Source organism: Populus alba, chromosome 19 (assembly GCF_005239225.2).
Source record: "Populus alba chromosome 19, ASM523922v2, whole genome shotgun sequence".
NCBI classification, from domain to species: domain Eukaryota; kingdom Viridiplantae; phylum Streptophyta; class Magnoliopsida; order Malpighiales; family Salicaceae; genus Populus; species Populus alba.
The window spans coordinates 2,342,512-2,486,690 of NC_133302.1; the positions used below are offsets into that span (position 1 = coordinate 2,342,512).

General features: G+C 31.5%; 10 protein-coding genes, 1 long non-coding RNA gene, 1 other non-coding gene and 1 pseudogene across 44 annotated transcripts; 9 read left to right on the forward strand and 4 right to left on the reverse strand.

Moving 5' to 3' along the window:
* Window positions 1-3,906: 3,906 nt before the first annotated feature.
* LOC118051956 (uncharacterized) lies at window positions 3,907-9,688 on the reverse strand. Its single transcript, XM_035062752.2, has 11 exons — window positions 9,514-9,688; window positions 8,608-8,788; window positions 8,009-8,181; window positions 6,632-7,053; window positions 6,486-6,555; window positions 5,874-6,220; window positions 5,252-5,700; window positions 4,972-5,137; window positions 4,697-4,858; window positions 4,530-4,618; window positions 3,907-4,426 (listed from the first exon to the last, which is right to left on the reverse strand). The coding sequence occupies exons 2-11, from the start codon at window positions 8,718-8,720 to the stop codon at window positions 4,276-4,278; spliced, it is 2,142 nt and encodes a 713-aa protein (XP_034918643.1). The 5' UTR covers window positions 8,721-8,788; window positions 9,514-9,688; the 3' UTR covers window positions 3,907-4,275.
* A 6,277-nt stretch (window positions 9,689-15,965) lies between these two features.
* On the forward strand, window positions 15,966-17,988 carry LOC118051958 (uncharacterized). Its single transcript, XR_004688118.1, has 3 exons — window positions 15,966-16,182; window positions 16,318-16,505; window positions 17,607-17,988. It is a non-coding gene; the product is annotated as an uncharacterized lncRNA (long non-coding RNA).
* A 1,674-nt stretch (window positions 17,989-19,662) lies between these two features.
* Window positions 19,663-54,962, forward strand: LOC118051957 (probable disease resistance protein At4g27220). Of its 23 annotated transcripts, none has more exons than XM_073406497.1 (7): window positions 19,663-19,953; window positions 20,065-20,145; window positions 21,286-21,559; window positions 25,136-29,333; window positions 29,967-30,332; window positions 54,455-54,580; window positions 54,816-54,962. In XM_073406497.1, exon 4 carries the CDS (start codon window positions 25,150-25,152, stop codon window positions 29,317-29,319), a length of 4,170 nt encoding a protein of 1,389 aa, XP_073262598.1. In that variant the 5' UTR covers window positions 19,663-19,953; window positions 20,065-20,145; window positions 21,286-21,559; window positions 25,136-25,149; the 3' UTR covers window positions 29,320-29,333; window positions 29,967-30,332; window positions 54,455-54,580; window positions 54,816-54,962. The 23 variants fall into 23 exon arrangements, with proteins under 23 accessions (XP_073262598.1, XP_073262596.1, XP_073262597.1 ...); XM_073406495.1 differs by lacking the exon at window positions 19,663-19,953 and adding an exon at window positions 23,475-23,537 and having other exon boundaries at window positions 19,960-20,145; XM_073406496.1 differs by lacking the exon at window positions 19,663-19,953 and having other exon boundaries at window positions 19,960-20,145; window positions 29,967-30,163; window positions 30,268-30,332.
* Window positions 34,349-50,286, forward strand: LOC140955018 (uncharacterized). Its single transcript, XM_073406518.1, has 2 exons — window positions 34,349-34,353; window positions 49,416-50,286. Exon 2 carries the CDS (start codon window positions 49,430-49,432, stop codon window positions 50,153-50,155), a length of 726 nt encoding a protein of 241 aa, XP_073262619.1. The 5' UTR covers window positions 34,349-34,353; window positions 49,416-49,429; the 3' UTR covers window positions 50,156-50,286.
* Window positions 50,414-54,349, forward strand: LOC140955017 (probable disease resistance protein At4g27220). The gene is made up of 3 exons (XM_073406517.1): window positions 50,414-53,357; window positions 53,981-54,177; window positions 54,282-54,349. The coding sequence occupies exon 1, from the start codon at window positions 50,978-50,980 to the stop codon at window positions 53,345-53,347; it is 2,370 nt and encodes a 789-aa protein (XP_073262618.1). The 5' UTR covers window positions 50,414-50,977; the 3' UTR covers window positions 53,348-53,357; window positions 53,981-54,177; window positions 54,282-54,349.
* A 15,927-nt stretch (window positions 54,963-70,889) lies between the features above and the next one.
* Window positions 70,890-75,959, forward strand: LOC118051959 (disease resistance protein At4g27190-like). 8 transcript variants are annotated; one of them, XM_035062761.2, is made up of 5 exons: window positions 70,890-71,027; window positions 71,236-74,456; window positions 74,899-75,028; window positions 75,181-75,226; window positions 75,347-75,959. In XM_035062761.2, exon 2 carries the CDS (start codon window positions 71,242-71,244, stop codon window positions 73,432-73,434), a length of 2,193 nt encoding a protein of 730 aa, XP_034918652.1. In that variant the 5' UTR covers window positions 70,890-71,027; window positions 71,236-71,241; the 3' UTR covers window positions 73,435-74,456; window positions 74,899-75,028; window positions 75,181-75,226; window positions 75,347-75,959. The 8 variants fall into 8 exon arrangements, with proteins under 8 accessions (XP_034918652.1, XP_034918653.1, XP_073263122.1 ...); XM_035062762.2 differs by having other exon boundaries at window positions 74,899-75,007; XM_073407021.1 differs by having other exon boundaries at window positions 71,236-73,913; window positions 74,039-74,456; window positions 75,181-75,959.
* Window positions 75,960-78,993: 3,034 nt separating this feature from the next.
* LOC118051938 (G-type lectin S-receptor-like serine/threonine-protein kinase At5g35370) lies at window positions 78,994-81,871 on the forward strand. Its single transcript, XM_035062731.2, has one exon. The coding sequence runs from the start codon at window positions 79,170-79,172 to the stop codon at window positions 81,762-81,764; it is 2,595 nt and encodes an 864-aa protein (XP_034918622.1). The 5' UTR covers window positions 78,994-79,169; the 3' UTR covers window positions 81,765-81,871.
* A 2,658-nt stretch (window positions 81,872-84,529) lies between these two features.
* On the forward strand, window positions 84,530-85,012 carry LOC118051939 (flavonol synthase/flavanone 3-hydroxylase). Its single transcript, XM_035062732.2, has one exon. The coding sequence runs from the start codon at window positions 84,530-84,532 to the stop codon at window positions 85,010-85,012; it is 483 nt and encodes a 160-aa protein (XP_034918623.2).
* Window positions 85,013-93,070: 8,058 nt separating this feature from the next.
* TRNAG-UCC (transfer RNA glycine (anticodon UCC)) lies at window positions 93,071-93,142 on the reverse strand. Its single transcript has one exon. It is a non-coding gene; the product is annotated as a tRNA-Gly (tRNA).
* Window positions 93,143-94,483: 1,341 nt separating this feature from the next.
* Window positions 94,484-100,178, forward strand: LOC118051965 (oxysterol-binding protein-related protein 1B). 2 transcript variants are annotated; one of them, XM_035062769.2, is made up of 10 exons: window positions 94,486-95,157; window positions 95,270-95,629; window positions 95,720-95,810; window positions 96,777-97,228; window positions 97,739-97,894; window positions 98,100-98,267; window positions 98,340-98,480; window positions 99,119-99,337; window positions 99,460-99,573; window positions 99,715-100,178. In XM_035062769.2, the coding sequence occupies exons 1-10, from the start codon at window positions 94,708-94,710 to the stop codon at window positions 99,880-99,882; spliced, it is 2,319 nt and encodes a 772-aa protein (XP_034918660.1). In that variant the 5' UTR covers window positions 94,486-94,707; the 3' UTR covers window positions 99,883-100,178. The 2 variants fall into 2 exon arrangements, with proteins under 2 accessions (XP_034918661.1, XP_034918660.1); XM_035062770.2 differs by lacking the exon at window positions 97,739-97,894 and having other exon boundaries at window positions 94,484-95,157.
* Window positions 100,179-104,722: 4,544 nt separating this feature from the next.
* Window positions 104,723-108,843, forward strand: LOC118051966 (phosphatidylinositol 4-phosphate 5-kinase 1-like; annotated as a pseudogene).
* Window positions 108,844-109,362: 519 nt separating this feature from the next.
* Window positions 109,363-116,201, reverse strand: LOC118051962 (disease resistance protein RUN1). 3 transcript variants are annotated; one of them, XR_012168721.1, is made up of 8 exons: window positions 115,959-116,201; window positions 115,175-115,670; window positions 113,968-115,063; window positions 113,608-113,883; window positions 112,604-113,500; window positions 111,720-112,305; window positions 110,911-110,983; window positions 109,363-109,631 (listed from the first exon to the last, which is right to left on the reverse strand). XR_012168721.1 is itself a non-coding variant. In XM_073406454.1 (8 exons), exons 1-7 carry the CDS (start codon window positions 116,062-116,064, stop codon window positions 110,961-110,963), a joined length of 3,480 nt encoding a protein of 1,159 aa, XP_073262555.1. In that variant the 5' UTR covers window positions 116,065-116,201; the 3' UTR covers window positions 109,364-109,631; window positions 110,916-110,960. The 3 variants fall into 3 exon arrangements, 2 of the variants coding, with proteins under 2 accessions (XP_073262555.1, XP_034918654.1); XM_073406454.1 differs by having other exon boundaries at window positions 109,364-109,631; window positions 110,916-110,983; XM_035062763.2 differs by lacking the exon at window positions 109,363-109,631 and having other exon boundaries at window positions 110,672-110,983.
* Window positions 116,202-126,687: 10,486 nt separating this feature from the next.
* LOC118051968 (TMV resistance protein N-like) lies at window positions 126,688-131,765 on the reverse strand. The gene is made up of 7 exons (XM_035062773.2): window positions 131,486-131,765; window positions 130,873-131,368; window positions 129,603-130,728; window positions 129,228-129,503; window positions 128,225-129,121; window positions 127,338-127,932; window positions 126,688-126,898 (listed from the first exon to the last, which is right to left on the reverse strand). The coding sequence occupies exons 1-7, from the start codon at window positions 131,562-131,564 to the stop codon at window positions 126,825-126,827; spliced, it is 3,543 nt and encodes a 1,180-aa protein (XP_034918664.2). The 5' UTR covers window positions 131,565-131,765; the 3' UTR covers window positions 126,688-126,824.
* Window positions 131,766-144,179: the final 12,414 nt, after the last annotated feature.

Below are 144,179 nucleotides of genomic sequence, written 5' to 3' on the forward strand. Positions count from 1 at the left end.
AACGTGGGTATTCGGGTCAGTTTGCACGCACCTCGACTGATCGCACGGATCCTGAAGTTAATGACCATATAACGCAATGTAATTATGAATTCATGATATTTTTTAGTTTGGTCCTGCAATTTGATAAAATTACAATTTGACCCCTACAAATCTAATAAAATTCCATATTAGTCCTGATATGTGATTTTAGTTTTTCATATTGGTTTGATGAATAATTGAGGGTTATTTGATGAACTATTATCAAGTTTTATAATTTATTTATTTATAAAATTAAATTTCAGGAAAACCATTTAATTTTTAGGTTTTTGATAAAAATAAATAGTTTGGTTCATAAATATATAGGGTTATAAGTTAAATCCTTGATTTCTTTTTTAAAAGGCTATATGTTTGCATTGCAAATATATATCAGGTCGTCTATAACTCAGAAAGACATCATATGTCCATGCACAGCTAGAAGAAGATGAATGAGACTCTAAAGGCATGGAAGCCATAGAAAGATACAGAGATCAGCAATCTATGCTTCAAGTTGGAAAGGGTAAACATACTTTCAACTTTTTTATTTTTCTCTTGGAAAAGGGATCTGCTTTCTCATTTAAGAGTCAGTCAATGCAATGCATGAAGCAATAGTTACAATTACTATGCATGTATCTTTCATAGTGGTTTTCAGTCAATTAAGGGCTAAAATAATGAAATTACATTTTTTTTTTCCCTTTATGTAGAGGAAAGAACATGGAAATTGCTGTTGTGATGATATTCATTTAACGAAATTGTTCACTAATTTAATTAAATTAGCAGCTCCAGTCTGTTTCAACTCGAGAGGTAAGACTTGGAATGTTAGTATTCTGAGTTAATTTCAACTCCTGTTCGGATCATTATCACTCGCTTCATTTGGGGCTTGGTTCGGAACTATTATATTATAAAAAGAATTATTAATTATTTTTATAAATATTATAACAAACTAGGGAAGGTGACAGGTAAATAAGGAATCAAATTTAGCAGTAGTGGAGGTTTCTACTGGTAATACTATAAAGTTAGAAAAATACAAAGACGCAGTAAAGTAAGACTAATTAAGTCAGTCATCCATGGAAGTGGCATAAAGCTTGAGAGGTGATTTCCAGGAAGCAATGATAATTGAAATCGCTACCCTGTTCTACTAGGCGTTTTTGGTGTAGGTGAGAGTGTATAAAAAAGAGGTACAATAATTAATTAGTTGCTTAATTAATTGCACAAAGTAAACATTTTTTTTATGCTACTGCGGGGATTTTATGGAATATTTAAGGCATCGTTTGTCACCGTTGTTCAACTGCTTTTTTTTAAAAAAATATATATATATATTAAAAAAATTAATTTTAAAAAAATTAAAACTTCAATAATAAAATAATTCGATGCAGTACTCCGAATTTGTCACCCACGCCACTCAAGGACATGCAGTGGGGACGTACGTAAGGCAACTGGGGTTGGTGCAGTCTGCCATGGATGCACTCATAGGCAGAGGCATGGCAAAGACTGGATGGGTTTTAACTCGGTTCAAGATTTTATTAATATTTTTTAATTAGTTTTATGTAAAATAAATTTATAATTTATAATTAAGTTATTAAAAAATTCTAAAAATTGATGTGGAGTTTTCTAATATAATGTTTTAACTTGAGTTAAAATTTCATAATTTTTGAAGAAATTTTAAAATTTGATGAAAAAATAACAATTTGACTAATTTTATGTTATTGGACGTAATTTTCAATCCGATCATCATATTGAGCTGAAATTTTACGAGAGATCTTAAAATATATTGAATAAAATTTGGTTAAAATTTTAGGATGAACAGAGCTTGGTAGTGCTAACAAAAAAAAAAACCGTCAAATAAAAGCAAAATGACTCATTAAGAGTAAAATGATTATTTGCCATTAAAAAATAAAACAAACCGGCTCCTCCTTCCTTCTATATGTTACCGACTGAGCAGAAGCAGAATATGAAAAGAAAGAAAAGAAAAGACGAGAGAGAAATAGAAAAAAAATAAGGGAAAAACATAAAAATAATCCAAAGAAAAAATAAAAAAAGTGAGAGAATAACCTTGTAAACTTACAAAGTCCAACTTATAAAACACTAATCTATAGAAGAATCAAGTGAAGAAATGAGGAATTGAAAGAGGAAAAAATTTAATTACTTTGTTTTCTAGTTGACATGGGATTATTATTTTCTCTCAGTTAAGGAGTTGTTACAATATCGATTCGAATTTGATTATAGATAAGTTATATTCCACAAAATATTAAAGGATATAACTTCAATAGTTAGTTTATTTTTATTTTTGTTTTAATTTTATGTACTTTCAAATTGTTTTTTTAATAAGGAACTCTTTCCTAACTTAATTAGGAATCTTTCTTCTTCTTCTTCTTCTGCCTTGATAAATATAGGGAAGGTGACACGAAAATAAGGTATCAAATTTAGCGGCAGTGGAGGTTTCCACTGGTAATACTATAAAGTTAGAAAAATACAAAGACGCAGTAAAGTAAGACTAAGTCATCCATGGAAGTGATGGCATAAAGCTTGAGAGGTGATTTCCAGGAAGCGATGATAATTGAAATTGCTTCCCATTTCTTCTGCGAGTGCAAAAAGGGTTTCAATAATTAATTTGTTGCAATAGTTCTTTCCAGAAGCTTCGTGGAAAATTAATTTTACTAATTAAGTACACTTTTTTTTTTCTTTTATGTTATTAATTGGGGAATTTTATGGAACATTTGGTATGCAAAAGTTAAAAAGGCAGGTTAATTACACTTTGTAGTCTGATTAATTAATTGAATCCCCCTACTATTAATTTAATTAACTAACAAAATCAATTATTTTATTTTTCATTTACAATTAATACCTTTCTATATATCCATGAGAACATTCTCCTGCGTGAACATGACTTCTTATCCCCCCCCCCCTCAAATTACCCAGTTAATTCAAATTTTAATTCAAAATTTATAGAATATTACAAAATTTTAATTCAAATTTTATTTATTCATTAGCGTAACAGTTATGAATATTATATTTTTTGGATTACGTAATATTTAAAAATGTTATAATTAAAAATATTCATAAACAAATATTCACTGACATCAGAATAATTTAAAATCATAAAAATAGAATAAAAATAAATTTTTAGTAATTTAAAGCAAAACAGTAATATAATCTATTTTAAATAGAATATTTATAAGATAATAATATATATTTTTTTACATAATTAATTTTATATCATAGAATTTATATTACCTAATTAGAATATTAATGAGAACTCCGAAAACTACACCTTTTTCGTCTAAGAACTAGAGGCTAGAAATCTCCTGCTAAACATTTATTTTCTTTCACAATTTGAAAACAAACCAAAATTTAGTCAACGTCAACTCGTATCACGAATGGAGGGTCATGATTGGAAGCATAATGCGTAGTAAAATTGATTTCTTAATAAACAAAGACAAAGAAGATCAAGAAACAGGATCATGTACGGAAGAAATAGACAAAGAAAAATACCAAATCATATCTTAAAAGAAGTGGTTCGTCTTTTGAGACTGTGATCGTAATTAATTTTAAAGTATATTTTATATTTGAATATATTAAAATAATATTTTTTTTTAACTTTTTAAAATAAATTTTAATATCAGCTTATTATATGAAAGTAATAAAAAGATATTAATTTAAAATTAAAAAATTTAATTTTTTAAAAAAATATTTTTAAATATAAAAACAAACAGGAAGCCAAGAGGTGATAATTGATATCGTTGCCTATTTTCTCCTGCGCTTTCGGTGCAGGTACAATAATTAACTAAACATGACTTCTGTCCATATTGACTAAACATGACTTATTATCCTTCAATTTGTAAGAGAAAAGGTGCTTAGGAAATAAATTTTAATTTTTTTAGTTAACAGTAATTCAGAAAGAGTGGTATTGATAAAATCAAAATAAATACCTAATGGTCTCACATGGCAACCATGCCATTTACAAAAATTGAGGCAAGTGCTAACACAAGATTGTCAAATGTTCGAGGGAATGGGCAAAGAAAAAACTCTTCCATCCCTGTTATCTTGAAGAACACTGCCCCTGTCCCAGTCGTAACTCCTACCTCGCTCATCACCCCCGGATTCCACAGCTTCCGACCAACAAAATAATGAATTGGCAATAACGTTGTAAAAATCTCCTAACTCTCACATATCCCAACATTCGAGCCTTAAAAAATCGGTATAGGTCCTCAGCTAAACTCGACCAGAGACTGAGACTTCAAATATAACTGTAAAACCAAGTTAGTCTTCTTTCCACTTGTTAACATAATTGAGGAAAACATTGGCAGGATTCTCTCTCGGTAGAGCCCGAACACGAGTAGATCTCCTCTGCACAGCCTCCTCCAATGCAATTCTGTTAGCCAAATCCTTTGATCTCTTCTGGAGTTCCATGCTGGTAAAAGGATTTGTACAAGATATGTTAAAAAGAAGTTGCATGGCTGTCTTGATTGCAAGGAAACGGAAATAATTTCATATACATACGAACAATCACTCACCATATTCTGCTGTAGAATTTCTCCACCTGTTTTCGAAGAGCCTTCTCTCTCTCACCCTTGGGGTTCAATGAGCCCATCAATAAATCAATCTGTTCAACAGAGCTATGAGTGATTGGAGAAAGGAAATAAAATAAGTGGATAGATAACAATTATTCAGTGCCCGCTACCTCTTCCTTGCAACAATAATAGCCCCATAGCTTGGAATCAGAACTCTCAACGAACATCCTCCCATCACGCTTGAACCACCAATACCTGTTATAATCTCGGTCTTTACCCAGAGGGTTGGTGTGCAGGATCCGTTTCTCTATCTCACGTTCAAAATATTCTCTCTACATCAAAAAAAAAAAAAAAAAAATGAAAAATGAGTAAAGCAACAAGAGCAAGCATATAAACACATGTAGGTGCGCTATTGGGAGAGCAAGATCAGTAGAAGGTAAATAACCCTTTGCTCTTTGCTGCTCCGTTTTGCTGCAGTATTTTTTTCATCCCTCAAAAGTATCAATGCTTCCCTTTTGGTTAAATCTATCACATTCTCTGCATGGCCTTCCACATTCATATTCTTCTTCTTGCCTGTTTTCTTTGATTCAATGTCTGAACGGCTACTCTCACTGTCCAAATTGCAATGAGCTTCAAATCAGGCAAGTTTACTATTATTCTCTAGTCCATATTCCTCTGTAAGTGTGTGTGAACTTGTGCACTGACATACAATAAAAAAATGAAACCTTCTTTTTGATGGATTGTTTGGTCTGGCTGAGAAGATCTCTCCCTTCTTTTTTGCGATCTGCCCATTCTGGCCGATGTGATTCCCATTTGCCAACACAGGTTGATTTTTTCCTATGATATCAGCACCATGCCCATTCATTACTCCATTAGCAACAGATTTGGCCTTCAACTGTTCCTTTTCTCTTTTTTTCCTGCCCTCCTCCAGTGCTTCCCCCCTCTTCGTTGCTAAGAGTACCTGCCGCTCTTCAACATATTCAGCCAACTTCTCCCTCGCAATATCTGTTTCAAGGACTTCATTGACCAATTCTCTTAAGATTCCTAATTTGACTTGAGCATCTAAAAGGCCATAGTGCCCCCGCTTAATTGTTGTTATGTGAGTGGAAAAATCACCAACATTGATGATCTCTACAAAATCACACAGATATTCTGTCCAATTAGTTAATGTTATCTGTCAAAAAAGAAAACAAAAATCAGAAGTCATCAACAGTTACCACCATGAAGGAGTGATAAAGAGAAGCTCTGAATGAAGAGCAGCGAGAAACCTAACTTTGTATAAAATGTGAGAATCCACTTTTAACCATACTTAATTTCCATAATAGCAAGGGAAATTCAGCACTATACCTTCAATGATCGGATTCTTTTCTGAACAGCTGAAAAATATTCATCTTTGTCATGTTTTAATAACCGAAGTAGAGAAGAATGTGTTTCCACAATTAGATTCACATTACTGCCCTTATGGCAAATGGCATTTTCAAAATCTTCAAGAGAGAACGGCGACAGATGTAACAGCTTACAAAAGGAGGAGCAAAAATCCCAAGCCATTAGAAGATCCCCAACACAATCCATTGGAACTTTAAAGTCTCTTGAAGGCAAAGGGCGGGCTGTAAAAACTGGATCATCTATTCCGGGCTGCACCAAAAGATCATCGATTGGATACTTGATAGGCTCTTCCTTTTGTTGATTATCTTCTGCAAGTTTAAATACAGAAATAAAAGAAAACATCAAATGATGATTAATTAGATATGCATGACCTCAAGGGCCTTTTAATATCACGAACTCTGCTCAAGTTCCCAAACCCCAATAAAAGAGAAAGAAGTAAAATATGAACAATGCTTATAAAATCTCAGATTTATACAAAGAACTGACAAAGCATACTGTGAATATATAAAAGGCAGGCTAAATTTTAAAAAGAAAAAAAAAAAGAAATAGGTAGCTTCTATATTTCTAACCTACCTTTCCCGGTTGCCACAGCTTCCTCACCTTCCACTTTCTTCTTTTTAAGTTTTCCAGATTCTTCTACATCCTGGACATGATGCATACAAACCAACATGATATGCGATGAACTCTAAAGACCAAGAAAATTTTAACAGTATATTTACCGTGGCATCTTTCTTTCTTTTATTATAGACTATTCCATCTTGGATGAAAACTTTGCCCTTTAAATCCTGTGGTGGATCCCTTGAGATTCGATATTTTTCTGCCAGTTTGTCATGAAGCACCCAAGGAAAACTTCGGTATGTAGATTTCCGAATAAAAGGCTTCAAACTGTTCCTACTGAAAGGAGATTTCTTCCATATCAGATCATTTCGGTTCACTATTGCAGTTTCTGTTACTTTCTTATTCCTATCAAGCCATGCTACCTCATATTTAGTTTTAGCAGTACCCTCCCCCAGAACCTTTAATATCTTGCAAGGGCAGAGATCACTTTTCTCTCTCTTTCCATGTAATTCAGCTCCTATAAACAAAGTTTCCTGCAACTTTGCTGCTACCTTGTCTGCAAGATCTTTCAATGAAAGCATACCTGAAATACCAATGGGCTGTAAATACAAAAACATAGAATCTGTGGATAAAAGGAGTAAAAGCCAAACAGGCATTTCAAGACATACAAAGCCAATGTTTGGGTTTACAACAAAAAAGAAGCACACATGCCACTTTTTGATTTTCTCTTACAGGCAATTCAGATCTTATCCAAAAAAAAATTATGTTTCAAATTTATTTTATAGCATCAGTGCATTGGAAAGTCTCAACCAGCTTCTAATTGAAAGTAACAATAACCAGGATAGTTATAACTGAACTTTTAGAGAGAAGCACAGTTTATGCATTGAACCTTAAATAATAGTACATGAAATGTTGGCATTGTGGAAAATTGATTCACATAAGAAAAAATTATAGATCATGTTACTGATATGTCATCCAATTTGGTCCACATTCTTTTGGAAAGGTTTTCAAGTTTGAACCAAGCAAACTAACAGACTAGAGCTTTGATTATTATGGATTATGGTACACCAAATGCAATTTTCAGATTTTCCCAAGGGTGTAACACTAGCCTCTGCAGGACTAGACCATATGAAAGTGATGTGGCAGCTACACAATAAGCACATGAAAACTGCAAATATGATTCTAAACATTGTTGAACAAAAAATTGTACAAATGCAAATCATCGTTCTGTTTTTTTTCCTTCTTTTTTTTTTGTAAATGAATATCAGCTGATGTATATCAAAATAAACCCATGTCTCCTTATGTCAAACCTTTATAACCATTTCCACACAGAAATCAAGAAGCATAACTGACCAAGGTATCATGTGCCAAATATTTGATATAAGGCATTGAAGGGCGCAAAAGAAATCCACATTGTAAAAGCATCAGCAAAGTGATCAATAACCATACAGCAGAGATGAAGGACGAGGAGGGAAAAGAACAGATCAATAAATAAAATAATAGTATTCATATTAATACAGCAGAGAGTTAGTTCTTACTAAATTGAATGGTGTGAAGTGCCATGGCCATGAGCTCTTCGGGTATCTCTGGAACCTTCTTAGTTGCATGTTTTTCAGACACCAATGCCTCTTCATAAGTCAAGTTACCTTTCCCGCTAACTTTACATGTCCAAATTCTCTGGCGATACAAGTTTATCCGGTTCAAATATATTCTAATTCAAACTAAGGAAAAAAACAACTCACAATCCATCTTAATTAATCATCCATCATGCAAGAAGCCAATACCTAGAATCCCAACAAAGTTTTGCCTGCTTCAGTTAGAATGAATACAAAATGTGTAAAACGATTTAGCATGTCCAAATATAATTCATATTTCATACAGCCTTAAGAATTCAAACTAGGAAAACCCGTAACCTAGGAATATCTCTTTTGACCTTTTATCCAGTTCATCTACACCCTAATCCAAACCAAGGAAAACCTAGTAATACCCCATGTGGCAGCAGAAAGAAAAGGGGACCTCCACCAAACAGAGTTTTCTAGGGTCTATTAGAAACTATACGGATTAAAAACTAACTCATCATGCAAATCCAATAAAACATTCTATACAATTACTTTCAATAATTTTTAAAGAAGGATACTGATAATCTCGGAATATCTCTTTTGTGAATCGAACTTGGTATACAAGCTCATTAGGATCCAAGTCCTTAGGCGGTTCCAACAAGGGAAACGCCTTCTTCTTTAATAATGGCATTGTTGGAACCCACCCAGATCAGAAACCACAAAATCTCGCAAATGTCCCCAAAGTCAAAAATTTTGTAACTGCACAAAAATACACCATGAGCAAACACCTAAGCAATAACACAAAATAATTTCAAATTACGGCACCACTCAAAGATTATCAACTAAAATTCATTCTTTAGATCACATTTTTATTTCCTTCATTCCAACTTACAAACAAATGAAAAGCCAGATCAAATAACATCAAAATATAACAAAAGTTCACATCTTTTTCACACATTCCCCCAAAGAAACCTCCTTTCATGTCCAAGTTCAACAAAATTATCCTAAACAATCTGTTTTTTTTTCCCATGGAAACCCTAGAAACAAAAGGGCACAACAAGTCACTCAATTCAAAAAATTTATGCATAACAAAAAAATGAAAAAGTGTCACATTGATCCAAATCATTACAGTCAAGCTTGTTTTACAATAAATAGAAACAACCCACTAACCTGAAAAAAAAAAAAAAAAAAAAACCCTAGAATTTAAGCACCTTCACTTTGACTACTCAAAAACCTTTTTTTAGAGAACCCATTTGCCAATATTCATCATAAAAACAATGAAAATATATTTTTTTTTTGTTTTCTTCACTGCCCCACAACAAAACAAGAAAACCCCATTTTCCATAACTAAAAAAATTGTGAAAAAAAAAACATTAAGACTAAACCAAAATCAGGTTCCCGCCATAACCGAAATTTTGAGCAAAATAAGTCAAGAACTAGAACAAAAGGAGAAAAAAGCAGAGTAAAACAGAGAAATAGCTTACAGAGAGGCCTAGATTTGAGGAATGTAAATCGAGAAAGAGAGGGAGAGGTGGTGGTGGTGGTTCTTGACTACGTTTCTTGGGTATTTATTGTTTCTTCGAAGGGACCGAAAGAGAGAAGAAACTTGGCACGTTTTTGTGTTTTCCGAATGTTGCAAACGTTGTCTCTACTCTCTAATCCCAGCTTGATGGGAACCCAAGACTGTAATTTAAAAGATATTATTTATTTATGAAAAATTAGTTTAATCACCTATAGCTGGGTTTGTCGGAACCCAAAATAATTAGGTATAAATTTTTTATTATTCAGATTAAATGTCTCATCAACTTTTAAGTATTCATTAAATATTTAAATATAGATATTCATTAAGAATATAGAATTTAAACCTGAATCAAATGTACAAACACTAAAATTTATTATTTAGTATATAAATAGTTTAATATATATGTAATTTTTAATTTTTTTAATTATTTATTTATTTAAGATCTAGTCCAATATTTATGATTATCTCATAATCAATTTTTACTTTTAAATTTTATTCTAACCCGATCGGGCCAAAACTTTTCCTACTCATTTTAGCTATTTAGAATGATAACTATCAAAGCTAAGTTGAAACTGCCTTCCTTAATTTTAATATTTTTTTTTTTATTTTTAATATTATCCTGAAGCTTATTAGAATTTTCATTACATTAAAAGTGAAAAGATAACATTGTTATCAAATAAAAACTCATGTATAATGGGCTATGTCAAAAGTCAACAGACATTTCGTAGTTCAGCTTAGACCCAATTTAGGTTAGGCCTACTCTCAAAGATCTCGGGCTTTGAATATATCATAATGGATATTGACAGCCCAGAAATTATGGTAAAATAAATATTAAAGATTTTATTTTCACCTATTTTAAATATTTATATAAATTGATGAATTGGTATACGCTCTTATTTTTCTTCTCCAAATCAGGATTTTTTTTCTTTCTAAATGAATGTTCATTTTAACACCTAACAAGTGAATGGATAGGGAACGATTTGTTCAAAACCAAAAACTCAGGCTACAATAAAGAATATATTCTAATTGATAAAATTAATTTAATATTAGTACCATTTTTAAATAGTTGACCCTTCTAAAAAAAAATTGTCGCAACCCACTAGTTATTTCTTCGCATGAATGGTTTGCTTTCTTGCATGCAAAGTCATAATTTATCCACGGAAATAAGAGTAAGTATATGTCTTGATATTGTGATATTTTATAGTTATGGTTTTAAAAATATATATATTTTTAGTTGTGATTTCAAGAAGTAGATTTTAAAAAAAATTTAATTAAAATTGTTGCGAAATATATTTTTACATCCAAATAAATAAAAAGTACATCTTCATAAATGAAAAACAAGTTATTTTAACTCTTCTAAAACCAAGATTTGAAATCAAAATATGTATAAATCACAATATAAAAAAAGCTGAAATTATTTAATAAATTTTTTTATTTTTTAATGATTGGATGAAAAATAGAAACTAACCCAACACCAAACAGTGTCTAAGTAACATCACTCATGACAAATCCAAACTTCATTTATGCATGGTTGTTGCATTACAATTCAGTTTGCAAGCATTCTACAATGGAGGAGTCCATTGTGAGTTCTGCTGGACATGGCTTTGGAGTCCATTAGAGCGTGTTTGGTAGTGTGGTAGCGGTTATTTTTCAAATAATTTTTTGTGCTGAAATGCATGCCAATGATGTTTTTTTATTTTTTAAAAATTATTTTTAACATTAGCACATCAAAACAATTCAGAAAGTATAAACTGCATTTAATTTTAATAAAAAAAAAAACTTTCAAATTTTTTAAAAACACAGGTTGAACTGCATTCCCAAACATTGTCTAAGTTATGATGACTAAGAATACTTTAATCTGTGTAATGTTATAGACATTCTTGCTCACATGAGACAACCATGCATGATATTTTCACTAACATAGCCATCAAACAGTTCGTTTCTAAGATAAATAAATAAATGCCTAATACAGAGCTAAAATAGCAGTCATTTGGAAGAAGTTAGCTCCTTTTCCTCTGTTTAGCAGACCTTTCAAAAAGTTACGGGAGGACCAAAGAACATGAAAGTTACCAAGAGAAAGTAGCAAATGGTTTCTAAATTAAGATTAGCCTTGGAAATGTCCGATGATTTTGCATTGCTGAGAGTCTGTTTGTTTTGGAGAGTTTTTAAGGTAATTATTTTTATTTGTGGTTTGAAAAAAATAAATTTTAAAAAAATATAATATTAAAATATGTGTTTGGTAAAAATTATTATTAAAATTTATGTAAAAAAAAACATATATAATTATGTTTAAAAATATGGTTGCGATTGCTTTTCAGAATGTTTTTTATTTGAAAATACATTAAAATAATATTTTTTTATTTTTTAAAAATTATTTTTGATATCAGCACATCAAAATAATTTGAAAACACCAAAAAATATTAATTTTAAAAAAAAAAAATTGTAGTTGCACAAAAATAAATAAGAAGAAATTCAATTAAAAATATATGTAAAAACTATTTTACAAAAAATTATGTTTCAAACTTAGTTTTTTAGTAAATCTTATAATATAAAACATAATTTAATTTATTACTAAATGCTTATTATATTTGTTTCATTACAAACATAAAAACCAGTAGAAAACAAACGCAGTCTGAATTGGCTCCTTTTAATACTTGTAGATGAAATCGCCCTTATCTTTTGGCACCTGTGATTGCTAATAGGGAGGAGGGCTGGGAATAATGGTCCCAGTAAAAAGCTATAGATGCGAGTTGCAGAGACTATTTGCTACGCGGTTTAATTATGTTTTAAAAAAAATATATAATTTTTAAATTAATATTTTAGTCTTTTTAAATTATTTTGATATATTAATGTTTAAAATAATTTTTTTTTTAAATATTATTTTGATATATTTTCAAATAAAAAACATTTTAAAAAGTAATTATTATTACAATATTAAACACTATGAGAGTGTAATAGAGGTTGTTTTTTAAAGTATTTTTTGTTTAAAAATATATTAAAATTATTTTAAAAAATTATTATAATATTAGCACATCAAAATAATACAAAAATATTAAAATAAAATATTAATTTGAAGCTAAAAAATATTTTAAAAATTTTAAAAACATAAATGGATAAAAATGTTAAATGGAGTCGGAGTCCTTAGCTCAACTACAAAAACTACTAAGCAGGCATCCTGGGCTTTGCTGAGGCTTAAATAACAAGCAAACAATTGCATTAAAAATATCAACAATGTTATTTTTTATTGTATACAATGAAATATTTGAAATGATAATTTAAAACTAGATTGGTATATTAAAATAAATTAATTGACAACTATAATTGTTAATAAATTAAAAAACAATAAATTGATGTCACTTGTTTGACCAAGTGGGCACACTAAAAAGTCTGTCTCACTCAAATAATAATCTGGGTTTTTTTTAAAAAAAACACCTTTATCATTATAATCTTATCTAGCCATAGTTTAAATATGAAAACAAAAAACTATCACAGAACTAAAAAGAATTGAGGGAGTAAAATGAAAAGAAAATGATAAACTATATCACCCTAAGTTAATATACAAAATATACAAAATATACAAAACATGTAATGGATACAACCATAATAAGTTATTCCAACTAATGATTTGTCCTCCTTTTATTCTCTTCCCGGTTGGACTTTTATTGGATCTTAATTGACCAGAAACCAAATTAATTCTAGATGCAAATAAAAGAGTTATAAAATAATTTAAACAAAAACTTTGAAAATAATTTAGAAAAAAATAAGGGACCGAAAAAGTCTAAATTTATAAACTAGAGCATTAAAGTATATTTTTTATGTCAATTTTAAAAACACAATCCATTTTCAGTGTCTTTTTTAAGTTACTCCTGTCTTTTAATTTTGTTCCTAGCCAATAAATTTAAAACAATTAGGAGTTAATTTTGCAATCAAATGATTCAATTGAAAAAAAAAAAAAGTTAAGAAAACAAAGTGAAAAATATAAAAAGGCGCCGCTCCAGTCTTGAAACCCGGCCCCGTGGGTCGACTCGGTGGCTGGACCGATCCGGGTTTATTAAAAAACCAGCCAGTACAATAACCCGGTAAAAACCGGTCAACCCGGACGGCCCAGGCGAACCCGGACAAGACACACACACCACACAACATGGCATTTATCACCCGCCGAAATCTCTTATTTTCCACCTCTTCCTCCATACAATGGAACACAAGCATCCACAGACTTCACTAAGCAGTTTCGGAGTCCAGTAAAAAAGTTGACACTCGTTTGTTCTTTACCATATCTATCAACCTCCTTAACTGCAGTAGTACTGATAAATCTTGCGCGGGTCTCTTTGGTAAGAGGTTTGCAGCTAGAATGAATAACATTAGCTTTGTAACTCCTCCATCTTTGGATATCCTTCAAGCTTACTATTATGGGGTTGCTGGAGGAATTTTCCTCGTAAGCCTCCTAATGAGTTCAATTACACTGCTGAGAATCTTCCACCCAACCTTTTGACACCAAGTTTTGGTACTGAGGTGAGGGTTTTGGAGTACAATGCAAGTGTTGAGATCATTCTTTAAGGGACAAATGTATTAGCTGCTGATAAACATCCCATCCATTTACATGGCTATAGCTTTTACGTGGTTGGATGGGGATCTGGGAATTTTGACCTAAGGATCCTTCAAGATATATAATCTTGTTGATCCACCTGAGAAGACTACAGTTGGAGTTCGAGTTCCTCGTAACGATCAGATTCAGAGCAGTTAATTTTCAGCGAATAATAAATAATTATTGTTTATTTTTAAAATTGACCCGAGTTAACTCATAAAATTTAAATCACCGGGTCAATCCCAGGTAGGTCTAATAACTATGCAATTGGTGTTGACCATAATACTTTCACTTTCTTCGCGTCGCGTTGCCCGAGAAAAAATACTCAAGAATTCATCCATGTGTAACTTTTGTTTTTTTATACTTTTCAAAAATACATTTATTTTATTTCTTAATACTTTTTATTATTTTAATATATTAATATCAAAAATAAAAAAATTATTCGAATTTATTTTTAAATAAAAAAATATTTTTTAAATATCAAACTGATATTTTCCTTCTCCAGATTTTGTGCAAAGTTTCCACAACAACTGGGTCCACGCGTTAACATAGGTCGAACAGGTACAGATCCCAAAGTCTTCCAAAGCTATTGTTGACCAATGTATTGAAAACACAAAAATAAAAAGATCAAACAGAGATTTTGCTTCAACTGCTCAATTTTGGAAACCATTCTTTGCAAAGACACAGTCAAGCATATTTGGGATTAATTATAGATTATATTTGAAAAAGAAATATCAAGTTACAATAAGGGCTAAGAGGCAGCAGTTTCAAACACTTCGTTCAGAGTTTGAAATGCTTAGAATGAAATCAGGAGAATTAATTATAGATTATTTTTCAAGAACGATGAAAATAGTTAATAAAATGTGAATCCAGGAAGATAAGACAGAGGACGTTCTCATTGTTGAGAAGATTTTCAATAACGATGGCAATCGTTAATTTTGTTGCGTGTGCTATAGAAAAAGCTAATGATGGATGAATCAGAGGTGAGAAAATCACTATACACCCAGTAGAGCATACAGAGATCGAGGTAGTCAATACTATTGATGCTGTTAAAAAAACAACAACCATAATTAGAGGCGAAAAAAACTTGAAAACTAATTAAACTGAAAAAATTGTAAAATAGATAATTGAAAAAATCAAACTATAAAAAAACTGATTAAATCAATTAAAATTTTAAAAAAATTAATTAGTTCGGTTTCGATTTTATAAACCTGAAACCATAAAAATGAATCGAACCGAACCCAAACTGAAAAAACCGAGCCAGATTGAAAAAAACCAAGTCAAACTGGAAAAAATTAAGTCAAACTAGAAAAAAAGCCAGCCAAACCGGAACCAATCGATTTGAAATGGTTTTATTCTAAAATAACCAAATCAAAACTAGTCAGTTTGAACTGGTTTCAGTTCAATTTTTTTTTAAGTTCAGTTTAATTTTTTTTTTAATAAAAATAAAACGAAAAATAATGACTCCTAAATAATCAGTCCTAACCCTAATACTTTAACTTCCATACGTCACTTCAATTCTTTTTTCAAAATATTAAAACCACGTCCGGAAAAAAATATTTTTGTTTTTATATATTTTTTAAAAATATATTTATTTTATTTCTTAATACTTTCTATTATTTTACTATATTAACAAAAAAACTAAAACATGTTGCGAAAATACTGTTCATTCAGACTCATGTAACTGTGGATTCAAGCAGTGTTTCTCACGATAGTTAAGTCGTGTTTTCAATTTCAATTTCTCTTCTTTTCTAACTTTTCGCTGGTTGTAGCGTGAACTTACAAGCAGAGTTTTTCTTTCTTCTTTTCAAGTCTAGAAACACGTATGGATAAACACCACAATTTTTCACCTTTTTTCCTTTCCCTCAAGGCAGAACAATTTTTGCATTTCTTTCTTCTCTTTTCTTATTATTATAAGTTGTTTTTTTTTCCATGGATCTACTTCTTTTGTTTGCGGTTCGCAAAGTTTTTAAGAGATGAGTTTTGATTTTTGTCTGCTTTTTTTATTTTCATTTGTTCATGTTGATGGGTTTTTCGATTCTCTGTGTAGGTTTTTTGCATCTACACACTCTTTCATGTTTTATCTTTCCATACTTTTCTTTTCTTTTTTGTTTGGTTTTGGTTGTTTATTTGTTTCTTACTTGGAGATACTGATTTGTTTCCCTTTTTACTTTGTTACAGGTTGCTTTGACCTTCGAAGCCATTGATTCACCTAGCCTTGAGTGGGGATCCAGGTTACGAAACCAAGGTGGTTGTGAGAATATGCCTTGCTGATGGTTTTGACATGTTCCTAACATTGTTGGTGATGGATGGTTCTTGCATGATAGATTAATTGTATGGGAATTCATTGGAACCCTTGTGATGTTCAGGTAATCAATTTTTAAGTGGTTTTCAAAACTTTTGGAAGAGGTTTTTATTTCAAAATGTCCCCCCTTGCTATAGACAAATGATTTTGAGGCTAATTATTATTGGATTTTTAATTTATTAAGAGGCTGGTTTCTAGAAGTGTTTTTTAATTTCTGGCTTTGGGAAAGTCAGTGATTAGGTGGGTAATTGGACGAGTCCGCGAGTTTAGGTTAGTTAGTTTGAATTGTTATGAGTTGTTTACGAAAGTTAATGCTAATTTAAAATATAGAACTTTGGAAGAAATTCTGAGCTTTTTATTGGGACTTGATATGTTAGAAATGCTTAGAAATTGGATAAATCACTAGCTGTTGTTTATGAAATTTTCTGGTGCTCTATGTAAAAAAAAAAAAAAGCCAGATTTGTCTCCATTCCATAATAGTGTTCAATGTGTTTGCTTTGTCTATCTTCATGCCAGATTTTAATGTTTAATTCAAAAATCATATGAAGTTGGTCATGGTCATATTCACTGTATATAGAACAATTTCTGATTTGATTGTGATGATTGGAGATGTTCCAGCGTATATCTTTAGGAAATAGTTTGAGAACTTATAAAATTAGATTGGGTTCAAAGTTGTTATAACATAGACAACATTTTAAGTTACAGTTGGTGGGGAAAGGAGATTGATTATGATCTGTATTGCACCTAAGAAAATGTCAGGAACTGTTGTTCCTACAATGAATAACAGAAACTGCAATGTTCTGGGCTAGCAGATTTCTTTCTTGTTACATTTTGCCCTCAGTGCTTCACTCTATTGGATCAGTTGGTCACCTTTAATAACTTACTGCATTGGGATACCAAACTTGCTGAAATGACATAAACCATGCTTTCAAACTCTGCTTTGATTTTTTCCAGTGGAGATGATTGCAAACAAAATCTGTGATTCATAGTGCACAAGGTTATCCAATCCTTTTTTTTTCTTTCTAAGAGTCATATTAAGAAAATGTGCAATTAAATGCACAATGCTTTATGCAGCATTTCACAACTAAGATTTGATGCTTCTATATATGCAATCCATTATATTTAAAACATGTTCATCCTATTTTTTTATTTTTGCAATGTATAGGTGTTGAAACCTGGCTGGAATCATTATCACCACTACATCAACAAGTTTGTCCTTTCCTCGCACCGTCTTTCTTTCTCTTCTTCTTCTTCTTGGCATAGGATTCGGTTCTTATAGATAAAGAGCATACATGAAACATGCCTTTCTTTCTCTTCTTCTTCTTCTTGGCATAGGATTCGGTTCTTATAGATAAAGAGCATACATGAAACATGCCTTCGGTATAAATACTAACAGATATGTATAAAGTCATGTTAGTCTCATGATGATGACAGACTTGGCTTGCGCAAAATTAACCACATGTTTTGAACTAAATTTTCATTTTGTTAGTTTTAAATGAGTACTTTAATTGTTTGCTACTTTGAATAGTCAGAATATTTTTTTTTTTCCTTGCTTGGTTAATAGCTATCAATGCATTCATAAAGCTAATTATCATGCTTTTTTTTTTTTCAATTCCATTTATTCTATACATCTATTTCCGAGATGTTTGTGTTAGCAGCTTCATCTACAAATATAAATTATGATCATCAACAAAGTTATTAGCTCATTCGAACCCAGCACCCCCAATATTTTACCACTAGAAATTATTGTTATTATTCATTTTTTCAACAGATTTTCCCGTGACTCATCCGATCAATTAAAAACATCTCCTTTACGTTCACATCACATCTATACATCATGATATATTTCTCATATTCTATTGGTTAAAGCTACCCATATATTAGAGGACCTTCTGACTTCTGACATAATTTCTCTATAGGAGGGCTGGCTATTACTCATAGAACTTCAAAATAAAAAATTTCCATTGTTATTAAGTTTTTTTACCTTTCATCGGTACACAACAATTGTTAAAAAAAAAAAAAAAACAATGAAAAAAAACAGTTTAATTATTCTTATCGATACAAATCAATGACCCATGTTATTCACGCATGTCCTTCTGTCATTGCATTTTATGCAAATATTATTTTATTTGTGGAAAATAAATATTCTTGGATACCCGCAGCAGAGCGCGGGTATGATGACTAGTTAATATATAAAAAAAATCATTCTAATATATTTCTTTCTCATATCCTTTGCACAGTTTCCACGAGAACTGGGTCCACACGTTAACAAACAATTGGGTCCGCGCGTTCACATCAACAGGTTACTGCTACCAAAGTCTTCCAAGTCAAGGGATATCAGCTGCTCTTCTTAAAAAATTAGGTAGAAACTAATTAATTAGTTGTTCAACCTTCGTTTTGCTGCCAGCGACTCAAAGAAAAGTTAATGTATATATAGATGTCAGGTCTCGCCCGGGTTTGACCGGGTTGCTCGGGTCACAGGTTGACCTACCGGATCGACTAGATTTGACCGGTTTTTTGTGTAAACCGGTTTTTAGCCTTACCCAAACTGGTCTAGCCATTGGGTTGACTGGTTCCCGGGTCGATCCGTCGGGCCGGTCCGGGTTTAATAATTGTGGTCAATACTATTGGTGCTTATAAAAAAAAAGACAACCATAATTAAATAATTAAAAAAGATTGATTAAATTAATTAAAATTTTTCAAAAATCAACTAGTTCGGTTTTGATTTTATAAGCCTGAAACCGAAAAAACGAACCGAACTGCACCCAAACTGAAAAAATCGAGCCAAATCGAAAAAAATCAAGCCAAACTGGAAAAAATCGAGTCAAACCGGAAAAAAAAAGCCAGCCAAACTAGAACTAGTCAGTTTAAACCGTTTTTTATTCTAAAATAACTGAACTAAACTGATCAGTTTGAACTGATTTTAATTCGATTATATTTTTTAAAAAAATTTAAGTTCGATTTTTTTTTTTAATAAAAATCAAACCCAACCTAAAATAATCATCCTAACCCTAATACTTTAACTTCCATACGTCATTTCAATTCTTTTTTCAAAATATTAAAACCACGTCCGGAAAAAAAATACTCTCTGTGTAACTTTTGTTTTTATTTACTTTTTAAAAATATATTTATTTTATTTCTTAATACTTTTTATTATTTTAATATATTAATATATATAAAAAATCATTCTAATATATTTCTTTCTCCAGATCCTTTGCACAGTTTCCACGAGAACTGCGTCCACACGTTAACAAACAATTGGGTCCACTCGTTCACATTATTGAGGTCGAACAGGTTACTGCTACCAAAGTCTTCCAAGTCAAGGGATATCCATTATTGCATTTGCTCGAACCGTTCTTCTCTCTGTGCTATTACTGTAACAATCTCTTCCACATTATACCATTCTCTGTTCCCAGTAAATTATTTCTTAAGACCATATACTCTTCTCTTGCCTGTGCTTTCTGCTCTTTTTTTCTGATTACTGCTCAGGGCAAGGCAGATCTTGAATCCAGGTTGGTGTTCCTGTTTTTCTCCTGCAACTATTGCTTGAATCTTTTTTAAGTAAGGGACAGGTTGTAGGATAACAATAACAAGGTGAATAATAATAGTTTTTTTTCTCTCAGATCCCTGTTCTTTGCTGGTTGCTTAAGCGAACCGGTAACCAGATACTTGAAGAACCTCATTTTTCTGCCAGAAACATTCAGGTAAACTATTTATCTTTTTGTTGCTTGATTCATTCAAGTAAAACAGGTTATTAAATTAGGATCGTAATTTTTGCATATTATTTAATTAAGTATTTTGATCTAGGAAGTCATGATCCACCAAAATTTATTGCCTACTAATTAGTAAAATTAATTAAAATTGCTATTAATTGTGACTAAATGATCTCGATAAAATAGTGAAGGAAAGAGCCTAATTAAAATAAGTATTTCATCATCTGTGGGAAAAAAATAAACGTAACCTTTTTTTTTTTTTTCTCCTCCTATAAACGCCAAGGACTTTGTATTTCAAGCTTTTCTTTTAAGGAAAACTATGTCATGATCCACCAAGTTTTTTTTTTTTCTTTCTGTCGTCTGTCTGTCTGTCTGTCTGTCTTAGTGGCAAGTTTTTCTTCTTTTATATATATATTGGAATAATTTTGAGAGCTTAAAATTTATATGAAGCCCAAAGGCGCTTCATCTTAATTATATTTCCATTACACTTATTAATAAATCATTTTCTTGTATTTATTCCTAACAATATTATAAAGATTATGAGGTATAAATATATAGAGAGAGAGACTCACGTAGTGACATGTAGACATAGATGAGGAGTTTATTCCTAACAATATAAAGATTATGCGTGCTTACAATTTTTAAGAAGCTTAAAATATGAAAAATACTTTTTTAAAACTGTATTTTTATCAATCATTATATTCTCCTTTAAATAAAGAAGCTTGAAATATGAAATATATTAGAATCTTAATCTCCTTTATTAATTATATTCTATACTTTAATTTCTAAAATGTATTTATAATAAAATTATATTTTATTAATCATTATATTTTAATTTTGTACAAATAATTCTTAATATATGAGATTCATTAAGTTTTTAATATGTTTGCTTACATATAAATTATAATTCTAATTCTAATTAAAATAAAATAAAAATAAATTGAATAAAATTATTTAATTTATTATCAATTTAATAAATAAATTAATTTATATTTAAATAGTAAACACGCAATTCAATATGTCATGACTATAATGGAAAATTGATAAACATTGACGGGTCCAAGCTTTAACATTTTTTTATTTTAATATATTAATATAAAAAAAATCATTCTTATATATTTCTTTCTGCAGATCCTTTGCAAAGTTTCCACAACAACTCTTCCAGACTATTGTTGACCATTGTACTGAAAACACAAAAAAGAAAAAATCAAACAGAGATTTTGCTTCCCCTTCATTATTGTTTTCTCCTGAACCGCTCTTCTCTCTGTGCTATTACTGTAACAATCTCTGTTCCCAGTAAATTATTTCTTAAAACCATATACTCTTCTCTTGCCCGTGCTTTCTGCTCTTTTTTTTCCGAATACTGCTCAGGCAAGGTAGCTCTTGGAGGACATCTTGAATCCAGGTAAAGTATTTTTACTTCATCTTCTTCCTCTTGTTGGTGCTCCTGTTTTTCACCTGCAACTATTGCTTGAATCTTTTAAAGTAAATGACAAGTTGTAGGATAACAATAACGAGGTGAATATTTGAATTTTTTACTCATAAGAAAATTTTTAATGTAAGATATTTAGATACACAAAGGCTTGCAATATGGGAAAAGATGGCGAATGAAGTCTAAGTCCTTTACATTAATTTCAAGATTTTATTAAAATAATATAAAAACACCCAAGGAGATCATGTGTGTGTATTTGGATAGATATTAAAATAAAATAGTTTAGATATTAAATAAATTACTAGAATTCATTGTTGATTTTTCCATAAAAATTTACGGATTGTATTTTAATTATATATATATATATTATTGATTATATTTATTAAAAATTATATTATGAATCACATAGAAAACGTAATTGAAACCCTTTTAATAAATCAAGTTTTAGAAATAGGAATGTTAAATTAGACTATGTATTGTGTACGAATATTGAGTTTTGAATATAAATAGGACTTTCTTAACATATATTTAATGAATGTCATTTTAGTATTTGAAACTTAAAAATAATTTTAGTATATTTTGAGATGAATTGTTGCTTTAAAGTTTTATGTACTAATTTTAACTTTAAGAATCCCAAATAATGTTTGCAAGCCATAGGTTTTTATGGTGAAAATTAAGATTATTTTTGTACAAAAAACTTAATGTTAAAGAGATAATTATGATGCTTTTATGTGTTCTTACGAGATTATAGGAAACATATATATATTTATATATAAAATATAGTGGAAACAATGTGGTAAAATGTTTATATAAATATTTTAAAAATTATTATAGGAAACATATATATTAAATATAAGTCAAGTTGTCATGCACATAACATAACTAATTATTGATTATCTAATAAACTAAAATTGTTCAGTGTTTTATTATGCACTGTATAGTACAGTCCACAATGAAATGCCGAGCTGTTTTATTTTTATTTTTATTTTTATTTTTTCTATTTTTATTTTTTTTAAGCCGTGCTGTCTTTTTTTTTTTGTTTTTTGAATGTCTTTTTTTTTTTTGTTTTCTATGCCTTTCATGGTTTTTTTTTTTTGCTTCTTTCTTTGTTTTTTTTTCTTTTAATAAATTTTTTTATTTAATTTAGTTTGTTAATGTTAATTTTTTTTTATTTAGTTATCAGAATTTCAGGACATTGATTCCTAGTTTAACATGTTAACTTGGTTTCACGAGTTAACTCGGATTTTTTTTGTTTTCTTTTTAATTAAATTTTTTCGTTTACTTTAGTTTGTTAATGTTAAATTTCTTTCTATTTAGTTATCAGACTTTCATGACACATATATCAGGTTTCATAGATTAACCTGGTTTCACGGTTAACCCATCCATTTTTTTTTTCTTTTAATAAAATTTTTTTTATTTAATTTAATTTGTTAATGTTAAATTTTTTTATTTAGTTATCAGACTTTCATGACATGGATCTCGAGTTTAACGGGTTAACCTGGTTTGACGAGTTAACCCAAGTTTTTTTTTTTCCTTTTTTTTCTTTTTAATTAATTTTTTTTTGTTTAGTTTAGTCTGTTAATGTTAAATTTCTTTCTATTTAGTTATCAGACTTTCAAAACACATATTCCAGGTTAAACTGGTTTCACAGGTTAACCCAGGTAATTCTGGGTTAACTCGTCAATATTTTTTCCTATTTAGTCATCAAACGTTCATGACGTGAATCCCAAGTTTGACGGGTTAACCTGGTTTGAAAGGTTAATCCAGTTACTCATATTTTTTTTCTTTTTCTTCATTACTCTTTTTCTTCGTGTTGGTTTTTTCTCTTTGTTTTTTTCTTTTTAATTAATCTATTTAATTATGACACTTTTATGACATGACCTTGCAGCCAGACCCACATCCAAGGCTCTTGAGTTTGGTATTGTAGCCAGACCACTTAAACTTGAGTCATGTAAGTTTAATATTATTGTTGATATTATAAATATTACTCTTAGGTTAAGCATTGTAGTTAGACCAAAGGCTTTTGGGTATATCTTTGTAGAAAGACCTAACACTCTTAGATCTTAGTTTTTTTTATATTTTTTATGCAAGAAAAAAATTTAACCTGTGGCGTATGTCTTTGTTTCTTTTTCTTTTTTCTTTTTAAGCATTTTATCGTGGATTGCACAGTGTAGTCCACAATGAAAAAGTTGATGCCTTTAGTTTTTTTTTTTGGCTTTTTTCTTTGTTTTTTAATGAATTTTTTTTTAATTTACTTTCTTAATATTAATTTTTTTCTATTTAATTATCAGATTTTTATGATACAGATTCTAGATTTCATAGGTTAACCTAGTTTGACGGGTTAACCCAATTAATTCAGATATAATGAATGTCAATTTAGCATTTGAAAGTTAAAAACAATTTTAGTATATTTTGAGATGAACTGTTGCTTTAAATCTTTATGTACTAATTTTAACTTTAAGAATAAAAAAAATGTTTGCAAGCCATAGGTTTTTATGGTGAAAATTAAGATTATTTCTGTACAAAAAAACTTAATGTTAAAGAGATAAATATGATGATTTTATGTGCTCTTACGAAATTATATGAAGCATATATATTAGATAACTAATCACCGATAATTTCAACAACGTGGGAAACATTATGCAAGTCCACAGTGTTTTTCCATTTTTTTTCTTGATATAACTATATAATAGTATATATAATAATTTATTACTAAATACACTAAAATATGTTTATTGAAAATTATACAGTTGTACTGTTTATCCCTTTATATTTTACTATAGATAATATTATTTATTTTCTTTAAGGTCTGTTATAAATTTAATAAAAAATAAATATTGAATCCAGTTGAGTTCATGTTTTACGTTATGGGTTTTTATTGTTATGGTTGAATATAAATTTATGGAAAAAAATATTAAACCTAGTTAAATTAATGGAATGGATTCACCTCACATGTTTTACTGTGAGTAGCACTGTATGGATTCAATATTAAACCTAGTTGAGTAGCACTGTTCACTTTGTTTTTTTTTATTTTTATGTAAAGTTTGATATAAATTTAAGGTGAAAAAAATATTTAACTTGGTTGAACTTGTTTTTTTTTTATTTTTATGTAAAGTTTGATATAAATTTAAGGTGAAAAAAATATTTAACTTGGTTGAGTTTATGATCTAGTTACAATTTTTTTTTAAGGTTTAATATAAATTTAAGGAAAAACAATATTGAATCGGTTAATATTTTTAATTTAATGTGCTAATTTTATATATAAAAAAAATCTAAAACTTTTGTTAGGGAAAACAGAGGCTTGGATTCAGTTCAATTCCCATTATGTCCCTCATTAAAACCGTTTTGATTTGTTGTTGAAAAATTAAAATTATTTCTTATTTAAACTTTTGTTTTGATTGGTCCATAAATCATTGGTTTTTTCCTTCTATTAATTGAACATACAACTTTCTGATGTTAACTCCCTCCATTAAGAGTAACTTCCTTTGAATTTCTATTTTTTAATAGGGCATCGTGTTGACATATCTTTTTCTTTTTTCTTTTCTATAGAGCCACTGATCAAAATGAGTCGACCAAATGATCCTTCTTTTTGGGAATATGTTGAAAAGATGGATGGTGGTGACATGACGTGTACGTTTTGTGGGCATTTTTTTTCCCAACGTACTTCCATTACGAGGATCAAATGGCATTTGGCAGGAGAGAAAGGGCGTGGTGTTAAAGCTTGTAAAAATGTTCCACCAGAAGTTCACGATGCAGCTTGTGAAGCAGTTGATAATAGCCCTCCAGAAAAGAAACTTAAAACTGTTGCGGGCTCAAGCAGTAACGAGGCCGCTAATGCAATTTCAGCTTCAACGCAAGAACAGAACAATGAAGGGACGCATGTAGAGATGGCACAACAAGGAGGACCTTATTTCACCGGAGAACTTGCATGGGCAAATGATTTGATTGGAGAGGCTGAACTTGTGCAGCTGGAGAGAGGTAGTTCTCATGAGAGGCCATCAATTAATCAAGCAGATGAGCCTCGAGGAGATTCATCCCGACCAACAGATGCTCAGCTCTGTTCTCCATCAGTAAACGATGATGTCAATATGAACGATGTGCAGAACATGGTTGGAGTCAGGACAGAACCAGTACTGGTTCAAGTGATGGAACGAAGCAATGCAGAACTTGACAGTTTGGCAGGGCATGCTGGGAGGATACAAGTGGGAGTTCATGGCATGGAACTAGGTGCGGAGGAAGAGAGAATTTGTCCGAACTCATCGGAAAATGGCGTGGAAAACACTGGTGATGGATCTAGTCAGCATTCCAGGAGACTCGTAATTGATGCACAAGATAATACAGGGGAAGCAACACGAAGAACAGATCTAGTGCAACAATTAGAAGGGGAAGATTGGGTTAAGATTAATGCAATCACTGCTTCATTAATGGTGGAGGAGGACGTGGAGAACAATCGTGGAAGATTAGTGCAGCCTGGCGCCGGAGCTAGCTCATCTGGAGGGGTTGCATGCAACACAAATGAGATTAAAGGAGATGCACTGCCAACGAGAAAGCTGGTGGGTCAAGCATCCAACGACCAGAAGGAGACTATCCAGTCTTTGTTGGAGCACGATAAAGTTTCAAGCATTGGCATCTATGGGATGGGCGGAGTGGGTAAGACCACATTGGTGACACACATTTATAATCAGCTTCTAGAAAGACCAGAGACTCATGTTTACTGGATTACTGTTTCACAAAATACCAGCATTCATAGATTGCAGACAAGTCTCGCAGGACAAATTGGTTTAGATCTTTCCAAGGTAGATGAGGAGCTGCATAGAGCGGTCGCGTTGAAAAAAGAATTAATGAAGAAACAGAAATGGGTTCTGATTTTAGATGATTTGTGGAAGGCTTTTGACCTACAAAAGCTGGGAGTTCCTGACCAAGTTGGAGGATGCAAGCTGATTCTTACATCTCGATTAGCAAAGGTTTGTCAACAGATGAAAACCCAACACGCCATCAAAGTGCAGCCTATTTCGGAGAGAGAAGCTTGGACTTTGTTTATTGAGAGACTTGGAGATGACATAGCACTTTCCCCAGAAGTTAAACGAATTGCTGTGGAAGTTGTAAGGGAATGTGCTGGTTTGCCATTGGGAATTATTACAATGGCAGGAAGCATGAGGGGAGTGGATGAGCTACATGAGTGGAGGAATACATTGAATAAATTGAAACAATCAAAATGTAGGGAAATGGAAGATGAGGTATTCCGGTTATTGAGGTTTAGTTATGATCAGTTAAATGATTTAGCATTAGAAAAATGTTTCTTGTACTGTGCATTGTATCCTGAAGATCATTGGATTGAAAGGGAGGAGCTGATAGGTTATTTGATAGATGAAGGAATAATTGAAGAAATGAGTAGGCAAGCAGCATTTGACGAGGGCCACACAATGCTTGATAAACTTGAAAAAGTCTCTTTATTGGAAAGATCTTGTTATAGTACAAGTGTCAAGATGCATGACTTGATTAGGGACATGACCCACCAAATACTCCAAACAAACTCTCCGGTCATGGTTGGGGGATATGATGAATTATCAGATGTGGATACGTGGAAAGAGAATCTAGTGAGAGTCTCTCTGAGGGGTTGTTATTTGAAGGAAATTCCTTCTAGTCATTCACCAAGATGTCCCAATCTTTCAACTCTATTGCTGTGTGATAATCATTATTTGCAATTTATTGCAGATTCTTTTTTCACACAATTGCATGGGCTCAAGGTTCTTGATCTGTCTCGTACAAACATCATAGAATTGCCTAGTTCTGTCTCTGAACTGGTGAGTCTCACTGCATTATTGCTTGAAAAATGTACGAATTTAAGGCATGTACCATCATTAGAAAAGCTCACAGCACTGAAGAGGCTAGATCTCTCTAATACTTTGGCACTTGAAAACATACCTGAAGGCATACAATGTCTATCCAACCTGAGGTATCTGAGGATGAATGGATGTGATGAAATAGAGTTTCCTAGTGGGATATTACCAAAACTCTCTCACCTGCAAGTCTTCATATTAGAATATGCTATTGAAGGTTGGTACTCTCCAGTAACAGTTAAAGGAGAGGAAGTAGGATGCTTGAGGGAATTGGAAAATTTGGTATGCCATTTTGAAGGTCAATCTGACTTTGTGGAGTATCTCAATTTTCGGGATAAGACTCAATCACTAAGTACATACAATATTTTCGTAGGACCACTGGATGAATATTTTGATGTAACAGTTGATGATGGCAAAAGTAAAACAGTTTGGTTGGTTAATTTGTGTAACAATGGAGATGGAGATTTTCAAGTCATGTTCCCAAATGACATTCAAGAACTGTGTATTTATAAATGTTCATGTGATGTTTCGTCTCTAATAGAGCATTCAATTAAGCTGGAGGTCATCGACATTAAGGATTGCAATAGCGTGGAGAGCTTGGTTTCATCTTCTTGGTTCTGCCCTTCTCCAACACCATCGCCATCTTATAATCATGTATTTTCTTGTCTTAAAGAGTTCAATTGCTTTAGTTGTAGTAGTATGAAGAAGTTGTTCCCTCTTGTCTTGCTGCCAAACCTCGTAAACCTAGAAAGTATTTTAGTTTTTGGTTGTGAGAAAATGGAGGAGATAATAGGTGGAACAAGATCAGATGAAGAAAGCAGCAGCAGCAGCACCGAATTCAAACTCCCAAAGTTAAGATCTCTGGAATTGGAAGATTTACCAGAACTGAAAAGAATTTGTAATGCAAAATTGATTTGCGATTCTCTCCGTAAAATTGAAGTAAGGAATTGCAACAGCATGGAGATCTTGGTTCCATCTTCTTGGATTTGCCTCGTAAACCTAGAAAGCATTACAGTTGAAGGATGTACAAAAATGGAGGAGATAATAGGTGGAACAAGATCAGATGAAGAAAGCAGCAGCAGCAGCACCGAATTCAAACTCCCAAAGTTAAGATTTCTGGAATTGATAAATTTACCGGAACTGAAAAGAATTTGTAGTGCAAAATTGATTTGCGATTCTCTCCAAGAAATTGAAGTAAGGAATTGCAATAGCATGGAGTTCTTGGTTCCATCTTCTTGGATTTGCCTCGTAAACCTAGAAAGTATTTTAGTTTTTGGTTGTGAGAAAATGGAGGAGATAATAGGTGGAACAAGATCAGATGAAGAAAGCAGCAGCAGCAGCACCGAATTCAAACTCCCAAAGTTAAGATCTCTGGAATTGGAAGATTTACCAGAACTGAAAAGAATTTGTAATGCAAAATTGATTTGCGATTCTCTCCGTAAAATTGAAGTAAGGAATTGCAACAGCATGGAGATCTTGGTTCCATCTTCTTGGATTTGCCTCGTAAACCTAGAAAGCATTACAGTTGAAGGATGTACAAAAATGGAGGAGATAATAGGTGGAACAAGATCAGATGAAGAAAACGGCAGCAACAACACCGAATTCAAACTCCCAAAGTTATGGTATCTGGAATTGAAAGATTTACCAGAACTGAAAAGCATTTGTAGTGCAAAACTGATTTGCGATTCTCTCGAAACTATTTGGATAAGAAAATGTGAGAAGCTGAAGAGGATGCCAATTTGTTTTCCGTTGCTTGAAAATGGCCTGCCATCTCCTCCCCCTTCTCTTAAAGGTATCTATATAGCACCGAGAGAATGGTGGGAGTCTGTAGTGGAGTGGGATCATCCTAACGCCAAGAACATCATTTATCCCTTTGTAAGGTTTTTATGTTGAATAATGAATTACAGGTACGCACTGTTTTTAATTCCTCTCTCTAATCTCTAACTCAGTCTCTGAATCTGCCTTCAATTTAATTACAAGTAATAAGATATTGGGGGATATGATTTAAATTTTTAAGTTGAACCAATTATTTTTTTTCTAATACATGATTTTTTTTACTGAAGCAATTCTTTTATTAATAGAAAGTTTTTTGTAATTAAAACAAACAATTAAAACATTTTTTTAATAAAAATTCAATAATTTTCAAATAAATAGAAAAAAAAAATTATTTCTTCAATCTAAATTATATTGTCTTACAATATAATATAATATTGAATCACAGGTAATTCCTCTCTTTCTCTCCCAATCTTAATTGAATCATTAGCCTCAAACCACATCCACTTATTAATGATTGCTGTGTGTTTATATTAAATTTGATCCACAAGTTTGATTAGCCTAAAACTTCCTTCTTTACCTTTTGAGACACTAATTAAATATTATCTAAAATTTCTTTTATTTTCCAATTAAAAATTTTAATTTGGGGTCAACAATATTTATGTGGGACTGGATAACTCTTGTCTTTTTAAAGACTATATTTTAAATGAGAATTTAATTAGCTATAAAGTTTGCGCCTTTTAATAATTTTATGTTCTTTTTTGTAGATAATTTGACAGCCGGTGAAGGATTACAAGCCGCTTATTTAATAAAGATTTGCAAGAAAGCGTATTGTCTCTTTTGGATTCCGTGCCATCAAATATCGATCGTTGATCAATATCTTGCTGCAAAGAGCTTGTTTGCTTGACATTCTTTCGAGATCGATGGTTATGATGGATTTGGAAGGATTCCTTCTGGCAGACCTGTGAGTAGTTTTGGTATTGTTTTTGTTTCAGCTCAGCTGGTTAATATGGAAGATAGTTCCCTTGACCTGCAGAATGTTTGTTGTTTTGTTTCCTTGACCTGCAGGACCCTTTTATAAATAAACATCATGGAAATAGTAACATAATCTGACCAGCCAACCAGTGTAAAAGGTGAATAATTTCTACCTCTTTACAGTGGAATAATAAAACTTGTTTTTTGACCATGAAAATAGTAACATAAACTCCAAAATGTTTCTTTTATGTTAATTGTGTGATCAGAAGTGCTCCCTCTTGCTTTAGTTTCGTCTTGCTAATTGCCTCTTCAAATGCTATTGACGGTCCAGATGTAAGGGCAGAGTTTGAGAAAGCAGGCATCAACACCCACTTCATTCCCTTTATTAGGAAGCAAGTAATTTTCGACTAATCTTCATTTTGTTGGTGTTTCTGCTTTTCACATGTACCTGTTGTAGAAACTTTGGAGTTCAGGATCCTCAACGGTTTCCAGAAATAAATAAATTGATCTTTCTCAGTTTTTATAATCCATGCCTTATGGAATTCGTACTAGATTGACCCTCAACCTTGAATTCGTTGTTTTTTGTTTTTAAATTTAGCAGACAAGTGCCTAAAGATGTCCAAGATGCAGCCCTTGCAGCAATTGATGGTCCTTCAGAAAAGGAAAAAAAAAAAAAAACGTAAAACTGTAGCAGGCTCAAGCAATGACGAGGTCACGAATGCAATTTCAGCTTCTGCGCAAGAACAGAACAATGAAGATGTTCTTTCCTTTGGAGCGTCTGGACATTGGTTGAGTAGCATCACTGATGAAGAGATTGAACTTCTGATAGGTAGCTTTCATGAGAGGCCATCAATTAATCAAGCTGAGGAACCTCGAGGAGATTCATCCCTGCCAACGGATCCATTGTGTCTTGGCCATGGAAGATATTATGATGAACTATGTATGGCTTTAGCCATTAGTGCTAGAGGTTGGAGAGGAGGATGTTATGTGTGGTCCCGCAGCAAGTGATGATAGACCACCACATTAATTAAAGGAGAGGCAGTTGGCTGCCTCTCTTAATTAAAAATGACGCAGCTGCCACTGTAGACGCAGGAGTGAAAAAAACAGAAGAGAGGAGAAGAAAACCGGGAGAAAGAAAGGAAAAAGAGCCAGCAGAACAGCCCGTGCTCTTCCTTTGATTCCCAGCTCGTTCACCGTTGGATTGGGCTGAAATTTTGACAAACGCTTCTAGACACATTTCTCTTCATTTTGGACGGTTGGATCGAAGAATGGTGTCGGGTAAGCTGGCCGTTTTGACAGAAAACAGGGCTGTCAGTATTGTGAGTTTTTCTCCAATAATTCTCTTGTAATCTTGTTGTAATCCAAGAATAAGTTATTCTTGATGATGTATATGTTGAATTCCTTGGTTGAATCCAAGGAAGAACAGTTGTGAACCTATTATTTGTTAATAGTGGAAGTTTTTAGGTGGACTACGGTCCCGTGGTTTTTCCCGCATCGGGTTTTCCACGTAAAAATCTTGGTGTTGATTGTATGATTATTTGCTTGGTTATTGTTTGATTCTGTTTTTATTGGACAAAGAGGGAAAGAATTGGGACTTGTGAATTGTATTCCGCTAAATTGGTATCCACTTGTTCCTAGTTTTCTCAACAGAGGAGGGAAATGCGTTTTGATGTATGGTTTTTTGTGAAGATGAAGACTACCATAAAACATGAAAACTTGACTGCCTTTTAGCTTCTTTTTTTCTTGTACAAAGTTTCTTGAGCAAACTGGGCATGTACAAATTTATGGTCCTAAATTTATGTTGTGCTCACAAATTTATGGTCATATATGGTCATGATGGCATCGATCAATATCATCTGGTTTCTTTAGTGGCTGTAATTAATGGCTTTGAGCCTATGTACTATGTATAAAATATATAGCTTGGTTATGAAGCTGCTTTCTTATCACCAGAACCCCTAAGATATCCCATATTCTGGGTTCCCATGATGTTTAAGAAATCTTATGTCTTGAGGCTCCCATCTTTTCTTCTCTGTTTTCATGCTTCTTGGCATCTGGGCTTGTTTTAAATGTCAAGGCATTCTTTCTTCTTCTTTTTTCAAAATATTGTGTTAATACATGTATTGTGCATTGTAATTATAAAAATACTATCTAATTATCGAATTATAAATTATTATTATTATTTTATATATTTGCTTAACCAAAACAAGTTCATAAATGTAATTATTCTTATTAAATACAAGTAATGGATCTGTTCATTTTTTAACAATCTAAAATTACATTCGTTCTATACATAATTAATATACTTCATTAATATTAAGTCAAACAAAAAAAATCAATAAAAAAAAATATAATATCATATATTATAAAACTAAATATAATGACTTCTCATCTCGAAGATATAGAAAAATCAACTCCAGAGTTGTCGAGGGATAAGCAAATTATTGAGAATACCGTAAATAACAACCGATGAAAAAATTGAATATGATAAAATTGAATACGATGTTCAAAGATTTACTCAAAACAAATTCTCTTGCAATACAAGAATATTATATCATAGCTTCTTAATATACTAAAAAAAGCTTTAAATAAACTCAGAGAATATTAGGTTTAAGGAAGTGATCTAAGCATGTTCGAAGTGAGGAATGGATTCATGTGTGAGTCTAGACCAAAAGCCTAGTGCTTAACACAGGTGCTTGGACCCAAGGCACCAGGCCACGGGCCTAGTTCCTGTTTTGAGCCCAAGTTGGAGCCCTATGCCTTTTTGTGCCCAGGCTAAGCCTGGACAGGTGATGTTTTGGGCTTGGCATGAATAAATCCTTATCCATCAATAAGGTAATTCCTTGGCCTTCAATATAATATAATAGATATTGAATTAATTACAGGTAATTCCTCTCTTTCTCTCACAATCTTAATTTAATTTAAATGAATTATTAGCCTCAACCACATCCACTTAATGACTGCTGTGTGTTTATATTAAATTTGACCCAATCATTAGTTCGATTAATTAACCTAACTCTTGTTGCATTGAGCTTGATTGCTTGGCTTAACATGGGGAGCAGAAGAGAAGGATAACAGGGGAGGAGGAGAAGAAGGAAACAGAGAGTTGAGAGAAGAAACGATTCTGTTAATTTCTTGCATGCCCTCAACGTAATCCTGCTAGCAACCCCAACATGCATTACACGATTTATTCTTTTGTTAACTAACTCTAACTGACTCTAACAACTTCCTAAAACATGTCCATGCATCTGCCAGCTAATCATTGAACCTCCACTAACCGTAACTATATCAGCTGTAACACTTAAAACACAGATTGATGATTATGAGCAATAATTTTCGACGGTCCAGATGTGATTGAAAGGAAGAAGTTGATTATGTCGTGTATTATTTCCTGAAGATCATGTGATTGAAAGGAAGGAGGGACTAATGCAAGGAATGAGGAGCAGGCAAGCAACAATTGACGATGGCCACATGATGCAAGAGAACTCTCAAGGAAATAATGTACGACATAATCAACCAAGGTGAGAGTTTCTCTAGTATAAAACCAAATTATGGATGTATCATGCAATGTGATTATACAAATACTATGTATTATAAATTATTATTATATTATATATTTATTTAACCAAAACAAGTTCATGAATGTAATTATTCTTATTAAATACAAGTTATGGATCTATTATTTTTTAAAAAAAATTAAAATTACATTTATTCTATATATAATTAATATACTTCATGACTACCAAGGACTGAAATAAAAGCCCTAAAGAGGTCTCTTTAAGGATTGTATTACCATGCCAAGAATGCCGGCTCTGCCTCTCAGCACCATCCGAGTGCTCCATGCCCTGGCCTTAGCCTAGCCAGATCAATTTGCTAAGCTTTTAAATAAAGTTATTGAACTTGGTCTGTCACCACTTGATTCAAAGCTCTGTTACTGAAAACACAAAGAACAAAAAAACAAAAAGATTTTGATTCACCTCCATTATTGTTTTCTCTTGAACCGTTCTTCTCTCTGTGCTATTATTGTAACAATCTCTTCCACATCGCATCTCATTCCACCATTCTCTGTTCCCAGCAAATTATTTCTTAAAACCATATACTATTCTCTTGCCTGTGCTTTCTGCTCTTTTTTTCTGAATACTGCTTAAGCAAAGCAGCTCTTGCAGGAGATCTTGAATCCAGGTAAAGTTATTATACTTCATCTTCTTCGTCTTGTTGGTGTTTCTCTTTTTCACCTGCAACTACTGCTTGAATCTTTTTAAGTAAAGGACAGGTTGTAGAAATTTTATTTAGAAACATTGGAGTTAGGATCATCAGTAGTTTCTATAAATAAATCAATATCTTTCTTACTTCTTATAATCCATACCTTATGGTCAAGGGCGGAGCTGTGCTGAGGGCTAGGGTGGTCTCTAGCCCAGGGTAAAATTTTATCATTATTTTTTTTGACAAGTTTATATAAAAATAAATTTTTTAATTTTTAATTAAGTTATCAAAATTTTTTACAAATTTGCGTAGAGCCTTGTAATATAATACTTTAACTTGGATTAAAATTTCAGAATTTTTAAAGAAATTTAGAAATTTAATGAAAAATCATAATTTGACTAGTTTTACATTATTGAACGTAAATTTTCAATCCGACTATTAAATTGAGCTGAAATTTTACAAGGGATCTTAAAATATATTGAATAAAATCTGGTTAAAATTTTAGAATGAACAGAGCTTGGTAATGCTAACAAAAAAAAAATTGTCAAATAAAAGCAAAACAACTCATTAAGGTAAAATAATTATTTGCCATTAAAAAATAAAACAAATAAGCTCTTCCTTTTTTATATATGTTGCTGACTGAAAAGAAGCAGAATAGAAAAGAAAAGAAAAGAAAAAGGCAAGAGAGAAAGAGAGAGAAGAAAGGGAAAACATAAAAAAAATCCAAGGAAAAAAAATAGAAAAAGTAAGAGAATAACCTTATAAATTTACAAAGTATAACTTATAAAACTCTAATCTAAAGAAGAATCAAGTGAAAAAAGGATGAATTGAGAGAGGGAAAGAAATTAATTATTTTGTTTTTCAGTTAACATGAGATTATTATTTTATCTTGGTTGAGGGGTTATTATAATATCGATTCAGATTTGATTATAAATTAATTATATTTCATAAAACATCGAATGATGTAACTTCAATAGTGAGTTTCTTTTTACTTTAATTTTATGTATTTTTAATTTTTTTTAATATTTTATGTAATGTATTTGAATTAAAACTGTAATGTTAACTTTAAAAATTTATATACATGAATTAATAGTTATTTTTTAAAAAATTATATATTTATTTAATAGCCCAGGACATGAAAAATTCCTGGCTCCGCCCTTGCTTATGGTGTTCATAATAAATTGACAGGCCGTGGTGTTAAGATTTGTAAACATGTTCCAGAAGAAGTTCAAGATGCAGCCCGTGCAGCAATTGATGGCCCTCCAGTAAAAAAACTTAAGACTGTAGCAGGCTCAAGCAATAACGAGGTCGCTAATGCAATTTCAGCTTCTGCGCAAGAACAAAACAATGAAGTGATGGCACAACAAGGAGATGCTCTTTCCCTTGAAGCGCTCGAATATTGGATAGCTAGCTTCACTGTTGAAGAGATTGATCGCAAAAATTATGCTTAGAGATGTTAGACTACATGATACATAGTCTATTTTTGGAAAAGGGATCTTTGACCTGTTGTTGCATGCCGGCTTCTCAGATGGTCCTGTTTTTAAATTTAGCAATTTAGCAATTTAGCTTTTCTTAATTATACAATTTGCTTTTGGTAGTGGGAATGGGAATGGGAGAGTTCGTGGGCGGCTAGGGCCGAATGATCACTGCTGCCTTTTTTGGTGGTGTCCACTACACTGTTTAACGAGGTCACTAATGCAGTTTCAGCTTGAACAAAACATATTCAATTCAAGAAAAATAATAAAATGTGAATCCAGGAAGATAAGACAGAGGACGTTCTCATTGTTGAGAAGATTTTCAATAACGATGGCAATCGTTAATTTTGTTGTGTGCGCTATAGAAAAAGCTAATGATGGATGAATCAGAGGTGAGAAAATCACTATACACCCAGTAGAGCATAAAATACTATTGATGCTGTTAAAATAAACAACAACCATAACTAGAGGTGAAAAAAAACTGAAAACTAACTAAACTGAAAAAATTGTAAAATAGATAATTGAAAAAATCAAACTATAAAAAAAACTGATTAAATTGATTAAAATTTTTAAGAAACCAACTAATTTGGTTTCGATTTTATAAGTTTGAAACCATAAAAATGAATCGAATCGAACCTAAACTGAAAAAACAGAGCCAAATTGAAAAAAACCAAGTCAAACTGGAAAAAAATTGAGTCAAACCAGAAAAAAAAACAGCCAAACCAGAACTAGTCGATTTGAACCGGTTTTTATTCTAAAATAACCGAACCAAAATTGATCAATTTAAATTAATTTTGGTTCGGTTTTATTTTTTTTAATTTTAATTTAATTATTTTTTTTAATAATAATCAAACCAAACCAAAAATAATCATTCCCAACCCTAATACTTTAACTTCCATACGTCATTTCAATTCTTTTTTTCAAAATATTAAAACCACGTCCGGAAAAAAAATACTCTCTGTGTAACTTTTGTTTTATATACTTTTTAAAAATATATTTATTTTATTTCTTAATACTTTCTATTATTTTAATATATTAATATATAAAAAATATCATTCTAATATATTTCTTTCTCCAGATCCTTTGCACAGTTTCCACGAGAACTGCGTCCACACGTTAACAAACAATTGGGTCCACTCGTTCACATTATTGAGGTCGAACAGGTTACTGCTACCAAAGTCTTCCAAGTCAAGGGATATCCATTATTGCATTTGCTCGAACCGTTCTTCTCTCTGTGCTATTACTGTAACAATCTCTTCCACATTATACCATTCTCTGTTCCCAGTAAATTATTTCTTAAGACCATATACTCTTCTCTTGCCTGTGCTTTCTGCTCTTTTTTTTCTGATTACTGCTCAGGGCAAGGCAGATCTTGGATTATGCGTGCTTACAATTTTTAAGTAGCTTAAAATATGAAAAATACTTTTTTAAAACTTAATTTTATTAATCATTATATTCTCCTTTAAATAAATTTTAAAAAAATATAATATTAAAATACATGTTTGGTAAAAATTATTATTAAAATTTATGTAAAAAAACATATATAATTGTGTTTAAAAATATGGTTGCGATTGCTTTTCAAGAATGTTTTTTACTTGGAAATGCATTAAAATAATAATTTTTTTTATTTTTTAAAAATTATTTTTAATATCAGCACATCAAAATAATTTAAAAACACCAAAAAACATTAATTTAAAGTAAAATTTTTTTTTGTAGTTGCCCAAAAATAAATAAGAAGAAATTCAATTAAAAAATATATGTAAAAACTATTTTACAAAAAATTGTGTTTCAAACTTAGTTTTTAGTAAATCTTATAATATAAAACATAATTTAATTTTATTACTAAATGCCTTATTATATTTGTTTCATTACAAACATAAAAACCAGTAGAAAACAAACGCAGTCTGAATTGGCTCCATAATCTCGAGGAGAGGATCCTTTTAATACTTGTAGATGAAATCGCCCTTATCTTTTGGCACCTGTGATTGCTAATAGGGAGGAGGGCTGGAATAAATGGTCCCAGTAAAAAGCTATAGATGCGAGTTGCAGAGACTATTTGCTAGTTTTTTAAAAAAATTAATTTTTTTAAATTAATATTTTAGTATTTTTTAAATTATTTTGATATATTAATGTTTAAAAATAATTTTTTTTAAAAAAAATATTATTTTAATACATTTTCAAATAAAAAACATTTTAAAAAAGTAAACTATTATTACAATATTAAACACTATGAGAGTGTAATAGAGGTTGTTTTTTAAAAAAAAATTTATCTAAAAATATATTAAAATTATTTTAAAAAATCATTATAATATTAGCACATCAAAACAATATAAAAAATATATTATTAATTTGAAGCTAAAAAATTTTAAAAACATAAATGGATAAAAATGTTAAATGGAGTCGGAGTCCTTAGCTCAACTACAAAAAACTACTAAGCACTGATATATATACAAACACTACTAAGAACCGATAAAAAACATTTTTGGTTTAAATACTTCAACTTAAAAGGATAAACATAGTATCTTTTTAATGTGGGATTTAAAAGCCCTTTCATATATATACTCTATATTTTTATCCCACATTGAAAAAACATAACTTTTTTCATGGGAACATAGAGTATATATACCAATGGGTTTCAAAATCCACATTGAAAAAACATGATTTTTTCATGTAAACATAGAGTATATATATGAAAGGGCTTTAAACCCCACTTTGAAAAGATACTATGTTATCCCTTTAAGTTGAAGAATTTAAACCAAAAAGGTTTTTTATCCCACATTGAAAAACCATGATTTTTTCCTTGGGAACATAGAGTATATATACTAATGGGTTTCAAATCTCACATTGAAAAAACATAACTTTTTTCATGGGAACATAGAGTATATATATGAAAGGGCTTCAAATCCCACATTGAAAAGATACTATGTTATCCCTTTAAGTTGAAGTATTTAAACCAAAAGGTTTTTTATCCCATATTGAAAAAACATGATTTTTTCCTTGGGAACATAGAGTATATATACTAATGGGTTTCAAATCCCACATTGAAAAAAACATGATTTTTTCATGTAAACATAGAGTATATATATATGAAAGGGCTTTAAACCCCACTTTGAAAAGATACTATTGTTATCATTTTAAGTTGAAATATTTAAACCAATTTTTTTTATCTCATATTTAAAAAAAAAAAAAAAAACCCGGTCTCGTCCGGGTTTGCCCGGGTCGACCCACCGGGTCGCCCGGGTTTGGCCGGGCTGTTGCCACAGCCGGTCTTTTATTAAACCCGAACCGGTCCAGTCACCGGGTCGACCGGGTCCCGGGTTGACCCGCCGGGCCGGGCCGGGTTTAATAACTATGCTAAGCAGGCATCCTGGGCTTTGCTGAGGGTTAAATAACAAGCAAACAATTGCATTAAAAATATCAACTATGTTATTTTTTACTGTATACGATGAAATATTTGAAATGATAATTAAAAACTAGATTGGTATATTAAAATAAATTAATTGACAACTATAATAGTTAATAAATTAAAAAACAATAAATTGACGTCACTTGTTTGACTAAGTGGGCACACTAAAAAATCTGTCTCACTCAAATAGTAATCTGGGTTTTTTTAAAAAAACACCTTCATCATTATAGATTTATCTAACCATAGTTTAAATATGAAAACAAATACTGTCAAAGAACTAAAAAGAATTGAGGGAGTAAAATAAAAAATAAAAACAATAAATTATATCAACCTAAATTAACATGTAAAATATACTATACATGTAATGGATACAACCATAATAAGTTAACCCAATTAATGATTTGTCCTCCTTTTATTCTCTTCCCAGTTGGACTTTTATTGGATCTTAATTGATCAAAAATCAAATTAATTCTAGATGCAAATAAAAGAGTTATAAAATAATTTAAACAAAAACTTTAAAAATAAAAGTAGAGGGTTAAAGTATATTTTTGACATCAACTTTAAAAACATAATCCATTTTCAATGTTTTTAAAAACACTTTCATGACCCGGTGACTGGATCGATCCTGGTTTATTAAAAAACCAGCCAGTACAATAACCCGGTAAAAACCGGTCGACCTGGGCGGCCTAGTCGAACCCGGACAAGACACACACACCATGGCAGTTATCACCCGCCGAAATCTCTTATTTTCCACCTCTTGCTCCATACAATGGAACACAAGCATCCACAGACTTCACTAAGCAGTTTCGGAGTCCAGTAAAAAAGTTGACACTCGTTTGTTCTTTACCATATCTGTCAACCTCCTTAAGAGTTCGTTAGCTTTTACGTGGTTGGATGGGAATTTTGACCTAAGGATCCTTCAAGATATAATCTTGTTGATCCATCTGAGAAGACTACAGTTGGAGTTCCTCGCAACGATCAGATTCAGAGCAGATATTATTGTTTATTTTTAAAATTAACCGGAATTAACTCATAAAATTTAAATCACCGGGTCAATCCTAGGCAGGTCTAATAACTATGCAATTGGTGCTGACCATAATACTTTCACTTTCTTCGCGTCGCGTCGCCCGGGAAAAAATACTCAAGAATTCATCCATGTGTAACTTTTGTTTTTATATACTTTTAAAAAATATATTTATTTTATTTCTTAAAACTTTTTATTATTTTAATATATTAATATCAAAAATAAAAAAATTATTCTAATTTATTTTTAAATAAAAAAACATATTTTTTAAATATCAAACTGTTATTTTCCTTCTCTAGATTCTGTGCAAAGTTTCCACAACAACTGGGTCCACACGTTAACATTATTGAGGTCGAACAGGTACAGATCCCAAAAGTCTTCCAAGCTATTGTTGACCAATGTATTGAAAACACAAAAAAAGAAAAAGATCGAACAGGGATTTTGCTTCAACTGCTCAATTTTGGAAACCATTCTTTGCAAAGACACAGTCAAGCATATTTGGGATTAATTATAGATTATATTTGAAAAAGAAATATCAAGGTACAATAAGGGCTAATGGGCAGCAGTTTCAAAACACTTCGTTCAGAGTTTGAAATGCTTAGAATGAAATCAGGAGAAATTATAGATTATTTTTCAAGAACGATGAAAATAGTTAATAAAATGTGAATCCAGGAAGATAAGACAGAGGACGTTCTCATTTGTTGAGAAGATTTTCAATAACGATGGCAATCGTTAATTTTGTTGCGTGTGCTATAGAAAAAGCTAATGATGGATGAATCAGAGGTGAGAAAATCACTATACACCCAGTAGAGCATACAGAGATCGAGGTAGTCAATACTATTGATGCTGTTAAAAAAAACAACAACCATAATTAGAGGCGAAAAAAACTTGAAAACTAATTAAACTGAAAAAATTGTAAAATAGATAATTGAAAAAAATCAAACTATAAAAAAACTGATTAAATCGATTAAAATTTTTAAAAAATTAATTAGTTCGGTTTCGATTTTATAAACCTGAAACCATAAAAATGAATCGAACCGAACCCAAACTGAAAAAACCGAGCCAGATTGAAAAAAACCAAGTCAAACTGGAAAAAATTAAGTCAAACTAGAAAAAAAGCCAGCCAAACCGGAAACCAATCGATTTTGAAACGGTTTTTATTCTAAAAATAACCAAATCAAAACTAGTCAGTTTGAACTGGTTTCAGTTCAATTTTTTTTTTAAGTTCAGTTTAATTTTTTTTTAATAAAATAAAACGAAAAATAATGACTCCTAAAATAATCAGTCCTAACCCTAATACTTTAACTTCCATTACGTCACTTCAATTCTTTTTTCAAAATATTAAAACCACGTCCGGAAAAAAATATTTTTGTTTTTTATATATATTTTTTAAAAATATATTTATTTATATTTCTTAATACTTTCTATTATTTACTATATTAATATATAAAAAAAATCATTCTAATATATTTCTTTTCTCAGATCCTTTGCACAGTTTCCACGAGAACTGGGTCCACACGTTAACAAATAATTGGCGTTCCGCGCGTTCACATTAACAGGTTACTGCTACCTAAGTCTCCTAGTCAAGGGATATCAGCTGCTCTTTCTTAAAAAATTAGGTAGAAACTAATTAATTAGTTGTTCAACCTTCGTTTTGCTGCCAGCGACTCAAAGAAAAGTTTATGTATATATATAGATGTCAGGTCTCGCCCGGGTTTGACCGGTTTGCTCGGGTCACAGGTTAACCTACCGGATCGACCAGGTTTGACCGGTTTTTTGTGGCAAACCGGTTTTTAGCCTTACCCAAACCGGTCTAGCCATTGGGTTGACTGGTTCCCGGGTCGATCCGTCGGGCCGGTCCGGGTTTAATAATTTGTGGTCAATACTATTTGGTGCTTATAAAAAAATGACAAACCATAATTAAATAATTAAAAAAGATTGATTAAATTAATTAAAAATTTTTCAAAAATCAAACTAGTTTCGATTTCAATTTTATAAAGCCTGAAACCGAAAAAACGAACCGAACTGCACCCAAACTGAAAAAATCGAGCCAAATCGGAAAAAAATCAAGCCGAACTGGAAAAAATCGAGTCAAACCGGAAAAAAAAAAGCCAGCCAAACTAGAAACTAGTCAGTTGAACCGTTTTTTTATTCTAAAATAACTGAACTAAAATCTGATCAGTTTGAACCGATTTTTTTATTTAAACCGATTTTATTAAGTATTTAAACTACTAAACTACATAGTTATTAAACCCGGCCCGGTTTCCCAGCGGGTCAACCCGGGACCCGGTCCGACCCCGGTGGCTGGACCGGTTCGGGTTTAATAAAAGCGGACCGGCTCTGTGGCAACAGCCCGGCCAAACCCGGTGGCGACCCGGTGGGTCGACCCGGGACCCGGGCGACCCGGGCAAACCCGGACGAGACCCCCAGGTTTTTTTTTTTTTTTTTAAATATGAGATAAAAAAAAATTGGTTTAAATATTTTCAACTTAAAATGATACATAGTATCTTTTCAAAGTGGGGGTTTAAAGCCCTTTCAATATATATACTCTATGTTTACATGAAAAAATCATGTTTTTTTCAATGTGGGATTTGAAACCCATTGGTTATATATCTCTATGTTATCCCATGAAAATAAGTTATGTTTTTTTCATGTGGGATAAAAAACTATAGAGTATATATATGAAAGGGCTTAAATCCCACATTGAAAATGATACTATGTATCCTTTTAAGTTGAAGTATTTAAACCAAAAATGTTTTTTATCCCACATTGAAAAAACATGATTTTTTTCATTGGGAACATAGAGTATCATATATACCAATGAGTTTCAAATCCCACATTGAAAAAACATGAATTTTTTTTCATGTAAACATATGAGTATATATATGAAAGGGCTTTAAACCCCACTTTGAAAAGATACTATGTTATCCCTTTAAGTTGAAGTATTTAAACCAATAAAAGGTTTTTTTATCCCACATTGAAAAAACATGATTTTTTCATGTAAACATAGAGTATATATATGAAAGCGGCTTTTTCAAACCCCACACTTTGAAAAGATACTATGTTATCTTTTTTTAAGTGAAATATTTAAATCAATTTTTTTATCCCCATATTTTAACATGAATTTTTTTCATATAATAATAATTATTTTTTTTTAATCAACCCAGGATTAATCCGGGTTGACCCGGGTTTAACCCGCGGTTGACCCATTGAAACCCGAGACCCGGCCCCTTGGCCGGGTCAACCCCCGGGCCGGGTTTAATAACTAATGATTTTAAAATTCGATTATATTTTTAAAAAAAATTTAAGTTCGATTTTTTTTTTAATAAAAAATCAAACGCCTAACCTAAAATAATCATCCTAACTCCTAATACTTTAACTTCCATACGTCATTTCAATTCTTTTTCCAAAATATTAAAACCAACGTCGGAAAAAAAATACTCTCTTGTAACTTTGTTTTTTATTTACTTTTTAAAAATATATTTTATTTTATTTCTTAATACTTTTTATTATTTTAATATATTAATATATATAAAAAATCATTCTAATATATTTCTTTCTCCAGATCCTTGCAACAGTTTCCACGAGAACTGCGTCCACACGTTAACAAAAAACAATTGGGATCCACTCGTTTCACATTATTGAGGTCGAACAGGTTTACTGCTACAAAGTCTTCCAAGTCAAGGGATATCCATTATTGCATTTGCTCGATACCGTTCTTTCTCTCTGTGCTATTACTGTACAATCTCTTCCCACATTATACCATTCTCTGTTCCCAGTAAATTATTTTTCTTAAGACCATATGACTTCTTTCTTGCCTGTGCTTTCTGCTCTTTTTTTCTGATTACTGCTCAGGGCAAGGCAGATCTTGAAATCCAGGTTGGTGTTCCTGTTTTTCTCCTGCAACTATTGCTTTTGAATCTTTTTTTTAAAGTAAGGGACAGGTTTGTAGTATAGATAACAATTGAACAAGGTGAATAATAATAGTTTTTTTTCTCTCAGATCCCTGTTCTTTGCTGGTTGCCCTTAAGCGAACCGGTAACCAGATTACTTGAAGAACCTCATTTTTTTCTGCCAGAAACATTCAGGTAAACTATTTATCTTTTTGTTGCTTTGATTCATTCAAGTAAAGCAGGTTATTAAATTAGGATCGTAATTTTTGCATATTATTTAATTAAGTATTTTGATCTACGGAAGTCATGATCCACCAAAATTTATTGCCTACTAATTAGTAAAAATTAATTAAATTGCTATTAATTGTGACTAAATGATCTCGATAAAATAGTGGAAGGAAAGAGCCTAAATTAAAATATCAGTATTTCATCATCTGTGGAAAAAAATAAACGTAACCTTTTTTTTTTTTTCTCCTTCCTATAAACGCCAAGGACTTTGTATTTCAAGCTTTTCTTTTAAGGAAAACTATTGTCATGATCCACCAAGTTTTTTTTTTTTTCTTTGCTTTGTCGTCTGTCTGTCTGTCTGTCTGTCTTAGTTTGTGGCAAGTTTTTCTTCTTTTGATAATATATATTGGAATAATTTTTGAACGAGCTAAAATTTATATGAAGCCCAAAGGCGCTTCATCTTAATTAATATTTCCTTTCGATTACACTTATTAATAAATCATTTTCTTGTATTTATTCCTAACTGACCCTATATTATAAAAGATTATTGAGGTATAAATATATTAGAGAGAGAGAGACTCACGTAGTGACATGTAGACATAGAATGAGGAGTTTATTCCTAACAATATAAAGATTAAAATGCGTGCTTACAATTTTTAAGAAGCTTTAAAATATGAAAAATACTTTTTAAAACTGTATTTTATCAAATCATTATATTCTCCTTAAATAAAGAAGCTTGAAATATGAAATATATTAGAATCTTAATCTCCTTTATTAATTATATCTAAATACCTTTAATTTCTAAAATGTATTTATAATAAAATTATATTTTATTAATCATTATATTTTAATTTTGTACAAATAATTCTTAATATATGAGATTGCATTAAGTTTTTTAATATGTTTGCTTTACATATAAATTATAATTTCTAATTCTAATTAAAATAAAATAAAATAAATTGAATAAAATTATTTAATATAATATTATCTCATATTTAATAAAAAATTAATTATTTATAATTAAATAGTAAACACGCAATTCAATATGTCTATTCTCTATAATGGAATAATTGAATAATAAACATTGACGTGGCGATCCTAAGCTCTTCTTTTAACATTTTTTTTATTATTCTATATTTAATTATAAAAAAAAATTTATTCTTTATATATTTCTTTCTGGGGCAGGATTCCTTTGGGGCGCAAAGGTTTCACAACACTCTTCCAGGGACTATTGGGGTGACCATTGTACTGGAAAACACAAAAAAGGAAAAAATCAAACAGAGATTTTGCTTCCCCTTCATTATTGTTTCTCCTGAACCGCTCTCTCTCTGTGCTATCTACTGTAACATCTCTGTTTCCCAGTAAATTATTTCTTAAACATATACTCTTCTCTTGCCCGGCTTTCTCTCTTTTTTTTCCGGAATACTGCTCAGGCAAGTGCTCTTGAGGACATCTTGAATCCACCCGGTAAAGTATTTTTACTTCATCTCTTCTCTTGTGGTGCTCCTGTTTTAACCTGCACTATGCTTGAATTCTTAAAGTAAAATGACAGTGTAGGATATACAATAACGGGTGAATATTTGATTTTTTACTCATAAGAAATTTTAATGTAAGAAATATTTTAGATACACAAAGGCTGCATTTATGGGAAAAGAATGGCGAATGAAAGTTAAGTCTTTACATTAATTTCAAGATTTTATTAAAAAATAATATAAAAACACCAAGGAGATCATGTGTGTGTATTTGGATAGATATTAAAATAAAATTAGTTTAGATATTAAATAAATTAACTAGAATTTCATTGTTGATTTTTCCATAAAATTTACGGATTGTATATTTAATTATATATATATATTATATATTGTTTATATTATATTAAAAATTATATTATGAATCACATAGAAAACGGTAATTGAAACCCTTAATTAAATCACAGTTTTAAGAAATAGGAATGTTAAATTAGACTATGTATTGTGTACGAGATATTGAGTTTGAATATATAAAATAGGACTTTTCTTAACATATATTTTAATGAATGTCATTTTAGTATTTGAAACTTAAAAATAATTTTAGTATATTTTGAGATGAATTGTTGCCTTTTAAAGTTTTTATGTACTAATTTTAACTTTAAGATCCCAAATAATGTTTTTGCAAGCCATAGGTTTTTATGGTGAAATTAAGATTATTTTTGTACAAAAAAAACTAATGTTAAGGAGATAATTATGATGCTTTTATGTGTTCTTACGAGATTTATAGGAAAACATATATATATTTGTTTGTTCTCATTCTCTAGCCGGAAATATAAAATATAGTGGAAAACAATGTGGTAAAATGTTTTATATAAATATTTTTAAAATATTATATGTAAGGAAACATATATATTAAATATAAGTCAAGTTGTCATTGCACATAACATAACTAATTATTGATTATCTAATAAACTAAAATTGTTTCAGTGTTTTATTATGCACTGTATTAGTACAGTCCACAATGAAATGCCGAGCGTTTTTATTTTTATTTTTATTTTTCTATTTTTTTTTTTAAGCCGTGCTGTCTTTTTTGTTTTGTTTTTGAATGTTCTTTTTTTTTGTTTCTATGCCTTCATGGTTTTTCTTTTGCTTTTCTTTGTTTTTTTTTCTTTTAATAAATTTTTTTTTTAATTAATAAAAGTTTGTTAATGTTAATTTTTTTTTACTTTAGTTATCAGAATTTCAGGACATTGATTCCTAGTTTAACATGTTAACTTGGTTTCACGAGTTAACCCGGATTTTTTTTTGCTTTTTTTCTTTTTTAATTAAATTTTTTCGTTTACTTTAGTTTGTTAATGTTAAATTTCTTTTCTATTTAGTTATCAGACTTTCATGCACATATAATCAGGTTTCATAGATTACCTGGTTTCACGGGTTAACCCTATCCATTTTTTTTTTTTTTAATAAAATTTTTTTATTTAATTAATTTGTTAAATGTTAAATTTTTTTATTTAGTTATCAGACTTTTCATGACATGGATTCTCGAGTTTAACGGGTTAACCTGGTTTGAACGAGTTAACCCAAGTTTTTTTTTTCCTTTTTTTTCTTTTTAATTAATTTTTTTTTAGTTTAGGTTTAGTCTGTTAATGTTAATTTCTTTCTATTTAGTTATCAGACTTTCAAAACACATTATTCCACAGGTTAAACTGGTTTCACAGGTTAACCCAGTAATTCTGGGTTAACTCGTCAATATTTTTTCCTATTTAGTCATCAAAACGTTTACATGACGTGAATCCCAAGTTTGACGGGTTAACCTGGTTTGAAAGGTTAATCCAGTTATTCATATTTTTTTTCTTTTTCTTCATTACTCTTTTTCTTCGTGTTGTTTTTTCTCTTTGTTTTTTTCTTTTTAATTAATCTATTTAATTATGACACTTTTATGACATGACCTTGCAGCCAGACCCACATCAAGGCTCTTGAGTTTGGTTTAGCCAGACCACTTAAACTTGAGTCATGTAAGTTTAATATTATTATTTGATATTATAAATATTACTCTTAGGTTATTAGCATTGTAGTTAGACCAAAGGCTTTTTGGGTATATCTTTGTAGAAAGACCTAACACTCTTAGATCTTAGTTTTTTTTTATATTTTATGCAAGAAAAAAATTTAACATGTGGCGTATGTCTTTGTTTCTTTTTCTTTTTTCTTTTAAGCATTTTATCGTGGATTGCACAGTGGTAGTCCACAATGAAAAAGTTGATGCCTTTAGTTTTTTTTTTTTTGGCTTTTTTCTTTGTTTTTTAATGAATTTTTTTTAATTTACTTTCTTAATATTAATTTTTTTCTATTTAATTATCAGATTTTTTATGATACAGATTCTAGATTTCATAGGTTAACCTAGTTTGACGGTTAACCCAATTAATTCAGATATAATGAATGTCAATTTAGCATTTGAAAGTAAAAACAATTTTAGTAATTTTTGAGATGAACTGTTGCTTTAAATCTTTATGTACTAATTTTAACTTTAAGAATAAAAAAATGTTTGCAAGCCACCATAGGTTTTTATGGTGAAAATTAAGATTATTCTGTACAAAAAAACTTAATGTTAAAGAGATAAATATGATGATTTTATTGCTCTTACGAAATTATTATGAAGCATATATATTAGATAACTAATCACCGATAATTTCAACAACGTGGGAAAACATTATGCAAGTCCACATGTTTTTTCCATTTTTTTCTTATTATAACTATATTAAGTATTATAATAATTTTATTACTAAAATACACTAAAAATATGTTTATTGAAAATTATACAGTTGTACTGTTTATCCCTTTATATTTTACTATAGATAATATTATTTATTTTCTTTAAGGTCTGCCCTATAAATTTAATAAAAATAAATATTGAATCCAGTTGAGTTCATGTTTTACGTTATGGCGTTTTTATTGTTATGGTTGAATATAAATTTATGGAAAAATAGTTAAACCTAGTTAAATTAATGGAATGGATTCACCTCACATGTTTTACTGTGAGTAGCACTGTTATGGATTCAATATTAAACCTAGTTGAGTAGCACTGTTCACTTTGTTTTTTTTCATTTTTATGTAAAGTTTGATATAAATTTAAGGTTGAAAAAAAATATTTAACTTGGTTGAGTTTATGATCTAGTTACAATTTTTTTAAGGTTTAATATAAATTAAGGAAAACAATATTGAATCGGTTAATATTTTTAATTTAATGTGCTAATTTTATATATAAAAAAAATTCTAAAAATCTTTGTTAGGAAACAGAGGCTTGGATTCAGTTCAATTCCCATTATGTCCCTCATTAAACCGTTTTGATTTGTTGTTGAAAAATTAAAATTATTTCTTATTTTAAACTTTTGTTTTGATTGGTCCATAAATCATTGGTTTTTTCCTTCTATTAATTGAACATACAACTTTCTGATGTTAACTCCCTCCATTAAGAGTAACTTTCCTTTGAATTTCTATTTTTAATAGGGCATCGTGTTGACATATCTTTTTCTTTTTTCTTTTCTATAGAGCCACTGATCAAAATGAGTCGACCAAATGATCCTTCTTTTTGGGAATATGTTGAAAAGATGGATGGTGGTGACATGACGTGTACGTTTTGTGGGCATTTTTTTTCCCAACGTACTTCCATTACGAGGATCAAATGGCATTTGGCAGGAGAGAAAGGGCGTGGTGTTAAAGCTTGTAAAAATGTTCCACCAGAAGTTCACGATGCAGCTTGTGAAGCAGTTGATAATAGCCCTCCAGAAAAGAAACTTAAAACTGTTGCGGGCTCAAGCAGTAACGAGGCCGCTAATGCAATTTCAGCTTCAACGCAAGAACAGAACAATGAAGGGACGCATGTAGAGATGGCACAACAAGGAGGACCTTATTTCACCGGAGAACTTGCATGGGCAAATGATTTGATTGGAGAGGCTGAACTTGTGCAGCTGGAGAGAGGTAGTTCTCATGAGAGGCCATCAATTAATCAAGCAGATGAGCCTCGAGGAGATTCATCCCGACCAACAGATGCTCAGCTCTGTTCTCCATCAGTAAACGATGATGTCAATATGAACGATGTGCAGAACATGGTTGGAGTCAGGACAGAACCAGTACTGGTTCAAGTGATGGAACGAAGCAATGCAGAACTTGACAGTTTGGCAGGGCATGCTGGGAGGATACAAGTGGGAGTTCATGGCATGGAACTAGGTGCGGAGGAAGAGAGAATTTGTCCGAACTTCATCGGAAAATGGCGTGGAAAACACTGGTGATGGATCTAGTCAGCATTCCAGGAGACTCGTAATTGATGCACAAGATAATACAGGGGAAGCAACACGAAGAACAGATCTAGTGCAACAATTAGAAGGGGAAGATTGGGTTAAGATTAATGCAATCCACTGCTTCATTAATGGTGGAGGAGGACGTGGAGAACAATCGTGGAAGATTAGTGCAGCCTGGCGCCGGAGCTAGCTCATCTGGAGGGTTGCATGCAACACAAATGAGATTAAAGGAGATGCACTGCCAACGAGAAAGCTGGTGGGTCAAGCATCCAACGACCAGAAGGAGACTATCCAGTCTTTGTTGGAGCACGATAAAGTTTCAAGCATTGGCATCTATGGGATGGGCGGAGTGGGTAAGACCACATTGGTGACACACATTTATAATCAGCTTCTAGAAAGACCAGAGACTCATGTTTACTGGATTACTGTTTCACAAAATACCAGCATTCATAGATTGCAGACAAGTCTCGCAGGACAAATTGGTTTAGATCTTTCCAAGGTAGATGAGGAGCTGCATAGAGCGGTCGCGTTGAAAAAAGAATTAATGAAGAAACAGAAATGGGTTCTGATTTTAGATGATTTGTGGAAGGCTTTTGACCTACAAAAGCTGGGAGTTCCTGACCAAGTTGGAGGATGCAAGCTGATTCTTACATCTCGATTAGCAAAGGTTTGTCAACAGATGAAAACCCAACACGCCATCAAAGTGCAGCCTATTTCGGAGAGAGAAGCTTGGACTTTGTTTATTGAGAGACTTGGAGATGACATAGCACTTTCCCCAGAAGTTAAACGAATTGCTGTGGAAGTTGTAAGGGAATGTGCTGGTTTGCCATTGGGAATTATTACAATGGCAGGAAGCATGAGGGGAGTGATGAGCTACATGAGTGGAGGAATACATTGAATAAATTGAAACAATCAAAATGTAGGGAAATGGAAGATGAGGTATTCCGGTTATTGAGGTTTAGTTATGATCAGTTAAATGATTTAGCATTAGAAAAATGTTTCTTGTACTGTGCATTGTATCCTGAAGATCATTGGATTGAAAGGGAGGAGCTGATAGGTTATTTGATAGATGAAGGAATAATTGAAGAAATGAGTAGGCAAGCAGCATTTGACGAGGGCCACACAATGCTTGATAAACTTGAAAAAGTCTCTTTATTGGAAAGATCTTGTTATAGTACAAGTGTCAAGATGCATGACTTGATTAGGGACATGGCCCACCAAATACTCCAAACAAACTCTCCGGTCATGGTTGGGGGATATGATGAATTATCAGATGTGGATACGTGGAAAGAGAATCTAGTGAGAGTCTCTCTGAGGGGTTGTTATTTGAAGGAAATTCCTTCTAGTCATTCACCAAGATGTCCCAATCTTTCAACTCTATTGCTGTGTGATAATCATTATTTGCAATTTATTGCAGATTCTTTTTTCACACAATTGCATGGGCTCAAGGTTCTTGATCTGTCTTGTACAGAAATCAAAGAATTGCCTGATTCTGTCTCTGAACTGGTGAGTCTCACTGCATTATTGCTCAAAGAATGCGAAAGTTTAAGGTATGTACCATCATTAGAAAAGCTCACAGCACTGAAGAGGCTAGATCTATCTGGTACTCGGGCACTTATAAAGATGCCTCAAGGCCTGCAATGTCTATCCAACCTGAGGTATCTGAGGATGAATGGATGTGGTGAAAATGAGTTTCCTAGTGGGATATTACTAAAACTCTCTCACCTGCAAGTCTTAATATTAGAGGATGATATTGATGATTTCTACTTTCCAGTAACAGTTAAAGGAGAGGAAGTAGGATGCTTGAGGGAGTTGGAAAATTTGGTATGCCATTTTATAGGTCAATCCGACTTTGTGGAGTATCTCAATTCTCGAGATAAGACTCGATCACTAAGTACATACAGTATTTTCGTAGGAGCACTGGATGACTATTGTGATGAAATAGATGTTTATGGCGGAAGTAAAACAGTTTGGTTGGGTAATTTGTGTAACAATGGAGATGGAGATTTTCAAGTCATGTTCCCAAATGACATTCAAGAACTGTATATTTATAAATGTTCATGTGATGTTTCGTCTCTAATAGAGCATTCAATTAAGCTGGAGGTCATCAACATTAAGGATTGCAATAGCATGGAGAGCTTGGTTTCATCTTCTTGGTTCTGCCCTTCGCCAACACCATCGCCATCTTATAATCATGTATTTTCTTGTCTTAAAGAGTTCAATTGCTTTGGATGTAGTAGTATGAAGAAGTTGTTCCCTCTTGTCTTGCTGCCAAACCTCGTAAACCTAGAAAGTATTTTAGTTTTTGGTTGTGAGAAAATGGAGGAGATAATAGGTGGAACAAGATCAGATGAAGAAAGCAGCAGCAGCAGCACCGAATTAAAACTCCCAAAGTTAAGATTTCTGGAATTGATAAATTTACCGGAACTGAAAAGAATTTGTAGTGCAAAATTGATTTGCGATTCTCTCCAAGAAATTGAAGTAAGGAATTGCAATAGCATGGAGTTCTTGGTTCCATCTTCTTGGATTTGCCTCGTAAACCTAGAAAGTATTTTAGTTTTTGGTTGTGAGAAAATGGAGGAGATAATAGGTGGAACAAGATCAGATGAAGAAAGCAGCAGCAGCAGCACCGAATTAAAACTCCCAAAGTTAAGATTTCTGGAATTGATAAATTTACCGGAACTGAAAAGAATTTGTAATGCAAAATTGATTTGCGATTCTCTCCGTAAAATTGAAGTAAGGAATTGCAACAGCATGGAGATCTTGGTTCCATCTTCTTGGATTTGCCTCGTAAACCTAGAAAGCATTACAGTTGAAGGATGTACAAAAATGGAGGAGATAATAGGTGGAACAAGATCAGATGAAGAAAACGGCAGCAACAACACCGAATTCAAACTCCCAAAGTTATGGTGTCTGGAATTGAAAGATTTACCAGAACTGAAATGCATTTGTAGTGCTAAATTGATTTGCGATTCTCTCGGATATATTTGGATAATAAATTGTGAGAAGCTGAAGAGGATGCCAATTTGTTTTCCGTTGCTTGAAAATGGCCAGCCATCCCCTCCCCCTTCTCTTACATATATCTATATAGAACCGAAAGAATGGTGGGAGTCTGTAGTGGAGTGGGATCATCCTAACGCCAAGAACATCATTTATCCCTTTGTAAAGTTTTTGGTTGAATAATGAATTACAGGTACGCATTGTTTTTTAATTCCTCTCTCTAATCTCTATCTCAGTCTCTGAATCTGCCTTTAATTTAATTACACGCAATAAGATATTGGGGGATTTGATTTAAATTTTTAAGTTGAACCAATTATTTTTTTTCTAATACATGATTTTCTTTTACTGAAACAATTCTTTTATTAATAGAAAGTTTTTTGTTTTTAAAACAAAGGCAATTAAAACATTTTTTTAATAAAAATTTCAATAATTTCAAATAAAAAAAATATATTTCTTCAATCTAAATTATATTGTCTTACAATATAATATAATATTGAATTACAGGTAATTCCTCTCTTTCTCTTCCAATCTTAATTGAATCATTAGCCTCGACCACATCCACTTATTAATGATTGCTGTGTGTTTATATTAAATTTCACCCACAAGTTTGATTAGCCTAAAACTTCCTTCTTTACCTTTTGAGATACTAATTAAATATTATCTAAATTTTTTTTCCAATTAAAATTTTTAATTTGGGGTCAACAATGTTTATGTGGGATTGGATAACTCTTGTCTTTTTAAAGACTATATTTTAAATGAGAATTTAATTAGCTATAAAGTTTGCGCCTTTTAATAATTTTATGTTCTTTTTTGTAGATAGTTTGACAGCCAGTGAAGGATTACAAGCCGCTTATTTAATAAAGATTTGCAAGAAAGCGTATTGTCTCTTTTGGATTCCGTGCCATCAAATATCGATCGTTGATCAATATCTTGCTGCAAAGAGCTTGTTTGCTTGACATTCTTTCGAGATCGATGGTTATGATGGATTTGGAAGGATTCCTTCTGGCAGACCTGTGAGTAGTTTTGGTATTGTTTCTGTTTCAGCTCAGCTGGTTAATATGGAAGATAGTTCCCTTGACCTGCAGAATGTTTGTTGTTTTGTTTCCTTGACCTGCAGGACCCTTTTATAAATAAACATCATGGAAATAGTAACATAATCTGACCAGCCAACCAGTGTAGAAGTTGAAATAATTTCTACCTCTTTACAGTGGAATAATAAAACTTGTTTTTTGACCATGAAATAGTAACATAAACTCCAAAATGTTTCTTTTATGTTAATTGTGTGATCAGAAATGCTCTCTCTGGCTTTAGTTTCGTCTTGCTAATTGCCTCTTCAAATGCTATTGACGGTCCAGATGTAAGGGCAGAGTTTGAGAAAGCAGGCATCAACACCCACTTCATTCCCTTTATTAGGAAGTAAGTAATTTTCGACTAATCTTCATTTTGTTGGTTTTTCTGCTTTTCACATGTACCTGTTGTTTGAATCTCTTAAGTAAAACACAAGCTGTAGAAACTTTGGAGTTCAGGATCATCTACGGTTTCCAGAAATAAATAAATTGATCTTTCTCAGTGTTTATAATCCATGCCTTATGGAATTCGTACTAGATTGACCCTCAACCTTGAATTCGTTGTTTTTTGTTTTTAAATTTAGCAGACAAGTGCCTAAAGATGTCCAAGATGCAGCCCTTGCAGCAATTGATGGTCCTTCAGAAAAGGAAAAAAAAAAAAACGTAAAACTGTAGCAGGCTCAAGCAATGACGAGGTCACGAATGCAATTTTAGCTTCTGCGCAAGAACAGAACAATGAAGATGTCCTTTCCTTTGGAGCGTCTGGACATTGGTTGAGTAGCATCACTGACGAAGAGATTGAACTTCTGATAGGTAGCTTTCATCAGAGGCCATCAATTAATCAAGCTGAGGAACCTCGAGGAGATTCATCCCAGCCAACGGATCCATTGTGTCTTGGCCATGGAAGATATTATGATGAACTATGTATGGCTTTAGCCATTAGTGCTAGAGGTTGGAGAGGAGGATGTTATGTGTGGTGCCGCACCCTGTGATGGGAGACCACCACATTAATTAAAGGAGAGGCAGTTGGCTGCCTCTCTTAATTAAAAATGACGCAGCTGCCACTGTAGACGCAGGAGTGAAAAAAACAGAAGAGAGGAGAAGAAAACCGGGAGAAAGAAAGGAAAAAGAGCCAGCAGAACAGCCCGTGCTCTTCCTTTGATTCCCAGCTCGTTCACCGTTGGATTGGGCTGAAATTTTGACAAAAGCTTCTAGACACATTTCTCTTTATTTTGGACGGTTGGATCGAAGAATGGTGTCGGGTAAGCTGGCTGTTTTGACAGAAAACAGGGCTGTCAGTATTGTGAGTTTTTCTCCAATAATTCTCTTGTAATCTTGTTGTAATCCAAGAATAAGTTATTCTTGATGATGTATATGTTGAATTCCTTGGTTGAATCTAAGGAAGAATAGTTGTGAACCTATTATTTGTTAATAATGGAAGTTTTTAGGTGGACTACGGTCCCGTAGTTTTTCCCGCATCGGGTTTTCCACGTAAAAATCTTGGTGTTGATTGTATGATTATTTGCTTGGTTATTGTTTGATTCTGTTTTTATTGGACAAAGAGGGAAAGAATTGGGACTTGTGAATTGTATTCCGCTAAATTGGTGTCTACTTGTTCCTAGTTTTCTCAACAGAGGAGGGAAATGCGTTTTGATGTATGGTTTTTTGTGAAGATGAAGACTACCATAAAACATGAAAACTTGACTGCCTTTTAGCTTCTTTTTTTCTTGTACAAAGTTTCTTGAGCAAACTGGGCATGTACAAATTTATGGTCCTAAATTTATGTTGTGCTCACAAATTTATGGTCATATATGGTCATGATGGCATCGATCAATATCATCTGGTTTCTTTAGTGGCTGTAATTAATGGCTTTGAGCCTATGTACTATGTATAAAATATATAGCTTGGTTATGAAGCTGCTTTCTTATCACCAGAACCCCTAAGATATCCCATATTCTGGGTTCCCATGATGTTTAAGAAATCTTATGTCTTGAGGCTCCCATCTTTTCTTCTCTGTTTTCATGCTTGTTGGCATCTGGGCTTGGTTTAAATGTCAAGGCATTCTTTCTTCTTCTTTTTCAAAATATTGTGTTAATACATGTATTGTGCATTGTAATTATAAAAATACTATCTAATTATCGAATTATAAATTATTATTATTATTTTATATATTTGCTTAACCAAAACAAGTTCATAAATGTAATTATTCTTATTAAATACATGTTATGGATCTATTCATTTTTTAACAATCTAAAATTACATTTGTTCTATACATAATTAATAAACTTCATTAATATTAAGTCAAACAAAAAAAAATCAATAAAAAAAATATAATATCATATATGATAAAACTAAATATAATGACTTCTCATCTCAAAGATATAGAGAAATCAACTCTAGAGTTGTCGAGGAACAAACAAATTATTGAGAATATCGTAATTAACAACCGACCGACGATAAAATTGAATATGATGTGCAAAGATTTACTCAAAACAACAATAACATTGCGTAATTCTCTTGCAATACAAGAATATTATATCATAGCTTCTTAATATACTAAAAAAAGCTTTAAATAAACTCAGTTTAAGGAAGTGATCTAAGCATGTTAGAAGTGAGGAATGGATTCATGTGTGAGTCTAGACCAAAAGCCTAGATGGGTGAACACAGGTGCTTGGACCCAAGGCATCAGGCCACGGGCCTGTTGCCATTTTGAGCCCAAGTTCGAGCCCGATGCCTTTTTCGGTGCCAGTCTTGTGCGCAGGCTAAGCCTGGACCGGTGATGTTTTGGGCTTGGCATGAATAAATCCTTATCCATCAATAGCGTAGAAACTTTAAAGCATGAATAATAGGTTTGTTCCTGCGACTCGCTAAAGTTGGATAGAGAAATTATATAATGATATTTTAGATAGAAAAGAAAGATAGAATCTATCAAGCTTCCCAATTGAGCTCTGCCCTAGAGCGGGTTCACCTTGCAGAAGAGATTAATACATCACTCAGACAGTCTTTCGAGGGTTTAAAAACAAAAATGGTTATTTTAAAGACCAAGCTAGCGATCTGCCTTGACCTTCAATATAATATAATAGATATTGAATTAATTACAGGTAATTCCTCTCCTTCTCTCACAATCTTAATTTAATTTAAATGAATTATTAGCCTCAACCACATCCACTTAATGACTGCTGTGTGTTATATTAAATTTGACCCAATCATTAGTTCGATTAATTAACCTAACTCTTGTTGCATTGAGCTTGATTGCTTGGCTTAACATGGGGAGCAGAAGAGAAGGATAACAGGGGAGGAGAAGAAGGAAACAGAGAGTTGAGAGAAGAAACGATCCTGTTAATTTCTTGCATGCCCTCAACGTAATCCAGCTAGCAACCCCAACATGCATTACGCGATTTATTCTTTTGTTAACTAACTCTAACTGACTCTAACAACTTCCTAAAACATGTCCATGCATCTGCCAGCTAATCATTGAGCCTGCACTAACCGTAACTATATCAGCTGTAACACTTTAAACACAGATTGATGATTATGAGCAATAATTTTCGACGGTCCAGATGTGATTGAAAGGAAGAAGTTGATTATGTCGTGCATTATTTCCTGAAGATCATGTGATTGAAAGGAAGGAGGGAATAACGGAAGGAATGAGGAGCAAGCAAGCAATAATTGACGATGGCCACATGATGCAAGAGAACTCTCAAGGCACGGTTACATAAATTAAAGAAAAATCTTGTGAGAGTTTCTCTAGTATACAACCAAATTAAAGAAATTCCCTCCAGCCATTCACCCTATTGATTCTTTCTCTGGTTTGGTGAGTCTCACTGCATTGTTGCTCACATGAAGTTTGAACTTGTGCACTTGAAAAGATGCCTCAAGGCATGGAATCTCTATCCAACCTGAGGTTTCTTAGAATGATGAAAAGGAGTTTTGTGGTGCGATATTGGCTCAACTCTCTAGCCTGCAAGTCTTTGTACTAGAGGAGAAGTTCATTGCTGGAAGAGGCTCCGGTACCAGTTAGAGGAGAAGAAAATTTGTGTTCTGTTGCTTGAAAATGGGCAGCCATCTCCTCCTCCTTCTCTTAGAAGAATGAAAATAAAACCAAAATAATGGTGGGAGTCAGTGGTGGAGTGGGAGAATCCTAATGCCAAGGATGTCCCTAATCCCTTCGTCGAGTTGTGGTATTGTATTTCTTTCTCTGAATCTCTCTGTCTGCTTTTAATTTAATTTTAATGAGTTATTAGCCTCAACCATAACCATTTAATGATTAATGTGTGTGTGTAGATTTGACCAACCTGATGATTTTGTTATCATAATACCAACCTTAAGACTTCCTTTCTTATTGATTCCTCTGTTTATCAAATGCTTCTTCTGATAGTCCAAGTGGCTTCAGTAATACAACTGATGAGTCACTAACCTGACAAGGGTATTCTGCAGGTGCGCTTTCCGCTGCTAAGACAACTGATAGAGTCAATATCCTCACCACCAACAACAAAAGAAAATTAAATTGTGGGAAGATGGGCCATTTGAGGCTTTTTCTTAAGCTCTTAAGGCTGTGTTTGATTGCAGGAAAGTGAATTCCTGGAATTCACTTTCCTGCTTTTCCAGTGTTTGGCAACAACAAGAAAAAAAGTCAATGGAAAATGAATTCAGTCAATGGAAAATAAATCAGTGTTGCCAAAGGAAAGTGTTTTCCTTTATTAAACAAAGGAAAACACTTTCCGACAGTGGCCAGTACTGAAAAACAGCCATTTTCTCTTAATTGTTCATGTTAATTGCACTGTTCAATGAATAGTGCAATTAACATGAACAGTGTATTGCGTACACTGTTTGCTGAAAAATAATGAACAGTGCAGTTCTCTTGCACTGTTCACTTGCCTGTAGGATTCTTTTTTTTTTTTTTTTTTTTAAGTGTGCTATTTTTTTTAACATTAAAAATAAATAGTTTAGAGTAAATTTTAAACTTTAATATTTTATCCAATTTTATTACATGCTAAAAATATTATTAAAACTATAGTTTTTGTCGGATATATTTCGTACTTAATGGAATTATAAATAGTTTCATGGAATAGTAAAAAACATTTCACAAGCTTATTTCCCTATAATATGATATGATATATATAATTATATTTTATAAAATAAGCTATGTATGAATATAGAATATAATAAAAAAATTCATCATTATACATTTTAGATTTCATTTTTTTTATTGTAAGTGATTAAATATTTTATATTAGATATTATATATATATATATATATTAGATAAATTTGAAAAAAAAATTAATTCATTAATAAATTATTTTCCAGTTCATTTTCCATAATACAACCAAACACTGGAAAGTGTTTTCCAGTTCATTTTCCATAACACTACCAAACATCGGAAAATACTTTCCCAGAATTCACTTTCCAGGAATTCACTTTCCCCGGAATTCACTTTCCAAAAGGAATTCACTTTCCTGCAAACAAACGGAGCCTAAAGCTTTCTTGGGTTCAATCCAATCACATAAAATTTCCATGCACAGTTAAATCTATGTAAATTAATATATTTTGGGATAATGAAAATTGATTAATTAATCAAGATATTTGATAAGTTAATAATTTATTAATTTATATATTAATTAATAAAAAAAATAATCTATCAAAATATTTTTTGTTTTTAAAAAAATATTGAGGTTAAGGCATGTATCATGCAATGTGATTATACAAATACTATGTATTATAAATTATTATTATATTATATATTTGTTTAACCAAAAAGATTTTGATTCACCTCCATTATTGTTTTCTCTTGAACCGTTCTTCTCTCTGTGCTATTACTGTAACAATCTCTTCCACATCGCATCTCATTACACCATTCTCTGTTCCCAGCAAATTATTTCTTAAAACCATATACTATTCTCGTGCCTGTGCTTTCTGCTCTATTTTTCTGAATACTGCTTAAGCAAAGCAGCTCTTGCAGGACATCTTGAATCCAGGTAAAGTAGTTATACTTCATCTTCTTCGTCTTGTTGGTGTTTCTCTTTTTCACCTGCAACTACTGCTTGAATCTTTTTAAGTAAAGGACAGGTTGTAGAAATTTTATTTAGAAACTTTGGAGTTAGGATCATCAGTAGTTTCTATAAATAAATCAATATCTTTCTTACTTCTTATAATCCATACCTTATAGTGTTCATACTAAAGTGACAGGCCGTGGTGTTAAGATTTGTAAACAAGTTCCAGAAGAAGTTCAAGATGCAGCCCGTGCAGCAATTGATGGCTCTCCAGGAAAAATAACTAAAGACTGTAGCAGGCTCAAGCAATAACGAGGTCACTAATGCAATTTCAGCTTGAACAAAACATATTCAATTCAAGAAAATTAATAACTTACGAAATGAAATGGTTGTACAAACATACCACAAAGTATTAAGTGCGGTTGTCAACGAACTGTTGCATCTCTTTTTGATAGTCTTCACTCCACACATTCGTCTCTACAAACAGCTCCATTGGGTTCGGCTAACGTCCAAGAGACGTAGCCTGTAAGAAAAAAAATTTTAATTAAGTAAAAACCAATTGAAATGATGATATATTTCATTTAAATTAATCTTACTATCTGTTTCGCATGTATAACAAACAGAACAGGGCCCCCGATGTACGTTGTCACCAAACCATGAATTTGCTGGTTCCGGTTGCTAGCACCAAACTGTGAGTGTCGTGTAAACCGCTCAGACGTTACGTGCTCAATATATTGCGGCCATACATCTCCTAGGATGTATAGCGGTTTGAATCCTTCCAAACCGCCACGTCATTCTTGCCTTGGAGACCGTTTTTTCTTGCGTTTTTTTGTTTTCCTTTCTTGTGCTTCATATCAAAAATTATGCAACCTACTTCCATAGTGACAAATTGTTTTTAGTGCCATATCTAGTTGCCGAGTGATTTTCCCACACCCTTTTCACAACATTGTCAAATACTTTGTCCCAGTCGAATTTGTCTTGTGTATAAACAATTTATTTAAAATAAAAATAATAATTTATTAAAAATAAGCTGGAAATTAGAAATTAACATCAACCTCAAATTTGTCAAACAATGCATCGATATAAGGTCCCCATTCAGGATGTCTGGAAACCTGACTCCATTGAAATTATGGAATCTCCATCGACGATTTAAACGCCAATAATATTACTCGGGTGGCCTCAATGTTTATGAACTTGAAAATAAATTAAATTAATGAAATATTGATTAGTTGTTCATAAATAATGTTATAATTAAAAAAAATTAAAACCGAAACAAACTTCCATTGAAAGGTCGTCCTTCCAATGTACCTCGTACTTGCTGGTGAATTGATTTTACTGTGAAGGCACACCGTCTCTGCGCTGTGAAACCGCGCTGGAAGAGGCAGCATCGCAAGTCAGTGCAGGTGCCTCTTCTTGATCGGTACCTAGTAACATGTCATCCTCACTACTAGAAGAACTAGTTGCGACCATATATGAGCGACAAGCTATTAATTTCATTCTATGCATATGCATAATTTTATACAAATAATTACACAAGTTTTGTGGGCATTTATTTGGGAAACGTTCTTCCATTTCGAGGATCAAATTGCATTTATCAGGAGTGACAGGCCGTGGTGTTAAGATTTGTAAACATGTTCCAGAAGAAGTTCAAGATGCAGCCCGTGCAGCAATTGATGGCCCTCCAGAAAAATAAAAAAAAACTAAAAGACTGTAGCAGGCTCAAGCAATAACGAGGTCACTAATGCAATTTCAGCTTCTGCGCAAGAACAGAACAATGAAGTGATGGCACAACAAGGAGATGCTCTTTCCCTTGAAGCGCTCGAATATTGGATAGCTAGCTTCACTGTTGAAGAGATTGATCGCAAAAATTATGCTTAGAGATGTTAAACTACATGATACATAGTCTATTTTTGGAAATTGGATCTTTGACCTGTTGTTGGATGCCGGCTTCTCAGATGGTCCTGTTTTTAAATTTAGCAATTTAGCTTTTCTTAATTATACAATTTACTTTTGGTAGTGGGAATGGGAATGGGAATGGGAGAGTTCGTGGCTAGGGCCGAATGATCACTGCTGCCTTTTTGGGTGGTGTCCACTACACTATATATATATATATATATATATAATCCTTAGGTAATTGATTTGCAGTTTCCAAGTTTGAACGTTACTGAGGTCGCCAGCCTTTCTTAATTATACAATTAACATTCGAACAGGTTACAGCCCTTCTGAATGTCCACTCGTTAACATTCGAACAGGTCACAGCCAATCTAAATCATATAATATCCACAATATTTGGGGGTTTTCGAAGTTTTAACAACGAATGGGTTGCCACGTGATGCGAGGGGGGTAGCAATTGACATGTGAAATATTTAACAGCTTGTTGATTCCTATAAAACTCTTCCAAGCAATTGTTTACATTATTGATTTGTTTTCTTGAATCACTCTTCTCTCTGTGCCTATTATATCCCTTTTCTGTCTGCTTAAGCCAACGAAGCAGATGCAGAACCTCCTCTTCACATTCAATCTCTTCCACACTCTCTCTTCTACCATTCTTTTCTAAGCCATTCTTCTCTTTCATATCCCTGTTTTTTTTCTGATTGCTTAAGCTAACATGTAACTAGACACTTAGAGAACCCTATTTTTGCAGGTAAACTATTTATATTTTGTTTTTTGTTGCTTGATTCTTCCATGTGGGTTGTTTCTTTTCTAAACCATTCTTCTCTCTCAGATTTCTCTTCTTTTCTGATTGCTTAAGCGAACCAGTAACTATACACTTGGAGAAACTATTTTTGCTGGCAGAAAAGTTCAGGTAAACTATAGATCTTTTTTGTTTTTATTGCTTGATTCATCTCAGTAAAACAGCATGCTGGTTATTAAATTACCAAGGCTGGTAATTTTTGCATGTTATTTAATTAATATTTTCCTCCTAGGAAGTCATGATCCACCAAAATTTATTCCCTGCTAATTAGTAAAATTAATTAAAATTGCTATTAATTATGAGTAAAATATCTCGAGAAAATAATGAAGGAAAGTGCCTAATTAAAATAAGTATTTCATCATCTGTAAAAAAAATAAACATAACCTTTTATTTTTTTCTCCTCCTATAAACATAAAGACTTTGTACTTCATGTTCCCTTTTCTTTTAAGGAAAACTATGTATTTCAACTGACCTTTTCATTAAAACTATGTCATCATCCACCAAGGTTTTTTTTTTCTCTGCTCTGTCTTAGCTGCAGGTTTTTCTTCCTTTTATATATGTTGGAATAATTATGAGAGTTAAAATTTTGTATGAAGCCAAAAGGCGCTTCAGTTAATTATATTTCCATTACACTTATTAATAAATCAGTTTGAATATCTAATCCAACATCTAGTAATATATCATGACGATACTATAAAATTGATAAATATCAATGAAATATTTTGTTGGTGTTTAAAAATAATAATTTCTTCTAAATTTTCATTTTAAGAGTAGTTTTGATTTTTGATTTTGTTCAATTTATTTAATATATATATATATATATATATATATATATATATATATATATATCATCATGATAGTTTACATCCTAATAAAATTTAATTTGAGAGCTGGTTCTAAAAATATTTATATTGTTGAGTTGTATAACAAAACATTAGAGTTACCTGTTGACTAAGATTTCTATTAAATCTATGCGAAACTCAAAATTTATAAACTTAAGGGTGTGATGGAAGACTTTTGTTTTTTTTGATGTTTTTTCAAAAATATTTTTTTGTTTGAAAAAAATATTAAAATTAATTTTTTAATATTTTCTGATAGTTTTAATATATTAATATCAAGTATAAAATAAAATCTGAAAAAAATGATTATAATATATTTTTAAGTAAAAAATTATTTAAAAAAACACAATGTGTACCCCAATCTCCCAATCTCAAACCCACACTTATTATATACTATTGAGTACTATAAGCCACAAATAAACTAATGGACTTAAACCCAATATTCAAACAAGGATGACCAATTCTTCACTGCTAAATCGGATAATACAAAATTTAATTTCAAGACTCACTAGATACATACGCACATTTCAAACACAGGACTCGCACTTAAAATAGGTGAAGGTTTTGTACTTCATTTTTCCAGTTTTCAAAATTTATAAAATTGTTCAAATTTTAAAACTTTATTCTACTCATACATAATTCTTAGTAAAAAAGCATACTCAATGGGCTACAGAGCACTGTTTTAAAATTTGATCCAGGTTGACTTGTGATGTGGAATTTAAGCCGACCAGGTTTCAATAAAAGGAAAAAAAAAAGAATTGATTATATATGACTTAGACATAAATATAGGTTGACCTATGACCTGGCCAACCCCAAGAAAAACTTAGTTAAAATCTGTTAATTTTTTTTTAAATAATGTTAATTTTTTTATACAAAAAAAATAAATTGATCAAGTTAACTCAGGTCACCCCTACTTAACTCGCGAGCCAAAACTTGTCTTAAATTGACCCTCAAGTCAAGTTTAAAAAATATATTATAGATATAAATATATACATTTTAAAAGCTTGTAAATTAGAATTTAAATTTCCCTATAAATTTAGGGACTTGAAAAATAAACTAAGTTTCTCTAAAAAAAAAAAAAAAAACATTCCTATCCAAAATTGTTGTTAATGGAATAGGTCTAAAATCTACTTATATTTACTAGACCAGCTTATTAAAAGATATTTTTTTATCACATAATTCACCAACTATTTATTAAAAGATATTTTTTTATCAATAAAAAGTAATTTAATACCAATACTATTTTTTAAATAGTTGACCCCTCTGAATGGTTTGCTTTCTTGCATACAAAACCATTTGTTTCAATAACCAATATGAGGCCTCAAAATATTTCAATTTCCATAATGTTTGCTCATGTGGGGGCAGCCATAATGTTTTCACTAACAACAGCGAGGATTGGCTTAGTCATGTAAGTAGTTTGAGAGTTGATTTGTAGTTTTGTCTAAAATGAAAATCTTTGTGATACAAAAGCCAGTAATTACTGCAATTAAATTATATGAGCTTCGGACTTCGATTTAAAGCTATTTTTTTTCCTACAACAGAGAGAGAAAACAAAGAAAAGATAACCAATCTTCTACCATGTTATATTTTATATGAAAGGCAGTATAATTATTTTATAAATCACAATCCTTATGTCGAGAATTTGAGAAGCTTGTTCTACTCCTTGTAATGGGACAAAAACAATTCTCCTCTAGAACCACCTTGGACATGACAAATCAATTTTTTGTATTGTCCAGAGATACACCAAATAATTTCAAAAAACATTACCCGGTCTAGTCAATACTAGATAGGTGGCTTGTGCTCAATCTATCTACCTATTTTTAAAAAAATATATTCTAAAAAAACAAAAAAAATATAAGATTCTAGTCATTAACTCAAATGAATTTAATAAAATTGGTTAATTTAATAATATGATTAGAAAATAAGATATTGATAACAAATAAAGCAAAAAAAAAAAAAACAACAATTAAATGCAAAAGATGAATGCTTGTTAATATTATGAAAATATATCTTCACAATATTCCTAAAATATCTTAATGATCTTATTAGTTAACAAAGTAAAAAAAATCAAATTAGAATGGGATGATTGCATAGAAAGAAATATGAAAAAAATATGAATCTTAATTCTCAATAAATAAAAAATTATAAAAAGAAAAATAGAAATTGACCCGAGTATGTTTGAGCTATCACATAGGTGAATTCTAAAAATATATCCTCCAAAAGAACCGAACATGATAATCTTTTATCATCTAGCTATAGCAAAAATCAAATTAAATTTATAACCTAGTTACGGGACCGAGATAATTGTATAGAAAGTAAACTGAATAAAATCACAAAGCTCAATTCTTAAACCAACCTAATATTGAAGGAAAAAAATTAAATAAAATAAAATAAATGCCTCAGTCAAACCTGGTGAACCTGTTGAATCCACGATCCAAGATATGATATTGGAATAACTCTACAAAAAGAAAATATAAATAATAATAAATAAAAAAAAAAGAATATCAATTTTTAACAAACTCAATGATAATGGATGAAATTAAAAAAAAAAATGATCGAAGCCAATCTAGTCCAACCTTCAAAACTTGTAACACAGATCATGTGGTCGGATCATGACATAAAAGGCAAACTAAAAAAAAATAAAAAAGTAAAATTCTCAACCAACCAAAAGAATTACGTACATATAAATTTGAAAAAAAAATTAAAAAAATTGACATAAAAAATAATTAGAGGTGAAATTGAAAACAATTTCAATTAAGAAAAGGATAAGAAAAACTAAAAATAACAATAAAAATAATGATGACTAAATTTGATATAAAAATAATGATGACTAAATTTGATATAAAAATAAAATGTCAAGAGATGAAATTGAAAAAAAATTCAATAAAGGATTTAAGACCAAATACATTGCAATTAAAAGAATAAGTACCAAATCTAATATAAAAATCAAATATATAGGGATGAAATTGAAAGAAAAAAAAAACTTAATGAAGGACTCAAGACCAAATACATTATATTAAAAAGAATGAGGACTTAATTTGAATTAACAAACAAATAACTAGACTTCTTTGTTTTCTTGCAATGGACATCATGTTTTTCTAGGAGGGAGAGAGAGGAAAGCGAGAGGGAATAAAAAACATGTTGTCGGAGCTTAGTCGTTGATCATCTAACAGCACACGCCTCATGACAATGACGGGGGTGGGTGAGGCGCATCAAACACCATCTCGAATGGTGATGTTCAGAGTTGTTTTGGTGCCACACACACCAATCAAAAGGCATGAGCAGTGCCCACTTTCTAGTGCGTGCTAGTTATATGCCAACCACTTTTTAATTTAAATATAATTTTATATATATATATATATTAAAAGATTTAATCACCATTAACCCCACATGAAAATAAAAAAAAAATTAACTAAATAACTAGAGGTCATTGCATTCAAAGCTAAGAAATATTATTTTTTTATGGGCATTTAAGTAATTGCACTTGACAAAAAATTTGAAAAACCTAAAAAGTCCCTTGACCTAAGAAAAATGTTTTTTTTTCTTTTAAGGGTGATTAAGTAATTACAATATAGATGAAAGATATAAAAATACCAATTAACTTTTTTTTTTGTTTATTGTAATAACTAATAAATCTCATAAAAATAATTTTCCTACCTCCAAGCCCAAGCTTTCTGAGTATGTCAACTAAGGATAAAATAGTTTAATGTGAGTGTATGAACAGTTAATGTCTGCGCTGTTTTAGAATTTTGTATAATTTATTCATCTTACCAAACACTCCAAAGTATAATAATTACAGGTAAAACAAAACCCCTACATTTGTCTGGTATATTCAAATAAATTTCATAAACTTCTTCTAACCTCAAAATTTGAACCTAGAAAGTTAAGAAATGAAATTCACATCCTTAGAGCTCATAGAAAATTCTAAAGCTAGAATTTCCACAGCAAAATCACAAAAGTGAAAAAAGAAAAATACATTAACATGAGCTTCATTCAGGACTTCAATTTAAGCTCCAATTTGATTTGTTGATCTCCCTCCCATCAAACGACATAGCTGTTAACGTCAAAGGAAGCATCGGCATTTATCTCATGAGCTTGGAGTTTTTGTCTTTGGTGGTGTCCAATACACTATCCTACATATAAATAATACTATGGGTAAAATAAAAAAAGTTTTAATATACAAAAGAAACATCCGCACATTGTTAGAGTAAATAATATTTTTTAAACATGTGGAGTTTGACCCAATATAAGCTAGCCAATTTAATGAGGTTAAAAAAACAACCTGGATACCAGTAAAAACTTAGTTTGATTTATAAAAATTTAAGACAATATCTTTTTTTTAAAAAAATAATATTGAAATGAAAAATTATTAGATTGATACAGGCCAACCTGATTTAGTCTGTCAAATTTACGACCTAGATCATGAGACCATGATAACCTCATATAAAACAAATCAAAACAAATCATTGTCGCACCCGACATCGCAGTGGCCTTATAAAAATTTTAAAACTCTTTGGAAAGAACAGATTTCTGACATCATGTTCTTTAATGTGGATAAGGAGTCGCCACCTAGTATTATGGTCACTAGAAACCCTAACTGGTCAACAGAGATTCTATGGTTCGGGACTGGTTACGTAAAATGGAAGATATTATCATCCCTTTAACGTCCTGCCTGAGGCAAGCTGCATTGTTAGTTTCGTCTTAAATTGCTAAATGTTTATTTTTTTTTTATGTTATGAAAATTCTCTTACAATATTCCTGACTCTGGCGCCAGTGAATATTAACTACGAATATTTCCAACTCTGGCGTTGATAAATATTACGTAGCTAAAAAAATAAATTTAAATCAAATGTTTTTTTTTATTTCTGACTCTGGCGTCAGTGAATAAACAAATAAAAATCAATTTATTTTTTACGCCTACACATTATTTTTATTTTTTAATGTAGCTAAATAAAAACAAAATAAAATAACATAAATTTACATTAGTATTTTTTTTTATTCCTGACTCTGGCGTCAGTGAATATACCAAATAAATTTATTTTATTTTATTTTAAGTTTTTTTTTTTTTTTGCATGCACATTTTTATATAACCAAGTAAAATACAATGAAATAAATTTAAATTGTATGTTTATTCTGACTCTGACGTCAATGAATAAATAAATAAAACAATAAATTTATTTTATATATTTTTTTACCTACACAATTTTTATTATATATTTTTTATATTTTTATATTTTTTATTTTTGGGCTGGGCCCCGCTCAGCCCACATGGGCTGGGCCCAGCCAGCCCGGCTGGGCTGCATCAAAACGCACGCGTGAAGTGAATTCACGCGTGCCTTGAACTGTGCGAAGGTAATTAAATACCTTCGCACAGTTCAATTGCAACTCAATTTGAAGAACAGAAATAAAGGGGAACGGCTTACCTGCTCTGCGAGGCGATGAAGATGATGGTGAAGCTCGGGCTGGCCAACACTACCTTTTCTCCTATGCTCCTTCTTCTGCTTTTCCTTTGCTTCTGTGTTCACCGATTGCTTTCGTGTTCCAGTAGCTTTTGAGATGCTGAAGGAACTAAGAAGATGATGAGACGCTGGCTGATTTCTGTTCTGACTGATTCTGTGCTTTTCTGTGCAAAGACAAATGCAAGGCTATTGAATTGAATAGGCTGCCCAGGCGAAATGGAAGGGATTTTCAAACTTATGTTTGAACTTCACAATTGAGATCTTAATCATTAATTGTACCCTTGGATTAAGTCAATTGAATCCTTGATTTATAGTGCCATTTACACAACAGTCATGGGTTTTTGGACTATTCAATTTGGTCCTTGGACTTTAATTTTCTAGCAATTTTTTCTTGAATCAGCTCCAAACTTTGGTATTTTTTTCAATTACACCCCTGATTCCTTTAATTAATTAAATCAAAATTTAATTAAGTCCTCAAACTCATCACTTCTTCAATTAAACTCTTGATTTCATCAATTAAAATAATCTAAATTTTAATTAAACAAATTCTTCAATTAAGCCTTTGATTTAATTAATTAAACTAGTCAAGAGTTTAATTAAATCTTTAAACTTCAAATCATGTTGCCCTTAACCCAAATTTTAATTCATTGTTCATTTATTTTATTTTTATTTTTTTTTATCATTTTTCAAATAAAAAAAAATAAAAAGGTCAAAAATTGAGTTATGACAATCATAAAGCTCAATTTTTAATTAACTCAATATTGAAGGATTAAGTTGAAAAAAATAAATAAAAAAATAAAAATAACCTGAGTTAATATATCAAAACTCATGACCCAGGTCATGACGAACCAATGATAACAATTCAAAAACGAAATTTTCAATCTAAGGTGACCCCAGTCATAAGACAGAGATAAATCTCATAGAAAGCAAACAAAAATAAATCATGAAGCCTAATTCATAATCAACTCAATTCCAAATGATGAAATTGAAAAATAAATGTTCATTAAAAAAAGATAAGAAAAACTCAAGTCAACTGGGTTAATCTGTTAAACCTATGATCTAAGTCATGAGATCGAGATAACCTTATATATAGAAAGCAAATAAAAATAAATAATGAAGCTTAATTATTAATCAATCCAATGTTGAAAGATGGATTTTTGTTTTTCTTAAAAAAAAAACCATCAATTCAAAAAGAAAAAAAAAACTATAGCCAAATGAGTTAACCCACCAAACAAAAATAAATCATGAAATATAATTCTCAATCAACCCAATATTAAAAGATAAATATTTTTTTAAAAAAAATCAATTATAAAAAAACAAAAAAAATTCAACTCAAACATGTCAAACCCGTGACACGGATTATAAGACCGTTGCTAACCACATATAAAACAAATTATAATAAATTATGAAACTCAATCTCTAGTAAACTAAATATTGGAATTAGAAATTAGAAAAAAAAAATAAAGAAAACAAACACTATTTCATATGATAGTGAATAGTAGAATAACCGCATAAGTAAATTTGAAAGTGTAACATAATTACTTAGCACTCTGCATGTAAAGTTGAAGAATTGATCTGTAATTTCTAAGTTCGAACATTGACAGGTTACAGTCATTCTGAATTATATAAGTTTTCAAAGTTTCCACAACAACTGGGTCCACAAGATGACATTATTGAGGTTGAACAGGTTACAGCTATCAAACTCTTCCAAGCTATTGTTAGCCACATACTCTTCTCCCATCTGTGCTTTCTGCTCTTCTTTTCTGCATACTGCTTAAGCAAATCAGCTCTTGCAGAACATCTTCAATCCAGGTAAAGTACTTAAACTTCATCTTCTTCATTGTGTTGGTGTTTCTGTTTTCATATGAAACTATTGTTTGAGTCTTTTTAAGTAAAGAAACGGTTGTAACTATTATTCTCTGCTGTTTTTGCTTAATTAGTTTAGTTTTACACTTTGTTTTTTCAATTAATTTAACTTCCATTAATTTTTTTTCAATACTTTGACTTTTATTTTCTATAGGAAAAAATGGTTCGATCAAATGATCCATTTTGGAATGATGTTGAAGATATGAATAATGGTGGCATGAAGTGTAAATTTTGTGGGCATTTATTTGCCGAGAATACTTCCATTTCGAGGATCAAATGGCATTTGTCAGGAGTGAAAGGGCGTGGTGTTAAAATATGTGAGAAAGCTCCTGAAGAAGTTCGAAATGCAGTCCGTGCAGCAATGGATGGCCCTCCAGAAAAAAAACTTAAAACCATAGCAGGCTCAAGCAATAACGAGGTCACCAATACAATTTTAGCTTCTGTCCAAGAACAAAACAATGATGAAGTGATGGCACAAGAAGGAGATGCTCTTTTCGTTGGAGAGCGCGAACATTGGCTGAGTAGCTTCACTGATGAAGACATTGAGCTTCTGAGAGGTATCTTTCATGAGAGAACATCAATTAATCAAGCTGACGAGCCTCGAGGAGATTCATCCCAGCCAACAGACCCATTGTGTCTTGACCATGGAAGATATTATGATCGACCCCGTGCTCCATTAGCAAACAATGATGTAATTATGAATATTGTGGAGGACATGGTTAGAGTGAGGACAGAACCAATGGAGGAGGATAAGGATGTGGAGAAGAATAGTGGAAGATTAGTGCAGCCTGGCGCAGCAGCTAGCTCTTCTGGCGGGCTTGCAAGCAACACAAATGAGATTAAAGGAGATGCACTACCGACGAGAAAGCTGGTGGGTCAAGCATTCGAAGACCATAAGAAGATTATCTGGTCTTCGTTGATGCATGATAAAGTTTCAAGAATTGGCATCTATGGGATGGGCGGAGTGGGTAAGACTACATTGGTGACACACATATATAATCAGCTTCTAGAAAGACCAGACACTTTCAATCATGTTTTCTGGATTACTGTTTCACAAGATACCAGCATTAACAGATTGCAGAAAAGTTTCGCAAGATGTATTGGTTTAGATCTTTCTAATGAAGATGAGGAGCTGCACAGAGCGGTCATATTGAGAAAAGAATTAATGAAGAAAAAGAAATGGGTTTTGATTTTAGATGATCTGTGGAAGGCTTTTGACTTACAAAAGCTGGGAATTCCTGACCAAGTTAAGGGATGCAAGCTGATTCTTACCAGTCGATCAGGAAGAATTTGCCAACAGATGAAAACCCAACACACAATCAAAGTGCAGCCTATTTTGAAGGAAGAAGCTTGGATTTTGTTTATTGAGAGGCTTGGAAATGACATAGCACTTTCTCCAGAAATGGAACGAATTGCAGTAGATGTTGTTAGGGAATGTGCCGGTTTGCCTTTAGGAATTATTACAATGGCAGGAAGCATGAGGGGAGTGAATGACCTACATGAGTGGAGAAATACATTGAAGAAATTGAAAGAATCAAAATTTAGAGACATGGAAGATGAGGTATTCCAGTTGTTGAGGTTGAGTTATGATCGGCTAGATAATGATTTAGCACTACAGCAATGTCTCCTGTATTGTACATTATATCCTGAAGATCATAAGATTGAAAGGGAGGAGTTGATATGTTATTTGATTGATGAGGGAATAGTTGAAGGAACGAGGAGCAGACAAGCAGCATTTGACGAGGGCCACACGATGCTTAATAAACTTGAAAATGTTTGTCTACTGGAAAGTTGTTTTGATCGTTATCATCGTAGATGTGTCAAGATGCACGACTTGATTAGGGATATGTCCCTCCAAATACTCCAAATAAACTCTCCAGTTATGGTCAGGGAATATGAGGAAGAAATACCAGATGTGGATATGTGGAAAGAAGATCTACTGAGAGTCTCTTTGAAGGATTGTTATTTCAAGGAAATTCCATCCAGCCATTCACCAAGGTGTCCCAATCTGTCAACTCTATTGTTACGCAATAATGAAGGGTTGGAATTTATTGCAGCTTCTTTTTTTGAGCAATTGCACGAACTCAAGGTTCTTGATCTGTCTCATACAAATATCATAAATTTGCCTGATTCTGTTTCTGAATTGGTGAGTCTTACTGCATTATTGCTTAAAAGGTGTGCGAACTTAAGGCTTGTACCATCATTAAAAAAGCTCAAGGCACTGAAGAGGTTAGACCTCTCTCGTACTGCACTTGAAAAGATGCCTCAAGGCATGGAATGTCTATCCAACCTGAGATATCTTAGGATGAATGGATTTGGGGAAAAGAGTTTTCCTCAATGGGATATTACCTAAACTCTCTCACCTGCAAGTCTTTGTATTAGAGGATGAGTTTCTTACTTGTCCGATAACAGTCAAAGGAAAGGAAGTAGGATGCTTGAGGGAGTTGGAAACTTTGGTATGCCATTTTGAAGGTCAATCTGACTTTGTGGAGTATCTTAATTCTCGAGATAAGACCCGATCACTAAGTACGTACTGTATTTTTGTAGGACTGCTGGATGGAGATGATTATAGTAGAATGATGGATGATTATCACACAAGTAAAACAGTTGCCTTGTGTAATTTGAGTATCAATACGGATGGAGATTTTCAAGTCATGTTCCCAAATGACATTCAAGAACTGGTTATTTATAAATCTTCATGTGATGTTTCCTCTCTAATAAAGTATGCAACTGATCTGGAGGTTATCACGATATGGGATAGCAATAGCATCGAGAGCTTGGTTTCATCTTCTTGGTTCTGCTCTGTTCCCTTACCATTGCCATCTTATAATGGTATATTTTCTGGTCTTAAAGAGTTTAATTGCTATGGATGTAGAAGTATGAAGAAGTTGTTCCCTATTCTCTTGCTACCATATTTCGTAAACTTGAAAGTAATTAGAGTTTTTAATTGTGAGAAGATGGAGGAGATAGTAGGGACAAGATCAGATGAAGAAGCGGTTATGGTTGAAGAAAGCAGCAATAGCAGCACCGAATTCAAACTCTCAAAGTTAAGAAATCTAGAATTGAAAGGATTACCAGAACTGAAAAGTATTTGTAGTACAAAACTGGTTTGTGATTCTCTCCAACATATTTGGATAGCAAATTGTCAGAAGCTGAAGAGGATGCCAATTTGTCTTTCGTTTCTTGAAAATGGTCAGCCATCTGCTCTCCCTTCTCTTCAAAATATCTTTATATATCCAAGAGAATGGTGGGAATCTGTAGTGGAGTGGGATCATCCTAATGCTAAGAACGTCCTTCATCCCTTCGTAAAGTTTTTGTAGGAGGCGAACTCTGCTCTCTGCCTTTAATATAATATAATATAATATTGAATTACAGGTACGCAGTTACGCACCCTTTTTTTAATTCCTCTCTCTCTCTCATTCTCTCAATATGCCTTTAATTTAATTACACGTAATGAGATAGTTTTTAAAATCTTTTACAATTAAAATATATATTTTCTAGAGAAGGATATGATTTAAATTTTTAAGTTAAACGAATTATTTTTTTCTAATACATGAATTTTTTACCGAAACAATTTTTTTTATTAATAGAAAGTTTTTTGTATTAAAAATAAAGGCACTTAAAACATTTTTTAAAATAAAATAAGAGCTTGATTGCTTGACATTCTTCTGAGATCGATGATTATGGTGGATTTGGAATGATTCCTTTTAATTGTTGTGGGATATCTGAGTACATAACCTCTCTCTGTCTCTCTGAATCTTTCTGTCTACTTATAACCAATTCTCTTCCTGATTCAAGCCTTGTTGTCTGCATTAAGTTTGATCCACAAGGAAGCAAAAGAATGGCGTGAGTCAGTAGTGAAGAGGGAGCATCCTGATGCTAAGGATGTCCTTCATGGCCTTGCATGGTTGTGGGACACCATTAAGGTAGATCCCCCTTACGGCTTGGTAAGCATTATATATGTTTTAGTTTTGAATTATTGGCTTTAATTGTGATTGATTTATATGAATATTCCAGATATGCTAGATGGATAGTATTTTTGAGAGTTCGATTGGTTTCAAAGTTTATGGTTTTTAATTACTTGGTGATCTTTTTGTAGGAGGATGGTGAAGGATGACAAGCCTCTTATTTATGAATGAATAAGGGTAGGAAAGAAAGCATACTCTGAATCACTCTTGCGCTGTTTCAGCTATGTCCTCTGTTCTGCTTATGGTGATAGAGAGGCTGCTAAGTTGATAATTAGGACTATCGTTGGTGTTTTTCAGGCTTGTGATTCACTTGGTCTCATGCATAGAGAGGGCAACCATCTCCTCCCCCTTCTCTTAGAAGAACGAAAATAAAACCAAAATAATGGTGGGAGTCAGTGGTGGAGTGCGAGAATCCTAATGCCAAGGATGTCCTTCGTCCCTTTGTCGAGTTTTGGTAGGAGAATATAATAATGGATTGTATTTCTCTTTCTCTGAATCTCTCTGTTTGCCTTTAATTTAATTTTAATGAATTATTAGCCTCAACCATAACCATTTTAATGCTTCCTTTCTTAAGACTTCCTTTCTTATTGATTCCTCTGTTTATCAAATGCTTCTTCTCATAGTCCAAGTGGCTTCCGTAATACCTGCTCAGTAACCTGACAACTGATGAGTTGATTTTTTCAGCTTCATGCTCAGCCGCAACAATGTATCCTGCGCAATATGATTCTGCATTATCCCCTTCATTCCTTCAAATCATTACATTCTGAGAAAAAAAATATCAAATATCTGTTATGTGCCAAGTGACTGGCTCTTTGTTCTGTTGCTGAACATCTGACATGAACACTGACAACTATGCTTTTTTTTATAATCATCGAGAGGATATTGAAAAGGCCATAGCTAAATTGAAATACGTGAACACCGGTAACTATGCTCTTCTTCCAGTTCACTTGCATGATTGTTTCCCTTGGTTCCACTTTAGCCCCGGTCTGTGCATAGTAATGGATGCTTGGTGATTATTGAACTGATAGTGATATGGTTGGCTGGGTTTGGTTCTAAGTACTACTCTAGCTGTCTTCATTTTATTGGCGGCGCTATGATTTTAGCAATTTGTACTTGCGGTGGGGGAGGAGGAGGGAAATGCGTTTTGATGTATGTTTTTTGTCAAGTCAAAGACCACCATAAAACATGGAAACTTGACTGCCTTTTAGCTTGTTTTTCTTGGACACGGTTTCTTATGCACATACAAGGCTGTCTTCCATTTTAGTTGTGCTCACACATTCATGGTCATATATGGTCATGATGGCTTCGATCAATATCATCTCCCAATAAAAACTTGACTTCTAGTTCACATCTTCTGGTTTCTTTAGTTGCTGTAATGGCTTTGAGCCTATGTACAATGGTTATGAAGCTGCATACTTCTCACCAGAACCCCTAAGATATCCCATATTCTGGGTTCCCATGATGTTTAAGAAATCTCGTGTCTTGAGGCTCCCATCTTTTCTTCTCTGTTTTCGTGTTTGCTGGCATCTGGGCATTGTGTTTAAATATCAGGGTGTCCTTTCTTTCTTTTTTTCAAAATATTGTGGTTAAAACATGTATAGTGTATTGTGAATATACAAATACTACCTTATTATCAAATTATAAATTATTATTATTATTATTATTTTATATATTTACTTAACCAAAACAAGTTCATAAATATAATTATTTTTATTAAATACAAGTTATGGATCTATTTATTTTTTAACAGTCTAAACTTACATTCGCTCTATACATAATTAATATACTTCATTAATATTAAATCAAACAAAAAAATCAATAAAAAAATATATAATATCATATATGATAAAACTAAATGCAATGACTTTTCATGAAATCAACTCCAGAGTTATAATTTCATTGTATAGAAAATATATAAAGTCTAAAAAACCCCTTTATGCAAGTTTAGTATTTTGCAATTTTTAAGGGTATTTATATCATTTTATAATATAAAGAAAATGAAATTATAAAAATATCCCTGGATAAAAAGCCTATATTAAAGACAATCAAATTATTAAAAACGATGAGAAGATGAAATTAAAGACAATATACTAAAGTTTGTCCGGTGCAAAGATTTACTCAAAACAACAATCACATTACATAATTCTCTTGCAATACAAGAATATTATACCACAGCTTCTTAATATACTAAAAACAAAAATAGAAATAAAATCCAATAAGACATCAATTTCAAAAAAAAAAAAAACACGAAGTCATATTTTTCTAATCAAGTCTTTGGGCCCATATTGAAGGACAGTTCATAATGGTCATTAAAGAATGCAAGCATAAGAAATCCTCTCATTAATGAGCAAAACAAAAGTCAATGTTATGTTAGCTGTTGAGGCCTTATTGCATCTGTGATCTTCTAGCAGCAGAGTTAATGTGCTCTGCAAGTTGGAGAGGAGGACACAGAAATCTAAAAACTATGTGAACCAAAAACATTAGTCAAACTTTCCTTTTTCGCGTAAAGAATTGTCGGCTCTCAGAACCATCCATGTGCTCCATGCCCTAGCCTTAGCCTAGCCAGATCAATTTGCTAAGCTTTTTGACAAAAAGTTATTGAACTTGGTCTGTCATCACTTGATTCAAAGCCCTGTTCTTAGGTCAAAGATGGTTAATTTGAATTCTTCCTAATTAAATTCAAAAATATAATAAATTAATTTTAATTACATCAATCAAGTTTTGAGTACACTTATTAAATTAACAGGTTTCATTCTATCAATTCTCAACTAATTTAATTTAAAACCCGATAAAATTCAAGTTCTAACTAATTTAAATTAAAATATGGTTACGTAAACTATAGAATATATTAATAATACTATTTTGAAATATAACAACAAGTCTAATGGTTTCTAAATTATTCCTTCATACTTTTGTGGTGCTAAATTCCCGTGTTTGCACTTCATTCTGACTTTTCTTTTCAACAGTGAATGGATCCATGGATGGATACATTTGGGTTTAAATCAAAGCTGATAATTGAGAGCAAGCTAATTTAGCATTTGGGTCATCAATGTTAAATAATTTTTAATATCTTCTATTGCAGTCAAGAAGAAATATAACATTTATCTTAGCAACTATAATCAAGTGTAAGACAAAATTAAGAAGATGGATTAGTGGTTAATTAAGAAGATATGCTATTTTTTTAGTTTAAATCTTATAACTTGTATTTAAAAAATATTTATTAAATTCTTTCTAATATATTAAATAAATTGAAAAATACATCTTTAAAATCATCTAAAAAAGAATTTAAAATTGATGACTCAAAAATAAATCTTTACAATCCTTTAAAAAGAATTTAAAATTTAGTTTAAATCATCTAATAAAAAAAAATATTTTTTTCTAACACTCGAAAAATAATTTATAATGTATAATCAATTGTCAAAAAATGACTTCAAACTTTCTATAAAATCAATCACCTTATTATTGTGATATATATTTTTTTTATTTGACATTAATAGTATTTTAAATCAGATTACATTTTAATTGAGACTAAATTTTATCTTCGAGCAATCTTAAGAATGTACTTATGCTGGAGTGATGCATTCAAATAAATGTAATAAATTTTAATCCTAAAATATGAATTCTAAAAATCAAGAGAGAAAATATATTTTTTAAAACTCTAAAACAATCAATTGAAGCTTAGTGTGATACAACTAATAGTTAATTTCTTAGTTACATTTTCTATTTAGCAAATGAAATGTTTTCCAAAAATAAAAAATAATTTTTAAGCTGACTAACATATAATTTTGGAAATTAATTACCCAACAAACAACTAATTATTGTCAAGTGGAGGCATGAGAATACATCCCCTTTGGTCAACTCAATGACATTCACCTTGTCCTATGCCTCCATGTTTGCTGCCTTTATTTATCATCCGCCGGCCACCCACCATTGACCAGCCAGCCCACCTCCTCCACCGCAACTCTCATGGGGTCAACACACATCTCTCAAACAGTAAACCTTTGTCAAATGTGAACACTGAACTCTCAAAATCTAAATTTTTCCTAACACCTCAAAAAATACAAATGATTATCAAATCTCAAATCCCATACTATAGTCTTCTCTTGGTTTCTCTGTCTTTATGGGCTCCTCCTCCTTGTTCCTCTTCTTTTCTTCCACACTGCTTCCTTATCTCTGCATCTCAGGCCCCATCACTGTTCAAACCATCAAACAACCCTTCACTGCTTCACATTTTCTATTCATTGACCAGTATGGTGTTTTCTTGATCTCTTCTAATGGCAACTTCACAGCCTCCATATCCAATTCCGCAGAGAATTCTCCATATTATTTCTTTATCACTCATGTTAAGTCCAATGCTATCATTTGGATAGCTAACAGGAACCACCCCATTTCAGATTCTGATAAGCTATACTTGACTACAAATGGTCTTGCCATTAATAGTACTGATAATTCTAGTACATCTGTAGTTTGGTCAACGGAAGGATTAAGCCCAAGCTCTCAGGTTTCTGCTATGGAGCTTCGGGATTCAGGAAACCTTGTACTACTTGACAGGAACAATGTTTCTTTGTGGGAGAGTTTTGATCATCCAACTGATACTATTGTCACGGGACAGAGTTTGGCTGTTGGGACATCAGTGGAATGTTATAACGCTGAGAATGACATGTCAGTTGGTGACTACAGGCTTGTAGTGACTGGTGGTGATGCTGTTTTGCAGTGGAATGGAATGAGTTATTGGAAGCTATCAAGGGAGCCAAAAGGTTCACAGGATTCAAAGGTGCCTGTCTCATTTTTGTCCTTGAATGATACAGGTTTGTCTTTGCTTGGAAGTGATAGATCAACTGTTGTGATTAAGCTTACTTTGGGTCCTGCAGATTTTAGAGTTGCCAAGTTAGGGTTTGATGGGAAGTTTAGTGTTAGAAAATTTGTTGATCAAAATTGGGTGCAGGAATTTGTGAGCCCTGCTGATGAATGTCAGATTCCTCTTAGTTGTAACAAAATGGGGTTATGCAGTTCAGGAAGATGCTCTTGTCCACCAAATTTCCATGGTGATCCTTTGTCAAAAAGTGGCTGCACGCCGACAGATGATTCGCTTGCTTTGCCTTCAGGTTGTAGTAATGAAAAAGAATTGAATTCTTCTGTTTTCTATGTCAATTTAGGCTCTGAATTAGATTATTTTGCTAATGGTTTTATGGCTCCTGCTAAACGGGATATCAATTTATTAGCTTGCCAAGATCTATGCACCCGAAATTGTTCTTGTTTAGGCATCTTCTATGGAAATTCCTCAGGTTCTTGTTATCTTCTTGAAAACCCTTTGGGGTCTATCATGGAAGCCTCTAGCTCCAACAGCAAACGGTTGGGCTACGTGAAGACTATAGTTGTATCTTCGCGTGCAAACAAAGTGAATGAATCTGCAAAACTTCCAATTGTAGGTTTGGTTCTATTACCTTCATCTGGAATCCTTTTGATTATCATTGTTGTTTTAGGGTTCATTTGTTGGAGAAGGAATAGATTGTATAGAACTGCTAAGTTGAAATTAGGCCGTGGCGATTCTTCTTCATCTGAGCTTGAGATAATTTCTATCCCGGGTTTGCCAGTAAGGTTTAATTATGAAGAACTTGTGGCTGCAACAGAAAGTTTTAGCACTCAAATTGGTAGTGGAGGCTTTGGAACCGTGTACAAAGGCACTCTGCCTGACAAGTCCGTTGTGGCAGTCAAGAAGATCACCAATGTCGGTGTGCAAGGAAAGAAGGAATTCTGCACCGAAATTGCGATTATAGGAAGCACTCGTCATGTTAATCTTGTTAAATTGAAAGGGTTTTGCGCACAAGGGAGACAGAGGTTTCTGGTATATGAGTACATGAACAGAGGCTCACTGGACAGAACGCTCTTCGGTAATGGACCTGTTTTGGAGTGGCAAGAAAGGTTTGAGATTGCTCTTGGAACCGCAAGGGGACTTGCTTACTTGCATAGTTATTGTGAGAGCAAGATCATCCATTGTGATGTGAAGCCAGAGAACATTCTTTTGCATGACAATTTTCAGGTTAAAATCTCCGATTTCGGGCTTTCGAAGCTGCTAACCCCTGAACAATCCAGTCTCTTCACTACAATGAGAGGGACACGAGGCTACCTTGCACCAGAATGGCTAGCCGGCGTTACGATCTCAGATAAAGCTGATGTTTACAGTTATGGAATGGTATTGCTAGAAATTGTAAGGGGAAGGAAGAACAGTGCAGCACAGCTGCAAAGCCGAAGCATAGAAAACGATAGCAGCGAAGGAAATGCCACGTCTTCATCTTCTTCAGGTTGGGAACCTAGGTCTGCGTATTTCCCCCTACACGCGCTAGAAATGCATGAGAAAAAAAGGTACTCGGAGCTTGCAGACTCCAGGCTAGAAAGACGGGTGGCGAACGAGGAGGTTGAGAAGCTAGTGAAGGTGGCCTTGTGCTGTTTACATGAAGATCCACTGCTGAGACCAACAATGGTTAACGTTGTTAGCATGTTGGAAGGTATAACTCCTTTGGCTGAGCCAAGGCAGGAATCGTTAAATTTCTTGAGATTCTATGGCAGGAGGTTCAGTGAGGCGTCTAGAATTGAAGGTTCTAGTGAGCGAAATGAGTTTGGTTTGTTCCCTCAAGCAAACCTCACCAGTGGCACCAGTAGTTCTCACACCTCAATGTCTTACTTGTCTGCACAACAGCTTTCTGGTCCTAGATAACAGTGAGAGATCCATGCTTTTTAAGCATGCCTTTGTACAAAAATGTATCTGTCTCTGTTTTTTTTTTTTCCTCAAGAAAATATTTTGTTCCTAGTGTTTTAACAGTTTATGTTCTGGCTTCTTGCAGCATGGTTGTGTTGTGTTCTGTTTTTGTACCTTGCTTTTGGATGGTGCTTCATCATCCCAAAAATGAGAAGAAAAAAAAAAGCTACAAATAGTAATCTTCATCCTCGTTATTCTAAGCTTCATCAGTACTTACAACAAGTTCTGGATGGAAAAAAAAACAAAAAACAAAAAAGAGTTCTGGATGGATTTGCATATAGGTAAAATCATAGTTTTTAAACTAATTCGGGTTGATGCGGACAAGTTTTAAATTATGGATCAAATGAATTAACTTAAATTAACAGGTTAATTCAGTTTTTTTTATAACAAATAAAATAAAAATAGAATTATTTAAAAATAAATTAAAAAAAATTATCAAGTTTTGATAAGTTTTGACTAGATTTTTTATTAAATCACAAGTTAATTTATATTTTTAATCTATTATCAGATTAAATAAAAAATTTCTATCTAAAATTTGACCCTAATAAATATAAATATTAGATGAACCGGATCATATGACACTAAATATCCATGAAATTGCCATTCCATTGAACGTATAATTTCCTAGCTTCTTTGATACAAAGCTAAAGCTGTTATTAATGTTGCAGAAAACAAAATGGGAAGATATTGTTAATTGATGGGGTCATGTACTTTAATGTGGTTAGGTAACGCTGCCATGTCAACAACAATTTACCCCGCATTGCTTTTTTATTTTAAAAACAGAGATCACGAGTTAATCCGAACAGATGAATATTGATATGATTTAATACAATTAAATAGATATTTTTTGAATAATTATATTAATTCATAGATAATAAATAGAAAATTAATATTATTAAACTAGACTTTATATTCGCATCAACTTAACTCTAAATATATATATATATATATATATATATATATTATATGGATATATTTATATAATTTTTAGAATTTTTTTAAAATACAATATGATATATACATATTTCAATATTAACATAATATATATATATATATATTAATTATTTTATTTTTTATTATTTAATAAATAAGAATACTTATTGAATACTTGAATATTATAAAATCTGACTTGCGGGCATCCATAACCATCAGGTTCATCCCTCATCTATCTTAAAAGTAGGTTTTGTTTTCTATTAAAGAGGTTTTAAATTGTGATTAAGTTATGTCGTTCAATTTTATAATATTAATTTTATTAAATAAAAAAATATTTAAGAGTTGATAATATAATTTCCATTTACAAGAAAATTTTAAATTATAAACAAAATATTTAATATGCAATAAATACATAAATAATTAAAGTATCAAATGATATCTTTAATAGACACGACCATCCTAATCTAACATGCCAAACCTAAGATTTATGTTATGAACCTAACTAGCTTTAATTATATTGTATTTTTAAATTAATTTTTTTTTAATAATATAATAAAAATAATAAAAATAAAGACCTGACCAATGTCATGACGCTTTATAAATCACAAGCATTGTTTTCTAAACAAAAATACTGCATGGACTTAAATGCAAATTTTAAAATCTCTATTTATTAAAACAAAACCTTAGTATTTTATATATGATTGAAGATTTAAAAAAAATGATCAATGTAATAAAATTATATAAAAAATAATATACTAAATTTTTTTAACAAAAAACATAAATTTTATGTTAATTGATTATTCATGATATTTTTTTAAATTAAAGTTAGGCACAAAAAAATTGGAAACAAAATATTGATATTTATATGAAAACCTATAATATTATTTTAAAAACTTGACAAAATTTAATAATAATTAAAAAATTAATGTCAAGCTTTTTGTACTGCATTTAAATCTAAATTAAAATATATAAAAAAGCTAGAGCTTGGCAGATAAACAACTAACTAAACGCATGAGCATGCGAGGCTACGCCCATATAAATAACCTTTTATTTTGGTTTTTATCAAACGAATAATATATCATACACTCGTTGTGTTAGAATATTAAAAGGTTGTTTTTCATTAATATTATCATGAATATTTTTTAATCTTCTTAAAATTAAACAACGATATGGCTTTTTAGTAGAATCGCAATTTGCTAATAAAAAGAAGTGATAATAAAACTCATAAAATAAATAAATAAATAATCGGGTTGGGGATAGATTAGGTGAAGTATTGAGAGATGGAGTCATGTCATTTCTGTGGTATAGTATTAATACTAACAAGTTTATCCCACATGGCATTCTTCACTTAAAAAATGAAAGCTTGATTTAGGTTACTCTCCCGGCCCCCTCCATCTTGAAATTAGGTATTCATTTCCTTGAGATGGTTGTGATTGAGTTATTAATTTGTACAATTATTCTTAATCTTTCTTTGTTATAAATAAATATTTAAATTTGAGACCTTGAATTTTTAACCTATAATTCATTAATTATAAATTTCAATATAATTAATTGCAAAACTAGCTAGGACCAATTTCTGCCAAATAACAAGATGCAAAGAATTCAAAATGTACCCTTTACTACCATACGATTAATTAACGTAACTCAATTGGTGAATCACAAGAATTTTACTTTCGTAACCCTTTGTCAATGTGCTGATCATACCTTAGGTCTCTCTATATATTGAGTAAAAGTTTTTTTTTTCTATTTATATTTCTATAGAAAAATTAAGAAATTAACAAGAAGAGAGCATGGAGTTTGATAGAGTTCAAGCCATTGCTTCCTTGTCTTTTGACAAAGAAACAATTCCTGAAGAGTTCATAATTCGGCCAGAGAAGGAGCAGCCAGCAACAACCACATTCCACGGCGCAGTCCCTGAAATTCCCACCATTGATATCAGTGATCCTAATCAAGAAAACTTGGTGCGTCTGGTTGCCGATGCTAGCAAGGAATGGGGGATCTTCCAAGTTGTGAACCATGGAATCCCAAGCGATCTCATTGCCAAACTACAAGACGTTGGTAAGAAATTCTTTGAACTCCCTCAAGAAGAGAAAGAGGTGTACGCTAAGCCTCATGATTCAACGAGCATTGAAGGGTATGGATCGAAATTGCAGAATAATCCCCAAGAAAATAAATCTTGGGTTGATCATCTCTTTCATAGGATTTGGCCTCCTTCTTCCATCAATCACCAGTTCTGGCCTCAGAACCCTCCTTCTTACAGGTCTGCTCGCTAGCTACGTGCCCTCTTAAACTCTTTCCCCTTTTCTTAATCTCTTCCTCTTTTTTCTTTAGAATTGTTTCCTTATTTTACTATAATTTTTTAAAAATTCATGAGCTTTGAGCATCTGTGGTTAATTTCTCTGGAACAACAGCTTGATACCATAAACGATTTTGGAATACTACTCGACGATAGTGAAGATCAAATTAAGCATGTTTCTCTCTACATGATGGTTTCTAATTAAGCATTAACAATATTCACACACTAAGCCTATAGATATTTTGATTTTTTAGCTTTCCCGGCCATGATAATTAATGGTTTACTGTATATGTGAAGGGAAGTCAACAAGGAGTATGCAAAGTATATGAGGGAGGTGACAGATAAACTATTCACAGCTCTCTCCTTAGGGTTAGGGCTTGAAGGCCATGCGTTGAAAGAAGGTGCTGGTGGTGAAGACATCGAGTACATGCTCAAAATAAATTACTATCCGCCATGCCCCCGTCCTGACCTCACACTGGGGGTGGCGGCCCATACTGATCTGTCTGCCCTCACCATTCTTGTGCCTAACGAGGTCCCCGGATTGCAGATCTTCAAGGACGGGAACTGGTTTGAAGCTAAGTACATTCCTAATGCCTTGATCATTCACATTGGCGATCAAATTGAGGTCATTTTCTTGGTCCTTAATTTATCTATTTTTTCAGTCTTTTCTCTCAATTTTTCTTTCATTACATTTTGCCGGTTCTACCTGTTTAGTTTTATGGGACAATTTGACATTTTTATATAATTTCTTCTTTCTTTTCCAATCCAGATTATAATTAATTTTAAAATAGCAAAAAAATGCTAAATAATATTTATAATTATAAAAAATAGATTCAAACCCGAGATCTTTTGAGCGGGGAGGATATAAATACTAGTTCAACTATACGTTCATTGACAATATTGAATCAGCAATTTGCCAATTAATCAATATTTAGCCAATATATTGGATTTTATATATTTTACACCTTAATTTAATGAAATAATAAACAAATTAATTAAAAGTGTTGAAAGTAGTTTTAGTTTGACCATGTATTAATTCCTCGCAGAAACGGATGCCTTAATAGCAATTTATTACTCGCAACGAGTTGACATTTAGAGGAGTAATTACTACTAGTTAATGAAGCTGTTATTTACTTAAGAGTACTAACTACTAATTAATGAAGCTGTTATTTACTTAAGAGTAGTTCATTTATGAAAAAAGGAGGTCGGCCCAAAGCTCGTGGCATACCTAACATGGCTACGTTTTACCAGAAATTATCTATTACTGATATTTGACTTTTTTTTTTTTTTGTATAAATTAATGTTTATCTCTACGTGCATATCCAATCCTGACTTGGCTGAAACCTAAAATGTGTGATAATAACTTTGCTATAAATTCATACAATTCAATAATATGAGGATGTTGTGTGTTTGGAGTATGATCGTGATTATTTTTTTAAAGTGTGTTTTGCTTGAAAATACATTAAAGTAAAAAAATTTTATTTTTAAAAAATTATTTTTGACATCAGCACATCAAAATAATTTTAAAATATTAAAAAATATTAATTTGAAATAAAAATAAAATTAAATAAAATTAATATTTTTAAAATATTTTTTAAAATATAAAAATAAACTAATTGATCATTTTAACTTTTAGTTTAGGTTAAGTTATGTTGAAAAGTTAATTTGAAATTAACCCGCCAAGTAATCAATTTGAATAACCCACCAAGTAATCATTTGTTTTACAGGCTATCGATCTAAATTCTCTCGACTTATTTGTGCTAATAGTTTTTCAAATATTATAAAATTGGCAATTACTGGCATGCAGATCCTTAGCAATGGTAAGTACAAGGCTGTTTTGCACAGAACCACGGTGGCTAAAGATAAGGCAAGGATGTCATGGCCAGTTTTCTTGGAGCCTCCAGGCGAGCTCGTGGTCTGTCCTCTTCCTCAACTCATCAACAAAGACAATCCTCCAAAGTTCAAGGCCAAAAAATTCAAGGATTACATGTACTGTAAACTCAATCATCTCCCCCAGTAGTCCTATAAATAATTTTCAATAATAATAATAATAATAATAATAATAATAATAATGAGGGCTTGTTATAATTACGATGTCATTTTAGAGATGTTGGTTGCCCTGATGTATTAAATTAATGCCAGTGGATGGCACTCATGATAATCGTGTTCTTTCGGTTGTGATCATAATATTATGGAAAATATTAATTATGGGTGAATTGTTTTTTATATTTTGACCAAAACTATGTTGGGAATCTTTTTTTTTTTTTTGGTACTATAAGGGTATCAATTCTCGAGTCATTTTTCACATCAAAATTAATTCTATTTTTCTTTTTAGTTTTGTAAGTTCTTCTTTCTTTTCAATCCTAAAGTTTGTTGGATTTCATCTGTGGATGGCTTGTGCACTGGAGGTTTCTTTTATTTTTATTTTTTTAAAAAATAAAAAATGGTATATAAATAACTTTAACTTTATCCCACGCTTTAAATTAATTATATCCTCTCAAAGAGCAGCAGATTTTACTATTTGTAGATTTGTAGTTGTGGATCTCTCTCCTTTCGCTTGCGAAACATAGTTTTCAAGCTGGAGTTGTGTACTGATATAGAAAATGTTTGGCTTATTAGATTATTATAGCAACTCTCGAGTTACTGAGTAAATTATTTTTATTAAAATAATATTGTTTTGTTATTAAAAAAATCTTTAATATTTTTTTAACTAGATTTAAATTGAATTTAATCGAGTCAATTTAATTACTAAAAACTTAATTAGATAGAGCAAGTTTCACCCAATTGGATTCCAAATTTGGGATTTCTTGGATTGGATACAACCAAATTTCTAATCTTTTTTATAAATTCTTTTTCAATATTCTTTTAAAATCAATTAATATGTAGATTGATGGCTTCCCACTAATTGACAGTATTTTGTTTGAAGACCTGGGGATTGATGGCTTCCCACTAATTGACCTGACATATATATAAATAAAAACAACTCTTTAATTGATCCTAGACATAATATATAACAATAGAAGGTTTCAGTCAATTACAGGAATGCTTGAATATTGACAATTAATTAATTAAGTGTGATCACAAGGTTTTTCTTAATCTTATTTTAATTTGCTCTGTTCTTAGGCATGAGATTCATGTTCATCATGTTGATTATAATTCCTGCCGCTTTATATGAACTTGCAAACTTCGTGATTTTAGAGAGATAATTTAACTAGTTGAGGTGTAATTGATTCACACATGATGTGCCTAACAATAATTTAAGATTATAAATGGAATAAATTATTTCAACAAACCAACCCTTTCTTTTGGTCTATCCAAATTAATCAAATCAATAATTGCGCGCACTAAAATAATCAAATCAATAACGTTGACATATAATCACATTGATGGAGTGTTATAAAACTTGTACTGATTTGGCGTATTATTCTTTTAATTTTAGCATACGCATCCTCAATTAATTCGGAAACTTAATTGTTGCCATGGTATCATTGGAAACCCTTAATTTGCACACCTTTTACAAAATAGTTCTTAATATGAGATTTGTTTTGGGTTAGGTTTCATACAACTATGCAAAGTGAATAATTACTCTTTTTATATATATAGTTACATCCTGCACAAGTTGTAAATGGTATGCTCACGTTTTATTCCTTTATACCAATAAAAAGAGAATTAATTCACCATTGTTGTCTTCCTTTGCCACATTTTTCTCTTTTTAAGACCAAAATATGAGTCTCTTGTAACTACAATCTATGCCTGTGATGATTCACTCGAAGATGTTTACTCTATTTTACTTGCGAGGCATCACAGTCTGCTCCCATCAACCATTTGTCTGTGTAAATTATGGTCGATCTATCTCATAAATTTTAGGATTAAAGATTTATATAATTATTAACTTATAAATGCATTGGATTAATTAAGGTATGCGCTGTCAAAGAACAATATTAACCTAATAATTTAAGTTGTTAGGTGAGATTCTAATATATGATTTATATTATTCTCTAACATATCCAATCAAGTAAAAGTTCTCTGAGTTTGAAACTTGCATAAGTCCATATTACTTTGTGCTTAATTTTTATCAAATAAATGAAGTTGATGAGATTTGAACTCATGACCGTTTGATTATTAAGACTCTGATACTATATTAATCTAATAGTTTAAGTTGTCAAGTAAGGTCTCAAGATATAATTTATATTATTTTTTAATTTGTTTTGCCATAATTTTTATTTTTTTAATTAATATGACCATATTTCTTTCAAATAAATGGCAAGGGTTGTCATTTTAGCGACCAATGGCGTGGTTTTGGTAGAGGTATTGCTTCACATTGTAATTTTGAAACCTGGACAAGTCTAGACACCCACTGTATATAAATGCTACTAGACACTTGACCCGCGCGATGCTGCGGGTCATTTTTTTTGCATAAAAAATATTAAAACAAATAAAAATTTAAAAATCTTGGGTTTTTCTATAAAGTTATACCCAAAAAACTTGGGTTTGACTGCAACGCCTGACCTAAGAGTAATATTTATAATATTAATAATAAAAATAAACTTGCATGACCCAAGTTTAAGTTAGCCTGGCTGCAACACTGGACCCAAGAATATTGGATGTGGGTCTAAATATAAGGTCGTGTCATAAAAGTGTGATAATTAAATAGACTGATTAAAAAAACAACAAAAAGGAAAAAACTAATGAAGAAAAAGAAAAAAAATTGAATTAATTGGGTTAACCCTTTAAATCAGGTTATCTCGAAAAACCTGGGATTCACATCATGAAAGTTTGATAACTAAATAGAAAAACAAATGACGGGTTTACCCAGAATTAACTGGGTTAACCCATCAAACTAAGTTATCCCGTCAAGCCCAGAACACGTATCATGAAAGTATGAAAGTCTGATAATTAAATAGAAAGAAAATTAACTTTAACAAACTAAACTAAATGAAAAAAATAATTTGTCAAATCAGACTAACCCATTAAACTCGAGATCCGTATCATGAAAATCTGATAACTAAAAAAAAAAATTAACATTAACAAAGTAAATGAAACAAAAAAAAATCATTAACAAAAATTAAAAAGAAAAAAAATAGTTATATAATATAATATAATACAATACAATATAATAATATTTATATTTATATTTATAATTATAATATAATATATTAATAAGTAAATATATTAGTAAAAGGCGTGACATGTCCGTGCGATGCCGCGGGCTTGTGGCATGCTTGTGCATTATTATGGATTTGTGAAAAAAAACCATATAAAAAAATGTTACCATCCACAATATTTTAAAGGAAAAAACTACAAAACTATATTCTCAACCAGCTCAATATTAAAAAAAAATCGATAAAAACAATTATAAAAAAAAACACAAAAAAATGAAAAAAATAAGATGACAATTTTGGAAGAAAAAAAAAGCAAAAAACAAATAATAAAAAAAATGGAAAAAAAAAAACATGTGGGGAAAGTTAAAGCTAAATTTTCAACCAGCTAAATATTAAAATCATTTAAGAAAACACTGTAGCAATCTATAGTGTTTTGTGAGGAAATATACAACTATAATTCTCAATCAGCTTAATATTAAAAAAAAAATCAATAAAGATAATTTTGACAAATATAAAAAAAAAAAAACGAAAGGAAAAAAAAACATACATGGAAACACTATAACAATCTAAAGTGTTTCATGAGAAAATCTACAGTTGTAATTTTTAACCAGCTCAATATAAAAAACAATAAAAACGACAAAGACCATTTAAAAAAAAATAACAAAAAAAAAGCATATGGGAAAACACTGTAGCAATCAACGATGTTTTAAGGAAAAAAAGCTAAATTGTTAGCCGGTTCAGTATAAAAAAAATAAATTTGACAAAAACATATTTGGAAAAAAAACATCGATAAAAAAAACATGTGGGGAAACACTGTAGCAAAGAAAAAATCATGTGGGAAAACACTGTAGTAATCTACAGTGTTTTAAATAACTATAAAGCTAAATTCTCAATCAGCTTAATATAAAAAAAAATCGACGAAGATAATTATGAAAAAAAAAAATTATTTAATAAAAAACCATGTAGAGAAACACTGCAACAATCTAGTGTTTTAAAGAAAAAAAATTAAAAAAACTAAATTATCAATCAGCTCAATAGTAAAAAAATAAAATCAACAAAAATAATTATGAAAAAAAAAATATAAAGAAGAAAGACAATTTTGGGAAAAATTTAAAAAAACAAAAAAAAAAACGTGGGGCAAGCTAAAGGTAAAGCTAAATTCTCAACCAACTCAATATTGAAAAAATAAATTCGACAACGATAATTTAAAAAAAAAAACATGTGGGAAAAACACTGCAGACAAACAAAAACCATATAGGGGAAACACTGTAGCAATCCATAGTGTTTTTTTTTTTTTTTTTTAAAAGCTACAAAGTTAAGTTTTTAACCAGCTCAATATAAAAAAAAAACTGACAAAGACTATTTGTTTTAAAAAAATTCATTTTTGGGTAAAAAAATAATAAAAAAAAAACATGTAAAAAAAAAAAAGCGAGAAAAAAAAACACGCGGGGAAAGCTACAGTGTTTTTAAAGAAAAAACCAAAAAAACTAAAATTTCAACCAGCTCAATAGCAAAAAAAATAAAATCATCAAAAATAATTCTAAAAAAAAAGAAAATATGTAAAAAATGACAATTTTAGAAAAAAAAAGAAATAAAAAAAAACATGTGGGGAAAGCTAAAGCTATATTATCAGCCAGCTCAATATTGAAAAAATAAATTCGATAAAGATAATTTTTTAAAAAATTATGTGGGGAAACACTGCAGCAAAACAAAAACCATGCAAGGGAAACACTATAGCAATCCATATTGTTTTTTTTTTTTAAAAAAAAAAACTACAATGCTAAATTCTCAACCAACTTAATATAAAAAAAATAAAATCTACAAAGATCATTTTGAAAAAGAAAAGAATAAATAAATCATAAAAAGAAAAAAAAAACAATGTATGAAAATATTATAGCAATCCACAATGTTTTAAAGAAAAAAGCTACATAGTTAAATTTTCAACCAGCTCAGTATTTAAAAAAAATTAGTAAAGATAATTTTGAAAAAAAATTAAAAAAAAAGAGTCAATTTTGAGTAAAAAAAAGAAGAGAAAAAAAACATGTAAAAAAAATGAAGAAGAAACAAAAGTGGGAAAAAACAAAAGCTCCAGAAAAAAAAACAAAAGAAAAAAAAAGGGAAAAAAAAAGGCTACAAAAAAGAAAAAAAACAAAAGTAGAAAAAAAAAAAGAAAAAAACAAAATAAAAAACTGCTACAAAAGAGAAAAAAAAATTATAATATAATAATATAATTATAATTATAATAATTATTATTATATATAATAATAATAATAATTATTATTATTATTATATTTAGTATAATTAAAAGGCGTGGGGAAGCTACAGTGATTTCCCCACGTCTTTTAGAGTTTTTTAATAAATGTTATGATAATCGTCTGTTCTTACCACTACCTCCTCGTTGAAAAGCACAAGCTCATGTCTCCACTCATCAACAACAGCAGCCATATGTCCAAGAATGGCTTTTTTGATTCAGAGCAACATTTTTGTGGTGCCCTGAAAATAAAAAAATCTTATATATCTCAAATCTTTTTATATAAGTTTCTATAGGAAGAAAAGGTTTTACTTATAAAAGTAGGTGTTAAACATTTATGAGCATGGAGCGCATCTTCCAGTTTATTTAAACTTAATACACAAATATCCACCTATATTTATGTGCATAAAATTTTATTTTATTTTATTTATTTTTATTGTTGTTGTGAAATACATTTTTTTTATTGATTAGGAAATATCATAATTTTTTTATATATTTTATAATCATTCCTGTGTATATTTTTTATAATATATATTTGTTTTATAATCATAACCAAACCAGGAATTATCATAAAAAAAAAAAATATGTGGTTTTGTAAATTCCTAATTATATTGTTGTTATCATATTTGTTTTATAATCGAAACCGGGAACTAAAAAAATTACATCCTCCAAACAATATAGGTGCGTCTGCCGGAAGTCGAACCCGGATCTATTGCTTGGAAGGCAATTATCCTAACCGTTGGACTACAAACGCAGTTGTCTATCTGGGCATTATACATTATTAAATAGTAAATTATCACATGCATCGGTGTTTGTTCTCACCGAGCGACATTTGAGATTTCGCCCGAGGGAGGGAACGAAGGGAGGTTTTCTTTTTAGTATTGTAGAACAAAGTTTTTTCTATAATTTAAATTTGCGTTTTTTTTAAGCTTTCTATAGTTATTTTAAGAGATAAATCATTTTTTATTTGACTTAAGAATTTAAATAATAAATTCCTTAATTAATCAATAATTTTCTAGTGTATTTTTGACTCAATCAATCCTACAAAAACATGGTGCTTTGTATTTCATTTTTAATTATCAAGGTGGTCCTATTTTTGTGTAGGCAAGGGAAGATTATATTGAAAATAATGCTTAATAATGGTTTTTCAAATTCTTCTCACAAAAATTATGTGTGTAATTATGCATGTACTATATTTAAAATCAAACAACTAAGTAGTTTTAGAATTACAACATTCTTGTAAAAGAAAATTAAAAGGATTAGGGAAGATAATTGGCAAGGAGTTTCCCTTCATTTTGTAGTAAAAGATTCATAGACTTCTCAACCAATTAAAAGACATTTATTTACAAATATTATTTCTTCTTATAAGTTATTATTATTATTATTATTATATAAAAAAGACTCAAATATGAGATCTCTTTGAGATTTTTTTCTCATTAGTTGAAATATAATCATAAACTTGCTTTAATTATTATTGTTGTTGAACTCATTATTTATTTATTATTTTTTAAATATAAATTTAAAATTATATTATTTTAATTTTTTTTTATATCTCACAATTAATCTATTGAAAAGAACTATCAAATTAATATAATATTAATTAGGTTGAGAAAATCCAACAACATTAACTTTTTATTTAAATTATTTCAAGTTTAGTCTAAATTAGATTTTGAATCAATGAGTTTTCAAATTAGCACATCAAACTTAAAGAATACTTGTTTTGTTTTGTGATTGAATCTAATTTTTTAAATTATTTTTTACTTGAAATAATATTTAATTGATCATTTTATATGTTTTTTTTTATGATTTTAATATAGTAATATAAAAAAGTGTTTTAATATATTTTTGAAAAATACCTTACATTATATTACCAAATACACTTAATCAAATTTAAATAATTCCCAAAAACATTATATTATATGATCAACCTATTTTTATATTCATCTCTCTAAAATAGAAAAAGAAAATACGTGATCATGACATTTGTCTATCTTCCATTTTGTACACCCCCACTACACTAAAATATATGAAAACAGCACCCCCACCTCTCCCTCTTATAAAACTCCAAACCCAGCTGTCTCCACCTCTCCATTTTCCTCACTAATTATTTTCTCAAAATTCAATTTAAAAATTTCTTTTTTTTTGGTAAGCAATTTAAAAAATTTCTTATTCCAAATAAAAAAATAATTTTTAATTAACACAAAGCACAAAAATCCTAGGAAAAAACAACTATAAAAAAACCCAAAAAAATCTTTCTTTCTTTTTTTCATTTTCAATTTACAAAGCGCACACACAAAACAAATATACTCAATCACTACCATGCCGCCACCACCATCGTCGTCGTCGTCGTCATCATCAACGGCGACATCCTTCCGTTCTTTATCAAACCGTTGCCACAGCCATGAGGAGTCGTCGTCGTCTTCTTCGTCATCATCATCACTCAACCCCCACCGCAACAACCGCCACCGTAGTGTCCGATCATCCTCCGCCATCGAATCTAACTCTCGATTACCATCAATAAGAGAAACCCAATTTTTATTATCCCTTCAAAATAAAGAAATCTCAGGCATTTTACAGAAGTGGGTGAATTATGGTAAAGGTTGGCGTCCTCGTTTTTTCCTTCTCGATGATGGGGTCTTATCTTACTACAAAACCAATGGTCACCACCACCACCACCACCACCACCGTAAGAAAAATACTCCCCCTGGAGAAGATATTTCACGTTGGATCTCTCGCCTTGGAAATCCCATTGGGGAAATTCATCTCAAGGTGAATTTAAAAAAAAAGTTTTTTTTTAATCAAATTGCTTAGTAGTGCTCAGAAATAGAAAAATTAACTGAATTTTTGATGATTTGGTGATTGTTTTTTATGGGGTTTTTAGGTTTCTTCTATCAAGGAGAGTAGATCGGATGACAAGAGGTTTTCGATATTTACGGGGACAAAAACGTTGCATTTGAGGGCGGGGAGCAGGGAGGAGAGAGTGGAATGGATGGAGGCCTTGCAGGCAGTGAAGGATTTGTATCCGCGGATACCAAATAGTGGTGAGCTGACGGGAAATGGGGGGCTGGTGGTGGTTTCGACGAAAAGGTTGAGGCAAAGATTGATGGATGAAGGATTGAGTGAAGAGGCTATAAAAGAAAGTGAACAAATAATGAGGGATGAATTTTCACTTCTTCATAACCACCTTGTGGTCCTCAAGCAGAAACAGGCTCTGCTTGTCGACACATTGCGCCAATTAGAGGTATAAAGTACAATCAGAAAACCCATTTCAGTATTAAAGTGATTTTGTTTGTTATTTCTTTAATACTTGTATGGCTGTATATTTTTTTAGTCGGAGAAAGTAGATTTGGAGGACACGGTTGTTGATGAAAGCCAAAGGCAGCATGAAAATATGTCTGGATTAAGGCAACAGAAATCCGCCGGTATGTTTTGATAAAACTTAGTTTCATATGGTTACAATTAACATTATGTCTTGTCAGCCAATTGGCGCTGGTCCCTAACAGAGACTGAACCTTGGAACTTAGTGTTTGTCTGTTTGAATGTGAAACAACTTAATTTGCGTTGTGTAATGATGATAGATTAATAGTGGGTTATGGAATAATTAAAGCTGACGTGTTTGTTAATCCTTCATGTTAGATTGAAATTTGAATGCAAGACTAGTAGTTTCTGTTTCTGTTATGCAATTATGCTGCTGATATTTCTTGATTTAACTGTCAAAACATTTTGCTGGAAAATTATGCAAGATACTTTGAAAATATAATGATTGGACAGAAACAAACTATAGTGAGTTTCTAATTGACATTGTCATAAGTAATGATGACAGCTTATGCATGTTTATTTGTTTTAGCAGCTGATTATATGGAAGAAGAAATGTTTTGGAGGACCAGCCATGGATTCTATAATTAACTTTTGTTTGGTTGAATTATAGTTTCGCTTAGTTTGAAGTTCCTTTGTTCTGAAAATGGATGCTATGAAATACTTTCAGCTGCCTTGCATGGTGCCTTGTATGCGAATGATGAGCTGTCTGTGAATGGGTTAAATGAGGCACCTCTATCTGCTTTTATGATGAATTTCTCTGGCCTGTTACTTTAGCCTTGTCTGAAGTTTCTCTGCTTCAAAATTCCCAAGTTGATTGCTATACTAGTAGCTATATTCATCCATTGTTACCGTTGCATCAATTTGCCGTATATTTTTTAAATCAAACTCATTTACATGCATACCTATTTCTAATTGATTTCTAATGGATAATTGAAAACCAACACCTGGCCTCTCGCCCTCTGTCTCTTGCTTGTGTCTTCAATTTTTAGCTTCTTTCTCTGTTTTCCTTTTGAACTGTGTCATCCATTTTAACTTTAACTTTTGACCCTCTTTGTGTGGAATTTATGTAGAGGGAAGTGCAAGTGGCTCCGATGATGATCATGACAGACATGATGCTGCAGAGGAGGAAACAGATGATGAAGATGATGATGATGAATTCCTTGATACTCAAGATTTTCTTTCATCAAGTTCATTTAAAAGTGCTGAATCTGAATTTCAGAAAACACCATATGATTCTGATGAAGACGAAGGCCCGCTTGATATTGAAGATGGCATGGATTCCTGTATCAAATTTGTTGGATCTAACTACCCTTGTGTTATGAGGCGAAAGAAATTGCCTGACCCAGTTGAGAAGGAGAAGGGGGTCAGTCTTTGGTCAATGATTAAAGATAATATCGGGAAGGATCTTACTAGAGTTTGTCTTCCAGTTTATTTCAATGAGCCCATCTCTTCTTTACAGAAATGTTTTGAGGATTTGGAATACTCGTTCCTTCTAGATCGAGCCTATGAATTTGGTAAAATGGTAGGTTCATCCTTTCTTGTTGTTTCTTATTCTTGTCTGATAGTTGATTTAAAAAAACCCACGTACTTGTCATTTAGTCAATGTACCATTGCTGGTTACAAACTTTTTGGGGTATGCCTGCCACTAGCGTTTACTATTTTTGAAACCATGCTAGTTTTACTTGTCTTGCAAAAGCAAAGTTATGATTTTGCCTACTTGAAACTAGTGTCTACTAAGAGACTTGTTGCTTGCGCCTATTATTGTTTTATTACAGCCATCACATGATTTCTTAAGAAGCTATGGAGATGGAAGTTATAATTTAAATGCTCTGTTGTGAACTACTATTAATCAGACTGTTGCTGCTGCATGGTCTCTGTGCTTGTGTGTGGAAGTGTGGTCCCAAATCCTAGTGCTCTCAGTGCCAAGTGTGCAGTATTTTAGTTTTCTTGGAAGAATTTTGGACAAATCACCCTCTCACCCTATACTGTTCTCTTAATAAATGTGCTTACGATCTTGGCATATATTTTGTAGGGTAATAGCCTTATGAGAGCACTCAATGTGGCAGCGTTTGCAGTATCAGGATATGCCTCTACTGATGGAAGACATTGCAAGCCATTCAATCCACTACTAGGGGAAACATATGAGGCTGATTATCCTGATAAAGGCATTCGCTTTATCTCTGAGAAGGTGTCTCTGTCACTGCTAGAAGCACCATAAGCAATTGTTATTCTTTATTTATACACGTCTAATATGACATGCCTTTTTATGGTTGCTTCTGAAAAGAAAAATATTATGTAATTGAAAGTGTATTTGCACACATTTACACATTGTCAGTAAGTAGCAAATGCCACTATTGATTTTTAACATATCAATGTGGCTCATCTTGAAACAGGTTAGTCATCACCCAATGGTTGTTGCCTGCCATTGTGAGGGTCGAGGCTGGAAATTTTGGGGTGAAAGTGATTTAAAAAGTAAATTTTGGGGTCGTTCAATTCAACTTGATCCTGTTGGCACCTTAACACTAGAGTTTGATGATGGAGAAATTTTCCAGTGGAGTAAGGTTTGTTTTTGGCATTTTACAGCTCTTACCATTCTCTATAAGATTCCTGCTAAGCTGTCTTTCTCTTATCAGGTGACAACATCCATTTACAACCTCATTTTAGGGAAACTATATTGTGATCATTATGGTACAATGAAGATACAGGGGAATCAGAAATACTCCTGCAAGCTAAAATTCAAAGAGCAGTCACTCATTGACAGGAATCCCCACCAGGTTCCAATATCCCCATTTCCATATTTTTCATCAAAGTAAATGATCCATCTTGAATTGCATTTTAATAAAGCAACTAATGTGTAGTCATTGTACTACTGAAGCACTTGACTGCTTGAAAGAATAGTGACGCTAGTGTTCCTGGAATATATTGGGAGTTTCTATCCTTGTAGATTTATTAGAAAATATCTCTTTTTCTAAAAATTTCTTTTTCCAGGTCCACTTAAGGTCCACATCATGCTGTATAATATTTCGCTTATGTTTTGTCTCCAAGGTCTCTTTTGCTTTTTAAGTTTGTTAAACTTGTATCCTACAGGCTAAGCTCAGGTTTTTTGTTCTAATGATAGTTTGATTCCTGGTTATTCTTTTCTGTTGGTTGTATAGTCAAATTTGTATACCCGTGCACATTACTTTAGAGGTTCTGCCCTTTCATGCAACAATTTCCAACACATTTTTTTTTTAATGATATCAAGCTTGCTTGGTGAAAAATCATTTGACCATTAGCTTGTCACCCATAAGACTATCAATATTTGTCTGTTGATGTTTTCCCTCGTATCAGGTTCTCATTGCATTATCTCATTTTGTGAATGAATCATGATGAGGCATTACCATTAATTGCAGCAATACTCTTTGTTCTCTAGGTACTAGGTGGTGTTCAAGATAAGAATGGTAAAACAGTGGCAAGTTTATTTGGCAAATGGGATGATAGCATGCACTATAAAATTAATGGTGGTTCAAGGAATGCAAACGGATCAGAGCCCCATTTGCTCTGGAAGCGGAGTAAACCATCAAAGCATCTCACCAGATACAATCTAACACGCTTTGCTATAACTCTGAATGAGCTCACACCGGAGCTTAAGGTTGGTGAAAGATTTGAATATGATAAATATCTTTCTTTACAAGAAATGCCATGTCTCACTGCTCCTCTGCAGTAGAGAACAAGGTATCCATTCGTAGCTGCTGACATTAAATTTATACGCAGGAGAAACTGCCATCAACAGACTCCAGGCTGAGACCTGATCAGAGATGCTTAGAAAATGGAGAGTATACAAAGGCCAATGAAGAGAAGTTACGACTAGAGCAGAGGCAACGACAGGTACGTACATACATCGAGGAGTGATCTTGCTGTATTTACACCAATGCATTTGTACACGCACTTGCAATACACTTCTACCTACTACTGTTTATGAAATGTAGTAAATTAGAGGATAATAAGAATTCTTTTCAACAATCACAGGCACGGAAGATGCAAGAGAGAGGCTGGAAGCCTCGGTGGTTTGTGAAGGAGAAAGGTGGTGAAAGTTATAGCTATATTGGTGGTTACTGGGAAGCCAAGGACAGGGGCAACTGGGAATCATGTCCTGATATCTTTGGCCAAGTACCCACTGATCAAAATTTTGACTAGCAGCATAATCTGCACCTTTCTTTTCTTTTGATTTACACCATTCTTTATTTCCTCTTTCCTGAATATATTTAGTTGTTTTTCAAAGAGAAATAAATTTGTTTCAAAGGAAAAAAGAAAAAAGAAATTGTTTCCAGAAGTACTGCGAGGATCAACTGACATTTACAGTATACAACAACAATGTAATGATGGTTCTGCATACCCTAGAAATACATCTAGTTCTTGTCTGAGTCTGGATCGAAATATTTAGCTCATCTAGGATGAGAGTTTACTTTTTATATTGTCATTTTGGGTTTTAATGTTGAGACAGAGACGGAAATTTTCGATGAATTTACTCGTTTGAATGCGAACCTGAAGAAGAAAAAAAGGCTTAGGGCCTAGGCTTTTAGTTGTGGTTGTAGTTATGATCGTGAAAGTATTTGATAATATATGTTGTTAAAATGATTTCATGTTAATTTCAAATCTCAAAAACTTGATTTGAGGAATTTTATCAAATGTTTCATAAAATGATTAGAAAAAAAAAAAAAAACTCTTAAGAACTTGAAGAAATAAAAGTTCTTTTTTTAGTCAGATGGGCTCTTTAGTTTCCAGGTGCTAAGTTTGGTTGGTCACTTTATAGATCATATTAGAGTTGGATTTTGTTTCTTCTAATACACTACGATAATGTTTTGTAAATGTTATTTTTTAAAATATTTTTTATTTAGAAATAAATTAAAATGAAAATTTATTTATTTTTAAAAATTTATTTTTAACATTAAAACATTCTAAAAAAAAATATTAATTTAAAATATTAAAATCAAATGCATTAACTTAAAATAATAAATTTATAAAATATTTTTTTAAAAAAAATAAAATCCAGCCACAAAATCAAAATCAAACGGGTTTTAATTTAGAACATTCACAAGCATTATTTGTGATATCAAAAAATAAATGTTTTTATAATTGTTAACTTTAGAGTCTGTGGGATTATGCATTACTTGTGATATCAAAAAATAAATGTGTTTATGGTTGTTAATTTTATAGTCTATGGGATTAGTCGAGATATGTATAAACTAGTCCGAACATTCATATTAATTAAAAATAATAAAAATAAAAATAAACTTGCTTTAATTTAGAACATTCCCATTACTTTGATTCAATTTAAACGGATTAAAATTTTTCTCATACATGTTATCTATTGTATTATGTTTATGGTTTTTTCATTAATTTCTCAAAATTAAAACTATCAAGTTTAAAAAATTAATTTATAAATCATAAAACAGTCAAGTTTAAATTTCAAATCTATACAGTAAAATCCTAAACATAAGAATTATAAATCATGTGTTATATTTAAAATAGTAAATAAATTGGGCTAGGCCGGGTTGGGGCCATAGTTATTAGACCCGACCCGGGGGTTGACCCGGTCAAGGGGCCAGGTCTCGGGTTTCATGGGTCAACCCGGGTCAACTTGGGTCAACCCGGATTAACCCGGGAAAATTAAAAAAAATTAAAGTTTTAATATTTCATATGAAAAAATCAATGTAAATATAGATTATATATATTATAAATAATGAAGTTGAAAAGAATATTTTAAAAAGACTTTTATCCCACATTGAAAAAACATAACTTTTTTCTTGGAAATATAGAGTATATATACTAATAGGTTTCAACTCCCACGTTAAAAAAACATAACTTTTTTCATGGGAGCATAGAATATATATATATATATATATGAAAGGGCTTCAAATCCCACATTGAAAAGATACTATGTTATCCTTTTAAGTTGAAGTATTTAAACCAAAAGGTTTTTTTTTATCCCACATTGAAAAAACATGATTTTTTCCTTGAGAACATAGAGTATATATACTAATGGGTTTCAAATCTCACATTGAAAAAAAATAACTTTTTTCATGGGAACATAGAGTATATATATGAAAGGGCTTCAAATCCCACATTGAAAAGATACTATGTTATCCTTTTAAGTTGAAGTATTTAAACCAAAAGGTTTTTTTATCCCACATTAAAAAAACATGATTTTTTCATCCCACATTAAAAAAACATGATTTTTTCCTTGGAAACATAGAGCATATATACTAATGGGTTTTAAATACTATGTTGTCATTTTAAGTTAAAATATTTAAACCAAAAAGTTTTTTATCCCACATTTGAAAAAAAAAAAAAAAAACCAGGTCTCGTCTGGGTTCGCCCGGGTTTGGCCGGGCTGTTGCCACAGCCAGTCTTTTATTAAACCCGGACCGGTCCAGCCACCGGGTCGACCGGGTCTCGGGTCGACCCGGCAGGCCAGGCCGGGTTTAATAACAGTGGTTGGGGCTTGGTTCAATTGAAGTCCTCGTCTGCCTTTGTCTCCATCTCTAGTTAAATCGGATAAACAATCCAATTTAATCAAATCAAATAACTTCAAATATGCACTAGATAAAATAAAATTAACAAATGCTAGCCCTTCATCTACTGTTAAAAAAGAGAGAGAAAAAACAATCGAAGTCTTAAAACTATGGAAAAAACAATAAAAGTCTCTTACATGGGACATACTTGTATAGATATAGGAAGTATTGTACATGTACAAACCATGCAGCGCACTCAAGGGCACCTCCCTGCCATGGAAAGAGCCAAAAGAAAATAAAAATAAATTATGAATTAAAATTGTATCGGGTTTTGAGCTGAATTATGAATTGAAATAGATTTAATAACTTTGTTATTCATAATATTTAAAATTGACTTGTATAAACTTATTTTTAAGTTGCGACAGAGTTCTTGTGCCAAGTTATTATCTATTGCCATCCATAAACATTTTTAAATAAAATATTTACAATGACAATGGTGTAAATTTATACTTGAAGAATAGTTAGGGCATATACCTATAACTAAGATACCTATTCTAGTTGATGCCCTTTCTTGTATGGATATCCACCAAGGAAACTGCCATTAAAAATGAGCTTTTATAATGGTTCTGTATACCTTATTAATTGTGACAATTTCTGTATATATGGTAATTAGTGACTCACACTTCACTTGTCTTCTTTCCACATGCCATTGTTTAAAGTCTGGACAGAAGATTTAACACCAGCTAAAGAAATTTATATACCATTGTAGCTTTGAGAAATAAAATGGAAAATACAAAAAGAAAAAAAAACAGAGCAATGTTCAAACCTGTAAAGGATAAATTATAAATAAATGAAAATAATATACCTTAATTTGGTCAAAAACCCAAGTTATAAAGAATAAAACTTAATTTTTAATTTATTGACTATTTTTTGTATTTTAAAAAAAAAAGTAAAATCAATTTTGATTAATTTTTTTAACATGTAATTTGAATTTTATTTTAAATTGTTGATCAAATCGAGTTTTATAATTATAATTAAGGGAGAGATTGAGAGCATAATAATAGTTTTTTTTTCCTTTCCTTTGTGAAATTGATCAAATTCTAATCAACCTCATTAAAGAAATATTTTGAGATGCAAATCATAATCGTGTTTAGGGTTTGAAGAATTTAAGAAAAGTCTAAGGAAATTATTTTGCTTGGATAAACCATGCATTGTCTTGTACAACTAAGATGCACTGCCTTACTAAAAAAATTTAAAAAGTATTGTATATATGCTGGAGATGTTGTCGGTCCAAGCAAAATTATTTTATATTATCATCTTAAATTTTAAATAACTAAAATCTTAAATTGGTAACAAAATAATTTTTTATGAATATATTAATTAAGTAATGAATAAATTATTTTATATCTAGTAATAATATATTTGATTTAGTATCACAAAAAGTGAAAAAAAGAGAGAATATACAAAAAAAAAAAAAAAACAAAACAAAACCTTAGAGCACCTACCATTGTGTACTCCATCTATTAAACTAAATTACTCACATATACTTATTAATACCCCATATTAAATTGATACGATTTGTATTTCTATTTTTATATGTTTTTTTTTCATTTTTAATCTAGTTTTTTTAAAAATACACAAATCACTAAAATCATATAAACTTTAATTTGATTGTTAATTATCATATCTAGTTTAATTTAAATATATACAATAATAATTACTTTATTTTTTTTATAAAAATATCTCAAATATAAAAAAAAAAACACAAAAAAAAAAGCCAATTGAAACAAGTTTTAAAATAAAAATAGAAAACTTTGACAAATCAATTAAATAATAAAGAATGATTTGTTCATGATCTCTTTCATTCATTTTTTTTAGTCAATTACACTCTACAAATGTTTGTGGGTTGCATTATCAATCAAACCATCTTTAAATTAATCAATTTACATAAATCAAGAAATGTTCTTCTTACCTTAATTATTTCTTCCCTTTCTCCCAAATATCCCTAAAATAGCCCCAGCTAAACCCTAAATTCCTCAACAATACCTCACGCACCTAAAATCACCGTTATAAAATCTGAAATGGCTCACGGGTTATTTAACCAACTCTCAATTTATTGATTTTTTTTATTAAAATAATATTGTTTTATTACCCGACCTTAACCGTGTAGGTTTTACTAAAAATACCCAAAGCCTAAGCCCATTTTAGTCACTATATTTCTTAAAACACAAAAACATGATCCCTTTCTGCAACAAAGCTTGCTGACAACCTTCCTTAGACAGACACCAAAAACAACAACAAAAGACGACTCATTCCCTCTCTCTCTCAATGTCTTTGGTCTTTTGCTTTTTCTCTTCCCTTACACTGTTTTTTTTGCCATTACTCTTGCCCATTCTTCAAAACAACAGGAAAGCTACATTTTTTTGTTTTTTGACTAAAAAAAGAGCAAGAAAACCGTTTAAGAATATAGCACAGTCGCTGAAAATGTTTCCGCCGGTGCATTTACTAGCATAAAAAGCAAAATGCAAGAGACCCTTCTGGCCACACTATCAGAAAACCCCAAAATCAAAGCCAAAAACAGCAAAGATGTGTCTCTGCTAGTCCCCTCACTGTGCCATATAGTGACCACAAGAACCCGATCCCAGCCCAACTATCGGCGCGTGACTCCCACTCGTGACGCGACGACCATCACCATCACTTCTCGTATTGACACCGGCTGTTCCTTGGTGGAGAAGGTGTTGCCCAATGGGGATATTTATACTAGGGGGTTGGTGGATGGTGTGCCACATGAGAAGGGGGAAGTATTTGTGGTGTGATTGGTGTATGTATGAAGGAGAGTGGAGGAGAGGGAAGGCTAATGGAGGTGGGAAGTTTTCTTGGCCATCAAGAGCTACTTATGAAGGTCAGTTTAAGTTAGGGAGAATGGATGGTTACGGTACTTTTATTGGTGTAGATGGTGAAGTTTATAGTGGAAATTGGGTGAGTGATAAAAAGCATGGCTTTGGTGAGAAAAGGTACACCAATGGGGATGTTTATCAAGGTTTGTGGAAGTTTAATTTGCAGGATGGGGAAGGGAGGTTTAGGTGGTGTAATGGGAATGAGTATGTTGGTGAGTGGAAACATGGGGTGATATCTGAGAAAGGGGTATTGGTTTGGGCTAATGGGACGAGGTATAAAGGGTACTGGGAAAATAGGGTGCCTAAAGGGAAAGGAATGTTTACATTTGGTAGTGGGAATGTGAATGAGAGAGTTCTTGGTGGTGGTGGAGAGGATTTTAAAGGGGTGGCATTGGATCCAGTAGTTGGGGCTGGGGGAGGGAGGAAGAGGTCACCAGTGGATGAGAATTTTCCTCGGATTTGTATTTAGGAGTTGGATGGGGAGGCTGGTGATATTACTTGTGATATTGTTGATAATGTGGAGGCTTCTATGTTTTATAGAGATGGTAATGATGATAATGGAGGTGGATGTGAGGGTAATGTGCAGCAGCAGCTGCTGCAGCCAGGTAGAAGTCCTTGTAGTTCTGTTGAAGGTGAGGTTAATAAGAAACAAGGACAAACGATTTCGAGAGGGCACAAGAATTATGATTTGATGCTTAATCTTCAACTGGGTATCAGGTACTCTCTTACTAGTCAATATAGGGTTTTTTTGGTGGGATTTTATAGAGTTTGGATTAATAATTTGTCTCTTTTTTTTTTTGTAGGCATTCTGTGGGGAAGCATGATGCAATAATGAGGGAACTAAGACACAATGATTTTGATCCTAAAGAAAAGTTATGGACAAGGTTTCCACCGGAAGGATCAAAGTCTACGCTTCCACATCAATCTGTGGATTTCAGGTGGAAGGATTACTGTCCCATGGTATTCAGGTATTGTTTTCAGGAATTTTTATTTTTTTTTGCAGATTTTTGGAACATATAATGCTTTATTACTTCATTTTTAATCTTCTGTTGAATGTCCAAGAAAGGAGATATTGAATCTGCCTTTGATTTCCTATGTTATGGTGGTGGTTGGTTTGTTTGGTGTTTAGACATCTGAGGGAATTGTTTGCAATAGATCCAATGAATTACATGCTAGCGATTTGTGGAAGTGATGCACTTAGAGAATTTTCTTCCCCTGGGAAGAGTGGAAGCTTATTTTATCTAACTCAAGATGATCGTTTCATGATCAAAACTGTGAAAAAATCTGAAGTCAAGGTTAGTAATTTAGCTACCCTAAATTCTCAATTCAACATGTTACAAAGCAGCAAATGTACGAAAGTGATTATTACTCAAGTAGCAATACGTAGGGCAAGTAATTTCGTTCTATATACCAATTTAAGTCTTAGACACTTATTTTTAATTTTTATCATATGGATAGATTTTCACAACCTATTGTGAACCATATTCAGGTTCTTATTAAGATGCTTCCAAGTTACTACCAACATGTTTGCCAACACAAGAACTCCTTGGTAACGAAGTTCTTTGGTGTACATTGTGTTAAACCAGTGGGAGGTCAAAAGGTATAATCACGACGGTGCAATTTTCATTGAGATGTTCTTTCTACATAATGTATAATCATATTCTAATTACTGTTCACAATGCAATGTAATTCCAGACTCATTTTGTTGTAATGGGAAACTTGTTTTGTTCCAAGTATTGTATCCATAAACGCTTTGACTTGAAAGGCTCTTCTCATGGACGCACGACTGACAAGCTTGAGGGTGAAATTGATGAAACAACCACACTTAAGGACCCTTGATCTAAACTTTGTATTTCGCCTGGAACGGTCATGGTTTAATGAACTCATTAGGTAGATTCCACAGCATTGCACTTTTTTCATTTTGTTCCAAGTTTTGCATCCTTTATCTTGTTCTTTGGTGAGGCACTAATCTTGAGAGGTTAACATGTGTTTGTCTTCTGTTCTTTCTTTCTCAGTCAAATTTATAGGGACTGCGAATTCTTAGAAGCAGAGAGAATTATGGATTATAGTCTTCTAATTGGTCTTCACTTCCATGATGATTACTCTAGTGAGGAGATGATGTCGCCAAATGACAAGCATTTTGGTAAATTTCTTTTATCCTGTAATTCTGCTACCTTAAAAATTTACAACAATCGACCTTGAGGTAATTTGGTTTTGTGTTTCTGTATCAGAAAAAATAAATTCACATCACGAGGAAACATCGATGCGGGGTTATCATTTGCTGCCCAATATGGATTGGGTCATGGAAGGCCGGTATGTATTTTCCTTTTCTGAATTCATGTTTTTGCCCCTCCTAATTGTTAGTGCCTTGCTTTGTTTCTGCTTTTCTTTTCCCAAATCTATTTTCCTTATGTTAGGTTTTAGCCCTTGTATTTTTTACGACAAGCAAAGACATTTTTCCATGCTATCTCTTTTTTGGGAATATATGCATGTGAAGTGGTGATAGAGAACTGTGATGAAAGATATGAATCGTCAAGTATAGATGATTATCGCAAATATTATGCTTAGAGATGTTAAAATGCATGATACATAGTCTATTTTTTGAAATTAGATCTTTGACCTGTTGTTGTTTGCCGACTTCTCAGATGGTCCTGTTTTTAAATTTAGCTTTGGTTGCCATCAAAAGTCTAAATGTTGGGCCCTGAAGTGGTGTGGCATCTTCTTTTCTACTAGGCATGTGCCACATGTTTAACTTTAGTTGCCTATGACCTATAGTATGGTTTTGAAAAGCAATGAAGACTGCTTTCTTAAAATATCAATAAATCATCCGGCCAATGAAATTTGAGATATAATTCACAAAAAGTGAAGCTATAATTTGTGTTTGGGCTTTTCTTTTTTAATAATGAATCATTTTCCCTTTCCCACATTGGAGCCCTGCATTTAATTAATGATTTATTCCTTTGAATTCAATTCCTATTTGCTACTCAAAGTGACTTAGGTTGTAGTGGTGAAATTGGGCGTAGTTTGTGGAAACCTTCTTGCTTTCTTAGATAGAAACAAACTTTTACCTGGTCCTATTCTAGGCCCTTTTAGATGATCAAATATAAATTATTAATGTGATTGACAACTAAAGCATTGATATTTAAGTCTGCTCTGTCCTACACTGTTTTTGCCAATAATGATGCCTTAAAACCATGGTTGTAAATCAATGCTATTCTATCTGCCCGGAACATTGAAAATCAATGTGAAAAGGAAAATTAATGATGAAAAGTGTCTTCAAAGCGTAAGATTCAGCTATGGTTGAGTGATCATTGTCATTGTTATCACATTTTGTTCTTTGTTTTGTTACTTTGAATTTTGGTTATTGTGTGATGCAATGTCAAGATTTTATCAAGCGCTGCATGCTTGTAGTACTCATATGAAATCTGTTCCAGGGGGCCATTCATCTGGCTGGGAGCAAATGTGTCTGCAAGAGCCAAACGTGTAATGAGGACTACTGAAATGGATCAGTGCATGGGGGTGGAAGTAACAATTCAACACCTTCACATAATGGTAATGAGATCTTCGATGTAGTTCTTCACTTTTGTATCATTGACATCCTCCAGGATTATGATATCAACAAAAAGCTAGAGCATGCATACAAGTCCTTACAAGTGGATCCCACGTCTATCTTAGGTGTTGATCCCAAGTTATACTCGAAAAGATTCTGAGATTTTATACATAAAATCTTCATAGAGGACAAGTAATGGATGGAAAGAAAGAATGAAAATCTATACATAATTTTTACACTTGGAGATTAAACTCCCGGCGACATCCTAAAAGAAAGTTTTATGGGCGATGCATATTGTGAAGGAAGGGACGTTGATTGCTCAAGGTGTTCAATGTTTATGGCTAAATTTTGTAGAGTAGCCATTATGTGATTTGTTAACTATGGAGAAGGTCTCAAGGGATTTGTTGAGCAATCTGAAGAGTGAAGGTAGGCAACTAGAGCAATGTGTTTTCTTTAGATTTTAGCAAGCCAAGAGCATAGAAAGTAGAGAAATGGATGCAGAACTGAGGGGGGATTGGAAAATAACAAAGTGTACAGTCAAAAGTAAATACTTCTACAGACAATGTGGGATTGGGATTGAACAAAATTCTTTTTTATGGCATGCTATTCGAAATTTTGAAAAAGATGGTTTGCCCCTTGGCCTCTCTTTTTCTCACTCTCATACTGATTGAAAATCAAATAGGGTGTTTGCGTTTTCATTTAGGAAGCCATGTAAAGAAGGGGAAGGGAACCAGAAAGATGTTTCCTTTTGCTCTTGCTCTTTATTTCAATCTCCATATTGGAAGTTTAAAAAACTTTATTACAATAATACACTTTCACGCTTGGAATGTCTTTTTGCGTTCCTTTGAACAGTGCCAAGAAGATAAACAGTACGACAAAGCGATAGGATGGTGATGATCCTAATGGGTTGCTGCTGCTTTTGATTCTCACCCATGGCCATGTCAATCTTTGTGCTATTTTTCCACATCAACAAATCTTAGTTACCTAACAAATAATAATTCAATAAGACCCTTTTGATCCAAAGAAAAAAAAATAATAGAAAAGAAATCACTCCTCACATTAAGATTATTGAGATAATTTGCTAAGAGTTGAGCATATGAAATGTAGTCGATGTAGTCTTTAAAGTTGTATTTCATTTAATTAGACCCTTAATTCTTAATTTAGTGCTATATACTAGAATTTTACTTAAAACGATAGACAAAGGTAATCCAATTAAAAAAACAAAACAAGAAAGCACATAAAATCTTTACGAACCTCTCTCTTTTTGTCTTTTTTACTTTAATCTTCATTTCAATTAGCTTATACGCACATAAATTATTTTTCTTTCACATAAATTCTTAGCTATTTATTGTTCTCTCTTCGGTTTTTATATAACAAAATTAAGTTTTTTACCAACCAATTCTTAGCAAAATCATCTATATATAAATGAAAGCATTCACAAGACATTAAAATCTCCCATCATTCATATGGAATACATGAAAGGTTGCATTCATGAAAAAACTCCCCTTTTAAACATCTATTTGAACTCAAAACAATATGTGAGTAAACTTAATTGTCAATTTTAATTAGCACATTAAATCATTGATGAATATGAAAACATAAGAATTAAATACTATTTTCTTAGACTACAAGGATAAACGAATTATTTTCTAAATTAGATTATTGTCATAGGATTTCTTTAGGTATGAGCAATTCAAGTTTGGTGTTTTAACGATGTTTATGTTTTTTAAATAGTCCCAAGATTTATTATTAATTAGTGTTGGTGCCATGAAGCTAATGATAAACTTGCAAGAAAAAACAAAAGTTGTATATAGAAAAGAAAAAATGCAAAAAAAAATATAAAAAACCATGCAATAATACATAGCAAGATCTTATAGTCAAAACTAACAACACTTTACTTATTAGACTAATTAATGATGCTTTCAGAAATTTCCTATGTATTATTAGTTTTCATCAATTATCTTAAATATATCATAACATTAAACAATGAAGAATCAACTCAAATAGTATATCTCAACTAATAATTTCTTCCTAGAAAACCAATTTATTTCTAACTAAGATCAAAGATTTTCATCTTTTGGAGAATACATAGAAGAAGTGAGAACAAAAAAAAACAATATTCATCAAATGTATAAATTACATCATGGATAACAACAACTAGTTCATCCAATTTGAAAGCGGATGGAAAAGATTTCAAAGAGAATTCAATAAACTTCTAAGTTTAGAAAATAATCTTCAAATTCAACTTGTAAGACAAAAATACCGTACTGATTTGGAGTAAGTTCAAGCATCTCTCTGTAAAATGATCTTGTGCTAATAACTCCAGCGTCCAGGTCCTTAGTACCCATAAAAACCATCAAATTATTAGAACTTTCAAATTTGAAAAGAAAGTTAGTTAGGAACAAATTCCCATCACTTTTAATTAAAAAACTTACTTTATAATAAAAAAAAGGTTAATATCACATCTTTTTCATTTTTGTTTTAAAATATCGAGTTTGAAATAAATATAAAAACATTATTCAATTTTTTATTTTAATGTAAAAAAAACAAAAATCAGTTTTCAATATTTTCTAAATAAACTAAAGTGATTTTAATAGAATATGTTAGTGATTGTTGGCTTTTTGTTTTTTCAAAAAATTAATTATTAAAGTTATAATTTATTTTTAAGTGATATTCGATAGATCTAATTATTAAAGATAATATTTATTTTTTATATTAAATAAGAAAAATATTATCATAAAATCAAGAAAAAAAAATAAAACCAAGGAGACTCTAAATATTTAATAAAAAATATTGTTAAAGATAATAGTTAATTTTTTAAGTTTAAATAAGAAAAATGTAATAATTAAAGATGATATTTAATCTCTTAAATTAAATAGAATAAAATAGAAATAACTAAAGGAAATATGTATTCTTACCAAAAAGCCTTAAATATTTAATATTGTTTTTTATTAAAGATGATATTTAATTTTTTATATTAAATAAGAAAAATAAAATAATTAAAGATAATATTTAATTTCATAAATTAAATAGAATATAATAAAAATAACTAAATGAAATATGTTTTCTTACCACAAAGCGTTGAACTGAGGTTATGGTTTTGCAGCTTCGCAAATAAAAAGTCACTCCATTGCTTAGGTGTAGACGCTGTGATTGAACCACAATGAGGATGAGGAAGCAGATGATACAGCGGTGGTGAAGGCATCACAGCATCTGTTCTCACTGCCAACTCTTCAAATGAATCTGACTTCCCTGCGATCACATGGACCCCACATTCTTTAATGTCTGCGGGTTGGTATGAATGATCTTTGCGCAGTACATTCCCCCATTGCTGTGAATAAATGGATAGTTCCAATTCGTCATCTGCACAGTAATCTTCCATTTTACTTCTACTTATGTATCTTATAAATCCAGTTTTTGGTGAATAAGCCCATCGCCTACATTGAAAGAAGCAAATACCATTCCTATTATTTCTTATAATAATTGTATCGAAAGTGTCCTTATCACCCTTATCAAACCAAAGAACTAAGCCTAGGAAGACTGGAGGTATATGGAATGACAATGAGCATCCTTCTCCCCTGTAGCTCATCCAATTTGGCATCTCACTAGGAATGTGGCGAATACGAATAAAATACCCGTGACGACCGTTGCACATTACCTGTATAAATATATTATCATAAAATCAAGAAAAAAAAATAAAACCAATCAGACTTTAAATATTTAATAAAAAAATATTATTAAAGATAATATTTAATTTTTTTAGATTAAATAAGAAAAATAAAAAATATTATTAAAGATGATATTTGTTTTTTAAAATATAATAATAATAATAATAATTATTATTGCCTATATACATATTGATTTCAAGGAATGCTGAGATTTTAAACATTAATCAATGTATGTGCCAATTGTGTGTGTTTCTTTTTGTGCGAAAAAGAGACGGAAAGAAATAGTACCTCAACAACGCTCTTTAGTAATTTACTTGATGAATGATTGCGGTCATCAACACAAATATACCAGAAATAATTACTTAGATCTTCAATGCCCTGAAACTCTTCTAACGAATAACTTTCATCTAGCCTTATAAATAGTTCTTTATTTGGCTCGCTTGGTATTCTTACTCTTTTCAATGATTTGCAATAAGATGCAAACAAACGCTCTAAACTTGAGGGAAGATCTGGGATTGATACAAGATATTTGCATGCCTTAACTTGCAACCTCTCTAGCTTGGGAAGGAAGCCGATCCCAAAAGGCAGGCTAGAGAATTTGTTTCCATCTAGATTCAAACATTCTAGAGCAGACAAACCACTGAAATCAACACAGTTAGTTGCGCGATCAGTCAAACCACAATTAGAAAGGTTAAGATGTTTCATTGATATCCATTCAATGAAAGGTGTTGGCAGCCAACGTTTCCAATTCAAAACACCTGCTGAAATCAAAGAAGAACTTGGTGGAGCCGAACGGCATCCACACAATGATAACCTTCTGACATGCTTTAATTGTCCAATTGAAGAGAGAAATTGCTCATTTTCAATCCCATCAGCTAGCAACTCAGTTAAGGATTCCATATCACCCATGTGTTCCGGCAATTTTTCAAGTTGTGAACACCCAGAAATATTCAGAGTTTCAAGAGACTTTACATTGCCAATGCTTTTAGGGAGATTCTTCAGCCTCCAACATCCCTCCAGATTCAAGAAAACGAGGCCCGTCAAATTTTCAATTGATTGATGCACCTTAACTAAACTCGAGCAACCTTTCAGAATTAGTTTCTCTAGACTTGAACTGTGCAAATCTGGTGTTTTAATAAGATGCTGAGAATGACTGAGATTAAGGATTTTAAGCTTGTTGAGAATCTATTATAATAGAGAGAAAAATAATGAAAATTAATCATAGAAAGTCATAACATGTAAATATAAACTATATACTAGAAAATTTTTGGGGATTGTAGCATGTTTCGTACCTTTTTTCCTTTCCATAGTTTTTTGAGGTTACTGTACTGCATATCAAGAACAACTAGATTGTCCAAGGTAAAATCAGATGGAAAATATTTCAAAGGACATTCATGCCAACAAATCCACATCAACTCTTTAGAAAGCAGTTTGAAGGATCCGGTGAGATGTGCTCCGTTGATTTGGAGTAAATTTAAGCATTTCATTTTTGCAAATGATCCTGTGCTCAGTGATTTAGCTTCTGATGCTCTGACATCCAGTTTAATACCCTCTACAACTTCCGTACCCTAAAAAAATAAAATCAATACAACTTTCATACCATTATTTGTAATAAGTTTGACTACAAAATACAACATTGAGCTCTTGCGTACCTTGTGCTGCTCAAGTACATTCCATGCATCCTCTTGATTCCAAATTCTGGTCCTCTTTCCAGGTTCTTTTGGAGGCGATTCACGAACGACCTCCCTTCCCATGTCTCGTAATAGATCATGCATGGTTACCGTCTCTCCCAATACTTTAATCAGAGACCTTTCATGGAGAGTTTGCAAATCAACTTCTGGATTGTAACCGCAACGGGCTCCAAGCACTTTTGCGACGTACTCTTTCTTTCTATCAATAAAGAAGCAAGCGATGTCAAGGAATGCCTTTTTTAGTTCTTCACCGTCCAGTGAGTCATAACTTATTCTAAGCTTTCCTTGAATATCGTGGTTTGGAATTCTTTTCAATTTGTCAATTTCACTTTCCCATCTACCTCTGTTTTTCCTGTACAGAAGAGCTCCTATAACCTCAAGAGCTAAAGGAAGTCCTCCACAGTAACCAACGGCTTTCTTCGAAAGCTCAATATAATCTTCTGTTGGCTTGGTGTCCTTGAAGGCATGCCAGCTGAAAAGCTGAAGGGCCTCATCTGGTTCCAGTTCTTTGATCTGATATCTTTTATCTGCTTCACGAAGTAAACTTGAATCTCTTGTTGTGATAATTACTCTACTTCCAGGACCAAACCAACTTCGATCTCCCATCAAAGCATTTAGCTGGTCCCGATGAGCCACATCATCAGCAACAACAAGAACTCTTTTGCAACAAAGTCGCTCTTTGATCAGAACCTTTCCTCTATCGACACAATTGATGTTAGCAACATCTTGTTTTAAAATATCATCAAGAAGTTGCTTTTGTAAAAGAGCCAGACCATTGAATTGTTTTGATCTTGCATTGATATTCGAAAGAAAACAGCTTCCCTCGAATCCATAGCAGAGTCGATTAAATACAACTTTTGCTATAGTCGTCTTTCCTTTTCCTGGCATCCCATGTATGCCCACAATGCGTACATCATCTGTTGCAGTACTTAGAAAGTAAAAAATATCGTGAGCAAGATCATCAATACCTACTAGGAGCTCAGGAACATTCAAGTGCTTGGGATCCAATATGTTCAACACATGCTTGATAATCCATTGGATAAATTTTGCTTCATGCCTGATCATAGAAAAAAGCAAGCCATCGATAGCCAGTCAATTAAGTATTTTATTGTTTCAAATTGAAAAATGTAAAGTATATTGACTCCATAAATTTGGAAAAATGGCATACCCATTTGCCCTATCATTGAGATTCCATCCAGATAGATTTCCAGCCTCCTCAAGAGCTTTTCTCCACTCCTTCACCAACTTCTCTTCAAAACGCTCTTCATGTTTAACAAATGCTTCTGCAAAATTGCCATTCTGTTTTCTCACATCTGAAGGATCAATGTCATAGAATATAGGAAGAACAATCTGACCGGTTTTCCTCTTTTTGCACTCAAGAATCTCTACAAGTTCATTGAGACACCATCTAGAAGAAGCATATCCTTTTGAGAAGACAACTATGGACATCTTTGATTCTTGAATTGCCCTGAGGAGATGATCGGAGATTTCTTCTCCTCTTGGAAGGTCATCATCATCTCGAAAAGCAAGGATTCCTGCTTGGACGAAGGCAGTAAATAGATGATCTGTAAATGTCTTGCGAGTGTCTTCTCCTCTAAAACTCAAGAAGACATCATAGGCCCCTTCTGGTCTAGATCGAGAAGACTCTGGCTCTGTCATGGTAGCTGCAGAAATTAAGGCACAATCAATTACCAATGGAACAATATAACAAAGAGTCAGCTATGAAATTCCAAAGCTATGATATTGAAATGAGGTTAATTGTATTCTTTGTATAGGAGAAAGAGAAAGGATGTGATTTCTATTCATTTGCAGGAGAAAACACCAGTAATTTCGAGTCAAAGCAAGGCAGAAATAATAGTAGACTCAACCTATCCTATGATCAGACTAATCAAATAACATATTCTAATCGAATCAGCAGTTCCTACATGTATAGACTCACGCATCTGCCTTACCTGTGGAGACAAAACTGACAGGCTTACTGAGGTCAGCTTTTCTTCTCTTTCGCGAGGATGAATGGTTGTCTTCATCTTTGGATTGCTTGCGTTTTTCTTTCAGCATTTCTAAATTAAATTGAATGGTATAGGATGAACTGGTCAATGATTATCTATCTGAACGTAAGGCTTTCTTGTTATCGTTATGAGCAAGAAGCAAAGAAGAGCAAGTTAAATATAACAAAGAGTTAGATATGAAATGGCTGCAATGGGACAGAGAAGTTAGCTGCAGAGTTAGCTATTAAATACAACAAAGAGTTAAATATATAGGATATGGAATACTGAAATTTCCAGTCAATGCAGCAATAGTAGAAATTATATATTAAAACCTAGCATTATGTAATGATATATTAAAACCTAGCATTATGTAATTATGTAAAACCTAGCATCCATCTTTTATATTTATTACAAACATATTTTATTTCTTCCTGTGCTCTCTTTTTTTTTTTTTTAAGAATATTCTATTCTTCAAACGTCTTCCTAGAGATATCAGAAACTGCTACCATTTATTCAAACTAATTCCTATTTTCTTGTTACTATCATTTAATTTGTTGTTTATATATATATATATATATATATATATATATATATATCAGTAAAATAAATATTTTTTTTTTTATAATTTACATGATGTATCGTACACTTATTAAAATCATGATATGTTAAAAGGTAATTAAAAAATCTCATTTAATCATTTTTATATACCATCCCAATCATTAATTATATATCATGTCTTTTATCAATTTTATTTCAAACATAATTTATACTAGAAAATAAGCTATTATTCAATATTGATGATCAATAAAACAGATTTTGCTTCAACACACCTTCTATCAATGGTCCATATGATTTTGCAAATTTGATGCAGTGGACTTGCAAACTAACGAGTTTTTTTTTAAAAAAATAAATAACTTTAAAGGATATAATTAAAAAAGAAAATCTTGTAGTTTCAAAATATACACCTCATTATTTAGTTTGGAAATTGTATTTATTTCTATTCAGTTTTATTAAACTTTTATAATTTTTTTTACTTGAAAAGAATAATTTTTTAATTTTATTTTTTATTCAATATTATCAGGAATTTCTAGTTTTTTTATTTAAAAAATACTAATTTTTAAATTTACTTGTTGTTATTTTAAAAATAATATTTTTTCTATTCAGTGAAAGAATTCTCTCTTGCAAATTATTAGCAATGCAATCATTTTGTTTTCCTCGAGATCCTTTACAAAGTTTCCACAACAACTGGGTCCACGCATTAGCATTAATGAAGTTGAACAGGTTACTGCTAACAAAGATTTTGATTCCTTTCATTTTTTTTAGATTAATATGGGTATCTAGATCAGCTTGCACGTACTACGATTAATTCTATAAACCCTAAAATTAACAAGTATCTAAATTTTCAGTTGTCATCATATAAACAATCAAGAACTCAAACCTTTTAATCTGAAGTTTTTATCATTGGACTACCAGAGGGCCTCTTTTTGAAAACGTAGGAGACATGTCGGGTTTATTTTTTAAGTTTTTTTAAAAGAAATATATTAAAATAATATTTTAAAGCAATGCGAAAACTAACTTTTATTTGATTCTTTTTTGCCAAAGCCGTTACATCTAAAGATAGAAAGTGGCATAGAGCTCTCATGGTAGTTCCTGCTTTCACACTGAGTGGAAAGTGGGAAAGGCATTATAAACATGGTTTTTTATTTTTTTCGCAGCTGAGGAATTTTATCAAACACCTGATACGCGTCATTAAAAAATTAACAGCAGTATAAAGGGATTTCGTGGGCGGCAAGGGCCGAATGATAACTGCTGCCAACTAATAGATACATGAATTTTACCTGGTCCTATTCCAGGCCCTTGAAGCCATGGTTGTAAATCAAAGCTATTTTATCTTAAAGTCTTCTGTCCAGTCGAGTTCTATGTATAGCCGAAATGATAACTGCTGCCACCTAAAGATAGAAAGTAGCATAAGGCTCTTATAGTTGTACCATGGTTGTAAATCAAAGCTATTTTATCTTAAAGTCTTCTGTCCAGTCGAGTTCTATGTATAGTCAAAATTACCTCTCTCTCATTCTCACTCTCATAGTGAATGAAAATCTAATGGGGTGTTTCCTTTTGCTCTCTTTTTTCTTTTTATTTCTCTTTCTCTATATATTGTAAGTTTGGAAAACTTTATAACAATAAAACACTTCATACTTGGAATGCATTTTTGCGTTCCTGTGAACAATAAAATGAATACCCTCAAACTCTTTTTTTGTTTTTATTATTTCATAGTCTAAATTAATATCCAATTACTTTTTCATGAATTGGTTTTCATCGTATGTTTCTTTTTGTTTTTGTTTTTTTTTAAGATTAATTGGTTTCAAATTGCTTTTTGAACACTTTTTTTTTAATCATTTTAACTACATTATTATCGGTTGTTTAATTTTTTGTTTTTTTAAAACGATTTTTTTTATGAATTCTTTTTTAAATCCCAATTATATTATTATCAGTTATTCATTTTTATCAGGTTTAATGATACTTCAAACTACCTTTAAATCCTCTAGTGTGATTCTCGTGCTAAGGTGGTCCAATGAGGGAGACCAAACTGCTTGGCAGGCTGGAAAGAAAAAAAAGCTATTAATTTTGAAGACAATTATCATTCTATTTACCAGCGGACTGGTCTAGAAAGGGGTTAGGTCTATGGTTGTAGGGAAGATAATTTTGTCCTTCCCTTTTGTTTCTTCTAAACCCCAAGTTAATTATAATTAATTAATAATTTGAACAATGTTGAGCATGCTTAATTTAATATTATTTTATTTCAAAAAAATGCCTTTAATAGTAAAAACTATTTAGCTTTTATCTAAAAATTACTTAAGCTATTAAATAAATAAAAAGATGAATGGACGAAAAAAAATTAAATTAGAAATGAATATAATAACATAAGGATTAAATACTATTTTTTAAAGATTTCAAGGACTAATTAATTTTTTTATGAAATTGAGAATGTATATATATATATATAAAGGAACAAGAAAAAAACAAACAGAAGCTTTACCTACTTAGGTTGTACCTAAAGCCAAAGAATCAGAAGCCAAAACCGAAACGGAAGCTAAAGAACAAGAAAATAAAAGATAATTTCTCTACTTAGTTGTTTCTATATATATATATATATATAAACTGTAGTAATAGTATTTGGAAATATACTATGATATTTTGATGATTTAGTAAAGAGATTCCTATAAGAGATTAAAAAAAAATTCTTTAGCTACATGTTGATCGATATTGAGCTGGAATTTGGAGTGGTAATTTTGAGGTAGTTGCTGATGGCGTATAATTAAAAAAAAATATATTTTTTTTAGAAGTAATAATTGTCAACGAATAAATTACTGAGCTGGAATTTAGAGTGATAACTTTCGTGGTGGTTGCTGATATTGGAGTATGAGTGTTCTTTGGAGTACGGTTGAATTGATATTCTGAAATAATATCCACATTCACACGATACCAAGGGACGAAGAGATATCAAGCTTCTCTTGTCATGTTTGTCGATGTTTGAAGTTTGGGACTTTAGTGCTCGCCTACGAAAGTTGAAAATCATATTCCAGGTTTATCACCAGGAAATTTCCTGTTTAAATTACTAGAAATTTCTAGTGAAATTTTCTGGCAATGCAAGGCAGGAATAATAGAGTCAACCTATAAATGGACTAATCAAATAATATATTCAAATCAAATAAGCCTCTATGTTAATAATTCATTCAAAAAAGTTGTACAATATTTTTATTATTTGGTTCATGGAAAAATTTTTAATTATTTATTAAAACCTAGCATTATGAAAGGATATTTGACTTCATTCTATTCTTCGAACTTCTTCTCTAGATATATTATAATAGGAACCGGTACCATTTATTCAAACTAATTCCTATTTACTTGTTGCTATTATTTAATTTGTTACTGCTATATAATCAGAAAAATAAATATATATTTTTATAATTTACATAATAAGATGTACTGTCCACCTATTAAAACCATGATACGTTTAAAGGTAACTGAAAAACCTCAATTTAGTCATTTTTATAACCGATCTCATCATTAATTGTGTAATCATGTCTTTTATCAATTTTATTTATGTTAGAAAATAAACCATTATTCAATATTGATGATCAGTAATAAATATCAATGATTAATAATAAATTTTGTATAATTTGCAGGGGATTTTTTTATTCTTGTTAATTAATCCCTGAGCGAGGTTCCAAGAAAAGCCTCAACAACCTTATTTTGTTATTTTGAATTCACTAGAAAAGTGTTCAACATCTTTCTTTCTTTAATTATATATTAAAGAAATGCAAGGAAATTATTAGCAATGCAATAATCATAATTATAAAAGGTAAAAGGTAACACGTACGTAGAGGAAAATAAAAAGCAAGGATTTTCCCAAGCGTGTAGGAAGGAATTTTCCTCTCTTTCTTTCTTTCTTTAATTATATACTCAAATGGGGTGTTTGCTATTTTTATCGAGGACGCCATGTAAAGAAGGGAAAGGGAACAAGAAAGATGCGGGTTGTTTCCTTTTGCTCCTTTTTTTAATTTTTAATTTTTATTTCTCTTTCTATATTTTTTATTTTAAAAAGACTTTGCAATTAAATCAGTCAATGACAGTTTTTCTAATAATATACAGAGAAAGAACAAGGAAAATTATTTTATAAATTGCTAGGAATTTCGAGCGGTAATTGCTCGGTTAAGTTCATAATCTGCCCCAATTTTACAAGCTGAGAATATGAGGCTAAATCAACAATAATTGTTTTTTCGATACCCAGTGATGATGGGTCATGATTTTCTAAAAAAATACTTTATTTAAAGACCTTCAAATTATTTTTAAATATTTTTAAAATCAACACATTAAATTGATCTAAAAATATCTAAAAATATTAATTTAAAATAAATAAAAAAATCTCAATTTTTTTAAAATATTTTTAAAACACAAAAACAAACAGCATTTAGCATCTACTAACATAATAAAAAAAATAAAAGGAAATTGAGAAAGTATGTTTTGTTGCAAATTATTAGCAATGCAATAATTGTCAAAGATAAAAGATAATCTTACATAAAAGGTAATCGATATTGATAACTTTATCACTTTGGTTGAACTATTTTTCAAAAACATTTAGATTAATTTTTAGTCTTATATTTTTTTAAGTATTTTTAAATATTTTGATTTTAAAAATTATTTTAATATATTTTTAAATAATGTTTTTTTTTAAAAAAACCTTACTTCCCTCCCGGACAATAATATTGATTTTTCACACGGTAAACTAAGAAGAGCATTTCCATGCAATTGTCTAATCTGATACTGGCAAAATCAAATGGTATAAATTTCCCAAAGAGACTGATTAGGCAAAAAGTTATGACTTCCCAGCAGATACAAGTCAAGAAATAGAATTTGCTTCTTATATAAATTGCACATGCTTTCTCGAGGCTTGATTTGGACAAGAAAAGGTCATCATATAAATTTTCTTAAGATCCCATTAAGAGAAATTTGATTTTCGTGAATGAAAATTAATCCAACCATTTCTTCATCTTGAGAAAAACTAAAAAGAAAAAGTCTCCTCTTAGACATGCTAGGTTAGTCAAGGTTTGGGCAACAAATTTCTCTTCAGCTGGGCCTACCGCTTGGCGTATTTGACTGATTGGATCATTTTAGAGGCTGCCCTGGCCATGTCATGCATAGCCCTTGATAAATAGTCATAACAAATATAACTACTTTTACTACTTTCAGAGATTGATTGATAGTTAGACTGCGGTTGTTTTTTGAAATAATATTTTATATTAAAATATATATTAATAATATTATTTTTTAAAAAATTATTTTTAATATTAATATATCAAAATGATTTGAAAATACTAAAAATATATTAATTTATAGTAGATAAAAAAATAAAAATAAAAATAATTTTTTTTCAAAAGCAATATCATTTATACCAACAGCTACACAGTATTTTTTTTTTAATATTTTTTAATATTAAAAAAATTAATCCACTACTATTCTACTAAACTTGAGAATTATGTAAAAATTATTCTATTACTAACATGGGATTGATACCGTTGTCTTGATCCATATATAAGGGGATCTTTTGGCAATAGTATTTTAAAATACAGGGTTTGTCTTGCTCGGAAGATAAACTCAAATTTTTATTGAAGATGAGGAATTATTGTTGATTAAATTAATAAATGAAGAAATATCAAATAGATTCTTAGAGTAAAGTTTAGCTATGCTTAGTGAAGACTTAGCAAGTCAGTCAAGATAAAAAATATACTCAAATCAAACCTAGAAAATAAATTTACTTTCTTGTTATTTTTGGATTATTTGCTTGATTTTACTAGTTATTCTCAATTTATTTTAATAGATTTATTTAGCTATTATATAAATAGTTGATGTTTTATTTTTTAAAATAATTTTTTAAATAATTGAATTTTTTTTAGAATTTAAAATTATAATTTTATAAATTAAAAAACTCTAATTCTTTTTAGCATTCTCGCAAATAATTTCCAATTAAATCAGTCAATGACAGTTTTTCTATCAAATTTTTTTTTTTGCTTCAACACACCTTTCTATCAGGATATTGAAATATGCTTTGTTAATTGTATTCTTTATATAGGATAAAAGGATATGCTCTTTATTCATTTGCAGGCCGAGAAAGCACCACGAAACTAGGAATTTCTAGTGCTAATTTTGAGTCAATGCAAGTCATGAATTAGACTAATCAAATAACATATTCAAATCGAATCAGCAGTTCCTATATGTATATATAGACACACTCGTCAATGAATTTTAAATTATAATTTTAAAAATTAAAAAACTTTAATTCTTTAGCTTTCTTGCAAATACTTTGCAAGAAGTCAGTCAATAATAGTTTTTCAATTCATATAAAGTAGAAATTTCCTTTGTAAATTACTAAAACTTTTCGAGTGAAATTATCAATAAACATTCTCTCCAGCAGACCATTTCCATGCAATTGTCTAATCTGATACTGTCAATATCAAACCATGTAAATTTCCACCTATTTTCATAGCCATAATATATATATATATATATATAGATGTACCGAAAGGGAATGTCTTCTTGCGTTCCTTTCATGGGATCTGATGAGCTGGAGGATATTGTCCTCACTGGTTGTTTCCTTTTGCTCCTTTTAATTTCTCTCTCAATATTAGAAGTTTGAAAAACTTTATGACAATAAACACTGCACACTTGGAATGTCTTTTCCAAGGAGGCGAAGGGATCTTTCAACAATAAGAGAAATGAGAACAATAACAGGGCAAACCGCTGCCACAACGCATGTGGGAGTATACTCTAATGTAAGGACGGAGAAATATTATATTAAAAGGCTCCACATAAATTTTAATTTTTTTTATAACTCAATCAAGAATTATAAATTTTTTACATAAAATTAATTAAAAATTATTGATAAAGTCTTGACCTGGACTATAGTTTACCCAAGCCTTTAACATACCTCCGCACTTGCTCTAAGGTCGTCCCTCTTTCTGCCATAAAGATGTTATGTTAATGTGATGTTGTTGTTGTTAGGAATGATCATTTTTTATTCGATTTGGTTTTTATCTTTAGAAAACAACTAAATTGTTAAAAAAAAGGGACCCAAACTAAACCGGAAACCGGTCCAAACCTATAAGGTCCAAAACCGGAAAAAACCTATGGTTATTTTTTCTGGCTCCTTTTCACGCATGCCAAGCAGAAGGGGTAATAAAAAAGGAAAATGAACTAGTGATGATTTCAATTATCTAATACTTACACAAAACCTTCTCTTTTAATATTGCTTAAACCCTCTGCTCTTTAATTCTCATTTTAAATTATTTAATGCCAACAAAAAATATTCATCTTTATTTAAAAAAAAAAAATATTATTAGCTTTGGTGCAAGTATTAGCAGTATAACTATAAAACTATAGTTATTAAATTCAGATTAACTCAATGAATCAATCTAAACCTGCTATAAATTAAAAGTAATATTTCATTAATAAGTAAAGAAATATCAAACATACTCTTAGAGTAAAGTTCATTTATGCTTAGCGAAGACTTAGCAAGTCAGTCAATTAATATAAAAAGTATACCCAAAAGCTTATGCTGTTTAGATGAGATCCCACGATATGATTTATATTATTTTCTAACACAAACTTTTAGAATAGAGTTTATTTATACTTAACAAATACTTAGCAAGTTGTCGATTAAGATAGAAAACATACTCAAATCATATTGAGGAGATATATTTATTTTCTAGTTGTGTTTGAATTATTTACTAGTTATTTTTTTATTTATTTTATTAGATTTATTTAGCAATTATATAAATAGTTGATGTTTTATTATTGATTTTTAAAAAAAAATAATTGGATGTTTTTAATAATTTAAAACTTTTAAAAAACTCTAATTCTTTAGCTTTCTTGCAAATACTTTTGCAAGTCAATCAGTGAATGACAGCTTTTCTAATAATGTACAAGAGAGAGCACAAGGAAATTTCCTCCGTGAATTGCTAGGAAATTTCGAGCAGCAAATACTAAGCAAGTCAGTCAATCAACAATAGTTTTTAAATTCTTATACATGAGAAAGCATTATATATTAAAACCCAAAACTATCCTAGATTTACAATTCATACAAAAAAGTTATATAATATCTTTATTATTTGGTTCAAGAGAGACTCTTTAACAATATTAAAAATTATGTATTAAAACCTAGCATTATATAATTCTAATACTATATTTTTAATAATTTCAAGGAAGAAATCCTAATTAACTTCTTTGTTATTTTAAATTGAAACTAATTTAAAAAAAAAATATTCATCATCTTTCCATCGTTAATCTGTTAATCACAGCTGATTTTTTTGTCTTACATTTGTTTTTTCTAGTTTTGGATATAGCTTTAGTTAAAATATTTTTTTGATAGATATAACATATGATAAATGAGATTTTAATATAAGAACTATTGGGATAATAAATATTTTCTCAGTTATTTTTTTTAAAAATTTAGTTTAGAAATTTTAATTTTTCTTATTCAGTATTATTAAATCTTTATAATTTTGTTTCTACTTAGGAATGATTTTTCTATTTTATTTTTTTATTAAATATTATCAAGCTCTTCTGGTTTTTCTATATAAAAAATAATAATTTTTATATTTGGTTGTTTCTATATATAAACTGTAGTCGTAGTCTTTGGAAACAGACTTTGATATTTTGAGGATTTAATAAAGAGATTCCTATAAGAGATTATATACTATGCTTAGGGTTTTCTCAAGCCCTTTTCAGAGAACGAATATTATTTCTTGCAAAATTATTAGCAATGCAATAATTATAATTATAAAAGATAAAAAAGGAAACACGTACAGGGAAAAAAAAAAAAAAAGCAAGGAAATTTCTCAAGCTCGTATTGGCAAATATTGAGCTGGAATTTACGTATTGGTAATTTCATGGTAGGTGCAGATTGACAAAATTATTGAGGTCTCCACAGATAATTAAAAACAGATTTTTGCTTCAACACACCTTTCTATCAATGGCCGTATGTCTTGAGACTCATATGTATCAGGCTAGCTGGAGAGTAAAGCAAGGATATTGAAATGAGGTTAATTGTATTATTCTTTATATAGGATAAAAAGATACATGAAATTTAAGTGTGAGCATATAAGGGATCGACTTGAGATAGGATAAAAGGATATGTCTTGAGATCTTATAGTTTTTACATGATTGTCATAGTGTGGTAAGGCCATGAAATTTAAGTTGTAGTTTTTTTTTTTTTTTAAAAAAAAGGTGCAATACTAAAAGATTTTTTTATATATTTTATTTATTTTGAATTGGTATTCATGATATGTGATTTTTTTTTTTGGATAAAATAATAAGAAAATGAAATGGATGTAAGAGATTAAATCATATATGAATATGTTAGAGAATAATATAAATCATATCCTGAGACATTATCTAACAGCTTAAGTTTTTGGGTTGAATTGGTTCTTTGACATGATATCAGAGCTTTAATGACCAAACGGTCACGAGTTCGAATCTCATCATCTTAAGCACAAGGTAATGTGGGTTTGTGTAAATTTCAAGCCCAAATAGCTTTCACTTGAGGGGGTGTTTTAGAGAATAATATAAATCATATCCTGGGACATCACCTAACAGCTTAAACTTTTGGATTGAATTGATTCTTTAACAGAATATGAAAACATAAGGATTAAATATTATTTTCTAAGACTACAAGGACAAATTAATTATTTTCTAAATTGGATTATTGTCATCGGGTTTCTCTAAGTTTGAACTATGCAAGTTTGGTGTTTTTGCAATGTTTTTATTTTTCCTTTATTTAATAATAGTCCCAAATTTATTAGTAATTGGTGTTAGTGCCATAAAGCTAATGACAAACCAACAATAAAAATAAAAGTTGCATATACAAAAAAATAAGGGCAAAAAAAATAATAAAAACCATGCTATAATACATAGCAAGATCTTATAGCCAAAACTAACAAGACTTTACTTATTAGACTAATTAAAGATGCTTTCAGAAATTTTCTATGTATTGGTAGTTTTCATCAATTATCTTAAATCATAATATTAAATGATGAAGAACCAACTCAAATGCTATCTCAACCAATAATCTCTTCCTAGAAAACCAATTTTTTGTAACTAAGATAAATGATTTTCATCTTTTGGAGAATACATCAAAGAAGTGAGAAACAAAATGAAACAATATTCATCAAAAGTTATAACTTGAAAATATAAATTACATCATGGATAATAACAACTAGGTTGTCCAATTTCAAATAGGATGGAAAAGATTTCAAAGAACATCCGGTGGAACTTTCAAGTTTGGAAAATGCTATTCTTCCGTAAACGTTTTTGGAATATCTTTTCCTCCCATGAAAAACCTTCCTCCCCTGAAAAACCATCAAATTCAATATAACTTTCAAGTTCGGAAAGAAAGTTAAACATGCATGATTGTATATGCATTTTGTTATTACAAACAAATCCCATTTCACTTTTAATTAATAAACTTACTTATAAAAAAAAAAGGTTAATATCACATCGTTTTCATTTTTGTTAAAGATAATATTTAATTTTTAGATTAAATAAGAAAAATAAAATAATTAAAGATAAAATTTAATCTCTTAAATTAAATAGAATAAAATAAAAATAACTAAAGGAAATATGTATTCTTACCAAAAAGCCTTAAATATTTAATATTTTTTATATTAAATATGATATTTAATTTTTTATATTAAATAATAATAATAATGAAATAATGAAAGATAATATTTAATCTCATAAATTAAATCGAATATAATAAAAATAACTAAATGAAATATCTGTTCTTACCATAAAGCGTTAAACTGAGGTTATGTTCTTGCAGCTTCACAAATAAATAGTCACTCCATTGCTTAGGTGTAGACGCTGTAATTGAATCACAAGTGGAATGAGAAAGCAGATGATATGGAGGTGGTGATGGCATCACTATATCTCTTCCCACTTCCGACCCTTCAAATGAATCTAACTTCCATGCGATCACATGGACCCCACATTCTTTAACGTGTACGGGTTTGAATGAATGACCGTAGCGCAGTGCATTCTTTAATGTATGTATGTATAGTTCCAATTCGTCATCTCCACAGTAATCTTCCATCGCCATTTCACTTCTACGTATGTATCTTATCCTTCCCCCACTTTCTGGTGTTCGTTTATCTTCAAACAATATTCTTCTGTTGCTTTTATTTCTTATAATAATAATAATGTCAGTGTTGTAGTAATAATAACGTTCCTTCTCAAGTGAACAGACAACCCAAAGAACTAAGCCATGGAAGACTGGAGGTATATGGAATGACAATGAGCATCCTTCTCCACTGTAGCTCATCCAATTTGGCATCTTACCAGGAATGTTGTAAATAAAATACCGGTGGCGACCGTTGCCCATTGCCTGTATAAATATATTATCATAAAATCAAGAAATAAAAAATAAAACCAATCAGACTTTAAATATTTAATAAAAAATATTATTAAATATAATATTTAATTTTTTAGATTCAATAAGAAAAATAAAAAAATTATTAAATATGATATTTGTTTTTTAAAATAAAATAAGAAAAATAATGATTATTGCCTGTATGCATATTGATTTAAGGAATGCTAAGATTTTAGACATTAATCAATGTATGTGTCAATTGTGTGTGTTTATTTTTGTGCGAAAGAGAGACGGAAAGAAATAGTACCTCAAAAACGCTCTTCGGTAATTTATTTGGTGAATGACTGCAGTCATTAACACGAATTATCCAGCCACTATTACTTAGACCTTCGATGCCTTGAATCTCTTCTAATGAATGACTTTCATCTAGATTTATATATAGATCTTTTTTTGGCTCGATTGGTATTCTTACTCTTTTCAATGAATTGCAATAAGATGCACCCAAATAGTCTAAACTTGAGGGAAGATTTGGGATTGATACAAGATATTTGCATGCCTCAACACACAAATACCTTAGCTTGGGAAGGAGGCCGATCCCAGAAGGCAGGCTAGAGAATTTGTTTCCTAATAGATCCAATACTTCTAAAGAGGACAAACCCTTAAAATCAACACACTTAGCTGCGCGATCATACAAACCACCATGAAGAAGCTCAAGACGTTTCAGTGATATCCATTCAATGAAAAATGTTGGCAACCAATTTTTCAAATTCAAAACACCTGCTGAAATCAAAGAAGAACTTGATGGAGTTGAAATGTATCCATGCAATGATAACCTTTTGACATATTTTAATTGTCCAATTGAAGAGAGAAATTCCTCATTTTCAATCCCATCAGCTAGCAGCTCAGTTAAGGATTCTATATCACCCATGCATTCTGGCAATTTCTCAAGTTGAGAACACCTAGAAATATTTAGAGTTTCAAGAGACTTTACATTGCCAATGCTTTCAGGGAGATTCTTGAGCCTCCAACATCCCTCCAGATTCAAGAAAACGAGGCTCGTTAAATTTACAATTGATTGATGCACCTCAACTAAACTCGAGCAACCTTTCAGAATTAGTTTCTCTAGACTTGAACTGTGCAAGTCTGGTGTTTTAATAAGGTGCTGAGAATGACTGAGATTAAGAATTTTTAGCTTGTCGAGAATCTGTTATAATAGAGAGAAAAATAATGAAAATTAATCATAGAAAATCATAACATGTAATTATAAATTACATTCGGAAACATTTTGGGGATTGTAGCATGTTTCGTACCTTTTTTCCCTTCCATAATTCTTTGAGGTTACTGTACTGCATATCAAGAACAGCTAGATTGTCTAAGGTAAAATTAGATGGAAAATATTTCAAAGGAAATTCAGGCCAACAAATCCACATCAACTCTTTAGAAAGCAGTTTGAAGGATCCGGTGAGATGTACTCCATTGATTTGGAGTAAATTTAAGCATTTCATTTTTGCAAATAATCCTGTGCTCAGTGATTTAGCTTCTGATGCTCTGACATTCAGTGCAAGACCCTCTACAACATCCGTACCCTAAAATAAAAAATCAATACACTTTCATTCAATTATTTGTAATAAGTTTGACTAGAAAATACGCATGACTATGCTTTCATGTATGCATTGAGCTCTTACCTTCTGGTGGTCAAGTACATTCCATGCATCGTCTTTATTCCAAATTCTGGTCCTTTTTCCAAGATGCAAGGGAGACGCTTTACAAACAACCTCCCTTCCCATGTCTCGTAATAGATCATGCATGGCTACCATCTCTCCAAATAACTGCCTTTCATCTTTAATGTTACACTCATGAAATTGAATCAGAGACCTTTCACTGAGAGTTTCCAAAACAACTTCTGGATTGGGACGGCAACGGACTCCTAGCACTTTTGCGACGTATTCTCTCTCTATACCAATAAAGAAGCATGCAATATCAAGGAATGCTCTTTGTAGTTCACCATCAAGTGCGTCATAACTTATTAGAAGCTTTCCTTGAATATCTTGGTTTGGAATTCTGCTCAAGTTGTCAATTTCACGTTCCCATTCACCTCTGTTTTTCCTGTACAGAAGAGCTCCTATAACCTGAAGAGCTAAAGGAAGTCCTCCACAGTAATCAACGGCTTTCTTTGAAAGTTCAATATAATCTTTTGCTGGCTTGGAGTCCTTAAAGGCATGCCTGCTGAAAAGCTGAAGGGACTCGCCTGGTTTCAATTCTTTGATCTGATATGTTTGATCTGCTTCACGAAGAAGATTTGAATCTCTTGTTGTAATAATTACTCTACTTCCGGGACCAAACCAACTTCGCTCTCCCATCAATGCATTCAGCTGTTCCAGACGAGCCACATCATCAGCAACAACAAGAACTCTTTTGCGACAAAGTCGATCTTTGATCATAACCTTTCCTCTATCGACACAATTGATGTTAGCAACATATTGTTTTAAAATATCTTTAAGAAGTTGCTTTTGTAAACGAGCCAGACCATTGAATTGTTTTGATTTTTCATTGATATCCGAAAGAAAGCAGCTTCCCTCGAATCCATTGCAGAGTTGATTAAATACAACTTTTGCTATTGTCGTCTTTCCTATTCCTGGCATCCCATGTATGCCCACAATGCGTACATCATCTGTTGCAGTACTTAGAAAGTCAAAAATATCGTGAGCAAGCTGATCCATACCTACTAGGTGCTCAGGAACATATAAGTACTTGGGATCTAATTTATTCAACACATCCTTGGTAATCCCTTTGATAAATTTTGCTTCATGCCTGCTCACAGAAAAAAAGCAAGTCATCGATAGCAAGTCAATTAAGTATGCTAAAAAGAAATATTTTGTTACTTCACATTGGAAAATGTAATGTAAAATTACTCCATAAACGTCTGCAAGTGAAATTTAGAGAGAAAAGGCATACCCATTTGCCATATCATTGAGATTCCATCCAGATAGATTTCCAGCCTCCTCAAGAGCTTTTCTCCACTCCTTCACCAACTTCTCTTCAAAACACTCTTTATGTTTAACAAATGCTTCTGCAAAACTGCCATTCTGTTTTCTCACATATGAAGGATCAATGTCATAGAATATTGGAAGAACAATCTGACCGGTTTTCCTGTTTTTGCACTTAAGAATCTCTACAAGTTCATTGAGACACCATCTAGAAGAAGCATATCCTTTTGAGAAGACAACTATGGACATCTTTGATTCTTGAATTGCCCTGAGGAGATGATGGGAGATTTCTTCTCCTCTCGGAAGTTCATCATCATCTCGAAAAGTGTGGATTCCTGCTTGGACCAAGGCAGTATATAGATGATCTGTAAATGTTTTGCGAGTGTCTTCTCCTCTAAAACTCAAGAAGACATCATAGGCCCCTTCTGGTCTTGTTCGAGAAGACTCTGGCTCTGTCATGGCAGCTGCAGAAATCAAGGCACAGTCAATTACCAATGGAGCAATATAACAAAGAGTTAGCTATGAAATTCCAAAGCTATGATATTGAAATGAGGTTAATTGTATTCTTTATATAGGCTTACTGAGGTCAGGTTTTCTTCTCTTTCGCGAGGATGATTCGTTTTCTTCATCTTTGGATTGCTTGCGTTTTTCTTTCTGCATTTCTAAATTAAATAGAATGATATAGGATGAACTGGTCAATGATTATCTATCTGAACGCAAGGCTTTCAAGTTATCGTTACTAACAAGAAGCAAAGAAGCAAAGAAGAGTAAGTTAAATATAACAAAGAGTTGGCTATGAAATGGCAGCAATGGGACAGAGAAGTCAGCTGCAGAGTAAAGCAAGGATATGGAATACTGAAATTTCCAGTCAATGCAGTAATAGTAGAGTCAACAGTAATCAAATAATATATTCAAATAAAATCAGCCTTGTCAGGACCCCAAACAGTCCCTACTTGACAATTCATCCAAAAGAGTTACGTCTAAGATAGAAAGTGGCATAAAGCTCTTAGAGTACTTCCCACTTTCACACCACTTTCCACTCGAAAAGGACTAAAGCATTCTAAACATGGTTTTTTTTTTATTATTATTATTTAATAAAATAAAATAAATATATTATTTAACAGTATTGTCCACTGATATGTTTAAAGGTAATTAAAAAATCTCAATTTAATCATTTTTATTTACCATCCTATCATTAATTGTATGTCATGTCTTTTATCAATTTTATTTCAAACATAGTGTAATTGTATGTTATGTCTTTTATTTTTTATCAATAAAATATGATAAATGAGATTTTAATATAAGAATTTTTGGGATAGAAAATATTTTTATTTAGTTTAGAAATTTTATTTATTTCTATTCAGTATTATTAAACTTATTTTTTTTCTACTTGAAAAGAATAATTTTTATATTTTATTTTTTATTCAATATTATCAGGAATTTCTAGTTTTGTTATTTTAAAAATACTAATTTTAAATTTACTTCTTGTTATTATAAAAATAATATTTTTTTCTATTCAGTGAAAGAATTCTCTCTTGCAAATTATTAGCAATGCAATCATTTTTCTTCCTCGAGATCCTTTGCAAAGTTTCCACAATAACTGAAGTTGAAGTAACAAAGATTTTGATTCAGAGATTGGTTTTGAAAAGCAAAGAAGACTGCTTCTTTCTAAAAACATTGAGACTTCTTCGTGTCAATCAATCCAAGGCAACCATGAAAGACTCTTGGGCTAGAAAGTGGCATAAAGCTCTCACAGTAGTTCCCTCTTTCACGCTCAATGGAGAATGGGAAAGTGGATAGTTCCCACTTTCCACTCGTAATGGACTAAGTGGATAGTTCCCACTTTCCACCAGTTGAGGAATTTTATCAAACACCTGATACGCGTCATTAAAAAATTAACAGCAGGATAAAGGGATTTCGTGGGCGGCAAGGGCCGTATGATAACTGCTACCAACTAATATATACATGAATTTTTCCTATTTCATCTCTCTGTCTGTTCTTACATTTATCAGCACCACAAACACGAGAACACCAACTCCGCATTTAATGATTTATTCCTTTGAATTCAATTCCTATTTGTTGGAATTAATGACTCAAAGCTACTTGAGCTGTAGTGGCGAAATTGGGGGTAGTTTGTGGAGAACATGCATTAGTGGGAGCTTCTTGCTTTCTTAGATAGAAACAAACTTGTACCCCTCTCTCTTTCTCGTCTCATACTGATTGAGGGAACAAGAAAGATGGGGGCTGTTTCCTTTTGCTTTTTTTTTAAAAAAAAAAAAATTATTTATATGATCAATTGAATTATGGATTTGAGAGATGAATATTATGTTTCAATATGAATATTTATTACATCCAAAATAAATATCTTTTACTTGGCCATGAACTTTTTTGTATCAAACTGCTAAGCTTTTATTGATTTGAACTAAATTATAAGCTTTATAAATAACTGGGACCAAGTAAATGTAGATAAAGATGCCTTCCCAGCAAAGACTGTGATTAGGCGTGTCAAAAATTATGACTTCCCAGCAATACTTCACAGATATTCTGATACCATGTTAATTTCCATAATATATATATATATGTACCAAAAGATTTCTTTTCATCTTGTTTTCCTTAATATATTTATATAGTGGCGAAATTGGGGGTAGTTTGTGGAGAAGGTGCATTAGTGCTTGCTTTTTCATCGAGTAAGCCATGTAAAGAAGGAAAAGGGAACAAGAAAGATGGGGTGGGGTTGTTTCCTTTTGCTTTTTATTTTTATTTTTTATTTCTCTTTCTATATTGGAAGTTTGAAAAACTTTATGACAATAATGTATGAAAGTACTTTTTGATGGGCATTTTATTCAAAACTTTATGACAAGAAAGAGAATGTCTTTCTGCGTTTCTTTCGTGTGATCTGATGAGCTGGAGGATAATAATCTTCATTTCAATAACCTTATACACACACATAAATTATTTTCATATATAAATGAATGTATTCAGAAGACATTAAAAATCTCCCATCATTCATATTGAATACATGATTTAGTTAATAGGTGAATAAATGAATGCATTCATGTGAATAAATCATAAAATCTCCATATTTGAACTCAAAACCAATATAACAACATGTGAGTAAACTCACTTGCCAATTTCAATCAACACATCAAAGGTGTTTCAAAGTTGTGTGGAGTTTTTTTCTTTATAATAATATTAATGTTATTCCTATCACATTATTGTAAAGAATAAAAGCAACGGAAGAATATTGTTTGAATATAAACGAAGTGTGCAAGCTCAAGTACTGGACAGACAAACCAATTTGGCATGAGATTGGTTTTGAAAAGCTTTTTATTTATTTATTTCTCTCTCTATATTGTTGGTTTGAAAAATTTTATGACAATAAAACACTTCACACTTGAAATGTCTTTTTGCGTTCCTTTGAACAATGCCAAGAAAATAAACAGTACAACAAAGCCACAGGATGGTGATGGTCCTGATGACTGTTGCTGCTTTTGCTTCTCACCAATAGCCATGCCAAAAACTTTGTGCTATTTTCCACATCAACAGATTAGATTACATAGTTACCTAACAAATAATAAAATCAATACCCTCAAACTCTTTTTTTTTCTTTGCATTATTGTTCTCTTTTGACCATAAATTAATACCCAATTACATCTTTTTTTAATATGAAGAAAGGGTTGAATTAATTTTTTTCAAGTATTTTGTTTATTTTGAATTTGTTTTCCATGGCATGTTTCGTTTTGGTGTTTTTAAGATTAATTAGTTTTAAATTGCTTTTTATATGGTTTTTTATCTATTTTTTTTTTAATCCCAACTATATTATTATCAATTGTTTATTTTTATCAGGTTTAATGATACTCCAAACTACTTTTAAATCCCTTAGTGTGATTCCCATGCTAAGGTGGTCCAGTGAGGGAGACCAAACTGCTTGGCGGGCTGATAATAATATTTGAAATACAATATCTATTACAATACAACTATTATATCTAGTAGTATTTTTGAGGACCAAAGCAGTGTAAAATGTTGAAAGCAGGTGTGTATTGATTGACATAAAAGTTTTCTAAACAATTGGAAAAGATATGTTAAAAAAGAAGGAAAATTAATGAACACTAACAAAGTAGAGAATTTGATAGAATTTTTCTAGTCAAAATTCTTTTTTTTTTTTTTTTTTAATATTCATGGGATTTTGAGTTGTAATTTCACGGTGGTTGCTAATTGAGTACAATTCTATTACTCTGTTATTTTTATTTAGTTTACAAATTTTATGTATTTCTATTCAATATTATTAAACTTTTATATTTTTTTCTACTTGAAAAGAATAATTTTTCTATTTTATTCTTTTATTCAATATCATGAGGTTTTTCTACCTAAAAAGTAATATTTTTTCTATATAGTTGTTTTTTTAAAAAAAATAATAGTTTTTTTCTATATATTCAGAGAAAGAATTCTCTCTTGCAAATTATTAATTAGCAATGCAATCATTTTTCTTCCTCTGCAAAGTTTCCACAACAACTGGGTCCACGCGTTAACATTATTGAGGTCGAAAAGGTTACTGTTATCAAACTCTCCGAAGCTATTGTTGATCAATGTTCCAAAAACACGACACATCATTTCAATTCTTTTTTAAAATATTAAAACCATTTCAATTATTGTTTTCTCTTGAACCATTCTTCTCTCTGTGCTATTATTGACGCGGGACAACAAATAAAAAGAATTAAAGCAAGAAAAGAAAGAAGCTAAAGAAGAGGAAGAGAGGGGATTGGAGAGGTGCAAAGTCTTGCAAATTTTCATTCATTCAAAAGTCCCTTAACACTTAGAAAAGTAGGGTATTTATACTAAAACCCTAACTTGAATAAGCAATTGGGCTTATGGCCCATTAAATAAAATATCCAACATTAATTAAATCAAGCCCAACAAATAAAACCAAAGTAATAAAACTCAACTGAAAGTCCATATAAATTAAACCCAAAACACAAGTTAAAGCCCAATTTCTCAATGGTTTGGACTATCCTCCATCGTCTATGATCATACGCGTGCATAAATAATATTTCTGGTTCGGTGTCCCCATCAATTCTCCCGGGGTTGGAAGAACTCGACCCCGTCGAGTATAGGTTAAGGCAGCTCCGATAATGCTCTCAAAGATAAGGATCAAACTGTTGTGATGTCTCTTTGATAATCCAAGTATATTATGAATCTGGTCGTCGAGTCCATATACTGGGATTTGCTGAAGTTCACCATCCCTGGTAAAAACAACTTGTGCATTCAAAGTAGCATTAATATGTTCCTTTTGTGCCAAAGATATGGATAATGAGGTAGGGGTATCAAAAGGAGCATCAGGGGTAGGCTGTATTTTATAAATACTGAGGTCTTTCATGTTCAAAGTAGAGTTAATATCAAAGTTTAATGGCAATTTAATGACATAATTATTTGATGTAATCATTTGCAACACTTTGAATGGTCTAGCACTACTTACTTGCAATTTATGATCGGTTTCCAAAGGACACCGTTCAGGTCTAATCTGTATCATGAAATAATCTCCAACATTAAGTGCATCATGATATTTAAGAAAATCAGCTCGAAATTTGTATTGTTCATTACTTGCTTCAATTTGTTTCATGATCTCAATATGCAAATTATGAACTCTACCTTGTAAAGACTCAGCTAACTTAGACATCCTATCATGAGGAGATATGGGAAGGTGTTCTATCGGCTCCTCAAGTTTGTAACTATGAACACTAAATGATTGAGGGTGTGGAATGAGACAAACATTGTTTGAAACTTGTGTAGATATGGTATGGACACAATCAAGTAAACTAGGATTATCTTCATCTTCCTCATAACGTGCATGTGGTAGGGGGTTAAGAAGCTCAACATGTTGCTCTAAACTTATGATGTGCTGGACACCAAGCATGTGGGGTGAGGAATCAGATAATTCAGGAGGACAAATATCATGAGACTCTTCTAAGACCATACTTATCTCTATAGGTGATTCCACTGAAGAGTTCCTTAAAATTTCCTCCACCATTAAAGCAGACATATCAGATTCTTCCTTAACCTCAACCTCAAGCTCATGTGGGCTCATTGTGTTAAGTTCCTCTTCTTGCACATCCTCGTCATCTAGGTCACTAAAATCCTCAAGATTAGGCTCATACACTTCAACACTACAATATTCTTCTTTACCTAGATCTTTATGTTTTTGGACGACTAAGGGTTTCGAGGTGCAATCTAAAGAGATATGACCAAAACCTAAACAATTAATACACTTAACCTTTGAACTCACCTTGGACACTTCATTGACAACTTGTTTGCCTCTATCTTTCTTACAAAGTTGGGCGCTACTAGGATTAGGTCTGTGGGGTGGAGCACTTAGCAAAGAATCACTACTTCTGAATTGGGACCTAGTAGGGATACTATAAGAGTCTTGATGATTATTCCACTGATTCTTTGTAACCAACTTGTAGTCTTTAACTAAGGTATAAGCTTGGTTAAGGGTAGACACACCTTGAAATACAACTTCTCTTCTAAGATCATCATTTAAGCCTCTACAAAATCTACGCAAAGTCATGGCTTCACTCTCTCTTATGGCACATCTAATCATGTAATCGTTAAACTGCCTTATGTACTCATTGATAGACTTATTCCCTTGTCTTAGATTGTTCCATTGGTCTAAGAGTTTATTCCTATAAGACTGGGGTAGGTACTTTTCCTGAAGTTTTTGTTTCATTTTGATCCAATCAGTTATAGGAGGTTTACCTCTCATCTCTAAACAATCCTCAACATCTCTCCAATAAATTTTGGCTTTATCAATGAGTTTCATCTTAGCAAATCTAACTCTCTTATTATCAGACAAATTATGCCACTCAAAGAATTGATCCATATCACGAATCCACATATCAAATATCCAAGGGTCATGACGACCGTCAAAAGTGGGGGCTTCTATTTTGTTAGGACTCAAGACTCGCTCATCAAAGTCATCATGTTTAGAGTAACCTAAATGATGGTCATATTGGTGTCGCTCAGAGTGATCTTGTCCATAATGATTATTCTTGTGATATTTATTGGTCTTTGAGTACCTTATTTGAAAACTCTCTTGGGGCTCAATTCTTCTAAACATGTTGATCACCTAAGTTTGCAGTTCCTTTGAAATGATCATCAGGGTATCACTAAAGGTTGAGTCTACAGTAAGTGTAAACTTGAGCTTAAACACTAGATGATCGTGACACAAATGCATGCAATACTAACTTATAAATGGAATTGAGATCACAAATGATTCTTGCCTGTAAAATCACAATACAAAAATAAAGCTAATTTTTTTTTTTTATCTTTTTTTTTTTTAAATGTGGAGATTAATCAAGAACAAATTACACTAATAAAATTGTAAGCATGTAATACTAGATTTTTTTTTTTTTTTGTAAATGATTAATCAAACACGATGTCACAAACAAGAACTTATAATTATCAAATAGAACAAGATATTAGCTATCACGAATGAAAGAGGTTGATGAAAATAATTAACAATAAAATGGTAGGTGAGATTTTTTTTTTTTTTTTTTTGGCACAAAAAGAAATATTAATGATAATTTCGAATACTAAGTGCAATACCAAAAAAGTAAAAATCAACAAACCAAAGAGTAGAGTAATTTACCAACCAAGATTTAAATTTATCACGGATAGGCCTCAAATTACGTGTCAGATGACGTGGCAACAGGCGATGACGTGGCGCTGCATGATGACGTGGCGCTGCTGACTGAACTACTATGGCTCCAGACTGCTGATGTGGTTGATGACGTGGATTTAGAGGGCTGACGTGGTGGGTTAATTAATTTCACCTCTAATGCCTTCTTCCTTGTCTTCTGCAGTTCGTTGCCACTGCTGACGGCGACTCAAGAGAAGTGGATCTGTGATTCTGCTTGGGACCTGCGGTGCGAGGAAAGGGGCTTTGGTGTCGCTGTGGACGGGGGCCAGTTGATGCGTGGATCCGATGCTGCTTCTGAAGGCGATGGCACTGTGGACGGTGGCAGATGGAGATCTGTTGCGTTGCCTTTGCTGCGGTAAACCACCAGTCGGCGCTGGCTGTGATGGGTGGTTGGCTGCGTCTGGTGGTCTGTGCTGCTGATTTGGTTGCTGAAACCGAGAGTCTGTTGTGGCCTGTTGTCGGAAAATCTCTCGCCGTGGGTGCTATGGAGAGCTGTCGTGGGTTTTTGGTTGTTGTTGGGGACGCCCGATCTGACCTCTGGCGAAGGTGGCGTGCTTGTGCGGCGGCGGCTTGCTGGTGGAGAAGATGAACAGTGTAGGCGTGATGGCAGGTGGCGTGGAGAGTGGACTGATGTGCAGGTCTTCTCGGTGGTGGGTCTGTCGCTGTGACTGGATGAGGCGCTGCTGATGGAAGGGGCGCCGCTGCTGGAAAACCGGTTACAGTCGCGGGTGAACAGTAACTTTTTTTTTTGATGAACAGTAACCTTTTTTTTTTTCAGATTAGTTGTAACACATAGATCGATTAATTGTAAGAATAATTAAAACCAGGCTCTGATACCAAATTTGACGCGGGACAACAAATAAAAAGAATTAAAGCAAGAAAAGAAAGAAGCTAAAGAAGAGGAAGAGAGGGGATTGGAGAGGTGCAAAGTCTTGCAAATTTTCATTCATTCAAAAGTCCCTTAACACTTAGAAAAGTAGGGTATTTATACTAAAACCCTAACTTGAATAAGCAATTGGGCTTATGGCCCATTAAATAAAATATCCAACATTAATTAAATCAAGCCCAACAAATAAAACCAAAGTAATAAAACTCAACTGAAAGTCCATATAAATTAAACCCAAAACACAAGTTAAAGCCCAATTTCTCAATGGTTTGGACTATCCTCCATCGTCTATGATCATACACGTGCATAAATAATATTTCTGGTTCGGTGTCCCCATCAATTATTGTAACAATTTATTAAAGCAGTGTAAAATGTTGAAAACATGGGTATCATGAAGTTTCGTGTTTGTTACAAGAGTATGTCAATAATTAATGATATATGTCATAATTTAATTTTTTATCCTTTATTCTTTTTATAAAAAAAATGATTTTCAGTAAATTTATTTAATTTTAATTATTTTATTATTTTGATATTTTTTTATTTTTTGAGTGGTTAGAAATAATCAGAAAAAAATACACAAAAAAAAAATATATATAGTTAGTATTGAAATAAGACCAATAATTAAATATTATACGTAAAAATTAAGTTTGAGAGTTTTTAGATCGTAATTTAGGGTTGAATAGAAAAAAAAAAAAGCTTCAATTAGTTTAATTTGGCTGTAATTAGAAATTAGAAGTTCAAGAATGAGTTTGAAATGAATAACCAATTTAAAAAATCAATTAGAGATTTAATTGAAAAAGAAAATTGAAGCTGCAATTCATTTGGCTTAAAAATAAAGATTGGAAGAATCTGAAATGAAAAAAAACAACGAAATTAAAGGTTATATTGGAATTCAGTCAATAACAAATTAAAGGAAAAGAGTTGAAAATTGATCAAAATAAAAGAATTAAAAGTCTACGGATCGAAGCACAAAAGGTGCTAAAATGTTGCGTTTAACATAGTTCCACATGGTGTGTTTAACATAGTTCCACATGGTGTGTTTAACATTATTCCATACAAAGAAAACCTAAAACAAAAGAACACCTTTTCACACTAATTGAAATGGTGCATTTTTCTTGGAAAAGGGAAGAAAAAATTTTGATATTGAAAGAAAAACGAAAATAACATCGTTTTGTCCCTAAAATCTGCAGAAATCTGGGTTTCCTTAAACATATATTGAAGGCTGCCACTTTTTTCCCTCTTTTCGACCCAATTCCAGCTACCAATTGATCCTCCTAGTAAACAAAAAACACCTTCCAATAATCTTGAGCTTACTGTCCACGATCTTGAATAAGAAATCACAGTTTCTACCCTGATTCTCTCCCCATGGATCAAGCAAAAAAGGGTTGGTGGCCAGCATTTAAGCTAGTTTCCAGTCCAAATTTTGGAGTGATAATTTCGAGTCAATGCTTAACATATAATATGATCAGACTAATCAAATAACATATACATTATAAAAAAATATGAAATTGAAACTTTGAAGTAAAATAGTAAAAGTTAAAAAAAATATTAAACAGACTGTCAAAAAACCATCTCAACCTAAAAGCTTATGTTGTTTAGGTGAGGTCTCAGGATATGATTTATATTATTCTCTAACACATACTTTTAGAATAGAGTTTATTTATACTTAACAAATACTTAGCAAGTTGTGATTAAGATAGAAAACATACTCAAATCATATTGAGGAGATATATTTATTTTCTAGTTGTGTTTGAATTATTTACTAGTTATTTTTTATTTATTTTATTAGATTTATTTAGCAATTATATAAATAGTTGATGTTTTATTATTGATTTTTTAAAAAAAAATAATTGGATGTTTTTAATAATTTAAAACTTTTAAAAACTCTAATTCTTTAGCTTTCTTGCAAATACTTTTGCAAGTCAATCAGTGAATGACAGCTTTTCTAATAATGTACAAGAGAGAGCACAAGGAAATTTCCTCCGTGAATTGCTAGGAAATTTCGAGCAGCAAATACTAAGCAAGTCAGTCAATCAACAATAGTTTTTAAATTCTTATACATGAGAAAGCATTATATATTAAAACCCAAAACTATCCTAGATTTACAATTCATACAAAAAAGTTATATAATATCTTTATTATTTGGTTCAAGAGAGACTCTTTAAACAATATTAAAAATTATGTATTAAAACCTAGCATTATATAATTCTAATACTATATTTTTAATAATTTCAAGGAAGAAATCCTAATTAACTTCTTTGTTATTTTAAATTGAAACTAATTTAAAAAAAAATATTCATCATCTTTCCATCGTTAATCTGTTAATCACAGCTGATTTTTTTGTCTTACATTTGTTTTTTCTAGTTTTGGATATAGCTTTAGTTAAAATATTTTTTTGATAGATATAACATATGATAAATGAGATTTTAATATAAGAACTATTGGGATAATAAATATTTTCTCAGTTATTTTTTTTTAAAATTTAGTTTAGAAATTTTAATTTTTCTTATTCAGTATTATTAAATCTTTATAATTTTGTTTCTACTTAGGAATGATTTTTCTATTTTATTTTTTTATTAAATATTATCAAGCTCTTCTGGTTTTTCTATATAAAAAATAATAATTTTTATATTTGGTTGTTTCTATATATAAACTGTAGTCGTAGTCTTTGGAAACAGACTTTGATATTTTGAGGATTTAATAAAGAGATTCCTATAAGAGATTATATACTATGCTTAGGGTTTTCTCAAGCCCTTTTCAGAGAACGAATATTATTTCTTGCAAAATTATTAGCAATGCAAATAATTATAATTATAAAAGATAAAAAAGGAAACACGTACAGGGAAAAAAAAAAAAAAGCAAGGAAATTTCTCAAGCTCGTATTGGCAAATATTGAGCTGGAATTTACGTATTGGTAATTTCATGGTAGGTGCAGATTGACAAAATTATTGAGGTCTCCACAGATAATTAAAAACAGATTTTGCTTCAACACACCTTTCTATCAATGGCCGTATGTCTTGAGACTCATATGTATCAGGCTAGCTGGAGAGTAAAGCAAGGATATTGAAATGAGGTTAATTGTATTATTTTTTATATAGCATAAAAGGATATGCTTTATATTCATTTGCAGGCCGAGAAAGCACCACGAAACTAGGAATTTCTGGTGCTAATTTTGATGTAAATTTCCACAAACCTATTTCCAAAAAAAACTGTGATTAGGCGTGTCAAAAATTATGACTTCCCAGCAATACTTCACAGATACTCTGATACCATGTTAGTTTCCATAATGTATTTATATATGTACCAAAAGATTTCTTTTTATCTTGTTTTCCATAATATATTTATATAGTGGCGAAATTAGGGGTAGTTTGTGGAGAACGTGCATTAGTGCTTGCTTTTTCATTGAGTAAGCCATGTGAAGAAGGGAAAGGGAACAAGAAAGATGGGGTGGGGGTTGTTTTCTTTTGCTTTTTAAATTTTTTATTTTCTCTATATTGGATGTTTGAAAAACTTTATAACAATAATGCACGGAAGTACTTTTTGATGGGCATTCTATTCAAAACTTTATGACAAGAAAGGGAATGTCTTTTTGCGTTCCTATCGTGGGATCTGATGAGCTGGAGGATATTGTCCTCACTGGTTGTTTCCTTTTGCTCCTTTTAATTTCTCTCTCAATATTGGAAGTTTGAAAAACTTTATGACAATAAACACTGCACACTTGGAATGTCTTTTCCAAGGAGGCGAAGGGATCTTTCAACAATAAGAGAAATGAGAACAATAACAGAGCAAACCGCTGCCATAACGCATGTGGGAGTGTACTCTAATGTAAGGATGGCAACGTCTAAAATGAAGGAAGAGTTAATTTATTTTACTTTTTAATGGAAATAATCATTTTATTTTTGATTTGTTTTTATTTGATGGTTTTTTTGTTATCACTATCAAACTATGTTCACTATAAAATTTTAACTATATTTTATTCAATATATTTTAAGGTTCCTCGTAAAATTTCAGTTTAATCTGATGGTTGGATTGAAAATTATATTCAATAACATAAAACTAGTAAAATTGTAATTATATCTTGTTTTATAGCATCTAATAGTTTTCGCATATAGCTTTAGCTCACGTCACAAATTATTATTATTATTATTTTAATATAAGAACTATTGGATAATAAATATTTTCTCAGTTTTTTTATTTTTTTTAATTTAGTTTAGAAATTTTAATTTTTCTTATTTAGTATTATTAAATATTTATAATTTTTTTCTACTTAAAAAGGAATAATTTTTCTATTTTATTTTATTTATTAAATATTATCAAGCTCTCTGGTTTTTCTATTTAAAAAATAATAATTTTATATATTTGGTTGTTTCTATATATAAACTGTAGTCATAGTCTTTGGAAACAGACTTTGATATTTTGATGATTTAATAAAGAGATTCATATAAGAGATTATATACTATGCTTAAGGTTTTCTCAAGCCCTTTTTAGAGAACGAATATTATTTCTTGGAAATTATTAGTAATGCAATAATTATAATTATAAAAGATAAAAAGGAAACACGGATCTGATGAGCTGGAGGATATTGTCCTCACTGGTTGTTTCCTTTTGCTACTTTTAAAATTTTAATTTCTCTCTCAATATTGGGAGTTTGAAAAACTTTATAACAATAAACACCGCACACTTGGAATGTCTT

Bases quoted from the DNA above. Each gene is read 5' to 3' on its own strand.
- LOC118051968 (XM_035062773.2), bottom strand. From the start codon at position 131,564: ATGCAGAAAGAAAAACGCAAGCAATCCAAAGATGAAGAAAACGAATCA. The intron at 129,504-129,602 runs GTAAGAGCTCAA...TTTTTATTTTAG, and splicing joins ATGTACTTGACCACCAGAAG to GGTACGGATGTTGTAGAGGG. The intron at 129,122-129,227 runs GTACGAAACATG...CTATTATAACAG, and splicing joins AATTATGGAAGGGAAAAAAG to ATTCTCGACAAGCTAAAAAT.
- LOC118051939 (XM_035062732.2), top strand. From the start codon at position 84,530: ATGGAGTTTGATAGAGTTCAAGCCATTGCTTCCTTGTCTTTTGACAAA.
- LOC118051957 (XM_073406497.1), top strand. From the start codon at position 25,150: ATGAGTCGACCAAATGATCCTTCTTTTTGGGAATATGTTGAAAAGATG.
- LOC140955018 (XM_073406518.1), top strand. From the start codon at position 49,430: ATGAGTCGACCAAATGATCCTTCTTTTTGGGAATATGTTGAAAAGATG.
- LOC118051959 (XM_035062759.2), top strand. From the start codon at position 71,242: ATGGTTCGATCAAATGATCCATTTTGGAATGATGTTGAAGATATGAAT.
- LOC118051956 (XM_035062752.2), bottom strand. From the start codon at position 8,720: ATGCCATTATTAAAGAAGAAGGCGTTTCCCTTGTTGGAACCGCCTAAG. The intron at 6,221-6,485 runs GTAGGTTAGAAA...TTAAACTTGCAG, and splicing joins AGCTGTGGCAACCGGGAAAG to AAGATAATCAACAAAAGGAA. The intron at 5,701-5,873 runs GTATAGTGCTGA...CTTTTTTGACAG, and splicing joins AAAGAATCCGATCATTGAAG to ATAACATTAACTAATTGGAC.
- LOC118051962 (XM_073406454.1), bottom strand. From the start codon at position 116,064: ATGCTGAAAGAAAAACGCAAGCAATCCAAAGATGAAGACAACCATTCA. The intron at 115,064-115,174 runs GTATGCCATTTT...TTCTATGATCAG, and splicing joins CTCAATGATAGGGCAAATGG to GCATGAAGCAAAATTTATCC. The intron at 110,984-111,719 runs GTAAGAAAACAT...ATGGGTACTAAG, and splicing joins CCTCAGTTCAACGCTTTGTG to GACCTGGACGCTGGAGTTAT.
- LOC118051938 (XM_035062731.2), top strand. From the start codon at position 79,170: ATGGGCTCCTCCTCCTTGTTCCTCTTCTTTTCTTCCACACTGCTTCCT.
- LOC140955017 (XM_073406517.1), top strand. From the start codon at position 50,978: ATGTGCTGGTTTGCCATTGGGAATTATTACAATGGCAGGAAGCATGAG.
- LOC118051965 (XM_035062769.2), top strand. From the start codon at position 94,708: ATGCCGCCACCACCATCGTCGTCGTCGTCGTCATCATCAACGGCGACA. The intron at 95,811-96,776 runs GTATGTTTTGAT...GAATTTATGTAG, and splicing joins AAGGCAACAGAAATCCGCCG to AGGGAAGTGCAAGTGGCTCC. The intron at 99,338-99,459 runs GTTGGTGAAAGA...ATTTATACGCAG, and splicing joins AGCTCACACCGGAGCTTAAG to GAGAAACTGCCATCAACAGA.